Source organism: Pempheris klunzingeri, chromosome 3 (assembly GCF_042242105.1).
Source record: "Pempheris klunzingeri isolate RE-2024b chromosome 3, fPemKlu1.hap1, whole genome shotgun sequence".
Classification (NCBI taxonomy): Eukaryota; Metazoa; Chordata; class Actinopteri; order Acropomatiformes; family Pempheridae; genus Pempheris; species Pempheris klunzingeri.
In genome coordinates, this window is record NC_092014.1 from 2,845,662 (window position 1) to 2,985,520 (window position 139,859).

General features: G+C 42.8%; 12 protein-coding genes, 1 long non-coding RNA gene and 1 pseudogene across 13 annotated transcripts in view; 7 read left to right on the forward strand and 7 right to left on the reverse strand.

Moving 5' to 3' along the window:
- Positions 1 to 1,219: 1,219 nt before the first annotated feature.
- LOC139199007 (cell adhesion molecule CEACAM5-like) lies at positions 1,220 to 5,449 on the reverse strand. The gene is made up of 11 exons (XM_070828010.1): positions 5,398 to 5,449; positions 4,357 to 4,713; positions 4,014 to 4,223; positions 3,518 to 3,871; positions 3,071 to 3,298; positions 2,603 to 2,851; positions 2,227 to 2,487; positions 2,034 to 2,118; positions 1,863 to 1,920; positions 1,431 to 1,528; positions 1,220 to 1,327 (listed from the first exon to the last, which is right to left on the reverse strand). Exons 1-10 carry the CDS (start codon positions 5,447 to 5,449, stop codon positions 1,433 to 1,435), a joined length of 1,950 nt encoding a protein of 649 aa, XP_070684111.1. The 3' UTR covers positions 1,220 to 1,327; positions 1,431 to 1,432.
- Positions 5,450 to 7,516: 2,067 nt separating this feature from the next.
- On the reverse strand, positions 7,517 to 12,045 carry LOC139199012 (pregnancy-specific beta-1-glycoprotein 1-like). The gene is made up of 9 exons (XM_070828015.1): positions 11,994 to 12,045; positions 10,993 to 11,349; positions 10,650 to 10,859; positions 10,154 to 10,507; positions 9,734 to 9,934; positions 9,239 to 9,487; positions 8,863 to 9,123; positions 8,593 to 8,674; positions 7,517 to 7,626 (listed from the first exon to the last, which is right to left on the reverse strand). The coding sequence occupies exons 1-9, from the start codon at positions 12,043 to 12,045 to the stop codon at positions 7,554 to 7,556; spliced, it is 1,839 nt and encodes a 612-aa protein (XP_070684116.1). The 3' UTR covers positions 7,517 to 7,553.
- Positions 12,046 to 14,020: 1,975 nt separating this feature from the next.
- LOC139199015 (vascular cell adhesion protein 1-like) lies at positions 14,021 to 17,666 on the reverse strand. Its single transcript, XM_070828018.1, has 10 exons — positions 17,510 to 17,666; positions 17,122 to 17,331; positions 16,626 to 16,979; positions 16,179 to 16,406; positions 15,711 to 15,959; positions 15,335 to 15,595; positions 15,142 to 15,226; positions 14,971 to 15,028; positions 14,539 to 14,636; positions 14,021 to 14,435 (listed from the first exon to the last, which is right to left on the reverse strand). Exons 1-9 carry the CDS (start codon positions 17,664 to 17,666, stop codon positions 14,541 to 14,543), a joined length of 1,698 nt encoding a protein of 565 aa, XP_070684119.1. The 3' UTR covers positions 14,021 to 14,435; positions 14,539 to 14,540.
- A 3,650-nt stretch (positions 17,667 to 21,316) lies between these two features.
- On the reverse strand, positions 21,317 to 29,521 carry LOC139199018 (sialoadhesin-like). The gene is made up of 10 exons (XM_070828021.1): positions 29,338 to 29,521; positions 27,984 to 28,340; positions 27,659 to 27,868; positions 27,163 to 27,516; positions 26,758 to 26,943; positions 22,799 to 23,047; positions 22,423 to 22,683; positions 22,153 to 22,234; positions 21,856 to 21,898; positions 21,317 to 21,466 (listed from the first exon to the last, which is right to left on the reverse strand). Exons 1-10 carry the CDS (start codon positions 29,519 to 29,521, stop codon positions 21,317 to 21,319), a joined length of 2,076 nt encoding a protein of 691 aa, XP_070684122.1.
- A 1,849-nt stretch (positions 29,522 to 31,370) lies between these two features.
- On the reverse strand, positions 31,371 to 35,567 carry LOC139199021 (sialoadhesin-like). Its single transcript, XM_070828025.1, has 11 exons — positions 35,516 to 35,567; positions 34,475 to 34,831; positions 34,132 to 34,341; positions 33,636 to 33,989; positions 33,189 to 33,416; positions 32,721 to 32,969; positions 32,345 to 32,605; positions 32,152 to 32,236; positions 31,985 to 32,042; positions 31,553 to 31,650; positions 31,371 to 31,449 (listed from the first exon to the last, which is right to left on the reverse strand). Exons 1-10 carry the CDS (start codon positions 35,565 to 35,567, stop codon positions 31,555 to 31,557), a joined length of 1,950 nt encoding a protein of 649 aa, XP_070684126.1. The 3' UTR covers positions 31,371 to 31,449; positions 31,553 to 31,554.
- Positions 35,568 to 39,152: 3,585 nt separating this feature from the next.
- On the reverse strand, positions 39,153 to 42,616 carry LOC139199024 (pregnancy-specific beta-1-glycoprotein 1-like). Its single transcript, XM_070828029.1, has 8 exons — positions 42,565 to 42,616; positions 41,557 to 41,913; positions 41,214 to 41,423; positions 40,718 to 41,071; positions 40,298 to 40,498; positions 39,803 to 40,051; positions 39,427 to 39,687; positions 39,153 to 39,238 (listed from the first exon to the last, which is right to left on the reverse strand). Exons 1-8 carry the CDS (start codon positions 42,614 to 42,616, stop codon positions 39,153 to 39,155), a joined length of 1,770 nt encoding a protein of 589 aa, XP_070684130.1.
- Positions 42,617 to 46,232: 3,616 nt separating this feature from the next.
- On the forward strand, positions 46,233 to 69,871 carry LOC139199026 (basement membrane-specific heparan sulfate proteoglycan core protein-like). The gene is made up of 19 exons (XM_070828031.1): positions 46,233 to 46,245; positions 46,527 to 46,883; positions 47,017 to 47,226; positions 47,369 to 47,722; positions 47,964 to 48,191; positions 49,354 to 49,614; positions 56,399 to 56,630; positions 59,509 to 59,659; positions 59,888 to 59,972; positions 60,662 to 61,018; positions 61,152 to 61,361; positions 61,504 to 61,857; positions 62,077 to 62,304; positions 62,524 to 62,755; positions 63,091 to 63,148; positions 63,483 to 63,572; positions 65,499 to 65,787; positions 66,752 to 67,108; positions 69,579 to 69,871. The coding sequence occupies exons 1-19, from the start codon at positions 46,233 to 46,235 to the stop codon at positions 69,869 to 69,871; spliced, it is 4,359 nt and encodes a 1,452-aa protein (XP_070684132.1).
- LOC139199046 (uncharacterized) lies at positions 56,767 to 57,599 on the forward strand. The gene is made up of 4 exons (XR_011584111.1): positions 56,767 to 56,852; positions 56,966 to 57,023; positions 57,358 to 57,455; positions 57,559 to 57,599. It is a non-coding gene; the product is annotated as an uncharacterized lncRNA (long non-coding RNA).
- A 3,823-nt stretch (positions 69,872 to 73,694) lies between the features above and the next one.
- Positions 73,695 to 76,932, forward strand: LOC139199031 (uncharacterized; annotated as a pseudogene).
- A 532-nt stretch (positions 76,933 to 77,464) lies between these two features.
- On the forward strand, positions 77,465 to 79,686 carry LOC139199033 (uncharacterized). Its single transcript, XM_070828038.1, has 5 exons — positions 77,465 to 77,519; positions 78,003 to 78,359; positions 78,493 to 78,702; positions 78,845 to 79,198; positions 79,418 to 79,686. Exons 1-5 carry the CDS (start codon positions 77,465 to 77,467, stop codon positions 79,684 to 79,686), a joined length of 1,245 nt encoding a protein of 414 aa, XP_070684139.1.
- A 3,254-nt stretch (positions 79,687 to 82,940) lies between these two features.
- On the forward strand, positions 82,941 to 86,221 carry LOC139199039 (B-cell receptor CD22-like). Its single transcript, XM_070828044.1, has 6 exons — positions 82,941 to 83,124; positions 84,085 to 84,441; positions 84,557 to 84,766; positions 84,909 to 85,262; positions 85,482 to 85,709; positions 85,929 to 86,221. Exons 1-6 carry the CDS (start codon positions 82,941 to 82,943, stop codon positions 86,219 to 86,221), a joined length of 1,626 nt encoding a protein of 541 aa, XP_070684145.1.
- A 1,819-nt stretch (positions 86,222 to 88,040) lies between these two features.
- arhgap19 (Rho GTPase activating protein 19) lies at positions 88,041 to 95,350 on the forward strand. Its single transcript, XM_070828169.1, has 12 exons — positions 88,041 to 88,084; positions 89,055 to 89,329; positions 90,271 to 90,351; positions 91,089 to 91,298; positions 91,553 to 91,779; positions 92,083 to 92,169; positions 92,285 to 92,350; positions 93,264 to 93,470; positions 93,591 to 93,698; positions 94,221 to 94,334; positions 94,546 to 94,645; positions 95,011 to 95,350. The coding sequence occupies exons 1-11, from the start codon at positions 88,041 to 88,043 to the stop codon at positions 94,615 to 94,617; spliced, it is 1,491 nt and encodes a 496-aa protein (XP_070684270.1). The 3' UTR covers positions 94,618 to 94,645; positions 95,011 to 95,350.
- A 6,985-nt stretch (positions 95,351 to 102,335) lies between these two features.
- The window catches only part of LOC139199440 (slit homolog 1 protein-like), a 67,366-nt gene continuing 29,842 nt past the window's right edge, over positions 102,336 to 139,859 (forward strand). The window contains exons 1-12 of the mRNA XM_070828513.1: positions 102,336 to 102,595; positions 114,302 to 114,373; positions 115,485 to 115,556; positions 115,668 to 115,739; positions 131,926 to 131,997; positions 132,282 to 132,353; positions 132,881 to 132,952; positions 133,441 to 133,604; positions 133,695 to 133,842; positions 135,164 to 135,235; positions 139,050 to 139,121; positions 139,553 to 139,624. Of these exons, the coding sequence (XP_070684614.1) occupies positions 102,336 to 102,595; positions 114,302 to 114,373; positions 115,485 to 115,556; positions 115,668 to 115,739; positions 131,926 to 131,997; positions 132,282 to 132,353; positions 132,881 to 132,952; positions 133,441 to 133,604; positions 133,695 to 133,842; positions 135,164 to 135,235; positions 139,050 to 139,121; positions 139,553 to 139,624 (1,220 nt within the window). The remainder of the gene's footprint in view (positions 102,596 to 114,301; positions 114,374 to 115,484; positions 115,557 to 115,667; positions 115,740 to 131,925; positions 131,998 to 132,281; positions 132,354 to 132,880; positions 132,953 to 133,440; positions 133,605 to 133,694; positions 133,843 to 135,163; positions 135,236 to 139,049; positions 139,122 to 139,552; positions 139,625 to 139,859) is intronic.
- hoga1 (4-hydroxy-2-oxoglutarate aldolase 1) overlaps positions 117,094 to 139,859 on the reverse strand; it is a 199,544-nt gene continuing 176,778 nt past the window's right edge. Inside the window, exon 8 of the mRNA XM_070828512.1 lies at positions 117,094 to 117,126. The gene's annotated coding sequence lies outside the window, so the exon portion shown is untranslated. The remainder of the gene's footprint in view (positions 117,127 to 139,859) is intronic.

Below are 139,859 nucleotides of genomic sequence, written 5' to 3' on the forward strand. Positions count from 1 at the left end.
ATAATAATAATAACGTCCATGACAAGCTAATGAACCACTGCAACACATTTAGACATTACAGAATAATAAAAGTCAGCAGCTTTGTCACGCAGTTCTCTTCATCGTCCCTGATACTCATGTTTTATTGTATTTCAGACTCTCTGCATGAGTCCGTTTCCCTTTGTTTGGGTTCTTTGCACTGTAAGCTGTTGTTGTCAATGCAGGAATAACAACTTTTTCTGCAGGATTTTCCTGAATCAGACTTTCAGCAGCATCGTGCCCGAGCATCTGTGTTTGTAGAGCAGCCAATAAGAACGCTCTCTCTCTCTGAGAGGACCTGTGATTGGCTGAAGTCAAAGGGTAGATTTTCTAAAGTCCAAACGCAGAGCCGAGAGGAGCGGCAGAAGTCTTGTTTTCTCTCAGACCACTTGGATTAAAACATGCTGACTAGTTATTATGAGATTGTTAAAGAATGACACCAGAAATAAACTGCCTGCCCCAGTTTTAAACAGCTTTTAGGTAAATTTCATTATGAAATTTGGATATTCGCTAATTTTATCAATATATTTTTGCGTGTACAACCTAAAAAGATTAGTTACCTCGGTTTCATGCACAACTGTTGCTGTCCTTGTGATGTGCTTGTAGATTTAGTCAGCTGAAGAAGTGTGTGTGTGTTTTTGTGTTTCTTTTCCATTTCTGTCCCATCAAACAGACTGTTAACTCAAAAACTAGTTTAAGTTTCATCAATGATTCCTGATAAATAAACACTTTACTGTGATTAATACACATGAACACAGTTTGTCTGCACACTTTCACACCTTCACACCCTCTGTGGCAGTGAGAGGGAACTGAAATGATGTTCAAACTGCAGAGCTGTTGTGGAAGCTGGATGTTTATTTCAAGCAGCCACTGCAACACACTGAAAATGTGACAGCTAGCAAAGCGCGGTAGAGCTGGACTTCTGTTTGACTGCAGTGTGTTTACATACACAATGTACATGCTGTGACATATTGTGCTTCCAGCTGTTTGTTTTGAACACACGTTACTGACTTTCTCTGCCAGGACACATGTGATGTGATTGGGCAGTCAGTATTTCCCAACAGCAGTTTATTGCATTAACATTTAAAAGAAGATTTCACACACCAAGGTAAATCCTGGACATCTCTCGTCTACCTGCACAGGTAAAAATCAAGCTTGCATTCTCCCCAAAGCTGCTGCTGCTGAAAACTGGAAATAAAAACTGTTGCAGTTGAAGGTAAATGAATCCACCTCTCCCACATCCTCCACAGCCTTCAGTGCTGTTCTCCTCTGTTTCCATGCACGTGAGTCCCCTCTGCTTTGACTGCATCTGAGCAAAATCCAAAAGATTTGGGGAGTTATATCTCAGAAATGGAGCTAGGAAGTTGTTTGGAGTTAGTTTTGTTCATGCAGCAGACTCAGAGCTGACTGACCTTCACACCAGGTCTTCCTGCTCCTCTGTGTCTTCTGTCCGTTCTGTGGTGATCCTCTTCACGTCTGGGACGTTGATATAATCAGGATCATCCTCCAACTCATGGGGAGAGAAAACAAGATGAGAGTCAAAGGCTTCATACAAGGAATTTAGATTTTACATTCAAACTTTCTCAGATGTGATGAAAGTAAATCTGCTTCCTGAAATTGCTCTTTGGTACAAAAGGCGTCCACAGGAAATGAGGAATGAGGAAAACGTGTGAAAGTAAATGAACATGGGTGGTTTGTCTTAAGAAAGAGTTTACTAATCAAGTTATATGTAAATTGTCTTTATGACCTCATATTATTAACAAAATAAGAGCCTCTGAATTCATAACAAATCATGACTTGTTGGTAGATTAAGTTCTGTCCCTGTGGCCCAGTATCTCTCTCACCTCCACAGTCTCAGCGGGTTCATTCGGTTCAGTGGTGGAGAGCAGAATTTCTTTCTTCCTAAAACAACCAAATAAAACAATACAAAGTTGAATTGCAAACTTTGAAACTATGAAAGTAAATATTCAGAATAAAAGAGCAGTGATGCTGCTGATTATTTTTCATGTCTTTACCTCATCCAGAGACACAGAAGAAGCAGAGGAATCAGCATCACGACCACCAGACTCAACCTGATGATGTTTGACACTGATAGTTTCTCTAGAAATGGAGATAAGCAGTTATTAGATATACAGTAGTGGAGCTCACTAGTAGATCTGAGTCATGAATCAGTTTGTTAGGAAAAAACAGCACCATGGAAAAATGTACCTGCTAAAACATTCAGATATAAGGCAGACTTTTGAAATCCTATTTTGTTCCGGGCTTCACAGTAATAATTCCCACTTTGATTAGCTCTGAAGTCAGTGATGGTGAAGATCTGTCCTGATGCTGTTGGTGAGTCTTCGTCCTCCTTGTACCAGGTGTAGGTAGCTGCTGGGTTAGCATCACTGCTGCAGGTCAGATTGACTGAGCTGCCCTCCACTATCTCAGCAGAGGGACTCACTGACACAGAGGGAAGTCTTGGAGCATCTGGAGGACAATATGCACAGAGAGATGAGTATTCTGTAGCTGTCCTGAAAGCTATGACAGTAAATAAATCATCATTTGAATCCAACTGATAACTGATGTGCTGATGTTTACTTACACTGGACATCTATGAGCAGAGACTCAGAGCGCTGATCCTCAGACGTGCAGTAGTAGATCCCTCTGTCCTCAGAGCGGATGGAGGTGAAGTGATGAATACCTGCTGATCCTACAGGCAGTACCTGGTCTTCCTTGTACCAGGTGTAGGTAGCTGCTGGGTTAGCTTCACTGCTGCAGGTCAGATTGACTGAGCTGCCCTCCACTATCTCAGCAGAGGGACTCACTGACACAGAGGGAAGTCTTGGAGCATCTGCATATCGATGAAGGTTGGTTAGTGTAAATTCATGGTTTGTTGCTACGGTGACACATACTGCATTTAAGTAAATACTTAGAGAAACATAGGAGGTGGTTTTGTGACCAGACTGATGGTTTGAATTCCCAGAACAGCAGTAAAACTGCCTCACAGACATTCTCAGGACTTTGTCATGTTATGTGAGGTGAAAGTAAAAATACAGTGAAGTAAACTCACACACTGAAGGGGAGCGATAATCCTCACGTCCTTTAAAAGCACAAGAGATCTTGTCTCCAGGATAAAAGTTGTCTTTATAAGAAGAAGTTTCCTCCGTCATGATTCTCTGTCCATTCTTGAACCAGACGAAGGAAAGACGACCAGCTGGACTGCAGCTGCTGTGACACTTCAGCTCTGCCTCGGTATAAAGCTGATGATGTGTTGTTGTGGTCACCTGCACCTGCAGAGCTGGATATGAAAAGGAGTGAAACAGTGAAACAGTAATGTCATAGATCACTAAATACTCAGCTGCAAACACAAAGCCACACTCAGTCTAAACTGAGGAGATAAGTAACGGGACTGATGGATGATTCAACGTTTGTATCAAGCAGCATCTTCTCCACTTGTCATCTGCTTGTTTAAATCTCCTGTGTTGGTGTGTCTCCATCAGGTTGTGTTCATCAGTACCTGTGACAGTCAGAGTTGTTCCAGGTAAACTGCTCCTCCAGTCAAAGCTTCCTGCTGTGAATTTGAAGTGATACTGGGCTGAGTCTCTCTCTGTCAGCTCAGTGATTCTCAGAGTGGAGCGTCCTCCCTCTGTTTCAAGGACCTGAACACGACCTGCATACTGGGGGTCTTCACTTAGGTCCTCAGGCTGTGACTGATAAACCCACTGACGACTACGTTCAGACCTGAACCAGAGTTTTGATGTGATAGATCCAGAACTGCTGTATGTGGAAGAAATGTCCACTGAAGAGCCTTTGGGGGCACAGATGCTTCTGTGAGTGTAAGTCACTCTGTTGCAGCTTTGTCCACCGACACCTGAAAGATAAAACAATTATATGAACATTTTTAAACCAGAGCTGCTGAGGAGTCACAGTCGGAGCCTCCATATTTAATATCCATGTAGTCAGAAGGCTCCACTAGATGGTGACATGTTAGTAGAAGACTGTGGAGAACTCACACACTGGAGGAGAGTGGGAATCCTCATGTCCTTCCACAGCACAGACATAGCTGTCTCCAGGACTGATGTAGCCTGAGTAAGAATATGTTTTTCTCTCAGTTTTCTGTCCATTCTTGTACCAGACGTAGGAAGGATTATCAGGTAGACGACAATCACTGTGGCATGAAAGAGCAGTCGAGAAAAAAGAGGATGTGTCCTTCACCTGCAGAGCTGGATCTGTGAAGAAGAAACAGGAATCTCAAAACTGTCGACACACATGGAAATAAACACATGATACATTCATGTTGTTGTTTTCTGGATGTTGAACATTTGGAAATTAGTAAAATATGAATGAAAATGTTACCTGTGACTGTCAAAGTGACTCCAGGTGAACCAAAAAACTTTCCACCTGGTTGGTTTGTTATGAACCTGAACTTGTACTCAGCTGAGTCGCTCTCTCTCAGGTCTGTGATTCTCAGAGTGCAGCTGTTCATATCACAGTGATTCTGCACACGACCTGCGTACTCTGCATCTGTGCTCGGATCCACTGGTTCACTTCCTCCCATTTTAGTAAACCAGAATGTTTTCTGAACTACAGTAACACGGCCATTCATTCTGGACGGGTGTCTGTAGGTGCAGCGTAGCTCCACTGATGATCCTTTCAGGGCACAGATGTTAGTAGAGGTGTAGGTCACTCCCCAGTCATTCTGACCCTGTATCACTGTAACACAGAGCACAGCAGAGAGCTCAATTACTTCCTCTTCTTAGGGAGGAAAGGAGGCAGAAAGAAGTGTGTGTGTGTCTTTCTCTTTTTTTCATCCTCTCTCCACTTTGTGGTCAAGTGCCTGCTGTGTGAGTATAAAAATAAAAAGCAGAACACTGAGGAGAGTGAACGTCTCCTAGTTTTAACTATCATATCAAGACGTGGCCCCCACACACAATGAATGGACTGGTGGGTTGGTTCGGACATAGAAACTGAGCTGAAGTAGTTACACTGATGAAGAAAAGTTCAAAGACTTTAGTTTACTCTGGTTGTTCATCGTCTACAGAGACGTTCTATATTTAAATTCAGCCCTGAATGTTTGTCACAATAATAATATATATAGAATAATGGAGCAGCAAAACCTTCTGTGATCAATGTCCTGATCAATAAAACACAATCACTGACTGAAACTTCTATATTTTACAAACACTGAGGGATGAACTTTCTTTTAGAAAGAGAAATAAGCTTTGCATGAAAATAAATATACACACTTTCCAAACTTTAAATCTAATGAATAAGCTTGATCTACTTTTGTGTTCATGCCAAGATATAGCTGTGAATAACTTTAAAAATAATAACCAGAATAACAGTAATTATCAGTAATAAGGTCAGTGTAGTATTAAAAATGTAAATAAGCTCTACCTGACACAGAGAGAAGGAAGACAAGTCCGCCTGCTGCTACTTTGAACCCCATGACTGGTCCTCTCCTCGCTCCGCTGAGACTAAACTAACTAAAAATATGTGACATGTATAAAGGAAGTCTCGTTTGGAGAAGTTTGAGATCTGCAAGTACAATTTACTGTTTGTCAATTCACTGTGGTCAAACATGCCTCCTTAAAAGGCAACTTTTCTAATTTTTTATTTTTTTTTCTAATCATGTTCCTCAATCATCATGTTGCTCGTCACAGAAAAGTGTGTAAAAGAGAGAGATGGTGTGACTTTGGCCACTGTCAGGAAGACAACTATCATCTTCCTCCTCATGTTTGTATCATAGCAATGAGCATTTATTGGCCTGTGAAGACGCAGGATGTGAAGAACTTAAAAGTGCTCCTAGCAGAGCAGCATTTGTTGAACAGAAACGTTTATGGTGCATCTACTTCCTACGACACGGTGACAGAAAATGCAGCGATATCCCCTCCTGTGGAGAGCACCAACAGTGTCAAAGCATAGGGTGGAGTCCAGGATGACGCTGAGGGTTCGTGCTTCAGGGGACGGAGAGACGGAGCAGTCGTCCACATGGAGGAGAAGATCTCCAACCTTCTGGAGCAGTGCCCTGGGAGCCACGACCAAGAGCTCTGCTTTTTTGGCTGTTGAATTTGAGGAGGTTAGAGGTCATCCAAGTTTTTATTTCACAGAGGCAGTTGACGAGGGACTGTGGAGGGAGCTGAGTGGATGGTGAGGTGTTGAGGTACAGCTGAGTGTCATCAGCATAGCAGTGGAACTGGAGACCATGGCGGCAGATTACCAGGCCAAGGGGGAGCATGTAAATGATGAAGAGGAGGGGACCAAGGACGGAGCCTTGTGGCACCCCATGGTTAAATGGAGCAGGCTGGGAAGTGGATCCATCAATGGTAATAAACTGTTAATTAAGACAAATGAAGAGAGTTTTCCAGAGATGTGATCGTCCTCATTTTGAAACTGACTTGGTGTCTCCGGCTTACAACACTTAAAAGTTACAGATGTTTTTTAAAAATCACATTTCTTATTTGCTGAAACTACATTAATAACTATAGGGGACGACTGACTCCGTACGTTGTGACATCCGACCCTGTGATGGGGTCCAGAGTCACAATGAAAGGGAGCCCATTTTAACTCAAGGCTGAACTTACAGCAACATTCAACATAGGTAGAAAAAACTGTAAATATCACCTGCTTTCATGCTAAATCTGCCAACACAACACATGGATGTGATATACGAGGTCTAATAATAATAATAACGTCCATGACACGAGCTAACGAACCACTGCAACACATTTAGACATTACAGAATAATCAAAGTCAGCAGCTTTGTCACGCAGTTCTCTTCATCGTCCCCGATACTCATGTTTTATTGTATTTCAGACTCTCTGCATGAGTCCGTTTCCCTTTGTTTGGGTTCTTTGCACTGTAAGCTGTTGTTGTCAATGCAGGAATAACAACTTTTTCTGCAGGATTTTCCTGAATCAGACTTTCAGCAGCATCGTGCCCGAGCATCTGTGTTTGTAGAGCAGCCAATAAGAACGCTCTCTCTCTCTGAGAGGACCTGTGATTGGCCGAAGTCAAAGTGTAAATTTTCTAAAGTCCAAACGCAGAGCCGAGAGGAGCGGCAGAAGTCTTGTTTTCTCTCAGACCACTTGGATTAAAACATGCTGACAAGTTATTATGAGATTGTTAAAGAATGACACCAGAAATAAACTGCCTGCCCCAGTTTTAAACAGCTTTTTGGACTTCTGTTTGACTGCAGTGTGTTTACATACACAATGTACATGCTGTGACATATTGTGCTTCCAGCTGTTTGTTTTGAACACACGTTACTGACTTTCTCTGCCAGGACACATGTGATGTGATTGGGCAGTCAGTATTTCCCAACAGCAGTTTATTGCATTAACATTTAAGACAAGATTTCACACACCAAGGTAAATCCTGGACATCTGCATTAGATCAAATCACATGGAACAGTATCAGGCACACCCAGCGCAAGCTAATGCACTCTAATACCACAATAAAATACTGCTGCCCTGCTGCTGCATGAGCGATGCACTGAAGTCTGTCAGCTGAGAAAAGGATCATGAAGAGATGATGCATGTGCAGACTACACATCACACTCGCTGGGTTTTGTTGACTGTGCTATAAATTGCAGGTGAATCCTCCATCGCTGCTTCACCTCTCGTTCTGTGAAGGAAACAATAAAGTCAAAAGATTTTTGTAGAGAAAACATGAATTCCAGACAGTCTAGAATAAAAAAAATACACATTTAACAGAAGAAAATGTTGGATTTAATACTCTGGAAAGACTCTGCTGCTTACCCAGGGGCACTGCTGAAGTTGGTGGTCGCATAAACAACACTGTCCTCCTGGTTTGTGTGGGTCTGAGCTGGGCTGAAGTTGGAGCGGAGAGCTTCTGCCTGGTTCCTAGTGAATCTCACACTAGCGTACTGGAGTTCACCCATGTGCTGGCCGCATAGACAAGAGCACAATTAAACTTTCCATGTGTTTCGAGCTCCCGGCAAACAGAACTGAAGTGTAACTTGGGTTGTAAATGAGACTTTTACGCCACTGTTGCACTAAATGAACACTCAGTAAAATATCTGCAGGTGGAAAAGTGGCGAGTCTTCTACCTGATTGGCCGAACCAAAGGATTGTGATCCTGAGGTTTGACACCGGCCTGTTTTTGTTGTGGCAGTACGTCCTTCTCACCAGCAGAGGTCCATAATATTCAAGTTTTACTTCACATTGTCACACCATTCACAAAATGGTATTGCTTGGCTAGATGGAGTTTAAGACAGACTATAAAAATGGTGAACCTGTCCTTTAAGCTGTCCTTTCAACCCTTCCTCCTCACCTGCTCTCTGTTGTTTCGTCTCTCACCAGAAGAACCCTCTCTTCTGACAGCAGAGCAAATTAAAAACCAAAGACACAAATAATTAAACCAAAAACAGGATGCTTTTAGTCAAGAATACATCAACACAATGCTCAAATGTCCATATGCACACTGAGAGTTACTGCTCTTAGTTGTAGTTTCAGTGTAAGTAATGTGGATTATGTGGATTATTTAGCTGAAATGAAAGATTACAGCTAAATAAAACTATTCCAGTGAAATGTCCGTTCACTGTAATCACAGAGAAGCTGAGCTGCTCACCTCATCCATAGCAAGACACAGACGAGGATGACGAGCAGGACAACCGCAGTGATGGAAAGAGCGACTGGAAATATCCACGAACCTGGAAAACAGTCGACATGAACACTGGAAGGTTACAGGAAATCTTTGGGTCCAATGGTGGCTGATAACTGGACAAGAATAACAGTTTCTGTGTGTTTTCTAGGAGTGGGATTGGTTTAGTCTGAGGTCTCATGATGGAACAATAATCCTGAATAAGATGCGTTCAGCTGAATGAATGACTTAACTCACCTGCCAAAACAATCAGATATAAGGCAGACTTTTTAAATCCTATTTTGTTCCGGGCTTTACAGTAATAATTCCCACTGTGTTCAGCTCTGAAGTCAGTGATGGTGAAGATCTGTCCTGATGCTGTTGGTGAGTCTTCGTCCTCCTTGTACCAGGTGTAGTTAGCTGCTGGGTTAGCATCACTGCTGCAGGTCAGATTGACTGAGCTGCCCTCCACTATCTCAGCAGAGGGACTCACTGACACAGAGGGAAGTCTTGGAGCATCTGGAGGACAATATGCACAGAGAGATGAGTATTCTGTAGCTGTCCTGAAAGCTATGACAGTAAATACATCATCATTTGAATCCAACTGATAACTGATGTGCTGATGTTTACTTACACTGGACATCTATGAGCAGAGACTCAGAGCGCTGATCCTCAGACGTGCAGTAGTAGATCCCGCTGTCCTCAGAGCGGATGGAGGTGAAGTGATGAATACCTGCTGATCCTACAGGCAGTACCTGGTCCTCCTTGTACCAGGTGTAGGTAGCTGCTGGGTTAGCTTCACTGCTGCAGGTCAGATTGACTGAGCTGCCCTCCACTATCTCAGCAGAGGGACTCACTGACACAGAGGGAAGCTTTGACGGATCTGCATATCGATGAAGGTTGGTTAGTGTAAATTCATGGTTTGTTGCTACGGTGACACATACTGCATTTAAGTAAATACTTAGAGAAACATAGGAGGTGGTTTTGTGACCAGACTGATGGTTTGAATTCCCAGAACAGCAGTAAAACTGCCTCACAGACATTCTCAGGACTTTGTCATGTTATGTGAGGTGAAAGTAAAAATACAGTGAAGTAAACTCACACACTGAAGGGGAGCGATAATCCTCACGTCCTTTAAAAGCACAAGAGATCTTGTCTCCAGGATAAAAGTTGTCTTTATAAGAAGAAGTTTCCTCCGTCATGTTTTTCTGTCCATTCTTGAACCAGACGAAGGAAAGACGACCAGCTGGACTGCAGCTGCTGTGACACTTCAGCTCTGCCTCGGTATAAAGCTGATGATGTGTTGTTGTGGTCTCCTGCACCTGCAGAGCTGGATATGAAAAGGAGTGAAACAGTGAAACAGTAATGTCATAGATCACTAAATCCTCAGCTGCAAACACAAAGCCACACTCAGTCTAAACTGAGGAGATAAGTAACGGGACTGATGGATGATTCAACGTTTGTATCAAGCAGCATCTTCTCCACTTGTCATCTGCTTGTTTAAATCTACTGTGTTGGTGTGTCTCCATCAGGTTGTGTTCATCAGTACCTGTGACAGTCAGAGTTGTTCCAGGTAAACTGCTCCTCCAGTCAAAGCTTCCTGCTGTGAATTTGAAGTGATACTGGGCTGAGTCTCTCTCTGTCAGCTCAGTGATTCTCAGAGTGGAGCGTCCTCCCTCTGTTTCAAGGACCTGAACACGACCTGCATACTGGGGGTCTTCACTAAGGTCCTCAGGCTGTGACTGATAAACCCACTGATGACTACGTTCAGGACTGAACCAGAGTTTTGATGTGATAGATCCAGAACTGCTGTATGTGGAAGAAATGTTCACTGAAGAGCCTTTGAGGGCACAGATGCTTCTGTGAGTGTAAGTCACTCTGTTGCAGCTTTGTCCACCGACACCTGAAAGATAAAACAATTATATGATCATTTTTAAACCAGAGCTGCTGAGGAGTCACAGTCGGAGCCTCCATATTTAATATCCATGTAGTCAGAAGGCTCCACTAGATGGTGTCATGTTAGTAGAAGACTGTGGAGAACTCACACACTGGAGGAGAGTGGAAATCCTCATGTCCTTCCACAGCACAGACATAGCTGTCTCCAGGACTGATGTAGTCTGAGTAAGAAGACGTTTTACTCTCAGTTTTCTGTCCATTCTTGTACCAGACGTAGGAAGGATTATCAGGTAGACGACAATCACTGTGGCATGAAAGAGCAGTCGAGAAAAAAGAGGATGTGTCCTTCACCTGCAGAGCTGGATCTGTGAAGAAGAAACAGGAATCTCAAAACTGTCGACACACATGGAAATAAACACATAATACATTCATGTTGTTGTTTTCTGGATGTTGAACATTTGGAAATTAGTAAAATATGAATGAAAATGTTACCTGTGACTGACAAAGTGACTCCAGGTGAACCAGTAAACCTTCCAACTTGTTGGTTTGTTATGAACCTGAACATGTACTCAGCTGAGTCGCTCTCTCTCAGGTCTGTGATTCTCAGAGTGCAGCTCTTCTCATAACACCTGTTCTGCACACGACCTGCGTACTCTGCATCTGTGCTCAGATCCACTGGTTCACTTCCTCCCATTTTAGTAAACCAGAATGTTTTCTCAACTACAGTAACACGGCCATTCATTGTGGACGGGTGTCTGTAGGTGCAGTGTAGCTCCACTGATGATCCTTTCAGGGCACAGATGTTAGTAGAGGTGAAGGTCACTCCCCAGCCATACTGACTCTGTATCACTGTAACACAGAGCACAGCAGAGAGCTCAATTACTTCCTCTTCTTAGGGAGGAAAGGAGGCAGAAAGAAGTGTGTGTGTCTTTCTCTTTTTTTCATCCTCTCTCCACTCTGTGGTCAAGTGCCTGCTGTGTGAGTGTAAAAATAAAAAGCAGAACACTGAGGAGAGTGAACCTCTCCTAGTTTTAACTATCATATCAAGACGTGGCCCCCACACACAATGAATGGACTGGTGGGTTGGTTCGGACATAGAAACTGAGCTGAAGTAGTTACACTGATGAAGAAAAGTTCAAAGACTTTAGTTTACTCTGGTTGTTCATCGTTTACAGAGACGTCCTACATTTAAATTGAGCCCTGAATGTTTGTCACAATAATAATATATATAGAATAATGGAGCAGCAAAACCTTCTGTGATCAATGTCCTGATCAATAAAACACAATCACTGACTGAAACTTCTATATTTTACAAACACTGAGGGATGAACTTTCTTTTAGAAACCCAAACTTTAAATCTAATGAATAAGCTTGGTCTACTTTTGTGTTCATGCCAAGATATCGCTGTGAATAACTTTAAAATTAATAACCAGAATAACAGTAATTATCAGTAATAAGGTCAGTGTAGTATTAAAAATGTAAATAAGCTCTACCTGACACAGAGAGAAGGAAGACAAGTCCGCCTGCTGCTACTTTGAACCCCATGACTGGTCCTCTCCTCGTTCCGCTGAGACTAAACTAACTAAAAATATGTGACATGTATAAAGGAAGTCTCGTTTGGAGAAGTTTGAGATCTGCAAGTACAATTTACTGTTTGTCACTTCACTGTGGTCAAACATGCCTCCTTAAAAGGCAACTTTCCTTCCGCTAATCATGTTCTTCAATCATCATGTTGCTCGTCACAGAAAAGTGTGTAAAAGAGAGAGAGAGAGATGGTGTGACTTTGGCCACTGCCAGGAAGACAACTATCATCTTCCACCACACCAACAGTGACAAAGCATAGGGTGGAGTCCAGGATGACGCTGAGGGTTCGTGCTTCAGGGGATGGAGAGACGGAGCAGTCGTCCACATGGAGGAGAAGATCTCCAACCTTCTGGAGCAGTGCCCTGGGAGCCACGACCAAGAGCTCTGCTTTTTTGGCTGTTGAATTTGAGGAGGTTAGAGGTCATCCAAGTTTTTATTTCACAGAGGCAGTTGACGAGGGACTGTGGAGGGAGCTGAGTGGATGGTGAGGTGTTGAGGTACAGCTGACTGTCATCAGCATAGCAGTGGAACTGGAGACCATGGCGGCAGATTATCAGGCCAAGGGAGAGCATGTAAATGATGAAGAGGAGGGGACCAAGGACGGAGCCTTGTGGCACCCCATGGTTAACTGGGGCAGGCTGGGAAGTGGATCCATCAATGGTAATAAACTGTTAATTAAGACAAATGAAGAGAGTTTTCCAGAGATGTGATCGTCCTCATTTTGAAACTGACTTGGTGTCTCCAGCTTACAACACTTAAAAGTTACAGATGTTTTTTAAAAATCACATTTTTTATTTGCTGAAACTACATTAATAACTATAGGGGACGACTGACTGCGTACGTTGTGACATCCGACCCTGTGATGGGGTCCAGAGTCACAATGAAAGGGAGCCCATTTTAACTCAAGGCTGAACTTACAGCAACATTCAACATAGGTAGAAAAAACTGTAAATATCACCTGCTTTCATGCTAAATCTGCCAACACAACACATGGATGTGATATACGAGGTCTAATAATAATAATAATGTCCATGACACGAGCTAACGAACCACTGCAACACATTTAGACATTACAGAATAATAAAAGTCAGCAGCTTTGTCACACAGTTCTCTTCATCGTCCCCGATACTCATGTTTTATTGTATTTCAGACTCTCTGCATGAGTCCGTTTCCCTTTGTTTGGGTTCTTTGCACTGTAAGCTGTTGTTGTCAATGCAGGAATAACAACTTTTTCTGCAGGATTTTCCTGAATCAGACTTTCAGCAGCATCCGAAGGAACGTGCCCGAGCATCTGTGTTTGTAGAGCAGCCAATAAGAACGCTCTCTCTCTCTGAGAGGACCTTTGATTGGCTGAAGTCAAAGGGTAGATTTTCTAAAGTCCAAACGCAGAGCCGAGAGGAGCGGCAGAAGTCTTGTTTTCTCTCAGACCACTTGGATTAAAACATGCTGACAAGTTATTATGAGATTGTTAAAGAATGACACCAGAAATAAACTGCCTGCCCCAGTTTTAAACAGCTTTTTGGTAAATTTCATTATGAAATTTGGATATTCGCTAATTTTATCAATATATTTTTGCGTGTACAACCTAAAAAGATTAGTTACCTCGGTTTCATGCACAATTGTTGCTGTCCTTGTGATGTGCTTGTAGATTTAGTCAGCTGAAGAAGTGTGTGTGTGTTTTTGTGTTTCTTTTCCATTTCTGTCCCATCAAACAGACTGTTAACTCAAAAACTAGTTTAAGTTTCATCAATGATTCCTGATAAATAAACACTTTACTGTGATTAATACACATGAACACAGTTTGTCTGCACACTTTCACACCTTCACACCCTCTGTGGCAGTGAGAGGGAACTGAAATGATGTTCAAACTGCAGAGCTGTTGTGGAAGCTGGATGTTTATTTCAAGCAGCCACTGCAACACACTGAAAATGTGACAGCTAGCAAAGCGCGGTAGAGCTGGACTTCTGTTTGACTGCAGTGTGTTTACATACACAATGTACATGCTGTGACATATTGTGCTTCCAGCTGTTTGTTTTGAACACACGTTACTGACTTTCTCTGCCAGGACACATGTGATGTGATTGGGCAGTCAGTATTTCCCAACAGCAGTTTATTGCATTAACATTTAAAAGAAGATTTTGCACACCAAGGTAAATCCTGGACATCTCTCGTCTACCTGCACAGGTAAAAATCAAGCTTGCATTCTCCGCAAAGCTGCTGCTGCTGAAAACTGGAAATGAAAACTGTTGCAGTTGAAGGTAAATGAATCCACCTCTCCCACATCCTCCACAGCCTTCAGTGCTGTTCTCCTCTGTTTCCATGCACGTGAGTCCCCTCTGCTTTGACTGCATCTGAGCAAAATCCAAAAGATTTGGGGAGTTATATCTCAGAAATGGAGCTAGGAAGTTGTTTGGAGTTAGTTTTGTTCATGCAGCAGACTCAGAGCTGACTGACCTTCACACCAGGTCTTCCTGCTCCTCTGTGTCTTCTGTCCGTTCTGTGGTGATCCTCTTCACGTCTGGGACGTTGATATAATCAGGATCATCCTCCAACTCATGGGGAGAGAAAACAAGATGAGAGTCAAAGGCTTCATACAAGGAATTTAGATTTTACATTCAAACGTTCTCAGATGTGATGAAAGTAAATCTGCTTCCTGAAATTGCTCTTTGGTACAAAAGGCGTCCACAGGAAATGAGGAATGAGGAAAACGTGTGAAAGTAAATGAACATGGGTGGTTTGTCTTAAGAAAGAGTTTACTAATCAAGTTATATGTAAATTGTCTTTATGACCTCATATTATTAACAAAATAAGAGCCTCTGAATTCATAACAAATCATGACTTGTTGGTAGATTAAGTTCTGTCCCTGTGGCCCAGTATCTCTCTCACCTCCACAGTCTCAGCGGGTTCATTCGGTTCAGTGGTGGAGAGCAGAATTTCTTTCTTCCTAAAACAACCAAATAAAACAATACAAAGTTGAATTGCAAACTTTGAAACTATGAAAGTAAATATTCAGAATAAAAGAGCAGCGATGCTGCTGATTATTTTTCATGTCTTTACCTCATCCAGAGACACAGAAGAAGCAGAGGAATCAGCATCACGACCACCAGACTCAACCTGATGATGTTTGACACTGATAGTTTCTCTAGAAATGGAGATAAGCAGATATTAGATATACAGTAGTGGAGCTCACTAGTAGATCTGAGTCATGAATCAGTTTGTTAGGAAAAAACAGCACCATGGAAAAATGTACCTGCTAAAACAATCAGATATAAGGCAGACTTTTGAAATCCTATTTTGTTCCAGGCTTCACAGTAATAATTCCCACTGTGTTCAGCTCTGAAGTCAGTGATGGAGAAGATCTGTCCTGATGCTGTTGGTGAGTCTTCGTCCTCCTTGTACCAGGTGTAGGTAGCTGCTGGGTTAGCATCACTGCTGCAGGTCAGAGTCACTGAGCTGCCCTCCACTATCTCAGCAGAGGGACTCACTGACACAGAGGGAAGTCTTGGAGCATCTGGAGGACAATATGCACAGAGAGATGAGTATTCTGTAGCTGTCCTGAAAGCTATGACAGTAAATACATCATCATTTGAATCCAACTGATAACTGATGTGCTGATGTTTACTTACACTGGACATCTATGAGCAGAGACTCAGAGCGCTGATCCTCAGACGTGCAGTAGTAGATCCCTCTGTCCTCAGAGCGGATGGAGGTGAAGTGATGAATACCTGCTGATCCTACAGGCAGTACCTGGTCCTCCTTGTACCAGGTGTAGGTAGCTGCTGGGTTAGCATCACTGCTGCAGGTCAGAGTCACTGAGCTGCCCTCCACTATCTCAGCAGAGGGACTCACTGACACAGAGGGAAGCTTTGACGGATCTGCATATCGATGAAGGTTGGTTAGTGTAAATTCATGGTTTGTTGCTACGGTGACACATACTGCATTTAAGTAAATACTTAGAGAAACATAGGAGGTGGTTTTGTGACCAGACTGATGGTTTGAATTCCCAGAACAGCAGTAAAACTGCCTCACAGACATTCTCAGGACTTTGTCATGTTATGTGAGGTGAAAATAAAAATACAGTGAAGTAAACTCACACACTGAAGGGGAGCGATAATCCTCACGTCCTTTAAAAGCACAAGAGATCTTGTCTCCAGGATAAAAGTAGTGTTTATAAGAAGAAGTTTCCTCCGTCATGATTCTCTGTCCATTCTTGAACCAGACGAAGGAAAGACGACCAGCTGGACTGCAGCTGCTGTGACACTTCAGCTCTGCCTCGGTATAAAGCTGATGATGTGTTGTTGTGGTCTCCTGCACCTGCAGAGCTGGATATGAAAAGGAGTGAAACAGTGAAACAGTAATGTCATAGATCATTAAATACTCAGCTGCAAACACAAAGACACACTCAGTCTAAACTGAGGAGATAAGTAACGGGACTGATGGATGATTCAACGTTTGTATCAAGCAGCATCTTCTCCACTTGTCATCTGCTTGTTTAAATCTCCTGTGTTGGTGTGTCTCCATCAGGTTGTGTTCATCAGTACCTGTGACAGTCAGAGTTGTTCCAGGTAAACTGCTCCTCCACTCAAAGCTTCCTGCTGTGAATTTGAAGTGATACTGGGCTGAGTCTCTCTCTGTCAGCTCAGTGATTCTCAGAGTGGAGCGTCCTCCCTCTGTTTCAAGGACCTGAACACGACCTGCATACTGGGGGTCTTCACTAAGGTCCTCAGGCTGTGACTGATAAACCCACTGATGACTACGTTCAGGACTGAACCAGAGTTTTGATGTGATAGATCCAGAACTGCTGTATGTGGAAGAAATGTCCACTGAAGAGCCTTTGAGGGCACAGATGCTTCTGTGAGTGTAAGTCACTCTGTTGCAGCTTTGTCCACCGACACCTGAAAGATAAAACAATTATATGATCATTTTTAAACCAGAGCTGCTGAGGAGTCACAGTCGGAGCCTCCATATTTAATATCCATGTAGTTAGAAGGCTCCACTAGATGGTGTCATGTTAGTAGAAGACTGTGGAGAACTCACACACTGGAGGAGAGTGGGAATCCTCATGTCCTTCCACAGCACAGACATAGCTGTCTCCAGGACTAATGTAGTCTGAGTAAGAAGATGTTTTTCTCTCAGTTTTCTGTCCATTCTTGTACCAGACGTAGGAAGGATTATCAGGTAGACGACAATCACTGTGGCATGAAAGAGCAGTCGAGAAAAAAGAGGATGTCTCCTTCACCTGCAGAGCTGGATTTGTGAAGAAGAAACAGGAATCTCAAAACTGTCGACACACATGGAAATAAACACATGATACATTCATGTTGTTGTTTTCTGGATGTTGAACATTTGGAAATTAGCAAAATATGAATGAAAATGTTACCTGTGACTGACAAAGTGACTCTATTCTGATCAGTATACCATCCACCTGGTTGGTTTGTTATGAACCTGAACATGTACTCAGCTGAGTCGCTCTCTCTCAGGTCTGTGATTCTCAGAGTGCAGCTCTTCTCATAACACCTGTTCTGCACACGACCTGCGTACTCTGCATCTGTGCTCAGATCCACTGGTTCACTTCCTCTCATTTTAGTAAACCAGAGTGTTTTCTGAACTACAACAACACGGTCATTCATTGTGGACGGGTGTATGTAGGTGCAGTGTAGCTCCACTGATGATCCTTTCAGGGCACAGATGTTAGTAGAGGTGAAGGTCACTCCCCAGCCATACTGACTCTGTATCACTGTAACACAGAGCACAGCAGAGAGCTCAATTACTTCCTCTTCTTAGGGAGGAAAGGAGGCAGAAAGAAGTGTGTGCGTGTGTGTGTGTGTTTCTTTTTTCATCCTCTCTCCACTTTGTGGTCAAGTGTCTGTTGTGTGAGTGTGGAAATAAAAAGCAGAACACTGAGGAGAGTGAACCTCTCCTAGTTTTAACTATCATATCAAGACGTGGCCCCCACACACAATGAATGGACTGGTGGGTTGGTTCAGACATAGAAACTGAGCTGAAGTAGTTACACTGATGAAGAAAAGTTCAAAGACTTTAGTTTACTCTGGTTGTTCATCGTCTACAGAGACGTCCTACATTTAAATTCAGCCCTGAATGTTTGTCACAATAATAATATATATAGAATAATGGAGCAGCAAAACCTTCTGTGATCAATGTCCTGATCAATAAAACACAATCACTGACTGAAACTTCTATATTTTACAAACACTGAGGGATGAACTTTCTTTTAGAAAGAGAAATAAGCTTTGCATGAAAATAAATATACACACTTTCCAAACTTTGAATCTAATGAATAAGCTTGGTCTACTTTTGTGTTCATGCCAAGATATAGCTGTGAATAACTTTAAAATTAATAACCAGAATAACAGTAATTATCAGTAATAAGGTCAGTGTAGTATTAAAAATGTAAATAAGCTCTACCTGACACAGAGAGAAGGAAGACAAGTCCGCCTGCTGCTACTTTGAACCCCATGACTGGTCCTCTCCTCGCTCCGCTGAGACTAAACTAACTAAAAATATGTGACATGTATAAAGGAAGTCTCGTTTGGAGAAGTTTGAGATCTGCAAGTACAATTTACTGTTTGTCAATTCACTGTGGTCAAACATGCCTCCTTAAAAGGCAACTTTTCTAATTTTTTATTTTTTTTTCTAATCATGTTCCTCAATCATCATGTTGTTCGTCACAGAATGGTATGTAAAAGAGAGAGATGGTGTGACTTTGGCCACTGTCAGGAAGACAACTATCATCTTCCTCCTCATGTTTCTATCATAGCAATGAGCATTTATTGGCCTGTGAAGACGCAGGATGTGAAGAACTTAAAAGTGCTCGTAGCAGAGCAGCATTTGTTGAACAGAAATGTTTATGGTGCATCTACTTCCTACGACACGGTGACAGAAAATGCAGCGATATCCCCTCCTGTGGAGAGCACCAACAGTGACAAAGCATAGGGTGGAGTCCAGGATGACGCTGAGGGTTCGTGCTTCAGGGGACGGAGAGACGGAGCAGTCGTCCACATGGAGGAGAAGATCTCCAACCTTCTGGAGCAGTGCCCTGGGAGCCACGACCAAGAGCTCTGCTTTTTTGGCTGTTGAGTTTGAGGAGGTTAGAGGTCATCCAAGTTTTTATTTCACAGAGGCAGTTGACGAGGGACTGTGGAGGGAGCTGAGTGGATGGTGAGGTGTTGAGGTACAGCTGAGTGTCATCAGCATAGCAGTGGAACTGGAGACCATGGCGGCAGATTATCAGGCCAAGGGGGAGCATGTAAATGATGAAGAGGAGGGGACCAAGGACGGAGCCTTGTGGCACCCCATGGTTAACTGGGGCAGGCTGGGAAGTGGATCCATCAATGGTAATAAACTGTTAATTAAGACAAATGAAGAGAGTTTTCCAGAGATGTGATTGTCCTCGTTTTGAAACTGACTTGGTGTCTCCGGCTTACAACACTTAAAAGTTACAGATGTTTTTTAAAAATCACATTTCTTATTTGCTGAAACTACATTAATAACTATAGGGGACGACTGACTCCGTACGTTGTGACATCCGACCCTGTGATGGGGTCCAGAGTCACAATGAAAGGGAGCCCATTTTAACTCAAGGCTGAACTTACAGCAACATTCAACATAGGTAGAAAAAACTGTAAATATCACCTGCTTTCATGCTAAATCTGCCAACACAACACATGGATGTGATATACGAGGTCTAATAATAATAATAATGTCCATGACACGAGCTAACGAACCACTGCAACACATTTAGACATTACAGAAAAATAAAGTCAGCAGCTTTGTCACGCAGTTCTCTTCATCGTCCCTGATACTCATGTTTTATTGTATTTCGGACTCTCTGCATGAGTCCGTTTCCCTTTGTTTGGGTTCTTTGCACTGTAAGCTGTTGTTGTCAATGCAGGAATAACAACTTTTTCTGCAGGATTTTCCTGAATCAGACTTTCAGCAGCATCCGAAGGAACGTGCCTGAGCATCTGTGTTTGTAGAGCAGCCAATAAGAACGCTCTCTCTCTGTCTGAGAGGACCTGTGATTGGCTGAAGTCAAAGGGTAGATTTTCTAAAGTCCAAACGCAGAGCCGAGAGGAGCGGCAGAAGTCTTGTTTTCTCTCAGATCACTTGGATTAAAACATGCTGACAAGTTATTATGAGATTGTTAAAGAATGACACCAGAAATAAACTGCCTGCCCCAGTTTTAAACAGCTTTTTGGTAAATTTCATTATGAAATTTGGATATTCGCTAATTTTATCAATATATTCTTGCGTGTACAACCTAAAAAGATGAGTTACCTCAGTTTCATGCACAACTGTTGCTGTCCTTGTGATGTGCTTGTAGATTTAGTCAGCTGAAGAAGTGTGAGTGTGTTTTTGTGTTTCTTTTCCATTTCTGTCCCATCAAACAGACTGTTAACTCAAAAACTAGTTTAAGTTTCATCAACGATTCCTGATAAATAAACACTTTACTGTGATTAATACACATGAACACAGTTTGTCTGCACACTTTCACACCTTCACACCCTCTGTGGCAGTGAGAGGGAACTGAAATGATGTTCAAACTGCAGAGTTGTTGTGGAAGCTGGATGTTTATTTCAAGCAGCCACTGCAACACACTGAAAATGTGACAGCTAGCAAAGCGCGGTAGAGCTGGACTTCTGTTTGACTGCAGTGTGTTTACATACACCATGTACATGCTGTGACATATTGTGCTTCCAGCTGTTTGTTTTGAACACACGTTACTGACTTTCTCTGCCAGGACACATGTGATGTGAATGGGCAGTCAGTATTTCCCAACAGCAGTTTATTGCATTAACATTTAAGACAAGATTTCACACACCAAGGTAAATCCTGGACATCTGCATTAGATCAAATCACATGGAACAGTATCAGGCACACCCAGCGCAAGCTAATGCACTCTAATACCACAATAAAATACTGCTGCCCTGCTGCTGTATGAGCGATGCACTGAAGTCTGTCAGCTGAGAAAAGGATCATGAAGAGATGATGCATGTGCAGACTACACATCACACTCGCTGGGTTTTGTTGACTGTGCTATAAATTGCAGGTGAATCCTCCATCGCTGCTTCACCTCTCGTTCTGTGAAGGAAACAATAAAGTCAAAAGATTTTTGTAAAGAAAAACATGAATTCCAGACAGTCTAGAATAAAAAAAAACACATTTAACAGAAGAAAATGTTGGATTTAATACTCTGGAAAGACTCTGCTGCTTACCCAGGGGCACTGCTGAAGTTGGTGGTTGCATAAACAACACTGTCCTCCTGGTTTGTGTGGGTCTGAGCTGGGCTGAAGTTGGAGCGGCGAGCTTCTGCCTGGTTCCTAGTGAATCTCACACTAGCGTACTGGAGTTCACCCATGTGCTGGCCGCATAGACAAGAGCACAATTAAACTTTCCATGTGTTTCGAGCCCCCGGCAAACAGAACTGAAGTGTAACTTGGGTTGTAAATGAGACTTTTACGCCACTGTTGCACTAAATGAACACTCAGTAAAATATCTGCAGGTGGAAAAGTGGCGAGTCTTCTACCTGATTGGCCGAACCAAAGGATTGTGATCCTGAGGTTTGACACCGGCCTGTTTTTGTTGTGGCAGTACGTCCTTCTCACCAGCAGAGGTCCATAATATTCAAGTTTTACTTCACATTGTCACACCATTCACAAAATGGTATTGCTTGGCTAGATGGAGTTTAAGATAGACTATAAAAATGGTGAACCTGTCCTTTAAGCTGTCCTTTCAACCCTTCCTCCTCACCTGCTCTCTGTTGTTTCGTCTCTCACCAGAAGAACCCTCTCTTCTGACAGCAGAGCAAATTAAAAACCAAAGACACAAATAATTAAACCAAAAACAGGATGCTTTTAGTCAAGAATGCATCAACACAATGCTCAAATGTCCATATGCACACTGAGAGTTACTGCTCTTAGTTGTAGTTTCAGTGTAAGTAATGTGGATTATGTGGATTATTTAGCTGAAATGAAATATTACAGCTAAATAAAACTATTCCAGTGAAATGTCCGTTCACTGTAATCACAGAGAAGCTGAGCTGCTCACCTCATCCATAGCAAGACACAGACGAGGATGACGAGCAGGACAACCGCAGTGATGGAAAGAGCGACTGGAAATATCCACGAACCTGGAAAACAGTCGACATGAACACTGGAAGGTTACAGGAAATCTTTGGGTCCAATGGTGGCTGATAACTGGACAAGAATAACAGTTTCTGTGTGTTTTCTAGGAGTGGGATTGGTTTAGTCTGAGGTCTCATTATGTAACAATAATCCTGAATAAGGTGCGTTCAGCTGAATGAATGATTTAACTCACCTGCCAAAACAGTCAGATATAAGGCAGACTTTTTAAATCCTATTTTGTTCCGGGCTTCACAGTAATAATTCCCACTGTGTTCAGCTCTGAAGTCAGTGATGGTGAAGATCTGTCCTGATGCTGTTGGTGAGTCTTCGTCCTCCTTGTACCAGGTGTAGGTAGCTGCTGGGTTAGCATCACTGCTGCAGGTCAGATTGACTGAGCTGCCCTCCACTATCTCAGCAGAGGGACTCACTGACACAGAGGGAAGTCTTGGAGCATCTGGAGGACAATATGCACAGAGAGATGAGTATTCTGTAGCTGTCCTGAAAGCTATGACAGTAAATAAATCATCATTTGAATCCAACTGATAACTGATGTGCTGATGTTTACTTACACTGGACATCTATGAGCAGAGACTCAGAGCGCTGATCCTCAGACGTGCAGTAGTAGATCCCTCTGTCCTCAGAGCGGATGGAGGTGAAGTGATGAATACCTGCTGATCCTACAGGCAGTACCTGGTCCTCCTTGTACCAGGTGTAGGTAGCTGCTGGGTTAGCATCACTGCTGCAGGTCAGATTGACTGAGCTGCCCTCCACTATCTCAGCAGAGGGACTCACTGACACAGAGGGAAGCTTTGACGGATCTGCATATCGATGAAGGTTGGTTAGTGTAAATTCATGGTTTGTTGCTACGGTGACACATACTGCATTTAAGTAAATACTTAGAGAAACATAGGAGGTGGTTTTGTGACCAGACTGATGGTTTGAATTCCCAGAACAGCAGTAAAACTGCCTCACAGACATTCTCAGGACTTTGTCATGTTATGTGAGGTGAAAGTAAAAATACAGTGAAGTAAACTCACACACTGAAGGGGAGCGATAATCCTCACGTCCTTTAACCCTTATGCACCCCTCGGTACATTTTTTGCATTTTTCAACTAAAAATACTCAATAATTTTGCCAATTTTAATGATAATGAGACAAAATTTTGCAGGGATGTCAGTCTTTTACCACATTTTAAGATTTCAACTTTGAATGTATTAATAGAATTATAATACACTGTGGAGAGAAGAAAGTTCCTCTCGTCACCCTTAAAACATTTTTTGCACCATTGACTCCCATTAAAACATCACTTTTTGATCCTACTTTAATTACACCATAAAATAATGTTTTACTTATGACTACCTTTTCAATCTAAGCTTTTGGCTTGAAAATTGTAGTTTTTTTCATTATCCATCATTTGACATCATTTTCCACTATATGGCTGAGGGCTCCATTATATGCTGTTTCAGTGAATCCTACTTCCGTTGCATTTCTCACTATTGCTCCCCAGCAGAATGCATGATTCCAACTAAAATGGTCTGAGTGTGTTGGCAGTGATGTAAAAGTGTGGTATGAATGTGTGTTTTGACAAATTATTTGATGAGTGTGTGTGTGTGTGTGTGTGTTTGTGTACAGGGAGTTAGAAAGTCATTTTTGCTCACCACATTTTGCACATCCCTATCGCTATCTTTCTTATGACTACAGACCACATGCACCCACTCACCCCCCCGCCCACAAACACACACCTACACACACACACACACCTATTCGAAGCCCCCGGACACACTACAGCACTTGTAAAAAGCAATCAAGGTCAAAAGGTCAAAAGGTCAAAAGGTCAAAGAATCTAAGGAGGAGCACCCTAGCTTTTTTTTTGCCTGGAAACGTTTTTTTTTTTTTTTTTGACCAAAGCAGTCTTTTTATTGTTTTGGTTTACAGTGCAGCATGTTTATACAGGTGCTGTGTCTGCAAACCTCAAGCTGCACCTAGCTGGTGCTGGCTGGTCATTTCCTCAGTGACAATGAAGAGACACTTTTGTGTTAGAGGAGGCTCTGACTGCTGTCCTGCAGTCGCCTGAGAACGAGGAGGAGATGTCCGGCACAGACACAGGCACTGAGGACATATCAGGGGAGGCTTCACCTGAAATTCATCCAGATGGGTCTCCAGCTCAAGTGAGGACATCCATGTCCTCACTTGAGCTGGAGCTGGAAGACCCATTTCCTCACTTGAGCTGGAGCTGGAAGACCCACTAGTGCGGCTGCTGCTTGGACCAGCAGCAGCCACACTAGTGGATCATGTCAGAGGAAATGGAAGAGCCAGCAGGAGAAGCCAGGCCCTCAAAGAGGTACAGGCAGTGCACATTTTGCATGGGACAGAGAAAGGTCTGGACCCATTGTGCCAAGTACAGCAAGTATGGATGCAAAGTATACATGACAGTGATCTGCAGGTCCTGCTCCACTGAGTGACCTTTCTCATCATTTGTCAATATATTCCCAAAATACCATTAAAGGGTTAAAATTAATTCATAAATACATGTAAATTGAATAGTTATGATCTGGACTGAGGTTGTTCAAAAGATTTAATGCATTGAAAGTGAAAAAAATATTAATGTATAATATTTTTAGAGCACTTCTTAGGAACAGAGTATTTTTTGCACAAAGGATAAAAGGTGGCATATTTTGTACATAAAGTCAAACTGCTCAAAAAATAATGATGGATTCAAATCAATGTTGTTGTCAATTATTGACATACCCAAGGGTGTAATACCCCCCCCAAAAAATTCCAGTTTGCAATTAGTATATGGAAAATATTTCATATTTTGTGTTTTACCTCATTTGAAATTTTTGGTTTTATATTCCCAAAATGGCACTAAAAAGTTAAAAATACTTAATAAATCCATGAAAATGGAATAGTTATGATCAGGACTGAGGTTTTTCAGAAGATTTAATGCAATAAAAGTGAAAAGAATATTAATTATAATATTTTTATAGCACTTTTTAGGAACAAAACATTTTTTTGCACAAAGCATAAAAGGTGGCATATTTTGTACATAAAGTCAAACTGCTAAAAAAATAATAATGCATTCAAATCAATGTTGTTGTCAATTATTGACACATCCAAGGATGTAATTGCCCCCCCAAAAAAATTCCAGTTTGCAATTAGTATATGAAAAATATTTCAGATTTTGTGTTTTTCTCATTTGAAATTTTTGGTTTTATATTCCGAAAATGGCACTAAAAAGTTACAAATGTTTAATAAATCCATGAAAACTTAATAGTTATGATTAGGGCTGAAGTTGGTCAAAAGATTTAATGCATTGAAAGTGAAAAAAAAAATGAATGTATAATATTTTTATAGCACTTTTTAGGAACAGAACATTTTTTGCATCGAGGGTAAAAGGTGGCACATTTTTACATAAAGTCAAACTGCTCAAAAAATAATAATGCATTCAAATCAATGTTATTGTCAATTATTGACATATCCAAGACTGTAATACCCCCCCAAAAAAATTCCAGTTTGCAATTAGTATATGAAAAATATTTCAGATTTTGTGTTTTTCTCATTTGAAATTTTTGGTTTTATATTCCGAAAATGGCACTAAAAAGTTACAAATGTTTAATAAATCCATGAAAACTTAATAGTTATGATTAGGGCTGAAGTTGGTCAAAAGATTTAATGCATTGAAAGTGAAAAAAAATATGAATGTATAATATTTTTATAGCACTTTTTAGGAACAGAACATTTTTTGCATCGAAGGTAAAAGGTGGCACATTTTTACATAAAGTCAAACTGCTCAAAAAATAATAATGCATTCAAATCAATGTTATTGTCAATTATTGACATATCCAAGACTGTAATACCCCCCCAAAAAAATTCCAGTTTGCAATTAGTATATGAAAAATATTTCAGATTTTGTGTTTTTCTCATTTGAAATTTTTGGTTTTATATTCCCAAAATGGCACTAAAAAGTTACAAATGTTTAATAAATCCATGAAAACTTAATAGTTATGATTAGGGCTGAAGTTGGTCAAAAGATTTAATGCATTGAAAGTGAAAAAAAATATGAATGTATAATATTTTTATAGCACTTTTTAGGAACAGAACATTTTTTGCATCGAGGGTAAAAGGTGGCACATTTTTACATAAAGTCAAACTGCTCAAAAAATAATAATGCATTCAAATCAATGTTATTGTCAATTATTGACATATCCAAGACTGTAATACCCCCCCCAAAAAATTCCAGTTTGCAATTAGTATATGAAAAATATTTCATATTTTGTGTTTTTCTCATTAATTAATTGTAGTTTTATATTGCAAAAATGGCATTAAAGGGTTAAAAATATTTGACAAATACATGAAAACTTAATAGTTATGATTAGGACTGAAGTTGGTCAAAAGATTTAATGCATTGAAAGTGAAAAAAAATATGAATGTATAATATTTTTATAGCACTTTTTAGGAACAGAACATTTTTTGCATCGAGGGTAAAACGTCATGATTTTTTTAAGGGGTGCACAAGGGTTAAAAGCACAAGAGATCTTGTCTCCAGGATAAAAGTAGTGTTTATAAGAAGAAGTTTCCTCCGTCATGATTCTCTGTCCATTCTTGAACCAGACGAAGGAAAGACGACCAGCTGGACTGCAGCTGCTGTGACACTTCAGCTCTGCCTCGGTATAAAGCTGATGATGTGTTGTTGTGGTCACCTGCACCTGCAGAGCTGGATATGAAAAGGAGTGAAACAGTGAAACAGTAATGTCATAGATCACTAAATCCTCAGCTGCAAACACAAAGACACACTCAGTCTAAACTGAGGAGATAAGTAACGGGACTGATGGATGATTCAACGTTTGTATCAAGCAGCATCTTCTCCACTTGTCATCTGCTTGTTCAAATCTACTGTGTTGGTGTGTCTCCATCAGGTTGTGTTCATCAGTACCTGTGACAGTCAGAGTTGTTCCAGGTAAACTGCTCCTCCAGTCAAAGCTTCCTGCTGTGAATTTGAAGTGATACTGGGCTGAGTCTCTCTCTGTCAGCTCAGTGATTCTCAGAGTGGAGCGTCCTCCCTCTGTTTCAAGGACCTGAACACGACCTGCATACTGGGGGTCTTCACTAAGGTCCTCAGGCTGTGACTGATAAACCCACTGACGACTACGTTCAGACCTGAACCAGAGTTTTGATGTGATCGATCCAGAACTGCTGTATGTGGAAGAAATGTCCACTGAAGAGCCTTTGAGGGCACAGATGCTTCTGTGAGTGTAAGTCACTCTGTTGCAGCTTTGTCCACCGACACCTGAAAGATAAAACAATTATATGAGCATTTTTAAACCAGAGCTGCTGAGGAGTCACAGTCGGAGCCTCCATATTTAATATCCATGTAGTCAGAAGGCTCCACTAGATGGTGTCATGTTAGTAGAAGACTGTGGAGAACTCACACACTGGAGGAGAGTGGAAATCCTCATGTCCTTCCACAGCACAGACATAGCTGTCTCCAGGACTGATGTAGTCTGAGTAATAATATGTTTTTCTCTCAGTTTTCTGTCCATTCTTGTACCAGACGTAGGAAGGATTATCAGGTAGACGACAATCACTGTGGCATGAAAGATCAGTCGAGAAAAAAGAGGATGTGTCCTTCACCTGCAGAGCTGGATTTGTGAAGAAGAAACAGGAATCTCAAAACTGTCGACACACATGGAAATAAACACATGATACATTCATGTTGTTGTTTTCTGGATGTTGAACATTTGGAAAAAATTTTACCTGTGACTGACAAAGTGACTCTATTCTCATCAGTATACCATCCACCTGGTTGGTTTGTTATGAGCCTGAACATGTACTCAGCTGAGTCGCTCTCTCTCAGGTCTGTGATTCTCAGAGTGCAGCTCTTCTCATAACACCTGTTCTGCACACGACCTGCGTACTCTGCATCTGTGCTCAGATCCACTGGTTCACTTCCTCTCATTTTAGTAAACCAGAATGTTTTCTCAACTACAGCAACACGGCCATTCATTGTGGACGGGTGTATGTAGGTGCAGCGTAGCTCCACTGATGATCCTTTCAGGGCACAGATGTTAGTAGAGGTGAAGGTCACTCCCCAGTCATAATGACTCTGTATCACTGTAACACAGAGCACAGCAGAGAGCTCAATTACTTCCTCTTCTTAGGGAGGAAAGAAAGAAGTGTGTGTGTGTGTCTTTTTTCATCCTCTCTCCACTTTGTGGTCAAGTGCCTGCTGTGTGAGTGTAAAAATAAAAAGCAGAACACTGAGGAGAGTGAACCTCTCCTAGTTTTAACTATGATATCAAGACGTGGCCCCCACACACAATGAATGGACTGGTGGGTTGGTTCGGACATAGAAACTGAGCTGAAGTAGTTACACTGATGAAGAAAAGTTCAAAGACTTTAGTTTACTCTGGTTGTTCATCGTCTACAGAGACGTTCTATATTTAAATTCAGCCCTGAATGTTTGTCACAATAATAATATATATAGAATAATGGAGCAGCAAAACCTTCTGTGATCAATGTCCTAATCAATAAAACACAATCACTGACTGAAACTTCTATATTTTACAAACACTGAGGGATGAACTTTCTTTTAGAAAGAGAAATAAGCTTTGCATGAAAATAAATATACACACTTTCCAAACTTTAAATCTAATGAATAAGCTTGGTCTACTTTTGTGTTCATGCCAAGATATCGCTGTGAATAACTTTAAAAATCATAACCAGAATAACAGTAATTATCAGTAATAAGGTCAGTGTAGTATTAAAAATGTAAATAAGCTCTACCTGACACAGAGAGAAGGAAGACAAGTCCGCCTGCTGCTACTTTGAACCCCATGACTGGTCCTCTCCTCGCTCCGCTGAGACTAAACTAACTAAAAATGTGTGACATGTATAAAGGAAGTCTCGTTTGGAGAAGTTTGAGATCTGAAAGTACAATTTGCTGTTTGTCAATTCACTGTGGTCAAACATGCCTCCTTAAAAGGCAGCTTTCCTTCCGCTAATCATGTTCTTCAATCATCATGTTGCTCGTCACAGAAAAGTGTGTAAAAGAGAGAGATGGTGTGACTTTGGCCACTGCCAGGAAGACAACTATCATCTTCCACCACACCAACAGTGACAAAGCATAGGGTGGAGTCCAGGATGACGCTGAGGGTTCGTGCTTCAGGGGATGGAGAGACGGAGCAGTCGTCCACATGGAGGAGAAGATCTCCAACCTTCTGGAGCAGTGCCCTGGGAGCCACGACCAAGAGCTCTGCTTTTTCTCTGTTGAGTTTGAGGAAGTTAGAGGTCATCCAAGTTTTTATTTCACAGAGGCAGTTGACGAGGGACTGTGGAGGGAGCTGAGTGGATGGTGAGGTGTTGAGGTACAGCTGAGTGTCATCAGCATAGCAGTGGAACTGGAGACCATGGCGGCAGATTATCAGGCCAAGGGGGAGCATGTAAATGATGAAGAGGAGGGGACCAAGGACAGAGCCTTGTGGCACCCCATGGTTAACTGGGGCAGGCTGGGAAGTGAATCTATCAATGGTAATAAACTGTTAATTAAGACAAATGAAGAGAGTTTTCCAGAGATGTGATTGTCCTCATTTTGAAACTGACTTGGTGTCTCTGGCTTACAACACTTAAAAGTTACAGATGTTTTTTAAAAATCACATTTCTTATTTGCTGAAACTACATTAATAACTATAGGGTACGACTGACTCCGTACGTTGTGACATCCGACCCTGTGATGGGGTCCAGAGTCACAATGAAAGGGAGCCCATTTTAACTCAAGGCTGAACTTACAGCAACATTCAACATAGGTAGAAAAAACTGTAAATATCACCTGCTTTCATGCTAAATCTGCCAACACAACACATGGATGTGATATACGAGGTCTAATAATAATAATAATGTCCATGACACGAGCTAACGAACCACTGCAACACATTTAGACATTACAGAATAATAAAAGTCAGCAGCTTTGTCACGCAGTTCTCTTCATCGTCCCTGATACTCATGTTTTATTGTATTTCAGACTCTCTGCATGAGTCCGTTTCCCTTTGTTTGGGTTCTTTGCACTGTAAGCTGTTGTTGTCAATGCAGGAATAACAACTTTTTCTGCAGGATTTTCCTGAATCAGACTTTCAGCAGCATCCGAAGGAACGTGCCCGAGCATCTGTGTTTGTAGAGCAGCCAATAAGAACGCTCTCTCTCTGTCTGAGAGGACCTTTGATTGGCCGAAGTCAAAGGGTAGATTTTCTAAAGTCCAAACGCAGAGCCGAGAGGAGCGGCAGAAGTCTTGTTTTCTCTCAGACCACTTGGATTAAAACATGCTGACAAGTTATTATGAGATTGTTAAAGAATGACACCAAAAATAAACTGCCTGCCCCAGTTTTAAACAGCTTTTAGGTAAATTTCATTATGAAATTTGGATATTCAGTAATTTTATCAATATATTTTTGCGTGTACAACCTAAAAAGATTAGTTACCTCGGTTTCATGCACAACTGTTGCTGTCCTTGTGATGTGCTTGTAGATTTAGTCAGCTGAAGAAGTGTGAGTGTGTTTTTGTGTTTCTTTTCCATTTCTGTCCCATCAAACAGACTGTTAACTCAAAAACTAGTTTAAGTTTCATCAATGATTCCTGATAAATAAACACTTTACTGTGATTAATACACATGAACACAGTTTGTCTGCACACTTTCACACCTTCACACCCTCTGCGGCAGTGAGAGGGAACTGAAATGATGTTCAAACTGCAGAGCTGTTGTGGAAGCTGGATGTTTATTTCAAGCAGCCACTGCAACACACTGAAAATGTGACAGCTAGCAAAGCGTGGTAGAGCTGGACTTCTGTTTGACTGCAGTGTGTTTACATACACAATGTACATGCTGTGACATATTGTGCTTCCAGCTGTCTGTTTTGAACACATGTTACTGACTTTCTCTGCCAGGACACATGTGATGTGATTGGGCAGTCAGTATTTCCCAACAGCAGTTTATTGCATTAACATTTAAAAGAAGATTTTGCACACCAAGGTAAATCCTGGACATCTCTCGTCTACCTGCACAGGTAAAAATCAAGCTTGCATTCTCCCCAAAGCTGCTGCTGCTGAAAACTGGAAATAAAAACTGTTGCAGTTGAAGGTAAATGAATCCACCTCTCCCACATCCTCCACAGCCTTCAGTGCTGTTCTCCTCTGTTTCCATGCACGTGAGTCCCCTCTGCTTTGACTGCATCTGAACAAAATCCAAAAGATTTGGGGAGTTATATCTCAGAAATGGAGCTAGGAAGTTGTTTGGAGTTAGTTTTGTTCATGCAGCAGACTCAGAGCTGACTGACCTTCACACCAGGTCTTCCTGCTCCTCTGTGTCTTCTGTCCGTTCTGTGGTGATCCTCTTCACGTCTGGGACGTTGATATAATCAGGATCATCCTCCAACTCATGGGGAGAGAAAACAAGATGAGAGTCAAAGGCTTCATACAAGGAATTTAGATTTTACATTCAAACGTTCTCAGATGTGATGAAAGTAAATCTGCTTCCTGAAATTGCTCTTTGGTACAAAAGGCGTCCACAGGAAATGAGGAATGAGGAAAACGTGTGAAAGTAAATGAACATGGGTGGTTTGTCTTAAGAAAGAGTTTACTAATCAAGTTATATGTAAATTGTCTTTATGACCTCATATTATTAACAAAATAAGAGCCTCTGAATTCATAACAAATCATGACTTGTTGGTAGATTAAGTTCTGTCCCTGTGGCCCAGTATCTCTCTCACCTCCACAGTCTCAGCGGGTTCATTCGGTTCAGTGGTGGAGAGCAGAATTTCTTTCTTCCTAAAACAACCAAATAAAACAATACAAAGTTGAATTGCAAACTTTGAAACTAAGTAAATATTCAGAATAAAAGAGCAGCGATGCTGCTGATTATTTTTCATGTCTTTACCTCATCCAGAGACACAGAAGAAGCAGAGGAATCAGCATCACGACCACCAGACTCAACCTGATGATGTTTGACACTGATAGTTTCTCTAGAAATGGAGACAAGCAGTTATTAGATATACAGTAGTGGAGCTCACTAGTAGATCTGAGTCATGAATCAGTTTGTTAGGAAAAAACAGCACCATGGAAAAATGTACCTGCTAAAACAATCAGATATAAGGCAGACTTTTTAAATCCTATTTTGTTCCGGGCTTCACAGTAATAATTCCCACTTTGATTAGCTCTGAAGTCAGTGATGGAGAAGATCTGTCCTGATGCTGTTGGTGAGTCTTCGTCCTCCTTGTACCAGGTGTAGGTAGCTGCTGGGTTAGCATCACTGCTGCAGGTCAGAGTCACTGAGCTGCCCTCCACTATCTCAGCAGAGGGACTCACTGACACAGAGGGAAGTCTTGGAGCATCTGGAGGACAATATGCACAGAGAGATGAGTATTCTGTAGCTGTCCTGAAAGCTATGACAGTAAATAAATCATCATTTGAATCCAACTGATAACTGATGTGCTGATGTTTACTTACACTGGACATCTATGAGCAGAGACTCAGAGCGCTGATCCTCAGACGTGCAGTAGTAGATCCCTCTGTCCTCAGAGCGGATGGAGGTGAAGTGATGAATACCTGCTGATCCTACAGGCAGTACCTGGTCCTCCTTGTACCAGGTGTAGGTAGCTGCTGGGTTAGCTTCACTGCTGCAGGTCAGATTGACTGAGCTGCCCTCCACTATCTCAGCAGAGGGACTCACTGACACAGAGGGAAGCTTTGACGGATCTGCATATCGATGAAGGTTGGTTAGTGTAAATTCATGGTTTGTTGCTACGGTGACACATACTGCATTTAAGTAAATACTTAGAGAAACATAGGAGGTGGTTTTGTGACCAGACTGATGGTTTGAATTCCCAGAACAGCAGTAAAACTGCCTCACAGACATTCTCAGGACTTTGTCATGTTATGTGAGGTGAAAGTAAAAATACAGTGAAGTAAACTCACACACTGAAGGGGAGCGATAATCCTCACGTCCTTTAAAAGCACAAGAGATCTTGTCTCCAGGATAAAAGTTGTCTTTATAAGAAGAAGTTTCCTCCCTCATGATTCTCTGTCCATTCTTGAACCAGACGAAGGAAAGACGACCAGCTGGACTGCAGCTGCTGTGACACTTCAGCTCTGCCTCGGTATAAAGCTGATGATGTGTTGTTGTGGTCACCTGCACCTGCAGAGCTGGATATGAAAAGGAGTGAAACAGTGAAACAGTAATGTCATAGATCACTAAATACTCAGCTGCAAACACAAAGCCACACTCAGTCTAAACTGAGGAGATAAGTAACGGGACTGATGGATGATTCAACGTTTGTATCAAGCAGCATCTTCTCCACTTGTCATCTGCTTGTTTAAATCTCCTGTGTTGGTGTGTCTCCATCAGGTTGTGTTCATCAGTACCTGTGACAGTCAGACTTGTTCCAGGTAAACTGCTCCTCCAGTCAAAGCTTCCTGCTGTGAATTTGAAGTGATACTGGGCTGAGTCTCTCTCTGTCAGCTCAGTGATTCTCAGAGTGGAGCGTCCTCCCTCTGTTTCAAGGACCTGGACACGACCTGCATACTGGGGGTCTTCACTAAGGTCCTCAGGCTGTGACTGATAAACCCACTGATGACTACGTTCAGACCTGAACCAGAGTTTTGATGTGATCGATCCAGAACTGCTGTATGTGGAAGAAATGTCCACTGAAGAGCCTTTGGGGGCACAGATGCTTCTGTGAGTGTAAGTCACTCTGTTGCAGCTTTGTCCACCGACACCTGAAAGATAAAACAATTATATGAGCATTTTTAAACCAGAGCTGCTGAGGAGTCACAGTCGGAGCCTCCATATTTAATATCCATGTAGTCAGAAGGCTCCACTAGATGGTGTCATGTTAGTAGAAGACTGTGGAGAACTCACACACTGGAGGAGAGGGGAAATCCTCATGTCCTCTCACAGCACAGACATAGCTGTCTCCAGGACTAATGTAGTCTGAGTAAGAAGATGTTTTTCTCTCAGTTTTCTGTCCATTCTTGTACCAGACGTAGGAAGGATTATCAGGTAGATCACAATCACTGTGGCATGAAAGAGCAGTCGAGAAAAAAGAGGATATCTCCTTCACCTGCAGAGCTGGATTTGTGAAGAAGAAACAGGAATCTCAAAACTGTCGACACACATGGAAATAAACACATGATACATTCATGTTGTTGTTTTCTGGATGTTGAACATTTGGAAATTAGTAAAATATGAATGAAAATGTTACCTGTGACTGTCAAAGTGACTCCAGGTGAACCAAAAAACTTTCCACCTGGTTGGTTTGTTATGAACCTGAACTTGTACTCAGCTGAGTCGCTCTCTCTCAGGTCTGTGATTCTCAGAGTGCAGCTGTTCATATCACAGTGATTCTGCACACGACCTGCGTACTCTGCATCTGTGCTCGGATCCACTGGTTCACTTCCTCCCATTTTAGTAAACCAGAATGTTTTCTGAACTACAGTAACACGGCCATTCATTCTGGACGGGTGTCTGTAGGTGCAGCGTAGCTCCACTGATGATCCTTTCAGGGCACAGATGTTAGTAGAGGTGTAGGTCACTCCCCAGTCATTCTGACCCTGTATCACTGTAACACAGAGCACAGCAGAGAGCTCAATTACTTCCTCTTCTTAGGGAGGAAAGGAGGCAGAAAGAAGTGTGTGTGTGTCTTTCTCTTTTTTTCATCCTCTCTCCACTTTGTGGTCAAGTGCCTGCTGTGTGAGTATAAAAATAAAAAGCAGAACACTGAGGAGAGTGAACGTCTCCTAGTTTTAACTATCATATCAAGACGTGGCCCCCACACACAATGAATGGACTGGTGGGTTGGTTCGGACATAGAAACTGAGCTGAAGTAGTTACACTGATGAAGAAAAGTTCAAAGACTTTAGTTTACTCTGGTTGTTCATCGTCTACAGAGACGTTCTATATTTAAATTCAGCCCTGAATGTTTGTCACAATAATAATATATATAGAATAATGGAGCAGCAAAACCTTCTGTGATCAATGTCCTGATCAATAAAACACAATCACTGACTGAAACTTCTATATTTTACAAACACTGAGGGATGAACTTTCTTTTAGAAAGAGAAATAAGCTTTGCATGAAAATAAATATACACACTTTCCAAACTTTAAATCTAATGAATAAGCTTGGTCTACTTTTGTGTTCATGCCAAGATATCGCTGTGAATAACTTTAAAATTAATAACCAGAATAACAGTAATTATCAGTAATAAGGTCAGTGTAGTATTAAAAATGTAAATAAGCTCTACCTGACACAGAGAGAAGGAAGACAAGTCCGCCTGCTGCTACTTTGAACCCCATGACTGGTCCTCTCCTCGCTCCGCTGAGACTAAACTAACTAAAAATATGTGACATGTATAAAGGAAGTCTCGTTTGGAGAAGTTTGAGATCTGCAAGTACAATTTACTGTTTGTCAATTCACTGTGGTCAAACATGCCTCCTTAAAAGGCAACTTTTCTAATTTTTTATTTTTTTTTCTAATCATGTTCCTCAATCATCATGTTGCTCGTCACAGAAAAGTGTGTAAAAGAGAGAGATGGTGTGACTTTGGCCACTGTCAGGAAGACAACTATCATCTTCCTCCTCATGTTTGTATCATAGCAATGAGCATTTATTGGCCTGTGAAGACGCAGGATGTGAAGAACTTAAAAGTGTTCCTAGCAGAGCAGCATTTGTTGAACAGAAACGTTTATGGTGCATCTACTTCCTACGACACGGTGACAGAAAATGCAGCGATATCCCCTCCTGTGGAGAGCACCAACAGTGACAAAGCATAGGGTGGAGTCCAGGATGACACTGAGGGTTCGTGCTTCAGGGGACGGAGAGACGGAGCAGTCGTCCACATGGAGGAGAAGATCTCCAACCTTCTGGAGCAGTGCCCTGGGAGCCACGACCAAGAGCTCTGCTTTTTTGGCTGTTGAGTTTGAGGAGGTTAGAGGTCATCCAAGTTTTTATTTCACAGAGGCAGTTGACGAGGGACTGTGGAGGGAGCTGAGTGGATGGTGAGGTGTTGAGGTACAGCTGAGTGTCATCAGCATAGCAGTGGAACTGGAGACCATGGCGGCAGATTATCAGGCCAAGGGGGAGCATGTAAATGATGAAGAGGAGGGGACCAAGGACGGAGCCTTGTGGCACCCCATGGTTAACTGGGGCAGGGTGGGAAGTGGATCCATCAATGGTAAAAAACTGTTGATTAAGACAAATGAAGAGAGTTTTCCAGAGATGTGATTGTCCTCGTTTTGAAACTGACTTGGTGTCTCCAGCTTACAACACTTAAAAGTTACAGATGTTTTTTAAAAATCACATTTCTTATTTGCTGAAACTACATTAATAACTATAGGGGACGACTGACTCCGTACGTTGTGACATCCGACCCTGTGATGGGGTCCAGAGTCACAATGAAAGGGAGCCCATTTTAACTCAAGGCTGAACTTACAGCAACATTCAACATAGGTAGAAAAAACTGTAAATATCACCTGCTTTCATGCTAAATCTGCCAACACAACACATGGATGTGATATACGAGGTCTACTAATAGTAATAATGTCCATGACACGAGCTAACGAACCACTGCAACACATTTAGACATTACAGAATAATAAAAGTCAGCAGCTTTGTCACGCAGTTCTCTTCATCGTCCCCGATACTCATGTTTTATTGTATTTCAGACTCTCTGCATGAGTCCGTTTCCCTTTGTTTGGGTTCTTTGCACTGTAAGCTGTTGTTGTCAATGCAGGAATAACAACTTTTTCTGCAGGATTTTCCTGAATCAGACTTTCAGCAGCATCCGAAGGAACGTGCCCGAGCATCTGTGTTTGTAGAGCAGCCAATAAGAACGCTCTCTCTCTCTGAGAGGACCTTTGATTGGCTGAAGTCAAAGGGTAGATTTTCTAAAGTCCAAACGCAGAGCCGAGAGGAGCGGCAGAAGTCTTGTTTTCTCTCAGACCACTTGGATTAAAACATGCTGACAAGTTATTATGAGATTGTTAAAGAATGACACCAGAAATAAACTGCCTGCCCCAGTTTTAAACAGCTTTTTGGTAAATTTCATTATGAAATTTGGATATTCACTAATTTTATCAATATATTTTTGCATGTACAACCTAAAAAGATTAGTTACCTCAGTTTCATGCACAACTGTTGCTGTCCTTGTGATGTGCTTGTAGATTTAGTCAGCTGAAGAAGTGTGAGTGTGTTTTTGTGTTTCTTTTCCATTTCTGTCCCATCAAACAGACTGTTAACTCAAAAACTAGTTTAAGTTTCATCAACGATTCCTGATAAATAAACACTTTACTGTGATTAATACACATGAACACAGTTTGTCTGCACACTTTCACACCTTCACACCCTCTGTGGCAGTGAGAGGGAACTGAAATGATGTTGAAACTGCAGAGTTGTTGTGGAAGCTGGATGTTTATTTCAAGCAGCCACTGCAACACACTGAAAATGTGACAGCTAGCAAAGCGCGGTAGAGCTGGACTTCTGTTTGACTGCAGTGTGTTTACATACACAATGTACATGCTGTGACATATTGTGCTTCCAGCTGTCTGTTTTGAACACACGTTACTGACTTTCTCTGCCAGGACACATGTGATGTGATTGGGCAGTCAGTATTTCCCAACAGCAGTTTATTGCATTAACATTTAAGACAAGATTTCACACACCAAGGTAAATCCTGGACATCTGCATTAGATCAAATCACATGGAACAGTATCAGGCACACCCAGCGCAAGCTAATGCACTCTAATACCACAATAAAATACTGTTGCCCTGCTGCTGCATGAGCGATGCACTGAAGTCTGTCAGCTGAGAAAAGGATCATGAAGAGATGATGCATGTGCAGACTACACATCACACTCGCTGGGTTTTGTTGACTGTGCTATAAATTGCAGGTGAATCCTCCATCGCTGCTTCACCTCTCGTTCTGTGAAGGAAACAATAAAGTCAAAAGATTTTTGTAGAGAAAACATGAATTCCAGACAGTCTAGAATAAAAAAAATACACATTTAACAGAAGAAAATGTTGGATTTAATACTCTGGAAAGACTCTGCTGCTTACCCAGGGGCACTGCTGAAGTTGGTGGTCGCATAAACAACACTGTCCTCCTGGTTTGTGTGGGTCTGAGCTGGGCTGAAGTTGGAGCGGCGAGCTTCTGCCTGGTTCCTAGTGAATCTCACACTAGCGTACTGGAGTTCACCCATGTGCTGGCCGCATAGACAAGAGCACAATTAAACTTTCCATGTGTTTCGAGCCCCCGGCAAACAGAACTGAAGTGTAACTTGGGTTGTAAATGAGACTTTTACGCCACTGTTGCACTAAATGAACACTCAGTAAAATATCTGCAGGTGGAAAAGTGGCGAGTCTTCTACCTGATTGGCCGAACCAAAGGATTGTGATCCTGAGGTTTGACACCGGCCTGTTTTTGTTGTGGCAGTACGTCCTTCTCACCAGCAGAGGTCCATAATATTCAAGTTTTACTTCACATTGTCACACCATTCACAAAATGGTATTGCTTGGCTAGATGGAGTTTAAGACAGACTATAAAAATGGTGAACCTGTCCTTTAAGCTGTCCTTTCAACCCTTCCTCCTCACCTGCTCTCTGTTGTTTCGTCTCTCACCAGAAGAACCCTCTCTTCTGACAGCAGAGCAAATTAAAAACCAAAGACACAAATAATTAAACCAAAAACAGGATGCTTTTAGTCAAGAATGCATCAACACAATGCTCAAATGTCCATATGCACACTGAGAGTTACTGCTCTTAGTTGTAGTTTCAGTGTAAGTAATGTGGATTATGTGGATTATTTAGCTGAAATGAAAGATTACAGCTAAATAAAACTATTCCAGTGAAATGTCCGTTCACTGTAATCACAGAGAAGCTGAGCTGCTCACCTCATCCATAGCAAGACACAGACGAGGATGACGAGCAGGACAACCGCAGTGATGGAAAGAGCGACTGGAAATATCCACGAACCTGGAAAACAGTCGACATGAACACTGGAAGGTTACAGGAAATCTTTGGGTCCAATGGTGGCTGATAACTGGACAAGAATAACAGTTTCTGTGTGTTTTCTAGGAGTGGGATTGGTTTAGTCTGAGGTCTCATGATGGAACAATAGTCCTGAATAAGGTGCGTTCAGCTGAATGAATGATTTAACTCACCTGCTAAAACAGTCAGATATAAGGCAGACTTTTGAAATCCTATTTTGTTCCGGGCTTCACAGTAATAATTCCCACTGTGTTCAGCTCTGAAGTCAGTGATGGAGAAGATCTGTCCTGATGCTGTTGGTGAGTCTTCGTCCTCCTTGTACCAGGTGTAGGTAGCTGCTGGGTTAGCATCACTGCTGCAGGTCAGAGTCACTGAGCTGCCCTCCACTATCTCAGCAGAGGGACTCACTGACACAGAGGGAAGTCTTGGAGCATCTGGAGGACAATATGCACAGAGAGATGAGTATTCTGTAGCTGTCCTGAAAGCTATGACAGTAAATAAATCATCATTTGAATCCAACTGATAACTGATGTGCTGATGTTTACTTACACTGGACATCTATGAGCAGAGACTCAGAGCGCTGATCCTCAGACGTGCAGTAGTAGATCCCTCTGTCCTCAGAGCGGATGGAGGTGAAGTGATGAATACCTGCTGATCCTACAGGCAGTACCTGGTCCTCCTTGTACCAGGTGTAGGTAGCTGCTGGGTTAGCTTCACTGCTGCAGGTCAGATTGACTGAGCTGCCCTCCACTATCTCAGCAGAGGGACTCACTGACACAGAGGGAAGTCTTGGAGCATCTGCATATCGATGAAGGTTGGTTAGTGTAAATTCATGGTTTGTTGCTACGGTGACACATACTGCATTTAAGTAAATACTTAGAGAAACATAGGAGGTGGTTTTGTGACCAGACTGATGGTTTGAATTCCCAGAACAGCAGTAAAACTGCCTCACAGACATTCTCAGGACTTTGTCATGTTATGTGAGGTGAAAGTAAAAATACAGTGAAGTAAACTCACACACTGAAGGGGAGCGATAATCCTCACGTCCTTTAAAAGCACAAGAGATCTTGTCTCCAGGATAAAAGTTGTCTTTATAAGAAGAAGTTTCCTCCGTCATGTTTTTCTGCCCATTCTTGAACCAGACGAAGGAAAGACGACCAGCTGGACTGCAGCTGCTGTGACACTTCAGCTCTGCCTCGGTATAAAGCTGATGATGTGTTGTTGTGGTCACCTGCACCTGCAGAGCTGGATATGAAAAGGAGTGAAACAGTGAAACAGTAATGTCATAGATCACTAAATACTCAGCTGCAAACACAAAGCCACACTCAGTCTAAACTGAGGAGATAAGTAACGGAACTGATGGATGATTCAACGTTTGTATCAAGCAGCATCTTCTCCACTTGTCATCTGCTTGTTTAAATCTACTGTGTCGGTGTGTCTCCATCAGGTTGTGTTCATCAGTACCTGTGACAGTCAGAGTTGTTCCAGGTAAACTGCTCCTCCAGTCAAAGCTTCCTGCTGTGAATTTGAAGTGATACTGGGCTGAGTCTCTCTCTGTCAGCTCAGTGATTCTCAGAGTGGAGCGTCCTCCCTCTGTTTCAAGGACCTGAACACGACCTGCATACTGGGGGTCTTCACTAAGGTCCTCAGGCTGTGACTGATAAACCCACTGATGACTACGTTCAGGACTGAACCAGAGTTTTGATGTGATAGATCCAGAACTGCTGTATGTGGAAGAAATGTTCACTGAAGAGCCTTTGAGGGCACAGATGCTTCTGTGAGTGTAAGTCACTCTGTTGCAGCTTTGTCTACCAACACCTGAAAGATAAAACAATTATATGAGCATTTTTAAACCAGAGCTGCTGAGGAGTCACAGTCGGAGCCTCCATATTTAATATCCATGTAGTCAGAAGGCTCCACTAGATGGTGACATGTTAGTAGAAGACTGTGGAGAACTCACACACTGGAGGAGAGTGGGAATCCTCATGTCCTCTCACAGCACAGACATAGCTGTCTCCAGGACTGATGTAGTCTGAGTAAGAATATGTTTTTATTGCAGTTTTCTGTCCATTCTTGTACCAGACGTAGGAAGGATTATCAGGTAGACGACAATCACTGTGGCATGAAAGAGCAGTCAAGGAATGATAAGATGTCTCCTTCACCTGCAGAGCTGGATTTGTGAAGAAGAAACAGGAATCTCAAAACTGTCGACACACATGGAAATAAACACATGATACATTCATGTTGTTGTTTTCTGGATGTTGAACATTTGGAAATTAGTAAAATATGAATGAAAATGTTACCTGTGACTGTCAAAGTGACTCCAGGTGAACCAGTAAACCATTCACCTGATTGGTTTGTTATGAACCTGAACTTATACTCAGCTGAGTCGCTCTCTCTCAGGTCTGTGATTCTCAGAGTGCAGCTCTTCTCATAACACCTGTTCTGCACACGACCTGCGTACTCTGCATCTGTGCTCAGATCCACTGGTTCACTTCCTCTCATTTTAGTAAACCAGAATGTTTTCTCAACTACAACAACACGGTCATTCATTCTGGACGGGTATCTGTAGGTGCAGTGTAGCTCCACTGATGATCCTTTCAGGGCACAGATGTTAGTAGAGGTGTAGGTCACTCCCCAGTCATTCTGACTCTGTATCACTGTAACACAGAGCACAGCAGAGAGCTCAATTACTTCCTCTTCTTAGGGAGGAAAGGAGGCAGAAAGAAGTGTGTGTGTGTGTGTGTGTGTGTCTCTTTTCATCCTCTCTCCACTTTGTGGTCAAGTGTCTGCTGTGTGAGTGTAAAAATAAAAAGCAGAACACTGAGGAGAGTGAACCTCTCCTAGTTTTAACTATCATATCAAGACGTGGCCCCCACACACAATGAATGGACTGGTGGGTTGGTTCGGACATAGAAACTGAGCTGAAGTAGTTACACTGATGAAGAAAAGTTCAAAGACTTTAGTTTACTCTGGTTGTTCATCGTCTGCAGAGACGTCCTACATTTAAATTGAGCCCTGAATGTTTGTCACAATAATAATATATATAGAATAATGGAGCAGCAAAACCTTCTGTGATCAATGTCCTGATCAATAAAACACAATCACTGACTGAAACTTCTATATTTTGCAAACACTGAGGGATGAACTTTCTTTTAGAAACCCAAACTTTAAATCTAATGAATAAGCTTGGTCTACTTTTGTGTTCATGCCAAGATATCGCTGTGAATAACTTTAAAATTAATAACCAGAATAACAGTAATTATCAGTAATAAGGTCAGTGTAGTATTAAAAATGTAAATAAGCTCTACCTGACACAGAGAGAAGGAAGACAAGTCCGCCTGCTGCTACTTTGAACCCCATGACTGGTCCTCTCCTCGCTCCGCTGAGACTAAACTAACTAAAAATGTGTGACATGTATAAAGGAAGTCTCGTTTGGAGAAGTTTGAGATCTGCAAGTACAATTTGCTGTTTGTCACTTCACTGTGGTTAAACATGCCTCCTTAAATGGCAACTTCTCTACCGCTAATCATGTTGCTCGTCACAGAAAAGTGTGTAAAACAGAGCCCTGGGAGCATTGACCAAGAGCTCTGTTTTTTTGCCGTTGAGTTTGAGGAGGGTAGAGGTCATCCAAGTTTTTATTTCACAGAGATGCAGCGATATCCCCTCCTGTGGAGAGCACCAACAGTGACAAAGCATAGGGTGGAGTCCAGGATGACGCTGAGGGTTCGTGCTTCAGGGGATGGAGAGACGGAGCAGTCGTCCACATGGAGGAGAGGACCTAGGACGGAGCCTTGTGGCACTCCATGGTTAACTGGGGCAGGGTGGGAAGTGGATCCATCAATGGTAAAAAACTGTTGATTAAGACAAATGAAGAGAGTTTTCCAGAGATGTGATTGTCCTTGTTTTAACACACACACACACACACACACACACACACACACAGTCATGGCCAGCAAGATATCTGTAGGGTTGAAAGTATTAAAACTAAATTTCTTGAATTTCTGCTCAGGAAATATTGTATATAATGTTTGAAGGCAAAGCAGGAAGTGGATATTTTGTTAAGATGATGGGTGAGGCTTTGCTGTTACTTGAATCCAAATACAAAGACACTGTTGTTCAGTTAGTTTGAACCCAGTGTTTCTTTACACAGAGCAGTTTTGAGAGGGACACTGGGTGTTTATTGATATTTTATGGGAGCAGAGAGAGTGACTCTCAGTCACTGACCTGTGATGCACTTTCTTCAGTGTCTGACGCCAGGGCAAACAACACAGTGAGGTTTAGGCAGAGATGAAGTCAGTCAAATGAGCAGGGAGCAAAAAATCAGGCTCACTATACAGAAGGAAAATGTGCTTGTCACAAGGAACGAAGACAAACAGGCGCTGAAGGAAGGGAATAAACTAAATACACTATGGCAGTCAGGTAACGAGACAGGTGGAGCTTAAGACTCGAGGGGAGACTTAAGTGATGAAATAAAACAAGAAATGAAAACGTAAACACGAGCTACAGAACAGAGCGGGACGTCACATCTGATCTGACGGCGCCACATTTTTCTTCAGTTGTGTAATATTTCACACGCAGCAGTGATGTTGCAAAAGCAGTTGTGGTGGCTGTGCCACACCTCTGCATGTGAGTTTGTTACTCTGAGCATCTCTGTATGAGTTTTGTAATGCCGTCGGGCCTTTTGGATGCACACTAAACATTTCTCATTGATAAATGTGGCTCTGTAGCGAGTAAAATCTAAATACATTGTGGTAGAAGTCATTTTCAGGTGCAGTAATAAAGCTAACTAGTGACATTTGGCCTCTTCAGAGGGTTCATCAGCTTGATGACGACCAGCTGAAACACGATTGTGTTAAAATCAAAGTTTTATTTCGCTCTCACTGATTATAAGGGTTATAATGCACAGATGATCGTGGCTCAGATGTTTCTCCCTCAGGTGTGTCTCATCCAGGATGGTTGAGGGAACTTCAGCTCTTCGCTCTGTCCCGCTCTTGGCCTTGGTGGTTTTGCTGGTACTTTGTTTTCCGATGGGTGTGATGATCCAGTTTAGGTGGCCTGTATCTCTGTTGGTATGTCGACGTAGAGCCCAGATCCTGTGGCCCTTTGTGTGTGCAGGTCTGGGTGGCTTCCCTTGTTTTAGTTCTTCTTGGCCAGCCCGTCTTTGTTAATATTGGATTATGGTTGCCTTTGTTCATTAAAAAATTCAATATTTACGACTCAGTTTGGTTATGTTGGACCTCTTGTGTTGAGGAGCCTTTCCTTGCTTATTTTTGCACCACTTCAGACCGCCTCGTGGGAAATGAATTTGGACTCATTACTGCAGTAACTGTTGGTTGTGACAAACCCGAATCATCACAGTTTAAAAGGTGCGCTTCCCCCCGCCGCCTAATAAAGCTGTGAGGATCTTGGTGTCCTTGTCATTCCACACAAGACCGCTCAGCAAACCACCATCTTTTAACAAGCTTATTATCATCAAGTGATTTCAAGACACATCGTCCTCCATGGAGAGTGACGCTCAGGATCATTTCTTAGGTTAAAGGGGACATATTATGCAAAATGCACTTTTTAATGTCTCTTCAACATCGACGTGTGTCCCCAGTGTGTCTACAAACCCTTAAACTACGAGAAAAGACCGTCCTCTCTCTTTTTCTCCATTCCTCGTTTAGTTTTGGCCCCGAGTGTGATGTCACATGTTGATCATGTGACCTTGTTCAACTTAAACACAAATAACACCAAATGGAACAAAAATGTAAAATGTGCAAATCAATTATAAGTTGACCTAAACTAAGTATTTTTGTCTGATGTCTAACAATTACACTAATAATATAAATAGTTTCTTGTTTTGCTCACAATATAATATATATAACCTGGGGGATTCATGTACGACCAGCTCCAGCATTGAAGATGACAGAGCTGATGCTGGCCTTGGTGGGAGGAGCCTGTCCAGGGAACTGACCAATCAGAGCCAACTGGGTAAGGGGGTGGGGCCTTAAAGAGACAGGAGCGTTCAGACAAAAGGAGCAGTAAGCATTTTGCAGAATATGAGAAAAATAAAGTTTTTCTTTTAACAATACAGGATGTAAACAAACCAAATACAAATATAAACCCCCATCCATCCATTGGCTATTGACCAATCCCTGAGCAGAATATGTCTCCTTGAAAAAGTTAATAAAATGTGAAAACTGGCTAATGCACGTCACTCTAAGAATTGTAGGGCAGCTTTCATATAAGGGCGTCTTCACAGGTCAGAGAATATGTGTGATTTGGACGTAAAATTAGGTGGATTATTACAGAAGTCTTGCTGGCAGTAACCAAAGCAATGCAGTCTCTGTCTCTGTCTATCTCTCTCTCGCTCTTTGTTTGTCATCAGCAACATCCGTACAGGAAGAAATCGTGTGAGCGAAGCTGTTATCTGGGCCTATTTTTGTCTTGATGACAGCGAAGTGACAAAGAACAAGTTCTTCCCGTAGACCGCTGAACTTCTTCGTAAGAAACTTTTCTTTATATATGTCAAATATGTTTCACTCAGGTTAGATATTAAGTTTACAGCTGAGTGAACACAGTCAGCTAAATATTCAGCTTTATTTCCTGATGTGATTGTTGTATATCTCATGTATGTTATTTAGCTGCCGGTGTGATATAAAGCCTCTGAAGCTGCAGCAGAGCGAGGAGAGGACCAGCCATGGGTTTAAAAGTGGCAGCAGCTGGAATTCTTGTCATCCTTCTCTCTGTGTCAGGTACCGGTTATTTACATTCATCATGTTTCACTGATACTGAAGCTGATTATTACTATTATGATTATTATTGTTCTAGTTATCAGCTAAAAGAAAGTCCTTTGAAGTTCATGTAAAATATGGAAGTTTCAGTCAGTGATTGTGTTTTATTGATCAGGACGTTGATCATGTAAGGTTTTGCTGCTCCATTATTCTATATATATTTCAGGGCTGAATTTAAATGTAGGACGTCTCTGTAGACGATGTACAACCAGAGTAAACTAAAGTCTTTAAACTTCTCTTCATCAGCAGCTCAGTTTCTATGTCCGGACCAACCCACCAGTCCATTCATTGTGTGTAGGGGGGCCACGTCTTGATATGTATATATATATCAGTACTCTGCATTTATTTTCACACTCACTTAGCAGACTCACCACAGAGTGAAGAGAGGATAAAAAAGAAAGATGCACACACACACACACACACACTTCTTTCTGCCTCCTTTCCTCCCTAAGAAGAGGAAGTAATTGAGCTCTCTGCTGTGCTCTGTGTTACAGTGATACAGAGTCAGTATAGCTGGGGAGTGACCTTCACCTCTACTAACATCTGTGCCCTGAAAGGATCATCAGTGGAGCTACGCTGCACCTACAGACACCCGTCCACAATGAATGACCGTGTTACTGTAGTTCAGAAAACATTCTGGTTTACTAAAATGGGAGGAAGTGGCCCAGTGGATCTGAGCACAGATGCAGAGTACGCAGGTCGTGTGCAGAACAGGTGTTATGAGAAGAGCTGCACTCTGAGAATCACAGACCTGAGAGAGAGCGACTCAGCTGAGTACATGTTCATGCTCATAACAAACCAACAAGTTGGAAGGTTTACTGGTTCACCTGGAGTCACTTTGACAGTCACAGGTAACATTTTCATTCATATTTTACTAATTTCCAAATGTTCAACATCCAGAAAACAACAACATGAATGTATCATGTGTTTATTTCCATGTGTGTCGACAGTTTTGAGATTCCTGTTTCTTCTTCACAAATCCAGCTCTGCAGGTGAAGGAGACATCTTATCATTCCTCGACTGATCTTTCATGCCACAGTGATTGTCGTCTACCTGATAATCCTTCCTACGTCTGGTACAAGAATGGACAGAAAACTGAGAGAAAAACATATTATTACTCAGACTACATTAGTCCTGGAGACAGCTATGTCTGTGCTGTGGAAGGACATGAGGATTCCCACTCTCCTCCAGTGTGTGAGTTCTCCACAGTCTTCTACTAACATGACACCATCTAGTGGAGCCTTCTAACTACATGGATATTAAATATGGAGGCTCCGACTGTGACTCCTCAGCAGCTCTGGTTTAAAAATGCTCATATAATTGTTTTATCTTTCAGGTGTCGGTGGACAAAGCTGCAACAGAGTGACTTACACTCACAGAAGCATCTGTGCCCTCAAAGGCTCTTCAGTGGACATTTCTTCCACATACAGCAGTTATAGATCGATCACATCAAAACTCTGGTTCAGTCCTGAACGTAGTCATCAGTGGGTTTATCAGTCACAGCCTGAGGACCTTAGTGAAGACCCCCAGTATGCAGGTCGTGTCCAGGTCCTTGAAACAGAGGGAGGACGCTCCACTCTGAGAATCACTGAGCTGACAGAGAGAGACTCAGCCCAGTATCACTTCAAATTCACAGCAGGAAGCTTTGACTGGAGGAGCAGTTTACCTGGAACAACTCTGACTGTCACAGGTACTGATGAACACAACCTGATGGAGACACACCAACACAGGAGATTTAAACACACCACACATGTTGATAATGATCAACCAGCATGTGTTTGTGTGATTACTGTTGTATAAAGACATAAATACACTTATCAATGCTCACTACTACTTCTAGGAAATGTAGCTTTGGTGTTGAGGTGTATGTACATCATCATTAATTTCTTTTTTTAAGCCGGTGATAATGTTTTTTCTTGTTTCATATCCAGCTCTGCAGGTGCAGGTGACCACAACAACAGATCATGAGCTTTATACCGAGGCAGAGCTGAAGTGTCACAGCAGCTGCAGTCCAGCTGGTCGTCTTTCCTTCGTCTGGTTCAAGAATGGACAGAGAATCATGAGGGAGGAAACTTCTTCTTATAAAGACTACTTTTATCCTGGAGACAGCTATGTCTGTGCTGTGAGAGGACATGAGGATTCCCACTCTCCTCCAGTGTGTGAGTTCTCCACAGTCTTCTACTAACATGACACCATCTAGTGGAGCCTTCTAACTACATGGATATTAAATATGGAGGCTCCGACTGTGACTCCTCAGCAGCTCTGGTTTAAAAATGATCATATAATTGTTTTATCTTTCAGGTGTCAGTGGACAAAGCTGCAACAGAGTGACTTACAGTAACAGAAGCATCTGTGCCCCCAAAGGCTCTTCAGTGGACATTTCTTCCACATACAGCAGTTATAGATCGATCACATCAAAACTCTGGTTCAGGTCTGAACGTAGTCGTCAGTGGGTTTATCAGTCACAGCCTGAGGACCTTAGTGAAGACCCCCAGTATGCAGGTCGTGTTCAGGTCCTTGAAACAGAGGGAGGACGCTCCACTCTGAGAATCACTGAGCTGACAGAGAGAGACTCAGCCCAGTATCACTTCAAATTCACAGCAGGAAGCTTTGACTGGAGGAGCAGTTTACCTGGAACAACTCTGACTGTCACAGGTACTGATGAACACAACCTGATGGAGACACACCAACACAGGAGATTTAAACAAGCAGATGACAAGTGGAGAAGATGCTGCTTGATACAAACTTTGAATCATCCATCAGTTCCGTTACTTATCTCCTCAGTTTAGACTGAGTGTGGCTTTGTGTTTGCAGCTGAGTATTTAGTGATCTATGACATTACTGTTTCACTGTTTCACTCCTTTTCATATCCAGCTCTGCAGGTGCAGGTGACCACAACAACACATCATCAGCTTTATACCGAGGCAGAGCTGAAGTGTCACAGCAGCTGCAGTCCAGCTGGTCGTCTTTCCTTCGTCTGGTTCAAGAATGGACAGAGAATCATGACGGAGGAAACTTCTTCTTATAAAGATAACTTTTATCCTGGAGACAAGATCTCTTGTGCTTTTAAAGGACGTGAGGATTATCGCTCCCCTTCAGTGTGTGAGTTTACTTCACTGTATTTTTACTTTCACCTCACATAACATGACAAAGTCCTGAGAATGTCTGTGAGGCAGTTTTACTGCTGTTCTGGGAATTCAAACCATCAGTCTGGTCACAAAACCACCTCCTATGTTTCTCTAAGTATTTACTTAAATGCAGTATGTGTCACCGTAGCAACAAACCATGAATTTACACTAACCAACCTTCATCGATATGCAGATGCTCCAAGACTTCCCTCTGTGTCAGTGAGTCCCTCTGCTGAGATAGTGGAGGGCAGCTCAGTCAATCTGACCTGCAGCAGTGATGCTAACCCAGCAGCTACCTACACCTGGTACAAGGAGGACGAAGACTCACCAACAGCATCAGGACAGATCTTCACCATCACTGACTTCAGAGCTGAACACAGTGGGAATTATTACTGTGAAGCCCGGAACAAAATAGGATTTCAAAAGTCTGCCTTACATCTGACTGTTTTAGCAGGTACATTCTTCCATGGTGCTGTTTTTTCCTAACAAACTGATTCATGACTCAGATCTACTAGTGAGCTCCACTACTGTATATCTAATAACTGCTTATCTCCATTTCTAGAGAAACTATCAGTGTCAAACATCATCAGGTTGAGTCTGGTGGTCGTGATGCTGATTCCTCTGCTTCTTCTGTGTCTCTGGATGAGGTAAAGACATGAAAAATAATCAGCAGCATCACTGCTCTTTTATTCTGAATATTTACTTTCATAGTTTCAAAGTTTGCAATTCAACTTTGTATTGTTTTATTTGGTTGTTTTAGGAAGAAAGAAATTCTGCTCTCCACCACTAAACCGAATGAACCCGCTGAGACTGTGGAGGTGAGAGAGATACTGGGCCACAGGGACAGAACTTAATCTACCAACAAGTCATGATTTGTTATGAATTCAGAGGCTCTTATTTTGTTAATAATATGAGGTCATAAAGACAATTTACATATAACTTGATTAGTAAACTCTTTCTTAAGACAAACCACCCATGTTCATTTACTTTCACACATTTTCCTCATTCCTCATTTCCTGTGGACGCCTTTTGTACCAAAGAGCAATTTCAGGAAGCAGATTTACTTTCATCACATCTGAGAACGTTTGAATGTAAAATCTAAATTCCTTGTATGAAGCCTTTGACTCTCATCTTGTTTTCTCTCCCCATGAGTTGGAGGATGATCTTGATTATATCAACGTCCCAGACGTGAAGAGGATCACCACAGAACTGACAGAAGACACAGAGGAGCAGGAAGACCTGGTGTGAAGGTCAGTCAGCTCTGAGTCTGCTGCATGAACAAAACTAACTCCAAACAACTTCCTAGCTCCATTTCTGAGATATAACTCCCCAAATCTTTTGAATTTTGCTCAGATGCAGTCAAAGCAGAGGGGACTCACATGGAAACAGAGGAGAACAGCACTGAAGGCTGTGGAGGATGTGGGAGAGGTGGATTCATTTACCTTCAACTGCAACAGTTTTCATTTCCAGTTTTCAGCAGCAGCAGCTTTGGGGAGAATGCAAGCTTGATTTTTACCTGTGCAGGTGGACGAGAGATGTCCAGGATTTACCTTGGTGTGCAAAATCTTCTTTTAAATGTTAATGCAATAAACTGCTGTTGGGAAATACTGACTGCCCAATCACATCACATGTGTCCTGGCAGAGAAAGTCAGTAACGTGTGTTCCAAACAAACAGCTGGAAGCACAATATGTCACAGCATGTACATTGTGTATGTAAACACACTGCAGTCAAACAGAAGTCCAGCTCTACCGCGCTTTGCTAGATGTCACATTTTCAGTGTGTTGCAGTGGCTGCTTGAAATAAACATCCAGCTTCCACAACAGCTCTGCAGTTTCAACATCATTTCAGTTCCCTCTCACTGCCACAGAGGGTGTGAAGGTGTGAAAGTGTGCAGACAAACTGTGCTCATGTGTATTAATCAGAGTAAAATGTTTATTTATCAGGAATCATTGATGAAACTTAAACTAGTTTTTGAGTTAACAGTCTGTTTGATGGGACAGAAATGGAAAAGAAACACAAAAACACACTCACACTTCTTCAGCTGACTAAATCTACAAGCACATCACAAGGACAGCAACAGTTGTGCATGAAACCGAGGTAACTAATCTTTTTAGGTTGTACACGCAAAAATATATTGATAAAATTACTGAATATCCAAATTTCATAATGAAATTTACCAAAAAGCTGTTTAAAACTGGGGCAGGCAGTTTATTTTTGGTGTCATTCTTTAACAATCTCATAATAACTTGTCAGCATGTTTTAATCCAAGTGGTCTGAGAGAAAACAAGACTTCTGCCGCTCCTCTCGGCTCTGCGTTTGGACTTTAGAAAATCTACACTTTGACTTCGGCCAATCAAAGGTCCTCTCAGAGAGAGAGAGCGTTCTTATTGGCTGCTCTACAAACACAGATGCTCGGGCACGTTCCTTCGGATGCTGCTGAAAGTCTGATTCAGGAAAATCCTGCAGAAAAAGTTGTTGTTCCTGCATTGACAACAACAGCTTACAGTGCAAAGAACCCAAACAAAGGGAAACGGACTCATGCAGAGAGTCTGAAATACAATAAAACATGAGTATCAGGGACGATGAAGAGAACTGCGTGACAAAGCTGCTGACTTTATTTTTCTGTAATGTCTAAATGTGTTGCAGTGGTTCGTTAGCTCGTGTCATGGACATTATTATTATTATTAGACCTCGTATATCACATCCATGTGTTGTGTTGGCAGATTTAGCATGAAAGCAGGTGATATTTACAGTTTTATGTTTTATGCATGTTGAATGTTGCTGTAAGTTCAGCCTTGAGTTAAAATGGGCTCCCTTTCATTGTGACTCTGGACCCCATCACAGGGTCGAATGTCACAACGTACGGAGTCAGTCGTCCCCTATAGTTATTAATGTAGTTTCAGCAAATAAGAAATGTGATTTTTAAAAAACATCTGTAACTTTTAAGTGTTGTAAGCTGGAGACACCAAGTCAGTTTCAAAATGAGGACGATCACATCTCTGGAAAACTCTCTTCATTTGTCTTAATTAACAGTTTATTACCATTGATGGATCCACTTCCCAGCCTGCTCCATTTAACCATGGGGTGCCACAAGGCTCTGTCCTTGGTCCCCTCCTCTTCATCATTTACATGCTCCCCCTTGGCCTGATAATCTGCCGCCATGGTCTCCAGTTCCACTGCTATGCTGATGACACTCAGCTGTACCTCAACACCTCACCATCCACTCAGCTCCCTCCACAGTCCCTCGTCAACTGCCTCTGTGAAATAAAAACTTGGATGACCTCTAACCTCCTCAAACTCAACAGAGAAAAAGCAGAGCTCTTGGTCGTGGCTCCCAGGGCACTGCTCCAGAAGGTTGGAGATCTTCTCCTCCATGTGGACGACTGCTCCGTCTCTCCGTCCCCTGAAGCACGAACCCTCAGCGTCATCCTGGACTCCACCCTATGCTTTGACACTGTTGGTGTGGTGGAAGATGACAGTTGTCTTCCTGGCAGTGGCCAAAGTCACACCATCTCTCTCTCTCTCTTTTACACACTTTTCTGGGACGAGCAACATGATTAGCGGAAGAGAAGTTGCCATTTAAGGAGGCATGTTCAACCACAGTGAATTGACGATCAGTAAATTTTGCTGGCAGACCTCAAACTTCTCCAAACGAGACTTCCTTTATACACGTCACATATTTTTAGTTAGTTTAGTCTCAGCGGAGCGAGGAGAGGACCAGTCATGGGGTTCAAAGTAGCAGCAGGCGGACTTGTCTTCCTTCTCTCTGTGTCAGGTAGAGCTTATTACATTTTTAATACTACACTGACCTTATTACTGATAATTACTGTTATTCTGGTTATTAATTTTAAAATTATTCACAGCGATATCTTGGCATGAACACAAAAGTTTTCATGCAAAGCTTATTTCTCTTTCTAAAAGAAAGTTCATCCCTCAGTGTTTGTAAAATATAGAAGTTTCAGTCAGTGATTGTGTTTTATTGATCAGGACATTGATCACAGAAGGTTTTGCTGCTCCATTATTCTATATATATTATTATTGTGACAAACATTCAGGGCTCAATTTAAATGTAGGACGTCTCTGTAAACGATGAACAACCAGAGTAAACTAAAGTCTTTGAACTTTTCTTCATCAGTGTAACTACTTCAGCTCAGTTTCTATGTCCGAACCAACCCACCAGTCCATTCATTGTGTGTGGGGGCCACGTCTTGATATGATAGTTAAAAGTAGGAGAGGTTCACTCTCCTCAGTGTTCTGCTTTTTTATTTTTATACTCACACAGCAGGCACTTGACCACAGAGTGAAGAGAGGATGAAAAAAAGAGAAAGACACACATACACTTCTTTCTGCCTCCTTTCCTCCCTAAGAAGAGGAAGTAATTGAGCTCTCTGCTGTGCTCTGTGTTACAGTGATACAGACTCAGAATGGCTGGGGAGTGACCTTCACCTCTACTAACATCTGTGCCCTGAAAGGATCATCAGTGGAGCTACGCTGCACCTACAGACACCCGTCCACAATGAATGGCCGTGTTGTTGTAGTTGAGAAAACATTCTGGTGTACTAAAATGAGAGGAAGTGGCCCAGTGGATCTGAGCACAGATGCAGAGTACGCAGGTCGTGTGCAGAACAGGTGTTATGAGAAGAGCTGCACTCTGAGAATCACAGACCTGAGAGAGAGCGACTCAGCTGAGTACAAGTTCATGCTCATAACAAACCAACCAGGTGGATGGTATACTGATGAGAATAGAGTCACTTTGTCAGTCACAGGTAACATTTTCATTCATATTTTACTAATTTCCAAATGTTCAACATCCAGAAAACAACAACATGAATGTATCATGTGTTTATTTCCATGTGTGTCGACAGTTTTGAGATTCCTGTTTCTTTTTCACAGATCCAGCTCTGCAGGTGAAGGAGACATCTTATCATTCCTCGACTGCTCTTTCATGCCACAGTGATTGTCGTCTACCTGATAATCCTTCTTACGTCTGGTACAAGAATGGACAGAAAACTGAGAGAAAAACATCTTCTTACTCAGACTACATCAGTCCTGGAGACAGCTATGTCTGTGCTGTGGAAGGACATGAGGATTCCCACTCTCCTCCAGTGTGTGAGTTCTCAACAGTCTTCTACTAACATGACACCATCTAGTGGAGCCTTCTGACTACATGGATATTAAATATGGAGGCTCCGACTGTGACTCCTCAGCAGCTCTGGTTTAAAAATGCTCATATAATTGTTTTATCTTTCAGGTGTCGGTGGACAAAGCTGCAACAGAGTGACTTACACTCACAGAAGCATCTGTGCCCTCAAAGGCTCTTCAGTGGACATTTCTTCCACATACAGCAGTTCTGGATCTATCACATCAAAACTCTGGTTCAGTCCTGAACGTAGTCATCAGTGGGTTTATCAGTCACAGCCTGAGGACCTTAGTGAAGACCCCCAGTATGCAGGTCGTGTTCAGGTCCTTGAAACAGAGGGAGGACGCTCCACTCTGAGAATCACTGAGCTGACAGAGAGAGACTCAGCCCAGTATCACTTCAAATTCACAGCAGGAAGCTTTGACTGGAGGAGCAGTTTACCTGGAACAACTCTGACTGTCACAGGTACTGATGAACACAACCTGATGGAGACACACCAACACAGTAGATTTGAACACACCACACATGTTGATAATGATCAACCAGCATGTGTTTGTGTGATTACTGTTGTATAAAGACATAAATACACTTATCAATGCTCACTATTACTTCTAGGAAATGTAGCTTTGGTGTTGAGGTGTATGTACATCATCATTAATTTCTTTTTTTAAAGCCGGTGATAATGTTTTTTCTTGTTTCATATCCAGCTCTGCAGGTGCAGGTGACCACAGCAACACATCATCAGCTTTATACCGAGGCAGAGCTGAAGTGTCACAGCAGCTGCAGTCCAGCTGGTCGTCTTTCCTACGTCTGGTTAAAGAATGGACAGAGAATCATGAGGGAGGAAACTTCTTCTTATAAATACTACTTTTATCCTGGAGACAGCTATGTCTGTGCTGTGGAAGGACATGAGGATTTCCACTCTCCTCCAGTGTGTGAGTTCTCCACAGTCTTCTACTAACATGACACCATCTAGTGGAGCCTTCTAACTACATGGATATTAAATATGGAGGCTCCGACTGTGACTCCTCAGCAGCTCTGGTTTAAAAATGCTCATATAATTGTTTTATCTTTCAGGTGTCGGTGGACAAAGCTGCAACAGAGTGACTTACACTCACAGAAGCATCTGTGCCCCCAAAGGCTCTTCAGTGGACATTTCTTCCACATACAGCAGTTCTGGATCTATCACATCAAAACTCTGGTTCAGTCCTGAACGTAGTCATCAGTGGGTTTATCAGTCACAGCCTGAGGACCTTAGTGAAGACCCCCAGTATGCAGGTCGTGTTCAGGTCCTTGAAACAGAGGGAGGACGCTCCACTCTGAGAATCACTGAGCTGACAGAGAGAGACTCAGCCCAGTATCACTTCAAATTCACAGCAGGAAGCTTTGACTGGAGGAGCAGTTTACCTGGAACAACTCTGACTGTCACAGGTACTGATGAACACAACCTGATGGAGACACACCAACACAGGAGATTTAAACAAGCAGATGACAAGTGGAGAAGATGCTGCTTGATACAAACGTTGAATCATCCATCAGTCCCGTTACTTATCTCCTCAGTTTAGACTGAGTGTGGCTTTGTGTTTGCAGCTGAGTATTTAGTGATCTATGACATTACTGTTTCACTGTTTCACTCCTTTTCATATCCAGCTCTGCAGGTGCAGGTGACCACAACAACACATCATCAGCTTTATACCGAGGCAGAGCTGAAGTGTCACAGCAGCTGCAGTCCAGCTGGTCGTCTTTCCTTCGTCTGGTTCAAGAATGGACAGAGAATCATGAGGGAGGAAACTTCTTCTTATAAAGACAACTTTTATCCTGGAGACAAGATCTCTTGTGCTTTTAAAGGACGTGAGGATTATCGCTCCCCTTCAGTGTGTGAGTTTACTTCACTGTATTTTTACTTTCACCTCACATAACATGACAAAGTCCTGAGAATGTCTGTGAGGCAGTTTTACTGCTGTTCTGGGAATTCAAACCATCAGTCTGGTCACAAAACCACCTCCTATGTTTCTCTAAGTATTTACTTAAATGCAGTATGTGTCACCGTAGCAACAAACCATGAATTTACACTAACCAACCTTCATCGATATGCAGATGCTCCAAGACTTCCCTCTGTGTCAGTGAGTCCCTCTGCTGAGATAGTGGAGGGCAGCTCAGTCAATCTGACCTGCAGCAGTGATGCTAACCCAGCAGCTACCTACACCTGGTACAAGGAGGACGAAGACTCACCAACAGCATCAGGACAGATCTTCACCATCACTGACTTCAGAGCTGAACACAGTGGGAATTATTACTGTGAAGCCCGGAACAAAATAGGATTTCAAAAGTCTGCCTTATATCTGATTGTTTTAGCAGGTACATTTTTCCATGGTGCTGTTTTTTCCTAACAAACTGATTCATGACTCAGATCTACTAGTGAGCTCCACTACTGTATATCTAATAACTGCTTATCTCCATTTCTAGAGAAACTATCAGTGTCAAACATCATCAGGTTGAGTCTGGTGGTCGTGATGCTGATTCCTCTGCTTCTTCTGTGTCTCTGGATGAGGTAAAGACATGAAAAATAATCAGCAGCATCACTGCTCTTTTATTCTGAATATTTACTTTCATAGTTTCAAAGTTTGCAATTGAACTTTGTATTGTTTTATTTGGTTGTTTTAGGAAGAAAGAAATTCTGCTCTCCACCACTGAACCGAATGAACCCGCTGAGACTGTGGAGGTGAGAGAGATACTGGGCCACAGGGACAGAACTTAATCTACCAACAAGTCATGATTTGTTATGAATTCAGAGGCTCTTATTTTGTTAATAATATGAGGTCATAAAGACAATTTACATATAACTTGATTAGTAAACTCTTTCTTAAGACAAACCACCCATGTTCATTTACTTTCACACGTTTTCCTCATTCCTCATTTCCTGTGGACGCCTTTTGTACCAAAGAGCAATTTCAGGAAGCAGATTTACTTTCATCACATCTGAGAACGTTTGAATGTAAAATCTAAATTCCTTGTATGAAGCCTTTGACTCTCATCTTGTTTTCTCTCCCCATGAGTTGGAGGATGATCTTGATTATATCAACGTCCCAGACGTGAAGAGGATCACCACAGAACGGACAGAAGACACAGAGGAGCAGGAAGACCTGGTGTGAAGGTCAGTCAGCTCTGAGTCTGCTGCATGAACAAAACTAACTCCAAACAACTTCCTAGCTCCATTTCTGAGATATAACTCCCCAAATCTTTTGGATTTTGCTCAGATGCAGTCAAAGCAGAGGGGACTCACATGGAAACAGAGGAGAACAGCACTGAAGGCTGTGGAGGATGTGGGAGAGGTGGATTCATTTACCTTCAACTGCAACAGTTTTTATTTCCAGTTTTCAGCAGCAGCAGCTTTGGGGAGAATGCAAGCTTGATTTTTACCTGTGCAGGTAGACGAGAGATGTCCAGGATTTACCTTGGTGTGCAAAATCTTCTTTAAAATGTTAATGCAATAAACTGCTGTTGGGAAATACTGACTGCCCAATCACATCACATGTGTCCTGGCAGAGAAAGTCAGTAACGTGTGTTCAAAACAAACAGCTGGAAGCACAATATGTCACAGCATGTACATTGTGTATGTAAACACACTGCAGTCAAACAGAAGTCCAGCTCTACCGCGCTTTGCTAGATGTCACATTTTCAGTGTGTTGCAGTGGCTGCTTGAAATAAACATCCAGCTTCCACAACAACTCTGCAGTTTGAACATCATTTCAGTTCCCTCTCACTGCCACAGAGGGTGTGAAGGTGTGAAAGTGTGCAGACAAACTGTGTTCATGTGTATTAATCACAGTAAAGTGTTTATTTATCAGGAATCATTGATGAAACTTAAACTAGTTTTTGAGTTAACAGTCTGTTTGATGGGACAGAAATGGAAAAGAAACACAAAAACACACTCACACTTCTTCAGCTGACTAAATCTACAAGCACATCACAAGGACAGCAACAGTTGTGCATGAAACCGAGGTAACTAATCTTTTTAGGTTGTACACGCAAAAATATATTGATAAAATTACTGAATATCCAAATTTCATAATGAAATTTACCAAAAAGCTGTTTAAAACTGGGGCAGGCAGTTTATTTCTGGTGTCATTCTTTAACAATCTCATAATAACTAGTCAGCATGTTTTAATCCAAGTGGTCTGAGAGAAAACAAGACTTCTGCCGCTCCTCTCGGCTCTGCGTTTGGACTTTAGAAAATTTACACTTTGACTTCGGCCAATCAAAGGTCCTCTCAGACAGAGAGAGCGTTCTTATTGGCTGCTCTACAAACACAGATGCTCGGGCACGTTCCTTCGGATGCTGCTGAAAGTCTGATTCAGGAAAATCCTGCAGAAAAAGTTGTTATTCCTGCATTGACAACAACAGCTTACAGTGCAAAGAACCCAAACAAAGGGAAACGGACTCATGCAGAGAGTCTGAAATACAATAAAACATGAGTATCGGGGACGATGAAGAGAACTGCGTGACAAAGCTGCTGACTTTATTTTTCTGTAATGTCTAAATGTGTTGCAGTGGTTCGTTAGCTCGTGTCATGGACATTATTATTATTATTAGACCTCGTATATCACATCCATGTGTTGTGTTGGCAGATTTAGCATGAAAGCAGGTGATATTTACAGTTTTTTCTACCTATGTTGAATGTTGCTGTAAGTTCAGCCTTGAGTTAAAATGGGCTCCCTTTCATTGTGACTCTGGACCCCATCACAGGGTCGGATGTCACAACGTACGGAGTCAGTCGTCCCCTATAGTTATTAATGTAGTTTCAGCAAATAAGAAATGTGATTTTTAAAAAACATCTGTAACTTTTAAGTGTTGTAAGCTGGAAACACCAAGTCAGTTTCAAAATGAGGACGATCACATCTCTGGAAAACTCTCTTCATTTGTCTTAATTAACAGTTTATTACCATTGATGGATCCACTTCCCAGCCTGCTCCATTTAACCATGGGGTGCCACAAGGCTCTGTCCTTGGTCCCCTCCTCTTCATCATTTACATGCTCCCCCTTGGCCTGATAGTCCGCCGCCATGGTCTCCAGTTCCACTGCTATGCTGATGACACTCAGCTGTACCTCAACACCTCACCATCCACTCAGCTCCCTCCACAGTCCCTCGTCAACTGCCTCTGTGAAATAAAAACTTGGATGACCTCTAACCTCCTCAAACTCAACAGAGAAAAAGCAGAGCTCTTGGTCGTGGCTCCCAGGGCACTGCTCCAGAAGGTTGGAGATCTTCTCCTCCATGTGGACGACTGCTCCGTCTCTCCATCCCCTGAAGCACGAACCCTCAGCGTCATTCTGGACTCCACCCTATGCTTTGACACTGTTGGTGTGGTGGAAGATGACAGTTGTCTTCCTGGCAGTGGCCAAAGTCACACCATCTCTCTCTTTTACACACTTTTCTGGGACGAGCAACATGATTAGCGGAAGGAAAGTTGCCTTTTAAGGAGGCATGTTTGACCACAGTGAAGTGACAAACAGTAAATTGTACTTGCAGATCTCAAACTTCTCCAAACGAGACTTCCTTTATACATGTCACATATTTTTAGTTAGTTTAGTCTCAGCGGAGCGAGGAGAGGACCAGTTATGGGGTTCAAAGTAGCAGCAGGCGGACTTGTCTTCCTTCTCTCTGTGTCAGGTAGAGCTTATTTACATTTTTAATACTACACTGACCTTATTACTGATAATTACTGTTATTCTGGTTATTAATTTTAAAGTTATTCACAGCTATATCTTGGCATGAACACAAAAGTAGACCAAGCTTATTCATTAGATTTAAAGTTTGGGTTTCTAAAAGAAAGTTCATCCCTCAGTGTTTGTAAAATATAGAAGTTTCATTCAGTGATTGTGTTTTATTGATCAGGACATTGATCACAGAAGGTTTTGCTGCTCCATTATTCTATATATATTATTATTGTGACAAACATTCAGGGCTGAATTTAAATGTAGAACGTCTCTGTAGACGATGAACAACCAGAGTAAACTAAAGTGTTTGAACTTTTCTTCATCAGTGTAACTACTTCAGCTCAGTTTCTATGTCCGAACCAACCCACCAGTCCATTCATTGTGTGTGGGGGCCACGTCTTGATATGATAGTTAAAACTAGGAGAGGTTCACTCTCCTCAGTGTTCTGCTTTTTATTTTTACACTCACACAGCAGACACTTGACCACAAAGTGGAGAGAGGATGAAAAAAGACACACACACACACACACACACACACACACACACACACACACACACACACACACACACACACTTCTTTCTGCCTCCTTTCCTCCCTAAGAAGAGGAAGTAATTGAGCTCTCTGCTGTGCTCTGTGTTACAGTGATACAGAGTCAGTATGACTGGGGAGTGACCTTCACCTCTACTAACATCTGTGCCCTGAAAGGATCATCAGTGGAGCTACGCTGCACCTACAGACACCCGTACACAATGAATGACCGTGTTACTGTAGTTGAGAAAACATTCTGGTTTACTAAGATGAGAGGAAGTGAACCAGTGGATCTGAGCACAGATGCAGAGTACGCAGGTCGTGTGCAGAACAGGTGTTATGAGAAGAGCTGCACTCTGAGAATCACAGACCTGAGAGAGAGCGACTCAACTGAGTACAAGTTCAGGTTCATAACAAACCAATCAGGTGAATGGTTTACTGGTTCACCTGGAGTCACTTTGTCAGTCACAGGTAACATTTTCATTCATATTTTACTAATTTTCAAATGTTCAACACCCAGAAAACAACAACATGAATGTATCATGTGTTTATTTCCATGTGTGTCGACAGTTTTGAGATTCCTGTTTCTTCTTCACAAATCCAGCTCTGCAGGTGAAGGAGACATCTTATAAATCCTGGACTGCTCTTTCATGCTACAGTGATTGTCGTCTACCTGATAATCCTTCCTACGTCTGGTACAAGAATGGACAGAAAACTGAGAGAAAAACATATTCTTACTCAGACTACATCAGTCCTGGAGACAGCTGTGTCTGTGCTGTGAGAGGACATGAGGATTTCCACTCTCCTCCAGTGTGTGAGTTCTCCACAGTCTTCTACTAACATGACACCATCTAGTGGAGCCTTCTAACTACATGGATATTAAATATGGAGGCTCCGACTGTGACTCCTCAGCAGCTCTGGTTTAAAAATGATCATATAATTGTTTTATCTTTCAGGTGTCGGTGGACAAAGCTGCAACGGAGTGACTTACACTCACAGAAGCATCTGTGCCCCCAAAGGCTCTTCAGTGGACATTTCTTCCACATACAGCAGTTCTGGATCGATCACATCAAAATTCTGGTTCAGTCCTGAACGTAGTCATCAGTGGGTTTATCAGTCACAGCCTGAGGACCTTAGTGAAGACCCCCAGTATGCAGGTCGTGTTCAGGTCCTTGAAACAGAGGGAGGACGCTCCACTCTGAGAATCACTGAGCTGACAGAGAGAGACTCAGCCCAGTATCACTTCAAATTCACAGCAGGAAGCTTTGACTGGAGGAGCAGTTTACCTGGAACAACTCTGACTGTCACAGGTACTGATGAACACAACCTGATGGAGACACACCAACACAGGAGATTTAAACAAGCAGATGACAAGTGGAGAAGATGCTGCTTGATACAAACGTTGAATCATCCATCAGTCCCGTTACTTATCTCCTCAGTTTAGACTGAGTGTGTCTTTGTGTTTGCAGCTGAGTATTTAGTGATCTATGACATTACTGTTTCACTGTTTCACTCCTTTTCATATCCAGCTCTGCAGGTGCAGGTGACCACAACAACACATCATCAGCTTTATACCGAGGCAGAGCTGAAGTGTCACAGCAGCTGCAGTCCAGCTGGTCGTCTTTCCTTCGTCTGGTTCAAGAATGGACAGAGAATCATGACGGAGGAAACTTCTTCTTATAAAGATAACTTTTATCCTGGAGACAAGATCTCTTGTGCTTTTAAAGGACGTGAGGATTATCGCTCCCCTTCAGTGTGTGAGTTTACTTCACTGTATTTTTACTTTCACCTCACATAACATGACAAAGTCCTGAGAATGTCTGTGAGGCAGTTTTACTGCTGTTCTGGGAATTCAAACCATCAGTCTGGTCACAAAACCACCTCCTATGTTTCTCTAAGTATTTACTTAAATGCAGTATGTGTCACCGTAGCAACAAACCATGAATTTACACTAACCAACCTTCATCGATATGCAGATGCTCCAAGACTTCCCTCTGTGTCAGTGAGTCCCTCTGCTGAGATAGTGGAGGGCAGCTCAGTCAATCTGACCTGCAGCAGTGATGCTAACCCAGCAGCTACCTACACCTGGTACAAGGAGGACGAAGACTCACCAACAGCATCAGGACAGATCTTCACCATCACTGACTTCAGAGCTAATCAAAGTGGGAATTATTACTGTGAAGCCTGGAACAAAATAGGATTTCAAAAGTCTGCCTTATATCTGATTGTTTTAGCAGGTACATTTTTCCATGGTGCTGTTTTTTCCTAACAAACTGATTCATGACTCAGATCTACTAGTGAGCTCCACTACTGTATATCTAATAACTGCTTATCTCCATTTCTAGAGAAACTATCAGTGTCAAACATCATCAGGTTGAGTCTGGTGGTCGTGATGCTGATTCCTCTGCTTCTTCTGTGTCTCTGGATGAGGTAAAGACATGAAAAATAATCAGCAGCATCGCTGCTCTTTTATTCTGAATATTTACTTTCATAGTTTCAAAGTTTGCAATTCAACTTTGTATTGTTTTATTTGGTTGTTTTAGGAAGGAAGAAATTCTGCTCTCCACCACTGAACCGAATGAACCCGCTGAGACTGTGGAGGTGAGAGAGATACTGGGCCACAGGGACAGAACTTAATCTACCAACAAGTCATGATTTGTTATGAATTCAGAGGCTCTTATTTTGTTAATAATATGAGGTCATAAAGACAATTTACATATAACTTGATTAGTAAACTCTTTCTTAAGACAAACCACCCATGTTCATTTACTTTCACACGTTTTCCTCATTCCTCATTTCCTGTGGACGCCTTTTGTACCAAAGAGCAATTTCAGGAAGCAGATTTACTTTCATCACATCTGAGAACGTTTGAATGTAAAATCTAAATTCCTTGTATGAAGCCTTTGACTCTCATCTTATTTTCTCTCCCCATGAGTTGGAGGATGATCCTGATTATATCAACGTCCCAGACGTGAAGAGGATCACCACAGAACGGACAGAAGACAGAGAGGAGCAGGAAGACCTGGTGTGAAGGTCAGTCAGCTCTGAGTCTGCTGCATGAACAAAACTAACTCCAAACAACTTCCTAGCTCCATTTCTGAGATATAACTCCCCAAATCTTTTGGATTTTGTTCAGATGCAGTCAAAGCAGAGGGGACTCACGTGCATGGAAACAGAGGAGAACAGCACTGAAGGCTGTGGAGGATGTGGGAGAGGTGGATTCATTTACCTTCAACTGCAACAGTTTTTATTTCCAGTTTTCAGCAGCAGCAGCTTTGGGGAGAATGCAAGCTTGATTTTTACCTGTGCAGGTAGACGAGAGATGTCCAGGATTTACCTTGGTGTGCAAAATCTTCTTTTAAATGTTAATGCAATAAACTGCTGTTGGGAAATACTGACTGCCCAATCACATCACATGTGTCCTGGCAGAGAAAGTCAGTAACGTGTGTTCAAAACAAACAGCTGGAAGCACAATATGTCACAGCATGTACATTGTGTATGTAAACACACTGCAGTCAAACAGAAGTCCAGCTCTACCGCGCTTTGCTAGCTGTCACATTTTCAGTGTGTTGCAGTGGCTGCTTGAAATAAACATCCAGCTTCCACAACAACTCTGCAGTTTCAACATCATTTCAGTTCCCTCTCACTGCCGCAGAGGGTGTGAAGGTGTGAAAGTGTGCAGACAAACTGTGTTCATGTGTATTAATCACAGTAAAGTGTTTATTTATCAGGAATCGTTGATGAAACTTAAACTAGTTTTTGAGTTAACAGTCTGTTTAATGGGACAGAAATGGAAAAGAAACACAAAAACACACTCACACTTCTTCAGCTGACTAAATCTACAAGCACATCACAAGGACAGCAACAGTTGTGCATGAAACTGAGGTAACTAATCTTTTTAGGTTGTACACGCAAAAATATATTGATAAAATTAGCGAATATCCAAATTTCATAATGAAATTTACCTAAAAGCTGTTTAAAACTGGGGCAGGCAGTTTATTTCTGGTGTCATTCTTTAACAATCTCATAATAAATTGTCAGCATGTTTTAATCCAAGTGATCTGAGAGAAAACAAGACTTCTGCCGCTCCTCTCGGCTCTGCGTTTGGACTTTAGAAAATCTACACTTTGACTTCGGCCAATCAAAGGTCCTCTCAGAGAGAGAGAGCGTTCTTATTGGCTGCTCTACAAACACAGATGCTCGGGCACGATGCTGCTGAAAGTCTGATTCAGGAAAATCCTGCAGAAAAAGTTGTTATTCCTGCATTGACAACAACAGCTTACAGTGCAAAGAACCCAAACAAAGGGAAACGGACTCATGCAGAGAGTCCGAAATACAATAAAACATGAGTATCAGGGACGATGAAGAGAACTGCGTGACAAAGCTGCTGACTTTTATTATTCTGTAATGTCTAAATGTGTTGCAGTGGTTCGTTAGCTCGTGTCATGGACATTATTATTATTATTAGACCTCGTATATCACATCCATGTGTTGTGTTGGCAGATTTAGCATGAAAGCAGGTGATATTTACAGTTTTATGTTTTATGCATGTTGAATGTTGCTGTAAGTTCAGCCTTGAGTTAAAATGGGCTCCCTTTCATTGTGACTCTGGACCCCATCACAGGGTCGGATGTCACAACGTACGGAGTCAGTCGTCCCCTATAGTTATTAATGTAGTTTCAGCAAATAAGAAATGTGATTTTTAAAAAACATCTGTAACTTTTAAGTGTTGTAAGCCAGAGACACCAAGTCAGTTTCAAAATGAGGACGATCACATCTCTGGAAAACTCTCTTCATTTGTCTTAATTAACAGTTTATTACCATTGATGGATCCACTTCCCAGCCTGCTCCATTTAACCATGGGGTGCCACAAGGCTCTGTCCTTGGTCCCCTCCTCTTCATCATTTACATGCTCCCCCTTGGCCTGATAGTCCGCCGCCATGGTCTCCAGTTCCACTGCTATGCTGATGACACTCAGCTGTACCTCAACACCTCACCATCCACTCAGCTCCCTCCACAGTCCCTCGTCAACTGCCTCTGTGAAATAAAAACTTGGATGACCTCTAACCTCCTCAAACTCAACAGAGAAAAAGCAGAGCTCTTGGTCGTGGCTCCCAGGGCACTGCTCCAGAAGGTTGGAGATCTTCTCCTCCATGTGGACGACTGCTCCGTCTCTCCGTCCCCTGAAGCACGAACCCTCAGCGTCATCCTGGACTCCACCCTATGCTTTGACACTGTTGGTGTGGTGGAAGATGACAGTTGTCTTCCTGGCAGTGGCCAAAGTCACACCATCTCTCTCTCTCTCTTTTACACACTTTTCTGGGACGAGCAACATGATTAGCGGAAGAGAAGTTGCCATTTAAGGAGGCATGTTCAACCACAGTGAATTGACGATCAGTAAATTTTGCTGGCAGACCTCAAACTTCTCCAAACGAGACTTCCTTTATACACGTCACATATTTTTAGTTAGTTTAGTCTCAGCGGAGCGAGGAGAGGACCAGTCATGGGGTTCAAAGTAGCAGCAGGCGGACTTGTCTTCCTTCTCTCTGTGTCAGGTAGAGCTTATTTACATTTTTAATACTACACTGACCTTATTACTGATAATTACTGTTATTCTGGTTATTAATTTTAAAGTTATTCACAGCTATATCTTGGCATGAACACAAAAGTAGACCAAGCTTATTCATTAGATTTAAAGTTTGGGTTTCTAAAAGAAAGGTCATCCCTCAGTGTTTGTAAAATATAGAAGTTTCATTCAGTGATTGTGTTTTATTGATCAGGACATTGATCACAGAAGGTTTTGCTGCTCCATTATTCTATATATATTATTATTGTGACAAACATTCAGGGCTCAATTTAAATGTAGAACGTCTCTGTAGACGATGAACAACCAGAGTAAACTAAAGTCTTTGAACTTTTCTTCATCAGTGTAACTACTTCAGCTCAGTTTCTATGTCCGAACCAACCCACCAGTCCATTCATTGTGTGTGGGGGCCACGTCTTGATATCATAGTTAAAACTAGGAGAGGTTCACACATTTCAGTGTTCTGCTTTTTATTTTTACACTCACACAGCAGACACTTGACCACAAAGTGGAGAGAGGATGAAAAAAGACACACACACACACACACGCACTTCTTTCTGCCTCCTTTCCTCCCTAAGAAGAGGAAGTAATTGAGTTCTCTGTTGTGCTCTGTGTTACAGTGATACAGAGTCAGTATGACTGGGGAGTGACCTTCACCTCTACTAACATCTGTGCCCTGAAAGGATCATCAGTGGAGCTACGCTGCACCTACAGACACCCGTACACAATGAATGGCCGTGTTGCTGTAGTTCAGAAAACATTCTGGTTTACTAAAATGGGAGGAAGTGAACCAGTGGATCTGAGCACAGATGCAGAGTACGCAGGTCGTGTGCAGAACAGGTGTTATGAGAAGAGCTGCACTCTGAGAATCACAGACCTGAGAGAGAGCGACTCAACTGAGTACAAGTTCAGGTTCATAACAAACCAACCAGATGGAAAGTTTACTGGTTCACCTGGAGTCACTTTGACAGTCACAGGTAACATTTTCATTCATATTTTACTAATTTCCAAATGTTCAACATCCAGAAAACAACAACATGAATGTATCATGTGTTTATTTCCATGTGTGTCGACAGTTTTGAGATTCCTGTTTCTTCTTCACAAATCCAGCTCTGCAGGTGAAGGACACATCCTCTTTTTTCTCGACTGATCTTTCATGCCACAGTGATTGTGATCTACCTGATAATCCTTCCTACGTCTGGTACAAGAATGGACAGAAAACTGAGAGAAAAACATCTTCTTACTCAGACTACATCAGTCCTGGAGACAGCTATGTCTGTGCTGTGGAAGGACATGAGGATTTCCACTCTCCTCCAGTGTGTGAGTTCTCCACAGTCTTCTACTAACATGACACCATCTAGTGGAGCCTTCTAACTACATGGATATTAAATATGGAGGCTCCGACTGTGACTCCTCAGCAGCTCTGGTTTAAAAATGATCATATAATTGTTTTATCTTTCAGGTGTCGGTGGACAAAGCTGCAACAGAGTGACTTACACTCACAGAAGCATCTGTGCCCCCAAAGGCTCTTCAGTGGACATTTCTTCCACATACAGCAGTTCTGGATCTATCACATCAAAACTCTGGTTCAGTCCTGAACGTAGTCATCAGTGGGTTTATCAGTCACAGCCTGAGGACCTTAGTGAAGACCCCCAGTATGCAGGTCGTGTTCAGGTCCTTGAAACAGAGGGAGGACGCTCCACTCTGAGAATCACTGAGCTGACAGAGAGAGACTCAGCCCAGTATCACTTGAAATTCACAGCAGGAAGGTTTGACTGGAGGAGCAGTTTACCTGGAACAACTCTGACTGTCACAGGTACTGATGAACACAACCTGATGGAGACACACCAACACAGTAGATTTAAACACACCACACATGTTGATAATGATCAACCAGCATGTGTTTGTGTGATTACTGTTGTATAAAGACATAAATACACTTATCAATGCTCACTATTACTTCTAGGAAATGTAGCTTTGGTGTTGAGGTGTATGTACATCATCATTAATTTATTTTTTTAAGCCGGTGATAATGTTTTTTCTTGTTTCATATCCAGCTCTGCAGGTGCAGGTGACCACAACAACAGATCATGAGCTTTATACCGAGGCAGAGCTGAAGTGTCACAGCAGCTGCAGTCCAGCTGGTCATTTTTCCTACGTCTGGTTCAAGAATGGACAGAGAATCATGAGGGAGGAAACTTCTTCTTATAAAGACTACTTTTATCCTGGAGACAGCTATGTCTGTGCTGTGAGAGGACATGAGGATTCCCACTCTCCTCCAGTGTGTGAGTTCTCCACAGTCTTCTACTAACATGTCACCATCTAGTGGAGCCTTCTGACTACATGGATATTAAATATGGAGGCTCCGACTGTGACTCCTCAGCAGCTCTGGTTTAAAAATGTTCATATAATTGTTTTATCTTTCAGGTGTCCGTGGACAAAGCTGCAACGGAGTGACTTACACTCACAGAAGCATCTGTGCCCCCAAAGGCTCTTCAGTGGACATTTCTTCCACATACAGCAGTTCTGGATCGATCACATCAAAACTCTGGTTCAGTCCTGAACGTAGTCATCAGTGGGTTTATCAGTCACAGCCTGAGGACCTTAGTGAAGACCCCCAGTATGCAGGCCGTGTTCAGGTCCTTGAAACAGAGGGAGGACGCTCCACTCTGAGAATCACTGAGCTGACAGAGAGAGACTCAGCCCAGTATCACTTCAAATTCACAGCAGGAAGCTTTGAGTGGAGGAGCAGTTTACCTGGAACAACTCTGACTGTCACAGGTACTGATGAACACAACCTGATGGAGACACACCAACACAGGAGATTTAAACAAGCAGATGACAAGTGGAGAAGATGCTGCTTGATACAAACGTTGAATCATCCATCAGTTCCGTTACTTATCTCCTCAGTTTAGACTGAGTGTGTCTTTGTGTTTGCAGCTGAGTATTTAGTGATCTATGACATTACTGTTTCACTGTTTCACTCCTTTTCATATCCAGCTCTGCAGGTGCAGGAGACCACAACAACACATCATCAGCTTTATACCGAGGCAGAGCTGAAGTGTCACAGCAGCTGCAGTCCAGCTGGTCGTCTTTCCTTCGTCTGGTTCAAGAATGGACAGAGAATCATGAGGGAGGAAACTTCTTCTTATAAACACTACTTTTATCCTGGAGACAAGATCTCTTGTGCTTTTAAAGGACGTGAGGATTATCGCTCCCCTTCAGTGTGTGAGTTTACTTCACTGTATTTTTACTTTCACCTCACATAACATGACAAAGTCCTGAGAATGTCTGTGAGGCAGTTTTACTGCTGTTCTGGGAATTCAAACCATCAGTCTGGTCACAAAACCACCTCCTATGTTTCTCTAAGTATTTACTTAAATGCAGTATGTGTCACCGTAGCAACAAACCATGAATTTACACTAACCAACCTTCATCGATATGCAGATGCTCCAAGACTTCCCTCTGTGTCAGTGAGTCCCTCTGCTGAGATAGTGGAGGGCAGCTCAGTCAATCTGACCTGCAGCAGTGATGCTAACCCAGCAGCTACCTACACCTGGTACAAGGAGGACGAAGACTCACCAACAGCATCAGGACAGATCTTCACCATCACTGACTTCAGAGCTAATCAAAGTGGGAATTATTACTGTGAAGCCTGGAACAAAATAGGATTTCAAAAGTCTGCCTTATATCTGATTGTTTTAGCAGGTACATTTTTCCATGGTGCTGTTTTTTCCTAACAAACTGATTCATGACTCAGATCTACTAGTGAGCTCCACTACTGTATATCTAATAACTGCTTATCTCCATTTCTAGAGAAACTATCAGTGTCAAACATCATCAGGTTGAGTCTGGTGGTCGTGATGCTGATTCCTCTGCTTCTTCTGTGTCTCTGGATGAGGTAAAGACATGAAAAATAATCAGCAGCATCACTGCTCTTTTATTCTGAATATTTACTTAGTTTCAAAGTTTGCAATTGAACTTTGTATTGTTTTATTTGGTTGTTTTAGGAAGAAAGAAATTCTGCTCTCCACCACTGAACCGAATGAACCCGCTGAGACTGTGGAGGTGAGAGAGATACTGGGCCACAGGGACAGAACTTAATCTACCAACAAGTCATGATTTGTTATGAATTCAGAGGCTCTTATTTTGTTAATAATATGAGGTCATAAAGACAATTTACATATAACTTGATTAGTAAACTCTTTCTTAAGACAAACCACCCATGTTCATTTACTTTCACACATTTTCCTCATTCCTCATTTCCTGTGGACGCCTTTTGTACCAAAGAGCAATTTCAGGAAGCAGATTTACTTTCATCACATCTGAGAAAGTTTGAATGTAAAATCTAAATTCCTTGTATGAAGCCTTTGACTCTCATCTTGTTTTCTCTCCCCATGAGTTGGAGGATGATCCTGATTATATCAACGTCCCAGACGTGAAGAGGATCACCACAGAACAGACTGAAGACACAGAGGAGCAGGAAGACCTGGTGTGAAGGTCAGTCAGCTCTGAGTCTGCTGCATGAACAAAACTAACTCCAAACAACTTCCTAGCTCCATTTCTGAGATATAACTCCCCAAATCTTTTGGATTTTGCTCAGATGCAGTCAAAGCAGAGGGGACTCACGTGCATGGAAACAGAGGAGAACAGCACTGAAGGCTGTGGAGGATGTGGGAGAGGTGGATTCATTTACCTTCAACTGCAACAGTTTTTATTTCCAGTTTTCAGCAGCAGCAGCTTTGCGAAGAATGCAAGCTTGATTTTTACCTGTGCAGGTAGACGAGAGATGTCCAGGATTTACCTTGGTGTGCAAAATCTTCTTTTAAATGTTAATGGAATAAACTGCTGTTGGGAAATACTGACTGCCCAATCACATCACATGTGTCCTGGCAGAGAAAGTCAGTAACGTGTGTTCAAAACAAACAGCTGGAAGCACAATATGTCACAGCATGTACATTGTGTATGTAAACACACTGCAGTCAAACAGAAGTCCAGCTCTACCGCGCTTTGCTAGCTGTCACATTTTCAGTGTGTTGCAGTGGCTGCTTGAAATAAACATCCAGCTTCCACAACAACTCTGCAGTTTCAACATCATTTCAGTTCCCTCTCACTGCCACAGAGGGTGTGAAGGTGTGAAAGTGTGCAGACAAACTGTGTTCATGTGTATTAATCACAGTAAAGTGTTTATTTATCAGGAATCGTTGATGAAACTTAAACTAGTTTTTGAGTTAACAGTCTGTTTGATGGGACAGAAATGGAAAAGAAACACACTTGTCTCACACTTCTTCAGCTGACTAAATCTACAAGCACATCACAAGGACAGCAACAGTTGTGGATGAAACCGAGGTAACTAATCTTTTTAGGTCGTACACGCAAAAATATATTGAGAAAATTAGCAAATATCCAAATTTCATAATGAAATTTACCTAAAAGCTGTTTAAAACTGGGGCAGGCAGTTTATTTCTGGTGTCATTCTTTAACAATCTCATAATAACTTGTCAGCATGTTTTAATCCAAGTGGTCTGAGAGAAAACAAGACTTCTGCCGCTCCTCTCGGCTCTGCGTTTGGACTTTAGAAAATCTACACTTTGACTTCGGCCAATCAAAGGTCCTCTCAGAGAGAGAGAGCGTTCTTATTGGCTGCTCTACAAACACAGATGCTCGGGCACGATGCTGCTGAAAGTCTGATTCAGGAAAATCCTGCAGAAAAAGTTGTTATTCCTGCATTGACAACAACAGCTTACAGTGCAAAGAACCCAAACAAAGGGAAACGGACTCATGCAGAGAGTCTAAAATACAATAAAACATGAGTATCAGGGACGATGAAGAGAACTGCGTTACAAAGCTGCTGACTTTATTATTCTGTAATGTCTAAATGTGTTGCAGTGGTTTGTTAGCCTGTCATGGACGTTATTATTATTATTAGACCTCGTATATCACATCCATGTGTTGTGTTGGCAGATTTAGCATGAAAGCAGGTGATATTTACAGTTTTTTCTACCTATGTTGAATGTTGCTGTAAGTTCAGCCTTGAGTTAAAATGGGCTCCCTTTCATTGTGACTCTGGACCCCATCAGAGGGTCGGATGTCACAACGTACGGAGTCAGTCGTCCCCTATAGTTATTAATGTAGTTTCAGCAAATAAAAAATGTGATTTTTAAAAAACATCTGTAACTTTTAAGTGTTGTAAGCCAGAGACACCAAGTCAGTTTCAAAACAAGGACAATCACATCTCTGGAAAACTCTCTTCATTTGTCTTAATTAACAGTTTAACAGTTAACCATGGGGTGCCACAAGGCTCCATCCTTGGTCCCCTCCTCTTCATCATTTACATGCTCCCCCTTGGCCTGATAACCCGCCGCCATGGTCTGCAGTTCCACTGCTATGCTGATGACACTCAGCTGTACCTCAACACCTCACCATCCACTCAGCTCCCTCCACAGTCCCTCATCAACTGCCTCTGTGAAATAAAAACTTGGATGACCTCTAACCTCCTCAAACTCAACAGAGAAAAAGCAGAGCTCTTGGTCGTGGCTCCCAGGGCACTGCTCCAGAAGGTTGGAGATCTTCTCCTCCATGTGGACGACTGCTCCGTCTCTCCGTCCCCTGAAGCACGAACCCTCAGCGTCATCCTGGACTCCACCCTATGCTTTGTCACTGTTGGTGCGCTCCACAGGAGGGGATATCGCTGCATTTTCTGTCACCGTGTCGTAGGAAGTAGATGCACTATAAACGTTTCTGTTCAACAAATGCTTCTCTGCTACGAGCACTTTTAAGTTCTTCACATCCTGCGTCTTCACAGGCAGGTAGAGGTTATTTACATTTTTAATACTACACTGACCTTATTGCTGATAATTACTGTTATTCTGGTTAAATTCTCTTATTGGAGCTAACAGTCCCCTGGGAGTACCACATGGAGGAGGCCAATGAGTGCAAGCGGCTCAAATATCACAGAGGAATGCCGGAAGAGAGGCTGGAAAGCCCGCTGCGAGCCAATAGAGGTAGGATGTCGAGGCTTTGCTGCCCGCTCCCTCAGCAAGATCTACACCCTGCTTGGCATCACAGGGGCTGCGAAGAAGAGAGCCATCAGGTCTACCACAGAGGCTGCAGAGAGAGCCTCGAGGTGGATCTGGATTAAAAGGTCAGAGAAGTGGGCCAACGCTGCTGGGACACAAGTCGGGGACTGATCACCCCCGACTGGGTCGCCTGAGGGAGGGATTCTGATGTTGAATGACCCGAAACACCCGATGAGCTCAGGATACATACATCACTGATGATGTGTCCCAGCGCATTCACGGATGTATGTATACACCTTCTAACTGGCTCGTCCAGTGACTATCAGGAATAGACTGGGTGACGACCAGGAAAGTTTGGTGACAACTGGAGAGACAGAGGACAGCACAGAGAGACGGCAACCAGGGGCAGGGAAGGGTTAACATCCCGATCTGCATCTCCCGCAAGGGAGAACCCTAGCAAGCTACAGATCATCCCACGGATAAATACCCCCAGGGGTGCCTGAGAGGGGGGGAGGATGAGCACCCCAACAGGACGGACCTAACGATGACGACTTTGGAAAACGGACAATTGACCATGACAAGCAAATGCATCTGCGGTAAAGTCTGCAAGAATGGCCGAGGCCTAAAAATCCATCAGGGCCGGATGAGATGCTTGGTGAAGAAGACTGCAGCACAGCGCACAGGATCAACACCTGGTGAGACGCAGGAGGAGCCCGGCCCGGAGACAACCCACAGAGCTCAGAACCTCCAAGTACCCAGCACTCCTATTCCCAGCAGAGTAGTCCAGAACCATCGCATCAAGTGGCCTCAAGCAAAGCAGCACAGCCTGTGGCAATAATTTGATGAGGATACATCTAGCATCATCAATGCAACTGCAAAGGGAGATGTTGAAGGCCGACTCAAGAACCTGACAACCATCATTACAAGCTTTGGGGCTGAGAGGTTTGGTGTCGAGGAGCCCAAGTCCAGTAAGCCAACGTACACCAACAACCGTAGGGCAGATAAGATCCACCGCCTGCGGAAAGAGCTGCGGATGTTGGCCAAGCAGTTCAAGACAGCACTTGAGGAGGAGAAGCCACCTCTCGCTGATTTCTGTCAAACCATCCGGAAGTCCCTCAAGACCCTGCGTAGAGCTGAATGGCACAGGAGACGGAGGATGGAGAGAGCCAGGAAGCGAAGTTCCTTTCTAGCCAACCCATTTGGTTTTACAAAGCAGCTGTTAGGGCAGAAATACAGTGGGCGGCTTGAGTGCACCCAGGAGGAAGTAGACAACTTCCTGCACAACACCCTTAGTGACCTGCACAGAGAGCAAGAGCTTGGACCACAGAGAGCTCTCCTGGACATGCCAGCCCCTCTAGTGGAGTTTAACACCTCAGATCCCACGTGGAAGGAAGTCCAGGAGGTAGTAACAGCCGCCAGGGCCAGCTCTGCCCCAGGTCCGAGCCAGGTACCCTACAAGGTGTACAAGCGCTGCCCAAACCTCCTCAGAATCCTCTGGAAGCTGCTGCGAGTGATTTGGCGAAGGGGGGCCACCGCAAACCAGTGGAGACGGGCGGAGGGCGTCTGGATACCCAAGGAAGAGAACTCAACCAGGCTGGAACAGTTCCGATCCATCTCACTCCTCAGCGTGGAGGGAAAGGTCTTCTTTAGCATCCTGGCTAGAAGAATGACAGACTTCCTCCTAAAGAACAAGTACATCGACACCGCAGTACAGAAAGGCGGCATTCCTGGAGTCCCAAGGTGCCTGGAACACACCGGGGTGGTCACCCAGCTAATCAGGGAGGCACGTGAGGGGAATGGAGATCTGGCAGTGCTTTGGCTGGACCTAGCCAATGCATATGGGTCGATTCCCCATAAGCTGGTGGAAACTACCCTGGACCGACACTACATACCCTGCAAGATCAAGAACATCATCCTGAACTACTATGGGGAGTTCAGGTTGAGAGTGACATCAGGGAGTGTAACATCCAACTGGCACCAGCTCGAGAAAGGGATCATAGCTGGCTGCACAATCTCAGTTATCTTGTTTGCTCTTGCCATGAGCATGCTGGTGAAGGCAGCTGAGACGGAGTGTAGAGGCCCCCTATCAAAGTCTGGAACTCGACAGCCCCCCATCCGCGCCTTCATGGACGACCTCACGGTGACCACCACATCAGTGCCGGGATGCAGGTGGTTCCTTCAGGGCCTGGGAAAGCTCATCTGCTGGGCAAGGATGAGTTTCAAGCCAACAAAATCCAGACCCATGGTCCTGAAGAGAAGAAAAGTTGTGGACAAGTTTCGCTTTGCTGTGAACGGCGTGCCAATACCATCCATCACTGAGACACCAGTCACTAGCCTAGGAAAGGTTTTCGACTGCAGCCTCAGAGACACAGTGTCAGTCCAAGCGACCACCAAGAAGCTTGAGGCCTGGTTGTCTAAAGTGGACAAGTCTGGCCTACCCGGCAGGTTCAAGGCATGGCTATACCAACATGGCATCCTGCCCCGTGTACTCTGGCCGTTGCTGGTCTATGAGGTGACTTTGTCCACAGTAGAGACCCTGGAGAGAAAGATCAGCTCCTACCTCCGAAGATGGCTGGGTCTCCCACGTAGTCTCACAAGTGCTGCTCTGTACGGCAGGAGCAATAAACTCCAGCTTCCCTTCAGCAGTCTGCAGAGGAATTCAGGGTTTCCCGCACAAGAGAGGCACTAGCCTACCGAGACTCAAGTGACAGCAGAGTGGCATCAGCAGGCATAGTGGTGAGGACGGGCAGGAAATTTAAAGCTCAAGAGGGGCTGGAGGTAGCGGAGTCCCGGCTGAGACACAAGGCGCTGGTGGGCTCGGTGGCCGTCGGACGAGCAGGGCTGGGAGCCATCCCTCAGCCACGGTGCGACCTGGCCCAAGGCAAGGACAGACGCCATCTTGTCCTGGAGGAGGTACGGGCAGGTGTTGAGGATCAGAGGACCAGCAGGATGGTGAGCAGGGGGCTTCAACAAGGTGGGAAGGAGCGCTGGAGAGAAAACTGACCTGGAATGACATCTGGAAGGCAGAGCCACAGCGGATCAAGTTCATCATCCAAGCTGTCTACGATGTGCTACCAAGTCCATCTAACCTGCACATCTGGGGAAAGAGTGACCTTCCAACATGTCCTCTCTGCCCAGGACGGGGCACATTGGAGAACATCTTGAGCAGCTGCCCAGCAGCCCTTGGCGAAGGACGCTACCGCTGGCGCCACGACCAAGTGCTGAAGACAGTGGCCGAGACCATCTCCACTGCAGTGGCCAACAACAGACAGACCCACACAAAGGGGGAAATACTTTTTGTGAAAGCCAGAGAAAAGCCACGACCACAGACAACATCAGCAGCCAGCCTACTCTCATCGGCATCTGACTGGGAACTGCGGGTTGACTTGGGCAGGCAGCTCAAGTTCCCAGAGTACATAACACCAACCTCTTTGAGACCAGATATGGTGCTAACATCTGTCTCCTCCAAGCAAGTTCTCTTATTGGAGATAACAGTCCCCTGGGAGGACCGCATGGAGGAGGCCAATGAGTGCAAGCGGCTCAAATATCACGAGCTCACAGAGGAAGAGAGGCTGGGCTGCTGCGAGCCAATAGAGGTAGGATGTCGAGGCTTTGCTGCCCGCTCCCTCAGCAAGATCTACACCCTGCTTGGCATCACAGGGGCTGCGAAGAAGAGAGCCATCAGGTCTACCACAGAGGCTGCAGAGAGAGCCTCGAGGTGGATCTGGATTAAAAGGTCAGAGAAGTGGGCCAACGCTGCTGGGACACAAGTCGGGGTCTGATCACCCCCGACTGGGTCGCCCTGAGGGAGGGTGTCTGATGTTGAAAGACCCGAAACACCCGATGAGCTCAGGATACATACATCACTGATGATGTATCCCAGCGCATCCACGGATGTATGTATACACCTCATATAATTGTTTGTCTTGCTGGCAGTAACCAAAGCAATGCAGTCTATGTCTCTCTGTCTCTCTGTCTCTCTCTCTCTTTGTTTGTCATCAGCAACATCCGTACAGGAAGAAATCGTGTGAGCGAAGCTGTTATCTGGGCCTATTTTTGTCTTGATGACAGCGAAGTGACAAAGAACAAGTTCTTCCCGTAGACCGCTGAACTTCTTCGTAAGAAACTTTTCTTTATATATGTCAAATATGTTTCACTCAGGTTAGATATTAAGTTTACAGCTGAGTGAACACAGTCAGCTAAATATTCAGCTTTATTTCCTGATGTGATTGTTGTATATCTCATGTATGTTATTTAGCTGCTGGTGTGATATTAAGCCTCTGAAGCTGCAGCAGAGCGAGGAGAGGACCAGCCATGGGTTTAAAAGTGGCAGCAGCTGGAATTCTTGTCATCCTTCTCTCTGTGTCAGGTACCGGTTATTTACATTCATCATGTTTCACTGATACTGAAGCTGATTATTACTATTATGATTATTATTGTTCTAGTTATCAGCTAAAAGAAAGTTCATCCCTCAGTGTTTGTATAAGATGGAAGTTTCAGTCAGTGATTGTGTTTTATTGATCAGGACATTGATCACAGAAGGTTTTGCTGCTCCATTATTCTATATATATTTCAGGGCTGAATTTATGTATGTACAACCAGAGTAAACTAAAGTCTTTGAACTTTTCTTCATCAGTGTAACTACTTCAGCTCAGTTTCTATGTCCGAACCAACCCACCAGTCCATTCATTGTGTGTGGGGGCCACGTCTTGATATATATATATATATCAGTACTCTGTATTTATTTTCACACTCACTCAGCAGACTCACCACAGAGTGAAGAGAGGATAAAAAAAGAAAGATACACACACATTTCTTTCTGCCTCCTTTCCTCCTGTGCTCTGTGTTACAGTGATACAGGGTCAGAATGACTGCAGAGTGACCTACACCTCTATTTACATCTGTGCCCTGAAAGGATCATCAGTGGAGCTACGCTGCACCTACAAATACTCGTCCAGAATAAATGGTCGTGTTACTGTAGTTCAGAAGACATTGTGGTTTACTAAAATGAGAGGAAGTGAACCAGTGGATCTGAGCACAGATGCAGAGTACGCAGGTCGTGTGCAGAACAGGTGTTATGAGAAGAGCTGCACTCTGAGAATCACAGACCTGAGAGAGAGCGACTCAGCTGAGTACAAGTTCAGGTTCATAACAAACCAACCAGGTGGAAAGTTTACTGGATCACCTGGAGTCCCTTTGACAGTCACAGGTAACATTTTCATTCATATTTTACTAATTTCCAAATGTTCAACATCCAGAAAATAACAACAAGAATGTATCATGTGTTTATTTCCATGTGTGTCGACAGTTTTGAGATTCCTGTTTCTTCTTCACAAATCCAGCTCTGCAGGTGAAGGAGACATCTTATCATTCCTCGACTGCTCTTTCATGCCAAAGTAATTGTCGTCTACCTGGTAATCCTTCCTACGTCTGGTACAAGAATGGACAGAAAACTGAGAGAAAAACATCTTCTTACTCAGGCTACATCAGTCCTGGAAACAGCTATGTCTGTGCTGTGAGAGGACATGAGGATTCCCACTCTCCTCCAGTGTGTGAGTTCTCCACAGTCTTCTACTAACATGTCACCATCTAGTGGAGCCTTCTAACTACATGGATATTAAATATGGAGGCTCCGACTATGACTCCTCAGCAGCTCTGGTTTAAAAATGCTCATATAATTGTTTTATCTTTCAGGTGTCGGTGGACAAAGCTGCAACAGAGTGACTTACACTCACAGAAGCATCTGTGCCCTCAAAGGCTCTTCAGTGGACATTTCTTCCACATACAGCAGTTCTGGATCGATCACATCAAAACTCTGGTTCAGGTCTGAACGTAGTCGTCAGTGGGTTTATCAGTCACAGCCTGAGGACCTTAGTGAAGACCCCCAGTATGCAGGTCGTGTTCAGGTCCTTGAAACAGAGGGAGGACGCTCCACTCTGAGAATCACTGAGCTGACAGAGAGAGACTCAGCCCAGTATCACTTCAAATTCACAGCAGGAAGCTTTGACTGGAGGAGCAGTTTACCTGGAACAACTCTGACTGTCACAGGTACTGATGAACACAACCTGATGGAGACACACCAGCACAGTAGATTTAAACAAGCAGATGACAAGTGGAGAAGATGCTGCTTGATACAAACGTTGAATCATCCATCAGTCCCGTTACTTATCTCCTCAGTTTAGACTGAGTGTGTCTTTGTGTTTGCAGCTGAGTATTTAGTGATCTATGACATTACTGTTTCACTGTTTCACTCCTTTTCATATCCAGCTCTGCAGGTGCAGGTGACCACAACAACACATCATCAGCTTTATACCGAGGCAGAGCTGAAGTGTCACAGCAGCTGCAGTCCAGCTGGTCGTCTTTCCTTCGTCTGGTTCAAGAATGGACAGAGAATCATGAGGGAGGAAACTTCTTCTTATAAAGACAACTTTTATCCTGGAGACAAGATCTCTTGTGCTTTTAAAGGACGTGAGGATTATCGCTCCCCTTCAGTGTGTGAGTTTACTTCACTGTATTTTTACTTTCACCTCACATAACATGACAAAGTCCTGAGAATGTCTGTGAGGCAGTTTTACTGCTGTTCTGGGAATTCAAACCATCAGTCTGGTCACAAAACCACCTCCTATGTTTCTCTAAGTATGAACTTAAATGCAGTATGTGTCACCGTAGCAACAAACCATGAATTTACACTAACCAACCTTCATCGATATGCAGATGCTCCAAGACTTCCCTCTGTGTCAGTGAGTCCCTCTGCTGAGATAGTGGAGGGCAGCTCAGTGAATCTGACCTGCAGCAGTGATGCTAACCCAGCAGCTACCTACACCTGGTACAAGGAGGACGAAGACTCACCAACAGCATCAGGACAGATCTTCACCATCACTGACTTCAGAGCTGAACACAGTGGGAATTATTACTGTAACGCCTGGAACAAAATAGGATTTAAAAAATCTGCCTTATATCTGATTGTTTTAGCAGGTACATTTTTCCATGGTGCTGTTTTTTCCTAACAAACTGATTCATGACTCAGATCTACTAGTGAGCTCCACTACTGTATATCTAATAACTGCTTATCTCCATTTCTAGAGAAACTATCAGTGTCAAACATCATCAGGTTGAGTCTGGTGGTCGTGATGCTGATTCCTCTGCTTCTTCTGTGTCTCTGGATGAGGTAAAGACATGAAAAATAATCAGCAGCATCACTGCTCTTTTATTCTGAATATTTACTTTCATAGTTTCAAAGTTTGCAATTCAACTTTGTATAGTTTTATTTGGTTGTTTTAGGAAGAAAGAAATTCTGCTCTCCACCACTGAACCGAATGAACCCGCTGAGACTGTGGAGGTGAGAGAGATACTGGGCCACAGGGACAGAACTTAATCTACCAACAAGTCATGATTTGTTATGAATTCAGAGGCTCTTATTTTGTTAATAATATGAGGTCATAAAGACAATTTACATATAACTTGATTAGTAAACTCTTTCTTAAGACAAACCACCCATGTTCATTTACTTTCACACGTTTTCCTCATTCCTCATTTCCTGTGGACGCCTTTTGTACCAAAGAGCAATTTCAGGAAGCAGATTTACTTTCATCACATCTGAGAACGTTTGAATGTAAAATCTAAATTCCTTGTATGAAGCCTTTGACTCTCATCTTGTTTTCTCTCCCCATGAGTTGGAGGCTCGTCCTGATTATATCAACGTCCCAGACGTGAAGAGGATCACCACAGAACGGACAGAAGACACAGAGGAGCAGGAAGACCTGGTGTGAAGGTCAGTCAGCTCTGAGTCTGCTGCATGAACAAAACTAACTCCAAACAACTTCCTAGCTCCATTTCTGAGATATAACTCCCCAAATCTTTTGGATTTTGCTCAGATGCAGTCAAAGCAGAGGGGACTCACGTGCATGGAAACAGAGGAGAACAGCACTGAAGGCTGTGGAGGATGTGGGAGAGGTGGATTCATTTACCTTCAACTGCAACAGTTTTCATTTCCAGTTTTCAGCAGCAGCAGCTTTGCGGAGAATGCAAGCTTGATTTTTACCTGTGCAGGTAGACGAGAGATGTCCAGGATTTACCTTGGTGTGCAAAATCTTCTTTTAAATGTTAATGCAATAAACTGCTGTTGGGAAATACTGACTGCCCAATCACATCACATGTGTCCTGGCAGAGAAAGTCAGTAACGTGTGTTCAAAACAAACAGCTGGAAGCACAATATGTCACAGCATGTACATTGTGTATGTAAACACACTGCAGTCAAACAGAAGTCCAGCTCTACCGCGCTTTGCTAGATGTCACATTTTCAGTGTGTTGCAGTGGCTGCTTGAAATAAACATCCAGCTTCCACAACAGCTCTGCAGTTTCAACATCATTTCAGTTCCCTCTCACTGCCGCAGAGGGTGTGAAGGTGTGAAAGTGTGCAGACAAACTGTGTTCATGTGTATTAATCACAGTAAAGTGTTTATTTATCAGGAATCATTGATGAAACTTAAACTAGTTTTTGAGTTAACAGTCTGTTTGATGGGACAGAAATGGAAAAGAAACACAAAAACACACTCACACTTCTTCAGCTGACTAAATCTACAAGCACATCACAAGGACAGCAACAGTTGTGCATGAAACTGAGGTAACTAATCTTTTTAGGTTGTACACGCAAAAATATATTGATAAAATTACTGAATATCCAAATTTCATAATGAAATTGACCTAAAAGCTGTTTAAAACTGGGGCAGGCAGTTTATTTCTGGTGTCATTCTTTAACAATCTCATAATAAATTGTCAGCATGTTTTAATCCAAGTGGTCTGAGAGAAAACAAGACTTCTGCCGCTCCTCTCGGCTCTGCGTTTGGACTTTAGAAAATCTACACTTTGACTTCGGCCAATCACAGGTCCTCTCAGAGAGAGAGAGCGTTCTTATTGGCTGCTCTACAAACACAGATGCTCGGGCACGACGCTGCTGAAAGTCTGATTCAGGAAAATCCTGCAGAAAAAGTTGTTATTCCTGCATTGACAACAACAGCTTACAGTGCAAAGAACCCAAACAAAGGGAAACGGACTCATGCAGAGAGTCTGAAATACAATAAAACATGAGTATCAGGGACGATGAAGAGAACTGCGTGACAAAGCTGCTGACTTTATTTTTCTGTAATGTCTAAATGTGTTGCAGTGGTTCGTTAGCTCGTGTCATGGACGTTATTATTATTATTAGACCTCGTATATCACATCCGTGTGTTGTGTTGGCAGATTTAGCATGAAAGCAGGTGATATTTACAGTTTTTTCTACCTATGTTGAATGTTGCTGTAAGTTCAGCCTTGAGTTAAAATGGGCTCCCTTTCATTGTGACTCTGGACCCCATCACAGGGTCGGATGTCACAACGTACGGAGTCAGTCGTCCCCTATAGTTATTAATGTAGTTTCAGCAAATTAGAAATGTGATTTTTAAAAAACATCTGTAACTTTTAAGTGTTGTAAGCCAGAGACACCAAGTCAGTTTCAAAATGAGGACGATCACATCTCTGGAAAACTCTCTTCATTTGTCTTAATTAACAGTTTATTACCATTGATGGATCCACTTCCCAGCCTGCTCCATTTAACCATGGGGTGCCACAAGGCTCTGTCCTTGGTCCCCTCCTCTTCATCATTTACATGCTCCCCCTTGGCCAGATAGTCCGCCGCCATGGTCTCCAGTTCCACTGCTATGCTGATGACACTCAGCTGTACCTCAACACCTCACCATCCACTCAGCTCCCTCCACAGTCCCTCGTCAACTGCCTCTGTGAAATAAAAACTTGGATGACCTCTAACCTCCTCAAACTCAACAGAGAAAAAGCAGAGCTCTTGGTCGTGGCTCCCAGGGCACTGCTCCAGAAGGTTGGAGATCTTCTCTTCCATGTGGACGACTGCTCCGTCTCTCCATCCCCTGAAGCACGAACCCTCAGCGTCATCCTGGACTCCACCCTATGCTTTGTCACTGTTGGTGTGATGGAAGATGACAGTTGTCTTCCTGGCAGTGGCCAAAGTCACACCATCTCTCTCTCTCTCTTTTACACACTTTTCTGGGACGAGCAACATGATTAGCGGAAGAGAAGTTGCCTTTTAAGGAGGCATGTTTGACCACAGTGAAGTGACAAACAGCAAATTGTACTTGCAGATCTCAAACTTCTCCAAACGAGACTTCCTTTATACATGTCACACATTTTTAGTTAGTTTAGTCTCAGCGGAGCGAGGAGAGGACCAGTCATGGGGTTCAAAGTAGCAGCAGGCGGACTTGTCTTCCTTCTCTCTGTGTCAGGTAGAGCTTATTTACATTTTTAATACTACACTGACCTTATTACTGATAATTACTGTTATTCTGGTTATTATTTTTAAAGTTATTCACAGCGATATCTTGGCATGAACACAAAAGTAGACCAAGCTTATTCATTAGATTTAAAGTTTGGGTTTCTAAAAGAAAGTTCATCCCTCAGTGTTTGTAAAATATGGAAGTTTCATTCAGTGATTGTGTTTTATTGATCAGGACATTGATCACAGAAGGTTTTGCTGCTCCATTATTCTATATATATTATTATTGTGACAAACATTCAGGGCTCAATTTAAATGTAGGACGTCTCTGTAAACGATGAACAACCAGAGTAAACTAAAGTCTTTGAACTTTTCTTCATCAGTGTAACTACTTCAGCTCAGTTTCTATGTCCGAACCAACCCACCAGTCCATTCATTGTGTGTGGGGGCCACGTCTTGATATCATAGTTAAAAGTAGGAGAGGTTCACACATTTCAGTGTTCTGCTTTTTATTTTTACACTCACACAACAGACACTTGACCACAAAGTGGAGAGAGGATGAAAAAAGACACACACACACACACACTTCTTTCTGCCTCCTTTCCTCCCTAAGAAGAGGAAGTAATTGAGCTCTCTGCTGTGCTCTGTGTTACAGTGATACAGAGTCAGAATGACTGGGGAGTGACCTACACCTCTACTAACATCTGTGCCCTGAAAGGATCATCAGTGGAGCTACGCTGCACCTACAGACACCCGTACACAATGAATGGCCGTGTTGTTGTAGTTCAGAAAACATTCTGGTTTACTAAAATGAGAGGAAGTGAACCAGTGGATCTGAGCACAGATGCAGAGTACGCAGGTCGTGTGCAGAACAGGTGTTATGCGAAGAGCTGCACTCTGAGAATCACAGACCTGAGAGAGAGCGACTCAGCTGAGTACATGTTCAGGTTCATAACAAACCAACCAGGTGGATGGTATACAAGTCAGACTGGAGTCACTTTGTCAGTCACAGGTAAAATTTTTTCCAAATGTTCAACATCCAGAAAACAACAACATGAATGTATTATGTGTTTATTTCCATGTGTGTCGACAGTTTTGAGATTCCTGTTTCTTCTTCACAAATCCAGCTCTGCAGGTGAAGGAGACATCCTGTTTTTTCTCGACTGATCTTTCATGCCACAGTGATTGTCGTCTACCTGATAATCCTTCCTACGTCTGGTACAAGAATGGACAGAAAACTGAGAGAAAAACATATTATTACTCAGACTACATCAGTCCTGGAGACAGCTATGTCTGTGCTGTGGAAGGACATGAGGATTTCCACTCTCCTCCAGTGTGTGAGTTCTCCACAGTCTTCTACTAACATGACACCATCTAGTGGAGCCTTCTGACTACATGGATATTAAATATGGAGGCTCCGACTGTGACTCCTCAGCAGCTCTGGTTTAAAAATGCTCATATAATTGTTTTATCTTTCAGGTGTCGGTGGACAAAGCTGCAACAGAGTGACTTACACTCACAGAAGCATCTGTGCCCTCAAAGGCTCTTCAGTGGACATTTCTTCCACATACAGCAGTTCTGGATCTATCACATCAAAACTCTGGTTCAGTCCTGAACGTAGTCATCAGTGGGTTTATCAGTCACAGCCTGAGGACCTTAGTGAAGACCCCCAGTATGCAGGTCGTGTTCAGGTCCTTGAAACAGAGGGAGGACGCTCCACTCTGAGAATCACTGAGCTGACAGAGAGAGACTCAGCCCAGTATCACTTCAAATTCACAGCAGGAAGCTTTGACTGGAGGAGCAGTTTACCTGGAACAACTCTGACTGTCACAGGTACTGATGAACACAACCTGATGGAGACACACCAACACAGGAGATTTAAACAAGCAGATGACAAGTGGAGAAGATGCTGCTTGATACAAACGTTGAATCATCCATCAGTCCCGTTACTTATCTCCTCAGTTTAGACTGAGTGTGTCTTTGTGTTTGCAGCTGAGTATTTAGTGATCTATGACATTACTGTTTCACTGTTTCACTCCTTTTCATATCCAGCTCTGCAGGTGCAGGTGACCACAACAACAGATCATCAGCTTTATACCGAGGCAGAGCTGAAGTGTCACAGCAGCTGCAGTCCAGCTGGTCGTCTTTCCTTCGTCTGGTTCAAGAATGGACAGAAAAACATGACGGAGGAAACTTCTTCTTATAAAGACAACTTTTATCCTGGAGACAAGATCTCTTGTGCTTTTAAAGGACGTGAGGATTATCGCTCCCCTTCAGTGTGTGAGTTTACTTCACTGTATTTTTACTTTCACCTCACATAACATGACAAAGTCCTGAGAATGTCTGTGAGGCAGTTTTACTGCTGTTCTGGGAATTCAAACCATCAGTCTGGTCACAAAACCACCTCCTATGTTTCTCTAAGTATTTACTTAAATGCAGTATGTGTCACCGTAGCAACAAACCATGAATTTACACTAACCAACCTTCATCGATATGCAGATGCTCCAAGACTTCCCTCTGTGTCAGTGAGTCCCTCTGCTGAGATAGTGGAGGGCAGCTCAGTGACTCTGACCTGCAGCAGTGATGCTAACCCAGCAGCTAACTACACCTGGTACAAGGAGGACGAAGACTCACCAACAGCATCAGGACAGATCTTCACCATCACTGACTTCAGAGCTGAACACAGTGGGAATTATTACTGTGAAGCCCGGAACAAAATAGGATTTCAAAAGTCTGCCTTATATCTGAATGTTTTAGGAGGTACATTTTTCCATGGTGCTGTTTTTTCCTAACAAACTGATTCATGACTCAGATCTACTAGTGAGCTCCACTACTGTATATCTAATAACTGCTTATCTCCATTTCTAGAGAAACTATCAGTGTCAAACATCATCAGGTTGAGTCTGGTGGTCGTGATGCTGATTCCTCTGCTTCTTCTGTGTCTCTGGATGAGGTAAAGACATGAAAAATAATCAGCAGCATCACTGCTCTTTAATTCTGAATATTTACTTTCATAGTTTCAAAGTTTGCAATTCAACTTTGTATTGTTTTATTTGGTTGTTTTAGGAAGAAAGAAATTCTGCTCTCCACCACTGAACCGAATGAACCCGCTGAGACTGTGGAGGTGAGAGAGATACTGGGCCACAGGGACAGAACTTAATCTACCAACAAGTCATGATTTGTTATGAATTCAGAGGCTCTTATTTTGTTAATAATATGAGGTCATAAAGACAATTTACATATAACTTGATTAGTAAACTCTTTCTTAAGACAAACCACCCATGTTCATTTACCTTCACACATTTTCCTCATTCCTCATTTCCTGTGGACGCCTTTTGTACCAAAGAGCAATTTCAGGAAGCAGATTTACTTTCATCACATCTGAGAACGTTTGAATGTAAAATCTAAATTCCTTGTATGAAGCCTTTGACTCTCATCTTGTTTTCTCTCCCCATGAGTTGGAGGCTCGTCCTGATTATATCAACGTCCCAGACGTGAAGAGGATCACCACAGAACAGACTGAAGACACAGAGGAGCAGGAAGACCTGGTGTGAAGGTCAGTCAGCTCTGAGTCTGCTGCATGAACAAAACTAACTCCAAACAACTTCCTAGCTCCATTTCTGAGATATAACTCCCCAAATCTTTTGGATTTTGCTCAGATGCAGTCAAAGCAGAGGGGACTCACGTGCATGGAAACAGAGGAGAACAGCACTGAAGGCTGTGGAGGATGTGGGAGAGGTGGATTCATTTACCTTCAACTGCAACAGTTTTTATTTCCAGTTTTCAGCAGCAGCAGCTTTGGGGAGAATGCAAGCTTGATTTTTACCTGTGCAGGTAGACGAGAGATGTCCAGGATTTACCTTGGTGTACGTCATATTGTGAAAAAATGTAATCTATTGAGTCTTTTTTTGTAGTTGTACATGTGTTTATTTTTATTTCATTACTGTCACTTGTAATTAGATTAGATTAGATTAGATATTGTTTATTGATCCCTCAGTGGGGAAAGTTTGCTATTACAGCAGCTCAAGGGGACAGACAACAGCACACAGTTAAAGAAATAGAAAATTAAATAGCAATAATATAATATATACAGAGGAAAAACCTATATACACAAAAAAACAATTATATAAACAATAATTACAAAAAAAAATGTGGAATGGGATGTGAATTATTGCACAGTTTCTGTTTCTGTTTTTGTTACTTGCCTATGGACTGTTGTAAATTTGCACTCTTACTAACTATGACATGTGTAAATCTTGCATTTTCATACTGATGCAATGTGATGTAATGAGCCCTGTCCCTATCAAATAAACAAAGAAATAAACAAGCCATAAAAGACGCCATGTTTCCTTCCACTATGATGAATTGTCAGCATCATCTGTGATAGATGTTGTTGTGTGTTATTGTAGCCTTGCTGGTTTGTTTGTTTATTTATTTATTTTTTAAGAAACTTTGTTTTCCTCTTGACAAAGATAGTAAATTCAAACCGACCAATCACAGCACAGGACATGCAAATTAGAGCATCCAAGCCCCGCCCTGTTGTTGTACGCAACCAATGGGAGATGAGGTGGGCGGGGCCTGGAGGGTAACAGCGGAGGATTCAAACCGAACATGGCTGCGGGCAAAGATGTGGATGAAAACACACAAAATAGAAGGTAAGAACGAATTGAAAGTGGCTTTTTTTCGCTTTAAATTGTATTTACATTACCGCCGAATCAACATCTCTCTCTTACGGCTGAATCTGAGAGGTTTTTTATGATGGTACGCACGTACGTTAGGTTAGTGAGACTGATTGACAAGGACTGTCACCCTAACAGTCAGTTAGCCTCCTGACGTTAGCTAACGTTAGCTGCCTGTTAGCGTTAGAAAATCAGAATATATTGAGTTTCCTACAACTTGGTGATCAGATATAGTCCCCAGCTTATGATTGGTTTATTTTGAAAATAAGTTAAGCAACGTTAGTGGGGAATTATCGGCTTGCATTAGCTAACGTTAGCTACACATTAGCTTGTTTGAATTTAAGCTAGCTAGGTGAATTTAGCTAACGTTAAGTGAGTGTGGGGCGATTCAGTGTTGATTTTGCTGCATGTGTTCTTTCTCACATACTTTCTGTTGAGGCGTGAACTCCAAATCAACAGCCCTGCAACAGATCCTGCCTTTGTTCAGCTAATCCATGTTCAGGCTTAGTTGAAACTGTCAGAGAGGTCCTAGGTGGTGATGGTGGTGTCAGGATGGGCTCATACACTTATATAATGTCCTCTGTGGCTCTGGAGGGAGCTCTCTAAAGTCTAAGACAATAAACCTGAACATTTCAACTGGGTCACATCAGCTTGGGCTGTTATGCTCCTCATGTGTGCATGACATTTGTCCACCCACTTACTATTACAGTTTGTAGATCTGTGCACACACTTTTGCATTGGTGACGGTGTAGACTTTCAGTAGACACACATATGGCTAAGATGTTTGATTATTGAAGTGCAGTATAACTGTTGAAGCATCTACACGTCCACTGGGCTGGAAACACTTAAGTAGCCTGTGTCTTTTTAACCGAATTGTTACTGGCCTATGATGTCTTCTCCCATGCTACAAGAAAACTGTGTTTACAATCTTCTTGTCCCCCCTCAGAGGTACAGTGTGCAGTATGGTGATCAATCATGAGGAGTCACCAGGGGGCTCTCGTGTTGGCCGACCGCCAGTCATCTTCAACCCGGACTTTTTTGTGGAGAAACTCCGCCATGAGAATCCTGATGTTTTCCTGGAGCTGGTGCTGAGTAACATCACTCGCCTTATTGATCTTCCTGGGACAGAGTTTGCACAGCTCCTCGGTGAGGAGAGCCCGAAGACCCCAACAGGCGGAAATGGAGGCTTCTTTCGCTCTTTCAACTTCCTCAAACGCAAAGGTCAGAGGTCAACTTGATAACTTTTAGAAATCACCTTTGACAATAGCCCCAATGAATGCCTGTCTCTGTTTTTGGAAGACCAGACTCTATCATGTCATGTCCATGTCTATTAGACAACAAATCAGATCAGGTAAACATAGACATCAGGCAGCAATCAGATCATCCCAGTGAATAGTTGACCACCAAGTTCATTTGATCCATTTCTGTTATCAGTGCAGACTACTGTGCATTGCAAAACAATGACCTCAAGGCGGAGAGGAAGAAACAGTCCAATGTGTGGCTTCATTTCATGAGGCCAGTTATTGTGTCTATAAAATGATCATTTCAAGTGTAGTGTTGTAAGTGTAAGTGTAGTTTGTTAAGAAAACAGCTGCTCTGCTGAACAACATAAAGAAAAGTGATGAAGGAGGCTGATTATAACAGTGGAAGCAGCAGCGATACGCTGAAACATCTTTCACCAAAACTTGGGCTTTAACTTCCGTGATGGTGTGTATCTGACACTCTTTGCACGAGTACAGCCGCTTCCCAACTGAGCAGCACGCCCATTACAAAGAAAACCTAAATAAACTGAATGCTGTGCAAATGTTCTCGCAATCCATCCGTTCAAGATGGTGACAGACAGACACTGTGTTCAGACTTGGAGGTCATAGAACAGCTGCAGGAAACTGATCAGGAATTGATAAAGACTCTGATTGACAAGCAGAATAAATTATGTCTTTGGCATCAATAAAATCTTATCATTTCCCATCCCTACTGGTTGTGAAGGGAGATAAAGAACTTTGTCACAAACCTGTGTTCTTTGATGAACCACACAAATCACCTCTGTGTTAATGTCGACCTCTAACCTGTGCCTGCTTGCTTGTGGTGTTACTGTCCTGTTGAGGGCTTTTTTAGTAACTATATACTATCACTCACTCCCATCTCTCCCAATCCTTTCACAGATAAAGGCGTTGTGTTTGGGACCCCACTGACAGAAAGCTGCATTGCTCAGATCTACCAGCTCATTGAGTATCTCAGCAAAAGTGAGTCATCTAAAGGAGCTTTTTCATTACACAGTTTTAGCACGACTTGACTCGGTTTCGGTCGTTTTCCATTACAATTGAGTTCCACCTCAACGTGGGCGGGGTCGTCATAGCAAGGCGGCCCGAAACTCCAGTGGCGTCATTTGTATGCGACACAAATACAACCCAACTAAGGACATCGAGCGTTTGGTTTGTGTGTATCCGTTTATCTTGTTCACAGAAATAATAAAAACGCACGGCCGCTGTTGCCAGGGTTTTAAAAATGTGAACGAGTCGCTCTCATGACTCATCAAGTGAGGTCGCTCCCTGGCCAATCAGTGGCCTGCAGTCTGGTGACGTCACATTTTAAGCTCGACTCAGCTTGCTTGGAAACCCGGCCGAGTAGGTACTAAAAAAGTACCTGGTATCAGGTACTATCACCTAATGGAAAACCTTAAAGACCAAGTCGAGTAGAGCCGAGTAGGTGCTAGTGGAAAAGTGCCATAAATAAAATGTTTTTACATCCAGAAGCCAACCGCATGGTCTCTCTCTTAAACAATAAATAACCCTTTTTATTTGCTGTCAATTCAAACCACTGATGAGTGTGGTTAGAAATCTGACTTGTCCTTGGTGCGGATGACAGGTTTTCTGTTTTCATTAGCCAGAGCAAAAAAAGCACACAGATTAATAGAGCAAACTGTTTTGGAGAGATCAGATGTCTGAGGCTCTCTGTTGTGCGCCTGCTCTTATGCACTTAGACCTGCATGTGGAGGGCCTGTTTCGGGTGCCGGGGAACAGTGTTCGGCAGCAGTCCCTGAAGGAGCTCCTCAACAGCGGGGCCGATGTGGACCTGGGGTCTGGAGAGTTTCACCCCAATGACGTGGCTACGCTGCTCAAGACTTTCCTGGGAGAGCTGCCCGAGCCCCTGCTCACACACAGGCACTTCCACGCACACCTTAAGATAGCTGGTATGACACACACACACACACACACACACACACAGTTTGTCTAACTTTTAACCAAAACTCTGCACAAACATTGCTGAATGTTTGCCCGGCATTGTAGTATGAAATGTTGCATGTTATGAGAGGCAGGACCCTTGAAATATGTCCAAAATGTAGATGATTTCTTTATAGAATTCTTCGGGGAATAGTTTAAATGTTTATGTCTTATGGCAATACTGTATAATAATGACTTTATCCCACCCATGTGCCTCTTCCAGATATGACTCTGTTTGATGAGCACGGCAACAAGACCGCGATACCCAACAAGGAGCGTCAAATAGAGGCACTGCAGCTTCTCTTCCTGCTGTTACCTCAGGCCAACCGCTCACTGCTCAAACTGCTACTGGACCTGCTCTACCACACCGCCAAGCAACAGGACAAGAACAAGATGTCCGCCTCCAACCTGGCCCTCATGTTTGCACCACATGTCCTCTGGCCCAGACATGTAAGATTTGTCCTTTCTTAACTACACAAGTAAGGGAGGCAATATGAGAAAGATCAGGAAGCTGAAACCTGCCACATACCAGAATGATAAATGGGCACATTTACCTTAAAACCACTATGTGTAGAGTTAGAAACATTTGTATGTAATCACACCTCCCCCCTGAGAGTACAGATACTTTATCAAGCACGCAAAGAATACTGATACAACACACGTATTGCTAGCTTGTAAGTGAGATTGTTTTTGAATCTGTGAACGCAGCTTTAACTGTTTTTCTGACTTCTGTCCTGTCCTGTCCTGCTCCAGATGACAGCTGGTGACCTGAAAGACAATCTGAAGAAACTAAACAGCAGCATGGCCTTCCTCATCAAACACTCGCAGAAACTCTTCAGGGTGATTACTGACCACACACACACACATAGCACAATTAAACTGTTAGAAATAAATGAACTCAGGTTAAAAGACTAAGCTGTGGATGAGTAACGTGTGTCTGCTCTGTCTTGTTCAGGCCCCAGTCTACCTGCGGGAATATGCCAGAGTGCACTTCGCTGGGACCAAGGCTCTGCAGACCAAGGTTGGTGGAGGGAGTTCACATTGGAGGACAATTCTTCCAACCACAAACACACCACTAAATGCTTAGCTTTACTTCCCCTCCCGTTAAAATGGCATCTGATTCATTTGCTCCAATCATATCCACCTCTAGAGGAGTTAAACCATGTGAATAGGTGACAAATGACAAAACTTGAATTGAAAAGTAGATCAAAACTCAAATTTCTGTTATTCAAAAATATTTAGCAACGTGGAGTATATTTTTGGGCAGTGAATGAGACTGAACATTTAAGCAAGACGGTAAAAAAATTATTATTATGAACTGAATTGGAGAAACTAGCAAGATATCCCACCTCCTCATCTCAGGCTTTCCTCCAAAGCCGCTCCCCCACAACACATGAATGAAGAGAAGACCTCGTTCCTTCTGCACGCAACCGCTGCAGTCTAACAAATCAGCAACGCTGTTAAAGGCCACGACCATATAAACACAAGCAAAACAGCAGTAACAAACCTAACGTTGGCTTTAGCTTGGAGTTACTGAGCTTTGAGCTGTTAGTCCACTAAACGGCCGTCCGTGGCCGTCAGCAGCGGCTCTCTCTTCGTCTGTCGCTGAGCTGTAATTTATAGTTTAGCCACATTTTCTTTGCCATTCTTGTGTGAACTGCTTCTCTAGCTTTAGCCTCGTGAACATTTCCAGTTGTGCAGAAGGCAGCACAGGTAGGCAGGTACGTACGTAGACTGGGAGGTCTGATTATTACAAGACACAGACACCACATTCTTCTCTTTTTTCTCATATTATTTCATAGATACTTTTTTCATCCTTCCTGTATTGATTGCTGTGGAGCTGTTATGAGAATTTCAGCCAACATAACAAAAAAAGTGCTCCCAAAATAAGCTGCAGATCCTCCCTGTAACACGTGTGATGTACCCTCACCCAGGATGACCTGGAGCTGCTGGCAGCGAGCAGCTCTCCTGCTCAGCGGAGAGTGTTGCCCCTGAAGAGGACGGCTGCTCTGGGCCCCAGCTCTCAGGAGCAGTGCCAATCACCGGCTCAACAATACACAGAAGAGGCTCTGAAGGACCTCTTCAGACACGTCCACCACAACATGCCGGACTCAGCTAAGAAGAAGAAACTCGTCCGACAGGTTCACTTACGTACTTACTTCTATCCAATTAAAGAAATGAAGCGTCTTCTGCTGCTGAACTCCCTGAATGCCGGCCACTTTATTTTATCTCTCTCTCTCTTTTGTTTTTTCTGTATGCAGTTAGTCAAACAATCAACATCGGGGACGCCAACGAAAGATCACAATCAGGTTCTCCCAGCGCCCAGCAAGAAACATCCCCGTTCCCGCTCATTTGGTGGCCTCATCAAGGTACTAAAACAGTCCTGGAATATCAAGACGAGGAAAAGAACAAGAAATGAAGTACAAGAAATGACCCAGATCATTTCCACATTTCATTTCCATTAAATTAGAGATGAAAGCAGGATGATAATGTTTCCCTAAAAACTCTCAAAGCTCTTAAAGGCCTAGTAGGTAATCATACTTGTTGCATCATTAATTGCTCACAAAGCATGTGACAATTGGTACTAATGATTAATTAGAGGGTCAGTAGGTTGTGCCAGTTCAAATGCTGCATCGGACCGTGATAATACGTCATTTGAACTCCTAATCATATATATATATATATATATATATATCAACCAGAAGTAATCTTCAGTGTCTGACCACCTGAAAAGCTAATTTGGTGGAATTATACTGTGCAGCTCTTCACGTTAGAAAGCTGTTTTAACAATCCTTTTTCATGCAGAAATCCTGCCATGTCTTGGCGATAAACCTATTTTTCAGTTTAGTGGTAAAATGTTCCTACTTAAATCAAAATGTGTCCTCTAACAGCGCAGAGCTCGTGGTGAGCAGCTGACAGCAGAGAGGCGTGTCAGACACATCTCCCCTGACGGAGTCACCAGAGCCGGAAGAAAACCCGGCAAAGAGAACGTCATCCTGCAAGCGGTGAGCTCACGTCCGCAGCGTCTAATGTCAAGATGAAATGTGCTTTATGTTTTTGTTCACACTTTTGTTGGCGCTGTGTTCGAATGAGAGTTTACTCTTTTATCTGCCACAAAATTTACAGATGACCCAACATTTCTTTTTGATCTTGCTAACAAAAATGATGTTGTTTCGGTGTGTGTGTGTGTGTGTGTGTGTGTGTGTGTGTGCACAGGTGAACAGCCCATTAAACGGCCCTGTGTTGGGGAAGGCAGGACTGGTGGTAAAAAACCGAGACTTTACTTAATACGGGCAAAGCTCTGGAGGTTTCTGAGGTATGACACAGTTTTCCACTTTTCCTCTTCATGTAACATCAGGAAAATCACTGTCGTACTTCTGTTCATACATTTAGGAGGATGCAAACGTAGCTGTTGTTTTGTTTTGTGTAAAAACATTACAGTATTCTTACCTGTGTAAACTCACTAGGCCGTGGAAACAGAATCCACAGTGACGCACAAGGTGTTTTTATGGAGAAGAGATTCAGAAACCTGTAAATTGTGACTTGTCATCATGAAACTTTGTGCTTACTTTTCTCAGATCATCACACCTCATTGTTCTTCGCACTTTTACTGGTACTTTCTCTCATTTGTTTGGTTGTTTCTCCTCCCACCTCTCTTTCCTCCCTCCGCTCGTCTCTCAGCAGGACTCTCCATCTGCGTTTCTCTCCCGCTCAGCAGATGTCAGTGTAAAACCCCACACCTCCTCCGTCTGGACAGGACTTGGGCAGTATTAATATTATTATTCCTCATGTGTATCATTGTGTTTTCACCGTAGTGAGTCTATTTTAACTGTGACTAATATGTAGCAGCTTTAGTCTTGGCCAGAACAGCCAAACCAAACCGGGAGCTCTTCTTCTCTTCTCTTCTCTTCTCTTCACCGCTGCACATTAATCAAGACTGTTCCAAACCGGCCCCAACAAGCTTTGCCTCAGTGTAAAGATGCATGATGGGGCTAAAATTAGTCTACCACCAATCATACAGAACGATTATGACAACTCTTTTATTCCTCCACTTGGTTTGTGGGAATCAGTGTCTGCTGTGAGGAACAGATTTACTTTTTAAATCACATTCTTAATATTTTTATTTTTTTTTCTTCTAATTGTGTTTTTATTCTACACTGGAAACGTTCTGCTGTCAGAGTTTTGGGATTCAGTCTGGCTGATTTCAAATCCAGTGACGCTCCTTGTTTTTTTGTTTTGTTTTCCAAGTGTGTGTGTGTGTGTGTGATGGGACTGGACGAAGGGCCTGGTGATGCAAATCACAATAAGTTTACACAATAACCTCACTATAACACTCAAAGATCATCTTTTAAAACCTGTCGAAGTATCTAAACATGAGCATTAACGCTCCTCACATTGTACGGCACTCTGCTTTGAACAAACACTATCTGAGCTTTGGGGTTATTTTGTTTTTTTTACCTCCAGCTGAATGTGAATAATTAAAATCTTTGCTTTGGTTTGGCTTCGCTGGCTCAGACCTGCTTGTGCCAGTTATCACCTGAAACTTTTGACCACTATCTTACGGTCTGATGTAGAGTGTAGAAGATGCTTACCGTTGTTGTACAGTCTGTGTATTTGTGTGTGTGTGTGTGTGTGTTTTTAAGTTACCAGACTTAATGGGAGCTGTGATGTTGGGCTTTTGGTACGATATGCTGTAACTTTGGTTGCTGTGTTGTGCTCCTGATGCAGAATCAGTGAGCAGGTCACTTTATTTTTCATCCTGATTTGTAAAAAAAAAAACAAAAAAAAAAAAAACAGGATTGCATTAATAATTATCTTTACTCTCTCACAGGCCTTTTAATTGTGAAAACACTGACTGGAATCTCTTCATATGAGCCCAGAACGTCTCGTGGGACTTGAATTATTATTATTTTATGCCGGGAGGGTCATTTGTTTAATTAACAACAAAAGTGTTTGAGGGATTTGTTACGTGGATGTTTGAAATGAAAGCTGAAAGTATGTTCAGTGTGAATGTCCTCTGGTTGGAATGAGCAGTAATCTGTTACAGTCAGGTCCTCTCTTCTTAGCGTGGTGTGTTCAGTGTTCAGAGACACAGCTGGGGACGTCCGGCAGTTTCTGTTTCAGCACGACGGAACAGCAACATTATGTGTTAAATCGCACATCATGATAAAACATAATCAGATTTTTAGTGTGTGAGTCAAGAGACATGAAGTCGTTTACAGGAGGAATGTTACAGCTTTGACAAGTTTCCAAAAAAAAAAACCCAACATGAAGGTCTAGTAAAGAGACGACGTTTTGTCTGAGTTTAAAAATGTTTCTCCTCAAAATGCTCCAGCTTCATGTCTCAAGTGTCTCATCCGTAATGTCTTAACACAAACAGCACTGTGTTACTTAATTAAAATACAGTCTAAAATTACAGTAATGTGATGATTAAACTCCATACGTGTCTCACAACAGTCTTAATGAACCTGAAAACTGAAACTTGTTTTATACGCCGTTTCTTGTTTCTTTGTGACTTCATGACTTGACTTAACTGACGTCTGCTCAGTGTGTTGTACAGGGAGTACGGACGCACCAGTACCACTTCCACACCTTCAGCACTGGGAGCTAAATTGTTGTGCAGCACGTACCTGGTGCTCGATGTGCGTGATGTGTTAACAGTCTTGTTCTCACCCGTGTGTGAGGAAGCTGTTATTGGTGCATCCTGTTGGGTTTGAAGGTGTCGTGGATGTTGTATCGAGGGGTTTGTTGAAAGTGACTAGAAGACCTCCTTTTGTTTTACAGCCTGTTGTCATATTCTGAAGGTTTTTTATTTTTATTTTTAAATGAACAGTTTCAGCAGCCTTTTGACACTGAATCGGGAACCCTCCGCGTCGTCTTTTCCTCTTTTCAAGACGCCTCCTCATCCTTCTCAGTTCTCTGCAGACTGCAGTTTTACAAACTTGTTTTAAGGGAGAGCTAAATTTGATCCCGTTGTATTTATTGCTGTTTGGGAAACACATTTCTTTTTTTTTTTTTGATGTGGATGGAATTCACGGGCCAGATTTAAGGTACACTGACTTTTTCCCTGTTTTTTAAAAATGTTTAAATCTTTTTTTAATCTACTGTTGTCACTCAGATGAGCTCAGTGACATTATGTATGATGTGAAATACTGTTTTATATCTGAAACACACAAACCTTGTTTTACATCTGTCAGTGTTGCACGTCTTTTTTTACTTTACATAAATGTGAAACGTTTAGTTACTGATCTCTGCTTGCTTGCTGTGGTCACTGATGAGTTCCTCTGTACACTGTGAGAACAACAGAACTGCAGGTAAAAGTTAAATATGACAAAAGTGGGTGAAATTTAAGGTCCGTTTAAACTTTGCCTGAATGGTTAAATGCACCTTTTTTTTTCTTTGTTTATGAGGAACGTCGCCTTCGCACACTGAACTTTTAGCAGATTGAAGGTGATCAACCTCTCATTTGTCTCAGTGTCGTGGTGAACTCATCTGTGACTGTTACACCATTTGGTTTAAACTGTGGTAACCTGTTGTCTTTTATATTTCCGTGTAAAATAAGTTAACCCTGTACATTGGATTCCTTGGCGCACCATCCGCTTTGGATTAAAACCTTTTTATGTTTCCTACAGAAAGTCTGTTGTTACTGTTTTATGTTCTACATTTATATTTATTTCTCACCTTTCCGGTGTTAACTCTACAGCATGAAGAGGCTCAACATCAACGTGGGGCTTCAGTTTGCCCACTAGAGGGCGCTGTTAGATAACATGGAGGTCTGAGGAAAGTCTGAGGAAAATCTAAGTTTATTTTTTTAGTTTGTAGTTATTCATTTACAGAAAATGCTCCTTTTTTTGTTGTTTGATTATGTTGGATTTGATGCTCACTCTGTTCTCTTGACAGCTTCTCTCGATCATACTTATTTTGCTATGATTATAATAATGGTAATATCCTATTTTATTGATACCAGGCTTGCAGCTAATGGTTATTTTCATCGTAGATTAATCTCACAACACAGAGATTATTTTTGCAATTAATTTATGGTTAATTTATGTCAGAAAATGGTGAAAAGTGTCGATCTGTGTTTCCCAAAGCCCAAGATGACGTGCTCAAATGTCTTGTTTTGTCCACAACCCAAAGAAGATCAGTTTACTGTCATGGAGGAGTAAAACAAACCAGGAAATATTCACATTTAAGAGGCCGGAATCAGAGAAGTTGGCTTTCTTTTTCTGAAAAGAAAATAAATTTACTCGTGTCGATAAAGTAATGATCAAAGTAGTTGTTGATGAAATGGTCGACAACTCAAAGATTTAATTGTTGCAGCTCTAATTGATATACATTTTGAAACTCTCTCTCCTCCTCCAGGAAGGTCAGAGGTCAGTCAGCCAGTGAAGGGTCCCAGGAGCTGGTAGGGATTCAGCAGTGCAGGTTCAGAGACGTCTTACTGACAAGTACTTTTCCTTTTTAGGTCACTTTCTGTCTGTGTGTTGTTGCTGTAATTGGAGGTCAGTTTACTGAACTTGTTGCAGGAAAGAAACCTGCTTCCTAAACCGCCAAAACCAATTCTACTATTGTAGTATATTAAAAGACGTATCCCTATAGACGTAGAGCAATAGCGAGAGCAGTTAAGCACAGTTTTAGTACGATGATGTGTATCTATATGCTTTGAAAGGAAATCTAATTTGACAGGTTCTTTAATTAGTGCTGGGCTTTAGGTTTCCCCCTGCAGTAAAACTGTTTCAAGGCTCTTATTCAGGTCAGATCTCTCTCTCAAAAGTACTATTTTAAAGGAATTCTTCTACACATGCATGATTGAAGAGGAGATTATAAAAAAAAAAAAGCATGGTATAATGCCAAGCCCTGCATGAAGATATATTTGTATATTCTTTAAGCTGCTGATGTAGTTGCACACTAACAGAACATAACTCATGAGATTAGACACTGATGTGATGCTAACTGCTCACAGCATGCTCCTTAGGTCATTTAGGCTTTGTGGTCATGTAGAGTTTTGGAGCTTCGTTTATCTGTTGGAGCAGGCAGGGATCTGAGCCAGACACCACGATATGACTGACGCTCGTCCGACGATGTGCTGAAACTAAAGATGTTTAAGGCAGTTTGGCTTTTTCTAACTTAAAATTCAAATGTATGCAAGCAGAAATCTTTAATTTTCTGAGCAGCCGTATGTGGTCGCAAGAGTTTGAAGAGCAGAATAGACGTGAAAGGGTTTTTCATCATCATCATTTAATGTGTCGATTATTTTTCTCGATTAATCAGTTATGTGTCCAAAAATAGTCAAAACCATTTGCCAGAGCCCAAGGTGACATCTTAGAAGTGTTGTCCAACCACAAACCCCAAAGATATTCAGTTTACTGCACATTCTCACAACTGAGAATCTTAAATTAGGTCACGGTCAGCGTCTTTTCTGGAGAAACAACCAGCGATTCTCCCAATAATAATTTTCTTTCAACAAATAAACTGATTCATCTTCTAATCACGTCGGCTGTAGTAAAGTTTTTTTTTTTTTTTATTTGGCTGAATTAAGCATAAATAAAGTAGTAATGAAATAAGTTGCCGTGCTAGAATACTAAGCAGTGTCTTCCATTATATCTGTTCCCTCACAGCTGCAGTAGAAACAGTTGGATGTTCCAATATTTCCCTTTTTATGCTGCAATTGTATCTTAGAAATCACATCAGGAGGGCAGTTGGCCCCCCTGATGTGATGTGTCTTAATTAATCGAATTAACCAAATAATCTATTTATGGGCATTGCTAATGTTGCCAATAGAAAAGTCTTCTCTCGTTAGTGGGATTAGAAGTTTTCACGCCACATGACATGCTGGGACTTTTCCAAATCGGAAGGTTTTGTGAATTGACATGTTTGAGACAAAAGCATCTGCTCTGTCCCTCCGCAAATCGATTCAGACGCGTCTCTAGTAAAAAAACTCCCCCACCTCCCCACCCAACCCGGCTTCAGAAAGCCATTATGGCCCCAGCAATAAGGGGGTCCAACCCTCCCCCGGAGATGTCGACAGCTCATCCCTCCCTTTGTTGCAGATTATCGCCGAATGAGTCCGTCAATTCAGCTGCAGACGGGCTCTGCCTGTGGCCAATTTGTTTTCCATCACTTGTGAAGAGCGCCTGGTTAAATTAACCCGTCACGCCGAGTCTGCGGGGGGAAGACAAAGTGAGGCCACGAGCAATAATCACTCATGTATGGTGGTAAATAAAAAGCTGGGTGCACTGCCCTCCGGTCGCTGATCATCATACTGCAAACAAAACGCTGAATCGAATCTGTTACTCAGAGAAAATCTAATTATACTCCACATGACCCCACGATATATTGTACAAGTCACTGATGATGATTTGATGAAGACGACAAGTGTTACAAACACAACATCAAAGAAACATTCCACCATTTTTCTTTTTTTTCCTCCTTGCAAAGATGGACTTACTCTATGAAATCATTTGTAAAGCAAAAAACATTTTCCGCTTATCACATTTGATCATTTGTTTTCCCCTTTTGTGTAGATTTAAAGTATTGGATTATTGGTTGGACAAAGTTTTCTGTTAACTGTTAAAGTCACAAGGGAGAAAACAAAAAACAGATGAACGATGAAACACATTTTATTTTGTTGCAGTCCTGTATTTTAAAATGTTGGTTTGGTGGCTCTACCCTCTGCCACATCCCCAGTGTTTCAGATTTTTTTCCTCTCTCCTCTTTTCCTTGGCAATGTGGCACATCACATAAGCTGAAGCCAGCGTTTCTCTGGAGATTAAAAAAAAAAAATCTCAGCCAGGCTCCATTTGAATTTCAGAGCTTTTCCAGAGAATTCATAATAGACTTCTGAGTAAGCTCTGTGGCAGCTTATGGCATTCCAGTTATGCCAGTCTCACAAGAAACCCCCCCCCCCCCCCCCTCCATCCCTCCCCTCCTCTCCACAACCAGCCCAGGTCCCTGCAGCCTGGCGTGCTGTCTTGGCACACAGAGCTGTGCCAAAAAAACCTGATCACATACAACAAACAGCAGAGCTCCCACCACGTTCACTCATTTCTCTCTCCACAAATAGTTTCTCCATTTTGCTGGAGCTTCCCGGTCGGATGCTTCAGCGTGATCACCATGTCCTCCCCTTTCTCCCTCCCTCCCTCCCTCCCTCCCTCCCTTGTCATCATGTCCATGCCGCCTCAGGCTCTTTTCTTCCCCAAGGGATGAGAGTGCATGTGGGCGAGAGAGATAGACCGAAAGAGGGGAAGAGAGAGAGAAAAAGGCTGCCGTCACTGGAGGTGGCGGCTCCCTCTACTGCTGTCACTGAATAGATGTGAGTTCACTCGGGGTGCTGCTGCTGCTACTGCTGCTGCTGTGTGTGTGTGTGTGTGTGTGTGTGTGTGACTGGAGGGGGGGGGGGGGGGGGGGCGTGGGAGGAGTCTCTGTGCTGTTATTTGTAAAGGCTTTTGATGGATGATTGCTCTGTGTGTGTGTGTGTGTGTGTGTGTGAGATAGAGGGAGTGAGGGAGTCCCCCCCTTTCTTTCTTTTTTTTTTTTTTTCTAGTGGCTCACTGTTCAGTGCACAATGACTCAATGAAAAGTGGAGGGGAGAGGCAAACACACTGTACGCCTGCAAGAGAGACAGAGCAGAGGACACACAGGAGAGTAGAAGAAGAGAAGCCAATTGGAGGCAGCTCTAAAGACAGGGACAAGAAGAAGGAGAAGAAGAAGAAGGGGGATATACTTGTCTTGTTTCCCTTCTCTCTTTCTCTCTCTGAAAGGCCACTTTGGGATCAAGTGGCAGCAATTCAGTCCGAGCTGAACTTCACCTGGCTCTGCTGCTGTCTGCCTCAGCCTCTTCAAGCATTTCACTCACTGCACTTCCAAGCATTACCGTCCACTTTTGGAAGAGGTTGTAGTGGTGGTGGAGGTGGTGGTGGTGGTGGTCAGTCATCCCAGAGAGAAGGAAGGGAAAGGGTTTTGTCGGCTGGTTTCTGCAGTGTGCTGGAGTGCTGCAGGAGAGCAGGATGCCTGCTGGGAGAAGCGGTGATGGAGCCGGGTCAGGAGGCTGTGGGACGGCGGCGGCTGCGGCGACCTCAGGCCGGGCTTTTCGCTCTGGGCGGCGGACGATGCTGGCGTGGGCCGTCCTGATGCTGGCGCTGGTGGCCGGACGGGGAGGTGTGGAGGCGTGCCCCTCTCCTTGCAGCTGCCTGGGAAACACGGTGGACTGCCACGGCCTGGGGATCCACTCTGTGCCCAAAAACATCCCCAGAGGCACTGAGAGGCTGTGAGTAGTCCTACACTGACCACGTGTGTGCTCGTATTTTGCTATACTTCTGAGGACCAAATAATCACAGATGGATAGATGAGGGGGATCCTTCAAAGTGATGCCATATTGCTGCTATGGTCAAGACGGTGAAGGTTAGGTTTACATTTGGTCCTCACAAGTATAATCAAACACACTTATCTATCTATGGATGTGTGTAAAACCTGTGTGTCACCCTGTGTGCAGCTATTTCATGGTATCTTTTTGTGTGTGTGTTTACGTGGGATGAGCAGGCTTAGTGTATCATTAACACTGCAGTGTCTCCTCTCTCGTGCACCTCCCAGCTTTCTTCACCAGTAGTCTGTTTAACTTCCTATCACACACACACACACACACTTTGACTCTCCACTCCACTCCCAGGATTCAGAGTGCTGGTCTGCGGCATCATTGCTCTGTTTCTGCAAATCCTCCCTGTTGCAAGTTCAGATTTAAAATTCTTGGGATCGTCTCTGAATCTGGATCTTTTCACATCTCACCCACTGCACACATTCCTCACCAGCCATTAGAGAAAACAGCCATGCACCTCCTCCATCCTCTGCGTGTCATTTCAGCTGATACACTATAACTGCACAGGGTTCAGAAAAGTCTAATATAATGTGATTTTATCTGTCTACATTGTTCCTCTCAAGTTGTTTTGAAACTAAAACTTTCTTAACTCTAAACTTTTAGCTGCATATATGGTTGAGACTGTCAAATCATTAAAGCAGAGACCCCGAGCCATCTCCTTCAAAGTTCACATGGCTGATGTGACTTCACGCTGCGCTCCGATGTTTAAATGGTGTCTGATTATATAAGATATTAGCTCGTTAAATCTTCCATATTCTCAGACACTGCAGATCCAGTTTTCATGTCACTTTGAGGATTGACGCGCACTGTAATGAAAAGTTTTTCTAACTTTGTTTGCTGCCCGACTGATCTAATTTTGATGAAACTTCCAGGAATCGCACATCTTGCCACTGACCTGCACACTGAAACTAGCACTCCCGTCACATTAGAGCATTTATCAGCTGTTATTTCTAACCAACAAACCAAATTTTCCAGTTTAAAAGAAAGAAAGAAAGAAAGAAAAGCCTAATGTAATATTGCTGCACTTCTTTTTTGAACAGTCATTTTACAAAAAGGAAGGACGATGCAGAAGATTAGCACAGAAATGGAAGCCATGTCTCCGATGTAGTGGATATTTCCCTCTAGAAAGTTTACTCTCTTTTTTTTTTTTTACGCTTCATCGTGAACTATGTATATATAAATAAGGAAACACTTCATCTGTTTCCATCCCTCTCTAAGTGTATGTACTGTATATACTGTATGGGGCTCTCAGCGCAGGGTGAACATGTGTGTGTTTGTACATTGTAAGTGTGTGTGTGTTTATTTCAGGTTCTAGAGTGCCTGTGTGTGAATAATTGATGATTGTCAGGGGTGCCAGCAGAGATACATTATCCTTCCTCCTCTCTGGTTTACTGTAGCGTGGAGGATGTTTTCCCCTCTGAGGCTGATAGCTTTATGATCGAGGGATATGAGGGCTTGGGCCCCCTGGTCAAAGAGAAATGGCCTGGAAAAAGCTCCGAGGCCGCAGACCCACTTGCTCGTTCGTCTTTTCACATCGCTGAGATGGAAACGGCTCCTCTGCTAAAGGTTTCCTTGCTGTAAGGAATAATAGCAACTGACAGAGTGGAGAAAGTGAAACTAACACTAGAGCATCTATTGTGTCACTTGCAGACAAAAGTCTTATTGGCATGAATTGGGTTGATTTTCATTCAGCAGAGCAGAACGATGTTATTTATGTTGGGAAAGTTAGAACTAAATCATAACATTAGATGTTTTTATGCCCAGTCCAACAGGCTGGGATCAGACCAGCATCAGGCACAGCAGTGTTTCTGATTTAATCCCATCAGTCGGTGCTGCGCTCTGGCCATCCTTTGAGGCTCTGACAGAAAAATCTGTGCGCCAGAATTTAAATGATAAAATAATTTCCTTCTCTCGCCTTGTTTGCCAGCAAACCGTCCTGATGTCTTAATCGTTGATGTTCATGATTCTTGAAATCGTTAAAAAATCACATTAACGTTTGGCCCGTCTAGTCTTGCGTGTCTCTCAGCAAATCCTGCCAGGAATTTAGGGCACTGTGGTCAGATGAGCTGACACAGTGACCAAATTGAAGGACAAATATGTCATATTGACCCGGCTTCATCTAGTGATCACGCACACAGTTAGCTATTTTGGTCGATTTTGAGTGTGTTTTACTTCGGTAACTTTTTATTGAACACAAAAAAATAACTGCAGTACATTCGTTACCAGTTACATGAAATCCTGAGTTAGTAAAAATAGAAACCTTTAATTGCCTTTTTCTCAAAATGACACAAACTCCAAGGCAAGAAACTCACCCTAAAACCCCCAATGTGTTACATTTACATTTCTGCTCATGTGAAAGCAGATGTGGCAGCTTTAGATGGCGTATTTTTCCATTTTAAGACAAACCAGGCTTGGCTTGATCTTTGTTAAGTCGGGCTGAACACATCCTATGTCTGTGCTTGATGAACAGAAATGAAATTGTTAACGGTTGTTAACGGTCATTTCTTTAAGAAGTCGGTATTAAACGGCTTCATTACAAATGGCTCGAAGGCTTTCACGCATCATCTGCAGTATCTAGTATTTACGCTTCAGCTGAGTGAAATTTCGTTTCCCCAAAAATTGAGAAACTGAAGAAAAAAAAAAACGTGTCTGCCCCTTTAGATGATGTATGGCAGTTTTTCTAATGTCCGGTAAACTAAACCAGTGAGATCTGTGAGCTGCACAGATTAAAAGAGACACTGCTGTCTCTGTCTTTGCTGTTGTTTTTCTTCATGCTTTGTCTTCGTCATAACTGAACTTCCATTAACCTCCATTTTACTGGAGACAGCAATTTCAGACAGTTGCATCTCAAAACCTTGTTATGTCATTTGTGTGAACTGACCCTTTTAGAGAGAACAAGACCCACACCAGAGAATAACCCATGAAAGGTTACTCCGTGCATGTAAACAGAACCAGCGTGACCTCCTGACCTGTGAAACGTCTCCTCCTCCTCCTCCTCCTCCTCCTCCTCCTCCCAGAGCTGCAGTCCTGCAGACTCGGACGGTCCCTGCCCCGCAGTGCAGGGGAATAACTCATTAAACAGCTATTTGTTAAGGGGCTTGTTGCCCAATTAGCATGTAAAGTGATCTGAGTGTGTGTGTCAGCTGGACAGCTAGCCACTGGGGGAGAGAGAGGTAGTGGAGTGTGTGTGTGAAAGAGAGAGAGAGAGAGAGAGAGAGAGAGAGAGAGAGAGAGAGAGAGAGAGAGAGAGAGAGAGAGAGAGAGAGAGAGAGAGAGAGAGAGAGAGAGAGAGAGAGAGAGAGAGAGAGAGAGAGAGAGAGAGAGAGAGAGAGAGAGAGAGAGAGAGAGAGAGAGAGAGAGAGAGAGAGAGTGTGTGTGCAGTATTCCCTGGGAGACGGGCAGCAATAAGAGGGTCATTTATCAAGGTGACTGCACCAGCCAAACTAAACACCCCCTCATTGGGTCGTCATGGCAACGCTGAAAAATGGATGCCCCTTTGGGCCACGATGAGCGTGGTTATTTGAGCCGAGAAAAGAGGAAAGTGTGTGTGTGTGTGTGTGTGTGAGAGAGAGAGGAGATATCTGTGAAGACGTGTTCATGAGAAAAGTGCTCACCGATCCTGATGTGTTGACTTTATACCGAAGGACGACTTTCTTTGAACAGAGCAGATCAGTCTGGACTCCTTTCCAGCCCAGATCTTGTGTTCCCACTCAACCGGAAGTAGCTTTATTTCCTGAAATTTGCTGAAAACGAGTGTAAAAAGCACATTTCTACAGTTAAACTAAAGAGAAACAACCCAATTAGTTTGATTATTTGCCACCTTAGTTTATAAAAACACACCTTATCCAGGTACTAGTACTCCTGCTTTGTTGTTTGCACTGCAGGTGGTATTTTTAGAAACACAATGTTTACCTGACATTTTCTGCAGTAGTGTTAGTAGTAGTAAAAAAAAGTAGATTAGAGTCAAGATCTGGATCCACTCATTAGTCTCTGGGAACTTAAGTAATGCTGCATTGGATTGAAACTCCTGCTCCTTGCAAGGAAAGATATTACTATTACTGCAGATTTAAAAACAAGTTAACATATTAGTCCAGTAAGGTTACTTGATAAAGTCAAAGTGCTCTGCTGTGTATAAGCAGCCACACAGGTGCGGGTGTCTGACATGGACTGAGTCAGGTTTAATTCTTCCATGACCCCAAAGGAACCCGGCACAAAATCAGGGAGAGGAAATCTTTAAACAAACGTGAACTCTGTTTGGACGTACAGGAGAGCGTGTGAGAGAGTGCAGGTCGAGCTCTGCCGTTTTATCTTCCTGCATCTGAAGGAGAGAGAGCGGGTCGTGGATATCCACCCCACACTGCAGAGACTCGTGTCTACGTCCGTTTATTTCTCTTCCTGGATGTGTTATTATGTAAATTGGGCACGATTCATTGAGAAGAATATTAATCAAGCGGCGCGAGTATTTATTTGTGTCTGTCTGTCGGTGCCTTCGTGTGAAGCTGCCAGTGAAGCTACTAATTGAGTGTGAGGAGGATCAGCATTAGCGGTAAACTCAGGCGCCACATGCAGACATGCCAGACACACACACACACACACACACACACACACACACACACATGTATGAGCACATTGCATTGGCTTCCAATAATTGTTGAGATTTAATCTAACCTGATGGGGCCTGATGCCCAAAGCATTAAAGTGCCTCCACACAGTGCCCAGGTTTCTCCACAGTCGCTGCTGTGAACATTTTTCATCTGAGACCTGGAAACTTTCCGCGGTGAGGTCTGCCGACCGTTACCTGGACGTTGTTTTCAGGAAAGACTTAGATTTTCAAATGTAGTTTTTTCCAGAGTAAGACAAATGAAATTCTAACAATAATATGATAGACTTTATTTATGTAGCACCTTTCAGAGCTCCATTACAAAGCAATAAAAACAAGCAATAAAACCCAATAAGTTCCATTTACCTCCATGTATTGAGACAGCAGCAGTAATTTAAGACCTCAGTGAATCGGAACAAAACTTTTAGTTGTTCAAGATACGAGGAGTGTTAGCGGGAAAACACCAGGTATTGGTGTTTTTAAGGGTTATTTTCTAAGGTTTCATTATCACTGTCTAGTCCCGTCTCACACACACACACACACACGCACACACACACACACACACACACAGACCTAATTTCTCAGTTTCATTACCAATGACTGCCACCTCAGCTTCTCCCTCTGTGTCTTTCTCCGTCCATAGCTTATAATCATCTCACCATTTCCCCCGCAGCCCCTCAGTGGGAAAGATGCTGCTAATGAAGTGCCATTAGAAGTGAGCTTGTGTGTGTGTGTGTGTGTGTGTGTGTATGGTTGCTAATATTAGTCACGTCCTATGTGCTGCATCTGGGGAAAAAGACGGGATGAGGAGAGCGAACCGGAGAAAGCATAGAAGGGAGGAGAAGGAACGACGGGAGGATGATGATATGAAAGGTGTTCTCCAGGGGAGGAGGGAGGAAAAAGGAGGAGACAGTGATTGCTTTTTCATCTGCAGTGCTGTCTTGTGTTTACTTGGTTAAATCTCGGGCAATAGATTTTAGGAAAGTTTTCATTTATCATTAAAAACTGACAGCTTTCGTGCTTGGTCTGCAAATAGTTTTGCCGAAATCGAATATTCGCTGTCTCTCTATCGTCCGGTTACAAGTGTGGGTGCCAGATCGTAGTCCAAATGCAGCACTGTGGGCTGGTTGGAAAGATTCAGAGAAACGTTCTGTCCTTTACTTTGTTTGACTTGCTGAAATCTGTAATTTCAGTGCTGGTTTTCACCAAATATTGACACCAAAATCCCGATTAGGACCGTAGGTCAGTCCACTTCCAGTCTTACTGCAGCGTGGTTAGTCTGGACTGAAACAACAATCCTAAACAACTAAAGAAACAGGCTTTTTACATGGGATCTGTTGGCGGTACCTCCCAGCTGGACCCCTGCCCACCCACACCTACAGTGAAGTTAGAAAAGCAGCTGTTTACTTTAACCCCTTGTGAAAAGACGCTGCCCTCCCATTCATTTCAAATGTAGAGTCAGTCCCTCAGAGCAGTAGAGGTGCCAACACAACAATGCAGAGTTGTCCAGCAAGAATATTTAACATCACAAAAGAATAAATAAGCTGAAGATTCTATCATTTTTTGTTTGTTGTGTAACTTTAACATTGCAAGGAGGTTTGCTGTTGCCTGTTTGTTTGTTTGTTTTTTTCATACAATAAACATAAAGAAATATAAGGAAATAGACGTAAAACAAAACACAAGGTCAAGAAATAAAACCACAAAATTAAATAGAAATAAGAAGAAGAGAATAAAATATATCTCCAAAATATGTGAAAAAGCAGTGCAGAGTGTGTGTTAATGTAGTGCATTGAGTCTGATGAGGAGATTGTACATTCATGTAATGCATAATGTCTCTGGGGGGGGGGGTGAAAAGGGCCATGTCAGTGGGGGTCCCCGGGTCTGGTTGATGAGGTTCGCTACAGATGGGAAGAAACAGTTTTTGTGGCGAGAGGTTCTGGTCCTGATGGACCACAGCCTGCTGCCGGAGGGGAGTGTTTCAAAAGGTTCGTGTCCAGGGTGTGTGTGTGTGTGTGTGTGTGTGTGTGTGTGTGTGTGTGTGTGTGTGTGTGTGTGTGTGTGTGTGTGTGTGTGTGTGTGTGTGTGTGTGTGTGTGTGTGTGTGTGTGGGGGGGGGGGGGGGGGTGCACATTATAAACTCATTAATCTCTGCTGGAATTCCTGGATAGTGTTTCGTGTCTCACCGGCACGGTAAACAACACTTCCCCACCAACGCAGCTCCCTGCGCCTTCGTAACATAAGTCCCTGCATACAGCTGCTTTTTTTTTTTTCATCCCTGCTGTTTGCTCGTGCATTTTGTCAAGTAAAATTCCTCACACATGTACAATGTGGAAGCTAAAATGAAATAACAATGCATAGCCAGCGTGTCGCAGGGTCCTCTACTGTTTCAAAACTGAAAATATGAATGCAATTTGATGTGATGCCGGAAAACACCAAATGTTTTAAAGATCTTGTCATCAATAACCACACAAATGCATAGAAAGAAAAGAGGAAGCTGCAGCCGTGACTCTCATTGCCTGCAGGTGGCACAAGTATTAAAGCTGCTGCAGGTAGTGGTCCCCTTGCCTGCAGGTGGCCCAGGTTAAGCTGGAATAGTGCGTCTGAAATAGCTGGAGCTTGTTTTCAGGTGCTTTGCATCAGTTCCCACTGTGTGTGTGTGGAGAAGGAGATGGTTGTTATAGTATCTGGTTAAAACCCGTTAACCAGTTAGTCTCTCTCTCTCTCCACAGAGTGTGTTTGATTGGGTGGAGGATGTAGTTTGTGCTACATCGTGTGTGTCTTGATACTTCACTGGCACAGATGCTCAGCTGATTAGCAGATTTAAATGAGCCTTTCGCATCGACTGGCTACACGCATCCTACTGAGCCGTCGGTTTATCTGGAAGGAATTTGGAAAAGCAGATATTGATTGAAGCTGTTGATGGCCAATATTTTGTGCCGATGTTTGTAATTCATCACCTGCAAGACATGTATTATATTTCCTCTTAAGTATTTTTGATTTTACAATCCCATAGATGGACAGATCCCGGAGATTTGAAGGAATTCAGAAAATATTCTAGAAGGAAACAGGACTTGGGATTTGACCGAACGTTTGTGGCCGTCGTCGGCTTTCTGGACACATTTCTGCTGGCACTCAGGACGTATTGAGCTCTGCTACCCAGCTCTACTTCAGGATCAGTGCTTCTATTGCCATTTATCTTTATCTTTTCCTCTCTACCCACACCACGTATCTCATCATCTTACTCATCTTACCCCCTCCTGCTGGAGAGCAGAGCTGAGCAGATCAACTGCCTCGCTGCCTACTGAGGCTGTGATTGTGTGTGTGTGTGTGTGTGTGTGTGTGTGAGACGCGTTCTGCTTTAATGAGCTATTGTTTGGCAGAGTCGCCACTCGAGGGGAGTCTGTTGCTCAGCTGACCCCTGACCCCGCCATGCTGCACAAAACTCAATTAACCACGCCTCATCAGGGCTGCATTAGTGCTCCTCCCGTCCCTCGTGGCTCCTTCCTTCCTTCTCATACGAAAAAAGACAAATCTTTTGAGCGTTTTGCAATTAGTTTTGCTTTTTCTTTCCCCCCCAGACTTGGTGGCTTCATGAGCATCCTCACTTGCTCTTATGTTGTGTGACAATATGGTCATCGCTCACCGTGCCTCTCTCTCCCGCCTGCTGCTTGTTTGGCCGCTGCGCTCTAACTGTCAGAGTGATTTCACACACATACGGGGAGTGATTCTGGACCCCCCGCCACGACCCGTCTCCATCCATCCTTCCCTCCCTCCGACCCAGCCAATCCCTTGCTTCCGCTGTCCCCCCCCCCCCTCAGAACTACCTCCTCCTCCATCTTTTTAGACTGTGTTACAACCCACAACTCACGGGCTGCAACAAAGGGGAGATTCCACACCCAAAAAATAGCAAGGAGATATTTATTAACTCAACATAAGTCCACATGAATATGAACAATGCAACAGCCAGTAACTCAGCCCCAGAGAGAGACCCTTTTATAAGGTGGGACCGCACCTCCAGGTGTGGCCAGGCAACTCCGACGCCCCCACTTCTCCAGACTCAGGACGGAGAACCGCAGGGTAGCAGACACAAATCAGCAAGGCCGTCACAACTGTAAGAGCTCCAGAAGTCTTATTTTCATCCAGCGGAATGAGATTATTTCACCTTTGAACATTTACTAGATACGAGGGGTGGGAAAAAAAATCAATTCACTGAAGTCTCATAAGTATGTTTTCCTTTCTAATGGTTCCTTTTCAATGCCTGCATTTCCACTTCAAGAAAAACATAGATGAAGTGAGGAAGTGGACAACGACGGACAGCCAACCGGCAGAAAGACCGACTGACACGTGACAAGCACTGTGTTTGGAAACATGCCTCATGATATACAGTCTCTAAAGGAGTACGATCCAACTCTCTCCGGTGGTCCAGTGTTAAAAAAAGTCACAATAAATCCTAATATTGAATCACAATACATACTGAATCGGTACACAGGTGTCATGATAATATCAGACTGGGAGAAAAACCTACGATCCCAGACCCACTGGCCTGGATTAGGATGTAGTTTTTAGTATTCTGGTTAGGTTGTTGATGCACCGTACACACTCACGGCATGTTTGCTTGCATCCGCTGTGTCCTCTGTGTGTAATGCATTCATTCAGAGCACTGCCTGTGTGCGTACGGACAATTTAACGCTGCATGTGTCCAAAACACAGTGAAACCCGTCAGTTAGTTTTCAGCTACTGCAGAAAGTTTATTTTGATAAAAAAGTAATTTACTTGCAGCCTTAGCAAAATCAGAAGTTCTCAAAGAGGACATTTTTGTATCAGCAAAGATGATTTGTGCCTAATTTGCTGCCTGGTGGGTTTAGCTTTTACACCTGCATGCACACACACCAAGCGTGCAGACACACACTCTTAATCTTCTAAAGACACAGACTTTTCAGAACAAAATTCTCTCTTCCTATTGCTCGAAGGAAACGCCGTCTGGGGAAACAAAAACGGGGAGTTTGTCCTAAAAAGAATGTTCCTTTGAAAGATAACCACTTGATTTACTTAAATCAGATCGCTGAAGCCTCAGGTTATCTTCCAACAAACTTTAGAGTACAGTTTTGCACAAAAAGAAGTTGATTCAGCTTCACTTTTATCACAAAAACTGCAATAGGAATGAAATATTTCAGAGAAAACTCCCTATTATTCATTTTCTATTATGGATATATATATATTTCTTTTTTTGTTTTTGTCTTTGTCAGAAGTTTTCTATGCACGTCCATGAGTAAAATGTAGATCCGGTTCACACACCCAAACCACAACATCCCCTCTCCCTCTCTGTCTTTCTCTGCCTCTCTGTTTTATACAGGACAGGACAAGGTCACACTCTGCTCCACCCTTTACAGTAGTGCAGGAACATGACACTCCACACACACACACACACACACACACACACACAGGTACGTGCACAGGGTTCAGTTTACCTCTCATTCCACAAAGCCTCGTGGGAAGAGTGACATCACCTCATCTCTTTCTTCGCAGCTGTCCATCAAAGTAGACAATGAGGTCTGAGGGTTAAGCCCCTCCCGCTCGGAGCAGCCTCTGCGACAGTGTTGGACAGAGAGCCTGTCTCAGTGCAATATCACATAACACACACACACACTGGCAACACCTCATACCTAAGGTGTGTGTGTGTGTTTGTGTGGTTGCACAAAATGGCTGGACACTCATTTTTACCTTGAGTGAGTTGGAATGAGTGCAGCAGCTGAAGGAAAAGGCTTGGAGAGCTTGTCGGTGTGAGTGGAGGAGGAACACGATCCTCTTGTCAGTAACAGGAGCTGTTTCATCTGAGAAGGAATCTCATACGTCTGCACAAACGTCTGACAGAAACAGTTTACTCGAGTTTGATCGCAGCATCTCGCTGATGTTACTGGATAAAAGTGGATTGTGCTCAAAGTGAACTCCCGCTGAAAAGAATTTCTTGTCTCTGAACTGAGGGGAAAATAAGTTGAAGAAGCAGAAACGATGAGATATTTTTACAGTGTAAATTCATAGAAAGTGTCCTCGAGGAAACATGTTCTTGGAGTAGAAAGTGGAAGGCTTTTAAGGGAACTAATCAGACTAATCAGGGCAGAAACTCACTTCTAGGACTCAAGTTTTAGCATCAACTGAAGCTGTAGGATGACTACTGACTACATGGCAAAGCAGCTGCCACTTCATAGTTTCATAAGCGAGAGAATAAAGTGCAACACGATCACACTGTTCAGGCAGAAATAGTGGTGAAGGAGCAGTAGCTCAAGGAAGCAAATGTGATTTTGTGACCATGAGCGGCACAGAGAAAACCAAACTTTGTCTAATGAACGTACATTTTCTACACAAATGTGTTCAGCCTGAGGGTAAAAGACACAGAGATGAGGGAGGTCATCGCATCTCTGGGGTAATACTTCCTGCTGCAGTGCCACTAGTGTGGGACACCGGCTGTTTCTGGTGTTTCTCTACTGTTTGTGGCAGCAACTTAAACAAAAAAAGCATAAATGTAATATTATCTAGACTCATCTGTGTAATATCTGACCACTGACTGTATAAACATATACTATATATATATATATATATATATATATATATATATATATATATATATATATATACTAGTGTGTGGGTATTTATATATATTGCATTCATATCTTTCATTGCTGACCTTATGGCCTTCCTTATTCTATGTATTGTATTTATTTCTTTATATTTAGATTTTTATATCTTTTTTTGTAATTTTATTTTTACTTAATTAATTTTTTTCTTTTTATATATTTTTCTGTAACAGTAAAAAAAGTGATTTTAAGTCAATACATACTTTGTATTGACCATAGCTGTTTCTGTGTCATTAATATATTCCCCTTCCCCTCTCGGCCATGTCACCCTGCATATCGCCTAGACGCCACCGATTATTTGAGCGTGCTGATATTGTCCTCGGTTTACTTCGTGCTTTTCTAACCTGCCGTTTGCTTTTCTGTTTTTCAGCGATCTGAACGGAAACAACCTGACAGTCATCAGCAAGACGGACTTCTCTGGTCTCAAACACCTCCGAGTCCTGTGAGTCGCAGCCACGTTTACTCGCTAGCAAAATTACACTTCAGACATTATTATTATTATCCAGAATAACTTTCAATTTGTGCTGCATTTTTTTTTTTAAAACAATTAAATAGTTGCCAGTGTTGTGCTGTTGTGCCTTTCAGTTCAAACTATATACAGATGCATCTCTGGAAGCTGAGGAGCACTAATGTTCTCTCCCAGTTCTCAGGCTCTTTGTTGATAGGGCGACAGCTTGTATGTATTCAGCAGCCATTCTTTCCCACATTCTTTGCCAGTTTCGGGTCTGGTAGGAATGTGGGAATCGTTGCTGTGGTGCCATCAAAAGCCCAGAAGGAAGAGAACGATGCTTCAGCTCAGCACTGACACATGAGCCACCCTGAGGCGCTTGTTCGGTGTCGGTGTCAGTCAAATTTACAACAGGGAGGGGTTTATCCGTGACCTCCCGACCTGGAAACACGCTGCCCTCTGGGAGAGGCTGCGCTGGCGGTGGTTTCCTGTGTTAACCTGAGGAGTGGGGCTGTGCTGAGTGCCAGTGACGGACATGAGGTGTGAAAAGGATGACATGCCAGGAGCTAATGACATCTCCGGAGGCCTGCTCTGAACAGATTAGCAGCCTGCTGGGAGCCCGGGGCTCGTTCCTGTCGGGGGGGCGAGTGTTACACCAGTGGTTTATGATGTGGGTCTGTGGAGTGCATTCATCAAATGTACAGATCCCAGCAGAAACTGTGGGAGAAATAATGTGTGTTTGCTTTGTGCTTTCAATGTGAGTAATGAGAGGGTGAGCGATGTCACATACCGTCTTTTGTTTTGGTGCTGAAGCTCAGTTTCATTATTTGTGTGCGCGATGTTAAAGCTAATGGAGTGCTCTTGCTTACCAAATGGCAAATTGATTCCACAGTCTAGTGCCATAATTAGTTCATTTTACTCGATACACTGATGTTCGTTGCTAATATATTCTGACATTTCACTAAAGGATAAACAGTGTGTGCTTGAATAATGTTTTTCATGAATAAAATATTCATTAAACAAGCTTTTCATTCCAGGAAAATAGAGCTATCTGGACTCTTAGTTGTGACATACTGTTTAAGCTGCAGTGTTTCTTTTATTGTAGTCATCTGATGGAGAACCAGATCAGTAACGTTGAGAGAGGAGCTTTCGATGAACTGAAGGAGCTGGAGAGACTGTGAGAGCCCACGCAGACACACTCACACCTGTGACGTTTAAGTTGACTGTAACTTTCACACACCGCAGGGTTTTTAATCCAGCGTGTGTCTTTTCCTTTCTGTCCGTCCAGTCGCCTCAACAAGAACCGTCTCAGCCAACTTCCAGAGCTGCTGTTTCAGAAGAATGAAGCTCTGTCTCGACTGTGAGTACGCTCCCCCCAAAACCTCTGCATACTTTCTCCTCTATTCTAAATCAATCATCTGAACCCTGCACTGCTTCCTCTCTCGTGCCTCCTGTAGTGTTTTCTTTATGGTGCAGACGCACTCTGTGATTGTTGGACCGATTACAGACGTATTTGGGCGTCAGGAGTCCGCAGTCTGGGGTAGCTGATGTTGACAGCAGGCACGTAGAATCGTACAGCGTGTGGTGTTAAGGGATTCTCATCATGTGCCCTCTAAGCAAGTCGCTGCATGTTATTAAAATGTGTTTGATTTTTTTACAACTCAAAACGAGAACAAGAAACAATGACCAGAAAAAGACAATAAAAAGGGAAAAAGCGGCGCGGCGTGCCGTGACTGAGACTGTACTATGTTATTATCTGTATTTCAGTGTGGAGCCGAAGTTCACGCAGAGTTTACAGTCCTTGTTACTTACTTGTACACCACTTCACCAAATTTGGCTTTTCCATCTGTTTTTGTGCTTTTTGTGTGCAAACCACAGCCTACAATTTAGGGTAATGGATTTTATATTATGCCCCTCAAAGCTTAAACTGTGATTGTTCTGCCTTTGTGATGAATCCTGTGTGTGTGTGTGTGTGTGTGAATGGTTTGAAGAGGGGTGTTTTTATTTAGAGAGACCGGTGAGCGGCTGTAGGTTTAATCCAGGTAGAGAGGAAGAACATAAAGGGATGGTTTGCTTCCTTTCATGGATTGTCTGCTGTTATTTTCTGCTTTTGTTCTGTTTTCTATATTTTTCTCACCAAATGAATTGTCTTCCTTGGAAAATGAAGCTACTTTTGATTTGATTTATCCCCCAAACAAAACCCACCAAACCAAAATGAGTATTTTAAACTTACCGCGCCCCAAAAGCTTCACGTTGAAGTGATGCCACAGTACAATAACACTACACCCTACAGTAGAGCCTGACATTACACCATAACACATCCCTACAGCTTGTTAACTAATATATACACGTTTGGAGTTACTGATATGTGTTTGGCTTAAAGGAATAGACCGTCAAATATACCGGAGAGTAACTGAGACTTTCTCTGTGTGCTTTGCTGGCGCTCAGATCAAAAATTGACCCAATTTTCTCACCTAGAAAACACTGCAAATAGTCTCCCCTCGGACAGCAGAAGCACCACAAATCACTTACAGAGTCCCACAGGAGCAGCAGGCACAGTCGTGCTTTAATTTGACAACTGAAGGCACACACACACACACACACACACACACAAAGAGTTTTTTTTCTTCTTGTTTAATAACTGAAAGCTTGGATTTAGTTGGTTACTATGCGGCTAAATGTGTCACACACACACACACACACACACACACACACACACACACACACACACACACACACACACACCGCTCTGAAGCCTTTGTTATAGACGTGTGTTTGTAGTGTAGGATGGAGAAGGTATCTGCTACTGCCTGGAGACGCCTGGATACGCACATACAAACACTGCTGGAGAGAGAGAAAGAAAAGCAAACACAACAGAGCTCTTTAATTAACTTTTCCCAGTGATTGATTCATTTATGACAGTGTGTGTGTGTGTGTGTGTGTGTGTGTGTGTGTGTGTGTGTGTGTGTGTGCAGATACAAAGAGACACTTTTACTTTTCCTCTGAGCGCAGAGGGAAAGGGAATAAAGTGGATAAAATACAACTCATTACAGAGGGACTGGATGAACAAGTGGACGAGAGTGTGTGTGTCTGTATGCGTGACATTGTGCGTGTGTGTGTGTGTGTGTGTTAAATTATAAGAGTGATGAATGGAGAAAGAACGTGTGTGTGTCGGTTGGTTTGTGGGTGGATGTGTGTGTGTGTCTGTCCTGATTATTTGTTGTTTGCCTTTTTGGCAATTTCACACTCTGGCTCCCATCAGGGAATGTCGAGATGGACTTGGCATGTTCAATCAATCAGCACACACACACACACACACACACACACACACACACACACACACACACACACACACACACACACACACACAATCATCTATAGTGCAGAGCCATTAGCACTTCCTCCAGCAGGAGTGATTTCTTTTCCTCCTGCTGTGTTGATGGACTCTATAAAGCCTGATGTCCCTCGGAAACAAGTGCGTACACACACACACACACACACACACACACACACACACACACACACACACACACAAACACAAACACAAACACAAACACACACGGCTGCTTTTTCTTTGTGTGCATGTTTCTCTTTGGCCAAATTACCTTTTTTTTTTTTTATTTTACTCCAGCCGCTCATCATCTACATTCCTCCCTCCACACATCCATCTCTCCTCCTCCCTCAAAGTCTTTCTTTTGTGCCTCTTTGATATTCAAGGTTTGTGGTTTTGGCTTTCAGAGGTTGGTGTTTTTTTAAAGAGCAGAAATGACTTTCACCCAGGTTTTTATGTCCTCACACATCCAACGGTTCAAGTCATGGTCACATCCCAAGTAGTTCACCCAAATACGACAAACAGAGTTGCTCTTCTCCCTGCTGTCGTGAGGTCGATCACTTGCATCCACATTTCTAGTCTGCCTAAAGCGTGTGCATGATGTCGCATGTCCCTGTTGAAGTATGAACCAGGCTTCAGAGTTGTTGTTGTTTCCAGGTACGAGAAGCTACGGCTCATCACAGTAAGAGAGCTCCTCTTGTCACGGGCACAGCTAGAAATGTTATGCTCATCAAGCACTTTAAACTAAAGGATAGAAAACAAAACAAAAGTCTTGTTACTCTCATTTTTCTTTTCTCCACTTATTTTTTTTTTACAAATTTGAAACAAGTTATTTGCTTAAAATCAGAACATGTCTGACACAAATTCTGCCGACAAATTTCTTTCTTTATTTAAAGTGTATCAGCACTTCTTTGCCTCCTCTTCCTCACTTTGTCCTCATTTGATTAATTAAGAAGACAAATTCCTAATTGGATATTCAAAATATCATGTGATCATTATGGTTATTCATACGACATTCATGACATCGACCCCCATTTAAGAACAAACTAAAGAACACAAACACAGATTTAAACCCAAAGGGGAACACAAGTCTGAATGGCCCCTCGAGAAAACGGGACCCGAATGATCCTGCATCCAGAAACACTCACGCAACTCTAGTTTTATTAATAGCCTGTCTGGAGCTCCTGCAGTCTGTTACCTGATCCAGCTCTGAAGCAGTTGGCAAAACCTCTGATTAAACCAAATTGACTCTTAAGTGGGACATTCAACACTTCCATCAACATTCAGTCCGTCGTATTCTTCCTTCCCAAGCTTTTAACGGATGCACTAACCTAAACACATGCACAGCAGAGTGATGTTTTAAAGCTACTGCACCGTGAAGCTTCATCTGTGGGAACACCAGACACACGTCCAGGGTGGATTTCACAAAATGACGCAGCTACAGTTGAACGCCTGATTTCATGTTAAATTAGTTTTCTCTCTCATTAATCACAGCTTTCCTGTCAGCTTGCCTTTCTCCCTCATGCTCACATCCCACACACCTCTCCTTCCTCTAGACCCCTGTCTCCTTGCTTCTTCCTGACTTTGTAGACTCTCTCTCTCTCTCACTCTTCAGTCTTTTGTTGGCTCTGCTTGGTTGTGTGAAGGGTTCACTCCACACCCAGTAACAGCCCTTTGTGTGTTTTGTGTTTTTTGGTGATACCCAGAGGCTTCCTCAGTGTGTGTGTGTGTGTGTGTGTGCACCCTTCCAGCACCTCCCTTTAGCCCAGGGGAACCCACGGGAGAGTGGCTAGATGTCTCTCCCTTTCTCTCACACACTCACACACAGATACTCACCTTGACCTGCAGGTGAACCACCATGTGGTTAACCGGTTGAAACGGAGCTTCAGCAGGTGCACTTTTGGCCGTGGATTGATGGGATTTGCTCCGACTGACAAACTACTGCTGCTTCCTGTCGACTCTGGGCTTTGTAAGAAGTAAACAGTGCATACACTGCACACACTGTGTACGTTACTGTAGAAGTCTGCACAAGTCTGAGTGTGATCCTGCTTCCGCTTGCTTATTTGTGTCTCATGCAAATTCGTGAGCACTTGGGCGACGTTATACACCAGAAATGAGCCAGAAAAAAGAGAAAGAGAAAGAGGGAAGGCTGTCGGCTAGCAAGTACAGGTGCAATATAACCAGTGCAAGTTTCATAATGTACGAAAAAAATCCACTATTCCTTTTTTTATTTGAAAGAAAACGCATTCAACACGTTTGTTGGTCTAAAATTTAGTAACTGTGCAACCGACTGCTCAAGTTCAGAAAGTTTTCTTCGGTGTCCGCACATCATTTGAGTATCTGAACATTTCCACCTGTAAGATCCTTTCTTCTGCAGACAGAACACAGTTAACAGTAGGTTACGGTTGTGACTTTTCGACACCCAGACCACTTCTGGGACTTGAAACCGACAAAATCCAAGATCCCCCCCCCCTCAGGTCGCGTTTGAGCAGTGCTTCTGTCTCTGCCTCTCAATTTCCACACTTTACAAAACTATTTCCACCAGTTTTCACGTGAACTATGAACATCTTCAGCCCCCGTTTGACCGCTGTGGCTGTTTGGATCCGGTCTCTGACACTGCACCTGACAATTATGGGAATATTAAGCGTTAATGTTTAGTTTAAATGAACAAAACATGAAAAAACAAGTTAAAGAATTAAGTTTGTGTTAAAATTAGAGCAGTTGAAAGCAAAAAAAAGATGTGTGTGCAGACTGAGAATGGACTAGGAGATGAAAAGTGTGTGTGCACGATGCTGGAGTGTGTTTCTTGGTGTGTGTCCCTGCGGTTACAGTAACTTTCCCCTCAGACACTTGGAGAGTTTCTCTCATTAGGCAGAATGGCAGAGCTGTCCTCATTAGCGCAGTTGATTGGCATCTGAGCACGGCTAATTAACGGTGTGAAGCTAACAGAAGTGCTGATGGCAGCTGCCGGGCTGCGGCTGTTTGGAGCTTAACCGGAATATGACCTCGGCGTTTACCCGACTAATTTAGCGAGAGAGAGGAAGAGCATGCTGGAGTAATATGTCTGTGTGTGCCTGTGTGTGATAATTGCTTGTATTTGCATTTGTACAGTATAATTGTCTGTTTTTGTATGTGTGTCTGTGTGCTAATTACACAGGTTTGCATCTATACAGCTTCAGTGTGTGTCGGGCCTTTGTGTGACATAATTATTTAGAAAGGTGTCTGCGATACGAACAAGAGTGAGAGCGAAAGTGTTTGTCTGCACATGCATTCATTAATTACTTGTTTGCCTCTATGATAATTTTGCATTCATGCAGTTTTTCTGTCTGTCTGCTGTCTCGCTGTGTTATGAGCTAATTGGATGTATCTCTACTGTCTTCTCCTCCCAGTGTTTGTGAGCACCCTCCGGTAACACCTGAAGCACTTTTATGAGGAAAACTTGTACTTTTAATTGATACTTTTACTTTTGAAGCACATGCGGTAATGCGAATATATAAATTTGTTCTCTTAATGGTGAGATGGCCACCACAGATACTAGTCCGACGTTAAAGTGAGTATTATATAACTTCACTTAAAGATTTTATTCTCATACAAATGAAAAGTTAAAGGCATGATTTGAGATTTTGGGCAGCATAAGTCAAGTTAACTTGACATTTTCTTGAATGTCAGATGTGTGAGAGGTTTGCATTCATCAAATTAGTCACAGAATTAATGTTATTTAGCTACAGCTGATAAACTGCTGCTGCCTCTTGTCAGTTTAACCACACATCGCCCCTGAATACGACACAGTTTTTCTACGTTTCTCTTGGATACAGATTGACAGAAGGTAGCGTGATGCATCACTCACGTAAAAGGTTGGGGAAGGGTAGTTTTTATCAGTTGGTGGGAGCCCTCCGGATGATTGGACTGGCAGAGTAAAGTGGATTTATCAGAGCTTGTTTGTCGAACACAGTTGCCTGGTGCAGCGTGAAAAGAGGTTGATGAGGTCGATGAAGTGCAGGTACAGGAAATGTGCCATGAAGCCAAAGCGAAGGGCTAAATGAGGCTAAAGCGCTGAGGAGAGCTGCAGAGTTGGTTCTCGCTGAGAGGGATCCCTTTACCAGAGCGGTTAAGATTTAAAGAGAAAACTGATTAATGCAGGTTGAAAGTATCTTACATGGTGGCATTATGATGTTTACTTTATCCCTGATAGTGACACACTAGCAGAAGGGGGGTTGGATGAAAAAGTGTCCAGCCAACAGAAGACATGCCTGCGTGTGTTCGCCTCATTTGCACATGCATGCATTTCTGTATTTACATTATCTACGGGGCTCAAACCCGCCATCGCTGAACACCCAGGAGCAGGATTTTCCCAGAATTGTAGTTTTCTTAAAGCCGGGACCGTGAGACGCTCCCTGCTGGTTGTGGTAACAGCTTCGCCCTGGAGAACAGGATCTGTGGCGAGAGCCGACACCGTCGCTCCCTTTACAAAAACCTCCTCTGCTGTTATTCTTCGGCCCGCAGTGTGTGTCTGCGTGTGTGTGTTTGCGGGATGTCAGGTCAGGAATAGTGATTTCTCCTGTCATGTCTGTCCAAAGTAAAGTCCGCATAGTGAGAGCAGAGGGAAAAGCATGATGGGAAAAAACACACACGACTGTTTAAACAGCCAATCACAAATCTGAGATTGGCATTAAGACAAATATTACTTATACTATATACTAATATACTTTCCTGCTCTCCTTTTCTCCTTTCCTTTCTTTTCTTTCCTCCTCATCCTCTTCTTTCTCCTCCTCCTTTTTTCTTTCCTCCCATCACTTTTCCTTTATCCGCCAGCGGGGGTTTTCAATTAAGAGCTCTGCTCCCCTGCAGATGGATGGATGGAGGGAGGGAAGGGAAATAAAACGGGGAAGGAAAGAGGCTTGTGATGAAGGAAAGAAGCAAGGTCAGAGGAAGGGAGGGAGAAAATGATGGTGCGAAGACGGATGTCTTGATGGGGGGCCTAGAGAGGCGAAGACGGGAAGGAGAGGGATTAGGGAGAGGTGAAAGAGAAGGAGGGAGGAGAGAAAAGAGAGTGAAATGTGGGTGTGATGAAGAAGAAGAAGAAGAGGGGAAGTACAGCAGAGATGGAGGTGACAAGAAGGACGAGAAACGAGGACTCTCTCCATGAACAAAGCGAGAGGATTGGATGGGACAGTGAGAGTGATGATAAGGAACAGAGAGGGTTTTAAACAATCATGGTTTCACACTCAGTGAAGGAATAGTGTGATAAATGTCCAAAATAGTCCAATATATGTAGTTTAAGACTGAACCTCTCTGTCTTTGACTTTACTCTGCGTGGACCAACACAAACACGGTACAACAATAAAGCCGTACTAGAACATTTAAAAGGTTTTAAAAGAGTCGTAACTCCTCTTAAAAGATTTTTTTTTTTAAATATTGCTGCTGCAACATTATTTATTAGGTTAATAATAAAACCCGGTCATTAATTTTATGTATTTATTTGTTCCATTCTGTTTTACAGAGTTAGGAAAACAATGTTAAAGCCTGTTGTTGCCTCATACATAAAAGAATGATCCCTCCCTCTTCCACACAGCTTATTGATTACATACGAGCGTGGTATTGGCTGGTATTGGCTGCGTCCAGGTGTCCATCAGTGCATCTTTACCAGTAACAGTTTGTGAATGTCAAGAATCTCAAAGCGCTCTCTTCTCATCAGGTGTGCCTTTACTAGTTTGTGGATTTCTATTCAGCCTTTAGCTCATTGTTCTTGTTGCGACTGGTTAATTTGCTGGTCTCCTTTTTTTTTTTCGATGCAGATTGACATAAAGTTTGAAATTTGAAAAATATGAGAAAACATACTGTGAGAAACTGAATGAATTGAGTGCTTTAAAGCATTACAGCAACATGCCGAGGGGGAGGGAGGGAGAGAGAGAGAGAGAGCATTTCACCGCATTTACCTCCAGGTCTGACTGAGTTTGGGCCGTTGCCGTGGTTACGGCCTTCTCCATGCCACCAGGTCACGAACCTTTCCCGTTCAGTGGGTGTGGGTCACGTACATTTACCCAGCGGGTTCATTTTCGTGTCCACTAATAGGAACATGTGTGTTCGTCACGCACATGCTGCAAAGTGTGTGTGTGTGTGTGTGTGTGTGTGTGTGTGTGTGTGTGTGTGTGTGTGTCGTAGCGTGTTTGTGGTGTTATATGCTCAGATTGTGTTGAATTAGGGGCACCCATGTTTCCCCTGAATGTTGTGTGAGGCTAATATTTAGCATGTGTGTGTGGAGTGTTTTGCGTGTTCATGCTGAGTGTGTGCATGCGTGTGTGTGCATGTGTGTGTGTGTGTGTGTGTGTGCTGGTGTTGTGTCTGTGTGAGCTCTCTGCCTGCAGCTCTGTGGCCGACACAAAGACATGAATGAATGTTTGTGGGCTGCAGAAGTAAAACAATAAGAGCTCCTCTCACCCTCTCCTTCTGTTTCCCCTTTTCATGGCATCTGCTGCTCTCTGAACTTCTAAACGTTTCCCCCTTCCACATGTAAGTGGCTCTTACTGTTGTTGTATGCAAATCATTCAGCATCATATTTTACAGTCTGAGTCTGCTCGCTCCATCGTTTCATCCAAGCTTCATCGTTTTCCATGTTTTTATAGCTTCAACACATTCTAGGGGTCTTGCACATCATTTTATACACAACATACCGTATTTACCGGACTATAGAGCGCATCGGAATATAAGCCACACCCACTAAATTTTAAAAGAACAAAATATTTTTACATATATTAGCCGCACCAGACTGTAAGCCGCAGATATATACGTCATGAAATGAGATATTTACACAGAAAGATTTAGTAAATGTTTATTTACAGACCTTAATTGTTTCCAAACGGTGCCTGTAACACGGCAGTAAAACGTCTGATCGAACAAAGCAGAAAAGTCATTAATGTTTTTATTCATCCTCCTCCTGTGTGCTGAAACCGTCACTGAAACGTTGGCGAAGAAAAATCTATAGATCAGCCGCATCGTTGTAATAAGTAAATACGGTATTTGGTATCTGACATTATTATTATTTAAAATAATGACCTCAACCTATTGGTTTTCACATAAATAAGCATCCATTTTGTGGCATCCTCCGCAGAGCAGGAAAGATAACGGACACATATTAAAGAAATTCTGCATGAGAGATCAAGTCTTTTAGTTTTAACTTCTCTAAAGTCTTTTCTTTCTTGAATGATGAATGAATGAAAAGTTTTGCTCCCTCGTCGGCAGGTTAGATTCCAATTATGACCCAGAGCAGAAAATACAAATCGACTCCTGCGGCATAATTCACCGTCTCTGTGGTTGATCCATGTGTCAGAATGATATGAACACTCATAGTTTGTCCATAATAAAGCAAACAACACTTGGCACAAAGCAAACAGACATCCAGACATTACACCCATATCTGGCGGTTGAACCCGGTTGCAGGGTTTTACTCCTTTTTCCGCCATGAGAGCGTTAAAGGTCGACCCGTTGTGCGCTCCAGCTCTTCCCACGTCTTCCACACAAGACTGGGGAAACTTTGTTCAGCGGCCATTGCGATGCTGAAACACAAAGTTAGACGCACGCTTGTCTAAAAATCTTTGTAATTTGTTGCATTAAGTTCTCCTCCTCATTCCCTTCACACCACAGAGGTGTGTTATGCTGCAGAGTCTCCATTCAAGCAACAGCCAATGAGTGTCGGATGATCAAAAGAAACATTTTTAGTGGAGTAGCCCTTTAATATTGAATGAACCGTGCTTCTGTTTTTACTTGTTGGAGTCAAAAGCATGTTAATGTCTCACATCTGGCTTTTTGAAACATGTAAATACTTGATTTCTTCTCTCTCTCTCTCTCTAAATGAGTTTCCTCTCTGCAGCACACCCCTCAGGACATCTCTTACAATCAGGAGGGAGTGTTTTCAAGTGTCAAAGTAACTGAGACATGTTTGTAAATGAGTGAATGTGTAACCGTGTGGATCAAGCTTCCTCTTGTCTGACATATTTTGACGTCCTGGTTGAAGCGTCACAGTGACTGTGTGTGTCTCTGGCAGGTCTTTTTAAGGTCGTCCTCTCCGGCTGTGGTTTTCTGGTCGACCACGGTTTTCTGCGTTCTGATGCTGAATCAGTTATTTATCCTTTTTTTTTTGTGCTCCACATCTGGTTTTAACTCTTTTCATTCTATTTATTTCTTTTTGTCTCTGCTCTTCTCTCTCTTGTCTAAAGAGTGTTTTCCTCCTCCTCACCTCGGTCTGTCTCTCAGCTTCCTTCTTCGGTTGTGTAGATGATAACTTATTTAAGGTGTTTATACTGTGTGTGTCAGATTGAGGAGGAGACCAGACTATGACGATGAAATATTAACTATGTTGTTGCTCTGCATCTGTCTGCTGACCAGCCTGGACAAGACAATTAGACTCATTAGTTCTCTGTGGTCTGTTACCTTTCAGCTTCACCAGCCCATCGTATACGGCCTGGAAACAATGAAAACATTACAAAACCAGTTGTTGTCTCTTAGTTTGTGACTGAATGTTTGAATCGCTGGCAAAGTAAAGTCTATTTTTCGAAAGCTTCACTGTGAAATGATTAGGAGAAGTGTTGATATGACCCCATTTACAATCCACCTGTCGTTTCACAGGTCTTATGTCCACGCAAAGTCTAGATGCAAATTAACACACAGTGTCTACTGGATCACAAACTGACTGGCTGCTTCACTCTTCTGTTTGTGGGGTTGTTTTTACATAAAATAACATGAGATCAGAGATTGCTGTCAAAGTCGTGATTGTGGAAACTGAATTTTCTAAGGACTCTGATGAAGGGGCTTTGATCTTTAAGGGCTGCGTAGTGGTGCAGTTTACATGTTCTCCCCGTGCTTGCGTGGGTTTTTCTCTGGGTGCTTCCTGTCACAGTCCAAAGACCTGCAGGTCAGTGATTGGTGGTAATTCTAAATATGGAAGGATGTCGCTGCACTCTCATGTATACTCATCACGCTACAACGTGCTTTTACACTTAAATCTACACCGTTGTGCTGATCGGGGATCAGATAAACACTACAACAGCTGGTTACTTCTTTTTCTTTAATGACGTTGTGTGTTGAAATCTCTGGAGCCGCTCTCGCTGCTGTTTTATAGGAGACGGGAAGAAGAGTCGTTGTGGTGTAACCCTGTAGACCTACCTGCCGTCACAGGAAGCATATTGATGTAGTTGCACTTTGGGAGGTGTAAAATTCACAGGTGCATCTTGGCAAGAGGGATGCATTCACACCTGTTTCAGCATTCGTGCTAGAAAGGCCTTTTGACCTTCTTTAGGTGGATTGAGCGATCAGTAATGCGTCTGTAGGGCCAAGTGTTGTAAATGGGCTGTAACTCAGACGACACTGTGAGTTGTGGTGGGACATTTCTTTACGTTGCTGCCAGGCTTTTTTCTGATTTACCGATTTACTTGAAAGCTGGAAACATCAACGGCAACAGGACACAAAGAAAATCCGGGGAAGAGCAGGAAAAGCACAGGTATCGGCGACCGAGAGCAACCGGAGGAATTCCATCACAGTTGGAATCCCTCTTTGACTCTCAGACTCTCTGCTTGACTTGAAACTAACCCGTGTTTGACCCGTAGTCGGGAGAGACGGACGGACGGAGGGGTGACGAGCACGAGAACGAGTGGGAAAGTTTACCTTTCTCACCCTTCGGCTGGGAGCGGGGAGGGAGGGATGGAGGGCAGGAGGGCAGGAGGAGGATATTGAAACGCCAGGAGAGACGGTGGAACAATGAGGGGATGAAGACGAGGGAGGACACGGACACAACAGATGACAGAACGGATCAGAAAATGAATAGAGGAGATAGCAGGAGAGAGAGCAAATATTGTGAGACTACCCACTGTCCGCACACACACACACACACACACACTTGTCCAGCTGTGACCAGTCTGTGTTTCCCTCCAGTAAACATCATATCCAGCCACTCGGTGTCCTGGCAACAGATATCTTGACAACCTGATGGGAAAGCATCTTTAATATTGGTGTGTGTGTGTGTGTGAGTCTTAAACATGTGTGCTATGGATGTAGATGCAAGTATTTATATGAGTATAAATTAAAAATGGACATTTTAATGTACCTTCATGCACATTATATGTTTCATTTCCCCGAGTGTGAAGCTTCACCTTCTATTTATCTGCAAACTTGTCTTCATTTTCCATATTTTAGTTTCACCCTGGAAAGGAAATGACAGTACATTTACTCACATTGTGCTTCGGAGAGCATTGTGGTGGTGTTAGCCAATATCCTATAAATACCTTTGTACTTATGCATTCACCGTAGTTGTTTATTACGGAGAAGCCCACTAAAATGGTTCCCTCGGGGTGCCCGTGTGTTAATATCTAGCTGGTAATGGACAGAATGTGTCACACTGGTTGTATCTACCTCTATTATTGTTATTGTGTGCGTGTTAGAGCCAATTAGGTCAGACTGCAGCGGTTCACACGGCTTTACATCGCTGTCTGGGGGCTGTCTGGACACCAAGAAAGTTTAACATAGGAATGGACACAGGTTTAGCTCACAGTTGGCCTGTTCTCAGCTCTGCCCAATTATCCCGATATTGTCAGCTGACAGTGTGATTTCCCTCGCGGGTGCTCACGATTGCCCATGGGTGCCCGAGCGGCCACAGGATCGTCGCCTGTGACCGCCTTCACAAACATCTGCAGAAATACTTGATGAAAAACAATCTGAGAAGAAAGGAAAGAAGGAAAAAGGGAAATAAATGTCTCCTGAAATGGCCACAACAGCAAAACAGACTATTTTTTATGTGTGAAAACTCATCAAGTCTTTGCTTCTGTTTGTTCTCTGCTCTGTTTGCCAGGAGAGAAGTTCATCTACTTGAAAGTTTTTAAAAACTGAACCTAACCAAGGAAAAGACACTTGTATTAACATTAACTTGAAACTCCATCACAGCTTATTTTACTCTATGTTAATATTCCATTAAATTGCTGAATTGGATTCAAACAGGAACTTTGAAAGTACAGTTTCCAGCTGTTTTCTTCCTGAAAAAAGCGAGATTCAAACTTTGAAACCGCACACCGTTGTGTTGGCAGCACCGCTAGTCAGCTCAGCTCTTTGTATTGCACATAAATGGATTATCTGCGTCAAACAGAACTAAGATAAAAAAGTAAAGCGTTAGTTTGGTTGGTTGCCCTTGAGCTCCCTCTGAAATGAAGCAGAAAAACTGGACTCTCCGTCTCTTTGCATCAAGCCTCCATTTCTCTTTGTCTCCGTCACCATAACAGTCCCCCTCTTATGCTCCACCTCCTTTCGTGGTCTCGTTCATGGCTGGTTTCTTCTCTCCGTCTGACTCTTACAGTCTCATTTAAATTTCTTTACATTTGCTACAGTAGCAAATATAAACCACCTTTCAATCCATCCACTTTTCACTGCTCGTTTGGGATTAAAGTGACACAGACATCCTCTTCCTCAGCTCTTCCTTGGGTGTCCCTGGGTGTTTCCAGGCCAGATGGGATACATAATCCCTCACGGAGGTCTGGATCTGCTCTTGGGTCTCCCAGTCGCTTGGATCCAAAGTGCCTCCGCTGGCAGGAGTCAGATGCAAATCCTTTCTTATGTTTTTGCCCTTTGAATTTATGTTCTTGTTTACCCCTGCATCACCCTCCTTGTCCTCCCAACGGACTCATTGGGTCTGTGCATCCGCTTGTCCTCCTCTGTCACTCTGTATATCCCTCATCACCTCCTTGGCTGGTTGTTTAATGTCTCCGACACGGCTGAGCGTCATGCTTCCCCGACACAGTGGTACCTCTGCTCTTATCACGGCCCGCAGACAGTGTCACGTTAGTTTAGTTGTGTTTACTTTGGTCTTGTTTTGCAGTGATGAGGCATCTTATTTCAAGCTGTCCTGCTGCTTTTAACCGCCGACCTCTCCGTGATACTTCCTCTGGTTTGGCCACGCAGAGGAGACCTCTGCTTTCCCACTGAACCTTTGACAGAAACAGAGCCGTAACTGACTGTGTGGACTGATTGATTGGACACAGACTGGCTCTAAAGACTGACATGGCAGCCTTCGTTTCAAGACCGTGATGCTCAGTGTAGACAGAAAACAAACCTTTTTCTTGGATCCCTCAAAACGACACATGTTGCACAGCTCCTCTCCTGTATACTGAGCTTTATTCCCTAAAGTAGCCCTTGTACGATGAGGATCATCAGTTTCTTAGATCTTTACCAATGGTGTAGTAAAGATTTACCTAAATCAAAGAGGTTATCTGCTATATAGCCATTTAAAGGCATCTCAGACTCGGCTTGTTTGACATGTTTTTGGTCAAAAATGACTGGTAGTTACCAAAAGCTTTGGAATTGGTCCAGTAGATAAGCTGGCAGCCATGAATCAGGCGTTAATAGCTGTAATATCATCCTTATGGGCAACTGAGTCCACTAACAGTGCTTATTTTTGCCACTGACAGACTCAGATTGACCAATCAGATCCTTTTTAGATTAACCCTTCAGGGTCTGGCGTTTTTTACTACTTTTCATTTTACCTTTGTGTCTCCCATTCAAACGGCTTAGCTTGCCTTTCTTTGTGTCTTTCTTTTCAGCACAACCTCACCTATGTGATTCTACAAGTATTTATTTATTCTGACAGAATATATGGACACACTGTATGTAAAAGTGCAAAAGAAACACAAAATCCGAGCAGGAACTAGTTGGATCTTTGGAGGAGCGGGGGTCTGCGCGGACACCTCCTCTCGTTCGTCTTCACGCGCAGCATCCACTTCATCCTCTGAAAGGAGTCTTCCTCAGGATCAGAACGTTCTTCCCCAGATTCAGCATCTTCTAACTCGTAGAAGAGCTGTAGTGCGCGACTTCGGCTCTTCATAAATTTAGTCTTAATAGGCCGATGGACAAAATTCAAACACTTGTAAAAAGTTTGAAGTGTCCGCTTTCCAACAGTCTTTGAATTGAGCACCTGCGTGCTTGTGTCACAGCTTTACGTTTTCAAACGTGCGACATGTCACCAGACTCCATTCACAGAAACAGTAATTCTACCTCACAGAACCTCTACCTGGCCTTAATTAGTTAACTAACCAATTAACAGCAACATTGGACCAATTTCACAACCTCTTGTACTATTTCAAACCCAAAATATATGAAAATAGAGCCCAGGTTTAAAAATAAGACTATTTCATGTTATCATGCTGATATTTAGCATGTTAGCTTGTACCATGTAGCACACTAGCACCAACATTTAGGTAGGGAGGTAAGGCCCTAAAGACACCAACAGTAGTGTGTAGTGTGGTGCAGTGTGGTGCTAAGAAGCGAATTAACCACAGTTGGGTGTCATCACGTCACAAAGCGCCTGTGTGTCTGAAGACATCAACAAGTGAGCGATGTTATTCCTGTACAGCAGGCTGCACTTCACCGGTCAGCCGATTTCTTCGTTCTCGAGGAGAAAACAGAAGATTTGCTGCTCACTGGATCATTCTGCTATATGAATTGAAGCAGCTTTCCCAAAGAGGTGAAGCAGTACATGTATTCTATCAGCAGTGTAAGCCTCAGTAAGTGGGTGTTTCCTCCTCTGTCGGGCTCTCTCGTTCAACCCTGACGTTAATGGAGTGTGTCTGAGGCCCTCCAGGGCAGCCAGACATGATGTACATCCTCCTCTGTGGTCCATCTGACACACACACACACACACACACACACATTCAGTTGTGCCCCTGTAGTTTTGCTTTAAACAGTTGGATTCTTGCTTGGTTGTTGCTCTTGCTCATCTTTCTCTCCAGTTGTGACCCTCTCTTCTCTCCGGCCAGCCTGGGTGCCTCCTAGATCCCCCCAGGCTGCAGAGAAGGCCTGTGTTAAGATAAAGAGGTGTTTAGATTGGAATGAAACTAGCTGGTAATGGTGCAAATCACCCCGAAAGCCACTGGACTTATCATGGGGCTGCAGGATGGCCCAGCGTTAACCAGCACGGAGGCCAGAAACAATACTGATATTACCATCTTTTACGGTTTAAATGTTTACAATCCTGTAAATTCATATGTAGTTTAAGTGAAGTCTCTTTTTCAGACTGGTTTAAATGCTTTAACAGATGGAGAAGAAGATGTGGAGTCTCTTTTTTTATGTACTTTAATGGCATTAGCAATAACATAACATTAATTAATAACATTACAGCCAGTCAACTACGTGAATCGTCGTTAACTCTCAACACCACGTTTCTCTCCCGTTCCTTGTTTTTCAGGGACCTGAGTGAAAATTTTATCCAGGCCATCCCGAGGCGGGCCTTCAGAGGAGCCACGGACCTGAAAAACCTGTGTGTGAAAGTACACACACACACACACACACAGAATAAAACAGAAGATGAAAAAATTGGATGAAAGAAAAACAAAAGCGCTGACAGTGTTTGCTGCTGTAAGAAGATATTTGAACGTTCTGGTCTTCTGCTGTAAAACCAGTTCACACACACAAGATGCTCCAGTGACCTTCATTAAACCTGTGCCACACCAGTTGTGTCAAAGAGATTGATCCCTTGATTGATGAAGTGATTAGAGGAGCTAAATATTTTTCTGGCTGTGTGTTTTTTCTTTTCCTCACCAGTCAGCTGGATAAAAACCACATCAGCTGTATAGAGGAGGGGGCGTTCAGAGCTCTGCGATCTCTGGAAGTGCTGTGAGTATTCTGACAAGTGTTTCAGGTACAGATTGTTAATCTACTAGTCTCTCTGGGGATTAACGCAGTCACTTTCCACACGTGTGTTATAGAGGCTCATGTTGTCCTGTTTGTTTTTGCTTTTCACAATAAAATACCTTCATGTTTTTCATGATTTCTTTCTGTTTTTCCTCTTCATTGCTCCTTCTGCCATTGTGGCTCCTTTTTTTTTTTTTACTTTTACCCGCTATCATCTCTTCTTCTTGTCACTCTCCCATCATTCCTGCTCCTTTTTGTATCCTCACTCTTTCCTCCCCTCTCCCCCTTCTTCTCGTCATATCCCACTCGTTCTCTCTCACCCACTCTTCTCCTGATCTTCTCCTTCCTCTCTTTCTTTTTCTTTTCTTCTCTCCCATCTTTTCTCCCACCGCTCTTTGCGCTCTCTGTTATTTTAATTCCTCTCTGCCTCCTCCTCCTCTGTGCTTTCCATTTTTCCTCCCCCACACTCCCTCTCCCCTTTTCTCTCTCTCTCTCTCTCTCTCTCTCAGCACGCTGAACAACAACAACATCAGTAGTATTCCAGTCTCCAGTTTCAACCACATGCCGAAGCTCCGCACCTTGTAAGTCCTGCATGTCAGTGCACTACGTTACCCAGAATGCCACACTGTTCATTCTGGAAACAGAACCACAATGAAATGTGTCAGATATCTAACAATACTTGTTTTTTTATTTTTATTTTCCTCGTTTCTTCCCTCCTCACGTTGCTTTGTTTGTCCTTTGGTCTTATATTCTGTAATTTCCTCTCCTACGTTACTTCCTTTCCTTTACCCCTCACTATCCTCTTATTTCCTCCCACCTATCCACACCCTTCCTCACATTTCCTTTTGTCCACCCTCCTTCCTTCATTGGCTTTCTCTTTCCTACTTTCTTTCACCCCTTCCCTTTTCTCTTTCCCTCTACCCTCTTTTATTTTTTCCTGCTACCTGTCCTCTTCCCCTCCCTCCTCACCTCCACAATGTCACTCTCTCCCCCTTCCCATCACTTCCACTTCCTCCCCTTGCCTCTTCTCTCTACCCCTTCCTCTTCCTCCTCCCCCCTTCTCTCCCAGCCGTCTCCACTCTAACTCTCTGCGCTGTGACTGTCACCTGGCCTGGCTGTCTCCGTGGCTGCGGCAGCGAGCGGCTTTAGGCCTCTACACCCAGTGCAGCTCTCCTCCCACGCTGAGGGGCCTCAACCTCGCCGAGCTGCGGAAGAGCGACTTCGCCTGCTCAGGTACGTCAGCCCAGGGACACGACACACTCCGGTCCGTGTGTGTGTGATGGAGTTGAAGTTGGAACAGTTTTATATCCTGTGTCTTTGTAGGCCACGGCGGCAGCGCCTTCGTTCAGCCGTGCAGCCTGGCGTCTGGCTCCTGCCCCCCCATGTGCTCCTGCAGCAACAACATCGTGGACTGTAGGGGGAGGGGGCTCACCGCCATCCCCGCCCACCTGCCCGAGGCCATGACTGAGATGTGAGTATCCCAGGACAGAAAAAACATTAATCCACCAGCAGAATACAGCAGATTCTTAAATTTAGTTTAGTTTAGTTTATTGTACAAATACATTAATCTCAAGGGGAAGAGATGCTACAAGCTGCTTTCCATCTGCTGTCCCCGGGCAGGTGTGCACACCATACAGAACATTTACATTATATACAATACAAAACTAACCTTAGCTCATAATTACAATAGTTAACAACATCAATTTCATCATTTTCGTGTTGTTTCCTAAAAAAGCAATTTCAGCATATTTCATTCCAAAAACACAGGTTTTAAAATCATACTTAAAAAGTCAATGTGTCAACAGTCAAGTCAACATTTACCAGAGAATATAGAACACTACTCTATATTAAAAACATATCAGTGCATCTCATGTTGGCACAGTTGGGGATTGAGGATATGTTTTTTTTGTCCGGCAGCTGGTTCCATTATTTGATGGTTTTTAAAAGAAAAGGCCGACTGTATAATAATAAAATCACCCGTTGAATGTTAGAAACAATAAATAGAAATGTGTGCATATGTATATATTGTATGTATCTGTATGTTTTCCATACATTTCCAAAATGTCAAGTGACTGGAATAAAGATTTGGGTGGACGTTATACTGTGATATATACAGTTACACATCAACAAAATGTTTATTTCTCTTTGTGTTCTGATTAAACCAACAAGTTACTACATGTTAATTAGTGACATTCACAGGTGGAGGCTGTGCTAGTTGTTTCCCTTTATTTCAAGTCTTTATGCTAAGCTAAACTAACTACATCCTGACTCTGGCGCCGTACTTAACACACAGATGAGAAGATCAACATCAATCTCATGTAATAAGAACTAATTAGCGTTTTCCCGGACGTGTCTAAGAGTTTCTAAATCCAGCTTCACTTCAGCCAGCAGCTCACAGTCAGTAATCATGGCGGGTGGTAACATGGACAAATGTAATAAATAGATTACATAGGGACTAAAATGTGCTTTATGTGTCATTGTTTAAATATTTAGGATTAAATGTAAAAGGAAAACCCACCCTGAACTTTTGTGTCTTATGTTTCCTATGTGATATTTAGCAGTTTCAGTTTAAATGCTGTAACAGCTGAGGCCGGTGCTGCTTTGAATCAATGCTGCTGCATCTTTTTTTTTTTTTTTTTTTTACAGCTGTTTGAATAGGCTGGATGGAAACTGCTGACAGCGTCCTGCTCACAGAGGCAACATCCAGCTGGCAGCGTCACTGTGGTGTACAACGACCTGCAGGAGGCCGTTTATTAATGCCTCTGTCTTTGTCTCTGTCTCTCTCTGTCTAGTCGCTTGGAGCAGAATGGCATCAAGTCGGTCCCTCCAGGCGCCTTCACCTCCTACAAGAAACTCAGACGAATGTAAGTCCTCCAAAGAAGCTATTTAGAAGTAAATACTCCTAAATATCAGTTCAGGTTGAAGAACATCATGCATTAGATTTCACATTTTTGATTGAAGACAACAGTGTTTGAACCCATCTGACCTCTGATCTCCTCCTCCTCATGATTATTTATCATTTCCGTAAAAATCAAGAGCGTGTGCTTGAGGAGAAGAACATCTTGGCCACCTTGCGCAGTCAGCCGCCACCAAAAAATGGCAGAAAACGAATGAATGGAAAAGAAATTATGAGGAGCCCTTAAATTACACACTGAGAGAAGAAACAGATTCCGAATTCCTTGTTTTGGATTCTGTGAACTCTTTCAATCTTGCTCAAGTCAGTTTAATCGAGGAGAAAGCAGATTTGTGATAACAGATAATAGTCGTACATTTTGATTTGTTTTCACACGGCTCACCAAGAACGACACGTACATCATACAAGTGACTGACGGATAACTGCAGAAACACTAAATCGAATTAAGGAGAAGGAAAAAATACAGCAAGAAAAGAAAACCTGATGTTCTTCTACCCACATAGTCAAACATACATCAGCAGAGTCACAACAGAGTCTTCAGTTAATCTGTTGATTATTTTCTTGATTAATCGATTCGTTTTTTTTGCTTGAGTGTCAGAAAATAGTGAACAATAATATCAATTTATCCATCCACCAAAGACGATCTCCTCAACTGTCCTATTGTGTCCACAACCCAAAGATATTCAAGGCACTGTCACAATAAAGTGACCAGAAAATACTTACATTTATGAGCTGAAACCAGAGAATTATTCCTTTTTTTCCCTTAAAAACCTGTTTAATCGATTATTGAAATAGCTGGTGATCCCCTTTTGTTTTTTATTTTATATATATATATATATTTTATATTTGTTTAATGGTTCTCAGACTGTTTAAGTTCTGTTGTTGTGGAAAAAATGGAAAAACTAATAAAAAGTGACAAAAGTTACAAAAAAAAATAGCTGGTGATATGAAAACTGATCGATGGATCGTTGCAGCAGACGTCTACAGAGGCAGTCGACATTTCTAAAACAGTGAAAGGGGACCACGACGTAATGTATAAACTATGCAGCGGTTTCTTTCTATCTTACAATAATACATTTCCCAAAATGTCTTTTGACATCTTTGACATCACCAATAAGGAATTAATAATCATTCAGCAATGCAATGCTTGGCAACCAGGGAACGTGAACCCCAATAACATCAGATAATATGTTGGTCTCTTGACACTAAACACAATGAACACGAGGATGAATGTACCAATGGGAAAGGAATATTGCACCCGACTGTTTTTACTTTTCTCATCATGCATCTTTTAGTATAAAACGGTCATTAAAAATGCAGCTGAACAATCTGCTCTTACAGTATCAATTATTATGTCTGGTTATTATTTATTATTTCCTACAGCAAAGCAATGGAGCACAGCTGGAAGCGGACTGATGGCATTTTTTCACAATAAGGGAGCGTTAAATATGCAAATTCATGCCTGGGAATACTCTCCAATTAAGAGTGTTTATTTAAAACACATGCTGCACAAGCAGTCAAAAAAACCCAGTCCTTTAGCTTCTATGATTTGCAGTATAATCTGATTATTATGACATAAAGTGTTTAACCCTTTCATGCATAGAGGTCACTTCAGTGTGCAGCTCTTCAAAAGCTGTTTTCTTGTATATGCATGAGTTTTGATGGCGTAGCTGCACATCAGCCGCTATAGTGGAGGCTACTGCATCATCTCATACACTCAGAGTGAAGCCAAGATGGCCGACAGACAGACAGAAACACCAAGTTGCTCATTTTTTTCTGTTCAAACCTTCTAGAAAAAGAGACCTGTGCAGGTAAGAAAAATATGGGGACATCAAGTAACATCTAAGGAGTCATGCACTTGCTAAATTTTCCAAGTATTGATGTTATATCGCACGTCCACTGGCTATATTTCAACTACTGGACATGTAAATATATCTTTTTTTCATGCCTAAAGATGAATAAAAACACTGAGGTTATCATAATTCATGCATGAAAGGGTTAAACACCATCCAACCAGTGAAGCATTGTTCTTTGGGCTCCACCCCTTGAGCTTCACCTCAGCCAATGAGATCACAGCACGCCTGGCCCTAGAGGGGAAATGCCTCTGGGAACATCTGGCCGTTTTAAAGTGTGATCTGCCAACTGGATCGCTCTCTCCTTCCTCTGTCTCCACTGTTCACTGAGCTGTGGTTTTCCTGCTCGATGTAACAAACAGCCCCAGTGGATTTTCAGCATGGAGGAGAGCTTGATTCATGTCAGGTCCCCATCAGAGGCCATTTAAGGGTCTTTGCATGATGAATCAAGCGCATATCGCTGTAATCTGGTGACTGTGATTTAAAAAGAAAAAAGAAAAAGAAAACGCACATTTGACCACAATAATAACGTCTATAGCTTCATTCTTTTCTTTTTTTTTTTGTGGCTTTTGTTCTGTCCACTCTCACTGCGCCTGTCTTTCTCTTTTCCCTTGCCCATTTCCATCCTCAGACGTTCTCTGTCTCCATCTTTTTCTCTCTGTGGTTTTCCTCTTCCTCCCAATCTTATCCCTCTATACCCCCTCGTCCTCTTACATCATCACTGTGAGACGGTCCCGAGCCTTAGGAGGGGGGTTGATTACATTACCAGGCTGGTTTAAGTGGTTTGTCTTACAATTTATTGTGACAGTTGAGCGACTGATATGTGGCAGCAGAACAAGGATTTTATAAACTGACATGTTGTGGCTTGGCCGGCCAGACCAAATCAGGGATGTAAAAACTTAAAAGTTGGAGCAGCACTGCTGAAGTTTGTGTCAAGCTCACTTACAGTCCAGTCATCTCATGAAGTGGGGTTTCTCCTCTTTATAGATCATTTTTATTTGATTCGATTTGATTTGGGGGTTTGCAGAAATGAACAATAAAACCATTCATGTATCTTTGACCCCAAAGAATAGCACATGGAAATGCTACAGAAAGAAATCACTAAATGTTTCTCATCAGCTTTCAAACCTAAAAATACTTTTTAATTGGCTCTTTTGGCAAAATGCAGTCACAAGAGGTCTTTACAACAATCTCCCAGGGATTTAAACAAAGCTGTAAAACAGTCAGATTAAAGCAAATAACTGAAATGGTGGAATTATTGAAGAACCACAAACACAGATTAAATCAAAAAAGTCAGAAGGTAAGTCAGTAAAGTAATAAAACAAGTCACTTAAAAGTGAAAACATTAGTAATAAGTGAGTTTTTCTAAGAGACTGAAAAGGAGAAACCTGTTCACAGTCTCAATCACCTCTGTGGCTAAACGTTGACACTGGAGCGATTAGAAGGATCTGCAGATGTGAGGGGAGAACTTTGGGTGGTAAAAGCTTAGCAATGCAAGGCAAAGGGCCCTTTGAAGATTTAATTAAAATTAATTAGAAAGGCAACGGGAAGCCACGATTGACGTACAAGGACTGTTTTTTCGTTCAAGTCCAAACCCTGGCAGCAGAATTTTTGAACAAAACAGGGAAGAGACTCTGCAGACGGAGGGTTTTTTCACAGAGGGTAGCAGTCTGATCTGAAGGATGTTCCTGAGCTGATAGAAACAAGACGTGAAATAGATTTTTAAGCTGTTATTGCAGCCAAGGATAACACTGTGATTACCTTCTGTAATGGGCTGCAGAGAGGAACAGCCACAGTCTTCAACTTTACATCAACACAACTTTAAATTAAAACAGAGACTTAGTAGTTCTTTAAAAGTTCAGAGAAAGAGAAAGTTGACGTTTTGTTGTTGTGTGTGCGCTTCATTCCCAGAGACCTCAGCAACAACCAGATATCTGAGATCGCTCCTGATGCCTTCCACGGCCTCCGAGCTCTCAACTCCCTGTGAGTAACACACAGAGCATCTCAGTGTGTGTGTGTCAGTGTTATGAGAGTGCCTCTACCAATATGTGTTTACATATGTCTGTATATTATGCCCGCCTATACCTCCATATGCTGCACCGCATGCGTGTGTTTGCACGTCTGTCAGTCTGAATAATTTAAAAGTGGCGCCTGCTCTCTATAAACAGAGATTCCTTGTGAAATATCAGGACTTACAAACAATCCCAGCGGGTGGCCTGTCTGTGTACCAGTACGTACTGTATGTGTCTGTATGCATGTATGAGTGCAGGGTTGCAGTTAGTATGAAGCCGCCCCAGCGAGTCTCACTGTTGTTTATGATGATGTAGATTAAAAAATAAAACACCAGTAAAACCCTGATTTAAAACACCATAAATACAGGATCTTTGACAAAACCCCAAAATGTTTGCGTGCAGGGTTCTGTACGGTAATAAGATCACTGAGCTGCCCAGCGGAGTGTTTGATGGCCTGGCCTCTCTGGAGCTGCTGTAAGTCCAAACCACACCATGCATACATTTGTCTGCACTGACATTTACACCGACTGTGTTTTATGCAAATGAATTTCAGGTGTCAAACGGCGTGAAAGTGCCCGTAATTTGTTAGATTGTTGGCTGGAAACTAAAGTGTCTGCGTGCAGTTTTTGCCAAGTCACGCTGATGTAAATCTGTTTTCGCAGAATGTGCTGTGATTTGCAGCTGTTTTGATAACGCTGCCGTATCTTCT

Excerpts from the sequence above, each read along its gene's own strand:
- LOC139199007 (XM_070828010.1), bottom strand. The coding sequence starts at position 5,449 with ATGGGGTTCAAAGTAGCAGCAGGCGGACTTGTCTTCCTTCTCTCTGTG. Across the intron at positions 4,714-5,397 it reads CTTCCTTCTCTCTGTGTCAG|TGATACAGGGTCAGAATGAC; the intron begins GTAGAGCTTATT and ends TCTGTGTTACAG. Across the intron at positions 1,529-1,862 it reads AACCCGCTGAGACTGTGGAG|TTGGAGGATGATCCTGATTA; the intron begins GTGAGAGAGATA and ends TCTCCCCATGAG.
- LOC139199012 (XM_070828015.1), bottom strand. The coding sequence starts at position 12,045 with ATGGGGTTCAAAGTAGCAGCAGGCGGACTTGTCTTCCTTCTCTCTGTG. Across the intron at positions 10,860-10,992 it reads AGTCACTTTGTCAGTCACAG|CTCTGCAGGTGAAGGACACA; the intron begins GTAACATTTTCA and ends TCACAGATCCAG. Across the intron at positions 9,935-10,153 it reads AACAACTCTGACTGTCACAG|CTCTGCAGGTGCAGGAGACC; the intron begins GTACTGATGAAC and ends TTTCATATCCAG.
- LOC139199015 (XM_070828018.1), bottom strand. The coding sequence starts at position 17,666 with ATGAGAGGAAGTGAACCAGTGGATCTGAGCACAGATGCAGAGTACGCA. Across the intron at positions 17,332-17,509 it reads GTTCATAACAAACCAACCAG|CTCTGCAGGTGAAGGAGACA; the intron begins GTGGATGGTATA and ends TCACAAATCCAG. Across the intron at positions 15,029-15,141 it reads CTTCTGTGTCTCTGGATGAG|GAAGAAAGAAATTCTGCTCT; the intron begins GTAAAGACATGA and ends TGGTTGTTTTAG.
- LOC139199018 (XM_070828021.1), bottom strand. The coding sequence starts at position 29,521 with ATGACCTCTAACTTCCTCAAACTCAACAGAGAAAAAGCAGAGCTCTTG. Across the intron at positions 28,341-29,337 it reads CCTATGCTTTGTCACTGTTG|TGATACAGAGTCATTATGAC; the intron begins GTGTGGTGGAAG and ends TCTGTGTTACAG. Across the intron at positions 21,899-22,152 it reads TGTGTCTTGCTATGGATGAG|AAGAGAGGGTTCTTCTGGTG; the intron begins GTGAGCAGCTCA and ends CTCTGCTGTCAG.
- LOC139199021 (XM_070828025.1), bottom strand. The coding sequence starts at position 35,567 with ATGGGGTTCAAAGTAGCAGCAGGCGGACTTGTCTTCCTTCTCTCTGTG. Across the intron at positions 32,970-33,188 it reads TTATCGCTCCCCTTCAGTGT|ATCCGTCAAAGCTTCCCTCT; the intron begins GTGAGTTTACTT and ends ATCGATATGCAG. Across the intron at positions 31,651-31,984 it reads AACCCGCTGAGACTGTGGAG|TTGGAGGATGATCCTGATTA; the intron begins GTGAGAGAGATA and ends TCTCCCCATGAG.
- LOC139199024 (XM_070828029.1), bottom strand. The coding sequence starts at position 42,616 with ATGGGGTTCAAAGTAGCAGCAGGCGGACTTGTCTTCCTTCTCTCTGTG. Across the intron at positions 41,914-42,564 it reads CTTCCTTCTCTCTGTGTCAG|TGATACAGAGTCAGAATGAC; the intron begins GTAGAGCTTATT and ends TCTGTGTTACAG. Across the intron at positions 40,052-40,297 it reads CTCTTGTGCTTTTAAAGGAC|ATGCTCCAAGACTTCCCTCT; the intron begins GTGAGGATTATC and ends ATCGATATGCAG.
- LOC139199026 (XM_070828031.1), top strand. Across the intron at positions 61,019-61,151 it reads AGTCACTTTGTCAGTCACAG|CTCTGCAGGTGAAGGAGACA; the intron begins GTAACATTTTCA and ends TCACAAATCCAG. Across the intron at positions 61,858-62,076 it reads AACAACTCTGACTGTCACAG|CTCTGCAGGTGCAGGTGACC; the intron begins GTACTGATGAAC and ends TTTCATATCCAG.
- LOC139199033 (XM_070828038.1), top strand. The coding sequence starts at position 77,465 with ATGGGTTTAAAAGTGGCAGCAGCTGGAATTCTTGTCATCCTTCTCTCT. Across the intron at positions 77,520-78,002 it reads CATCCTTCTCTCTGTGTCAG|TGATACAGGGTCAGAATGAC; the intron begins GTACCGGTTATT and ends TCTGTGTTACAG. Across the intron at positions 78,703-78,844 it reads TTCCCACTCTCCTCCAGTGT|GTGTCGGTGGACAAAGCTGC; the intron begins GTGAGTTCTCCA and ends TTTATCTTTCAG.
- LOC139199039 (XM_070828044.1), top strand. The coding sequence starts at position 82,941 with ATGACCTCTAACCTCCTCAAACTCAACAGAGAAAAAGCAGAGCTCTTG. Across the intron at positions 85,263-85,481 it reads AACAACTCTGACTGTCACAG|CTCTGCAGGTGCAGGTGACC; the intron begins GTACTGATGAAC and ends TTTCATATCCAG. Across the intron at positions 85,710-85,928 it reads TTATCGCTCCCCTTCAGTGT|ATGCTCCAAGACTTCCCTCT; the intron begins GTGAGTTTACTT and ends ATCGATATGCAG.
- arhgap19 (XM_070828169.1), top strand. The coding sequence starts at position 88,041 with ATGGCTGCGGGCAAAGATGTGGATGAAAACACACAAAATAGAAG. Across the intron at positions 91,299-91,552 it reads CGCACACCTTAAGATAGCTG|ATATGACTCTGTTTGATGAG; the intron begins GTATGACACACA and ends TGCCTCTTCCAG. Across the intron at positions 92,170-92,284 it reads ACTCGCAGAAACTCTTCAGG|GCCCCAGTCTACCTGCGGGA; the intron begins GTGATTACTGAC and ends TGTCTTGTTCAG.